Genomic DNA, 118,445 nt, shown 5'->3' with positions numbered 1-118,445 from the left:
AACTGGCCTTCGTACCGGCTGGAGGAGCGGCTATATCAAATCCTTCGCCAGCAGGATAAGATAAGCACGCACAAGTCTGGAGCACTGCTCAACACTCGGTGTGATGAATATCACTGAATTTTCAGGAGCACGTCTGCTCAACACCTAATGTGATGATTATCACTGACTTGAGCGGGGTAGCCGGGCCTGAGATGGGGCAGCAAAGTAGAGAGAGTGGTGTTAGTGTGCTGTGCAACACTTACCTGTCTCCACTAGCGGCAGGGGGCGCGTGAGAAGGCGGATGACCGGGTCCTCGAACCAAGCTGCCTGCTGGCGACCAAGGGGGAGCTGAGGGGTGTAAGGCTATACAGGGTCACACCCGCCAGAATGGCCCTCTTGGGACCCAGGAACAGATGAAATTGCTCCCTCTTTGAAGTGTGGGTACCGCTTGCTCCGCTTTTTTTTTTTTTTTTTTTATGGAGCCAGCGGCGGAACAGACACACACAAACAAAGGCTCCACCCGGCCCTCACCCGGGGGGAGGGAGTGATCGTGCCACTCCAAGAGCATCTCATCCATTCCTGAGCGGCCCGCTCCGGAATGCTTTCGCTGTCGCTTGCCACCTGGCTTGGCGGCGCCTGGAGCGGGCTGGGCGTCTCTACTGCGGCCGGCTCCATGCTGAGGCCTGGGTGGAGGCTGCTGCGGAGGGCCAGCAGGAGCGGCGGCCGGGGAACGCCCACGGCGACGAGCAGGCGGAGGAGCTGCCACCGGCGGCGGGTGGAGGCAGCAGCTGGCCACCGGGGCAGGATGTGCCGGATGACCTCCGTCTGCGCTTGAGCGGCAGAGAACTGTTGGATGCAGTTCTCCACCGCGTCGCCGACCAGCCCAACCTGGGAAATTGGGGAGACCAGGAACCGAACCTTGTCTGCATCCGCCATACCAACCAGGCTGAGCCAACGAAGGCGCTACTGGACCACCAAGGTGGACATCGCCAGACCGATCACGCACGCTACGACACCCGTACCCCGGAGGGTCAGGTCGGATGCAGTGCGGTGCTCACCTATGAGCGCACGGTCTGGATTACCCTCGTGCATGCCATGGGTGCCCTAGCCTGCAGCAACGCCATGGCACGCAAGAGGAAGCGGCTTTCCCACAGGCTTTGTAAGCTCTGCCCGTCGGAACGGACTAAAACTCACAGGCCTTAGGGGTGAGACGAGGATCCCCCCAAAAGGCAGCGGCCGCCGGACACAGGTGCACCTGTGTCGACAGACCGCTCCAATGGAGGGACACCTCGCAACCCTTCACCGTTCCTCCATCAAGGGTAATGAGGGGGAAAAGCTATTCAGGCAGTTTCTGGCAGAGAAAGATGCTGTTCACCACCTGATAAGCTCTCCATGCATTTCGGGAAAGAAAGGCACTGGGGCGGCGAGCTGAGAACCAGCGCGGCCCGCCCCAAGATACCAAACTCCAGATTCCAACCGAGACTGAACGGGACACGGTGGAGGTTCCACTCGAGCCCGGCAGCCTCGGCGGCCCGTTTCAGCATAGCTGATAATTCTGGATCCAGCTCGGGCAACATTGAACTCCCGGAGGGAGACAATGCAGCCGAGTCATCATCTCTAGAAGTCAGCTCACCCTCCGATGCTGCAATCGGCGTCCTGTCCTCCAGGGGAGCCCCGAGTGAAACCGCTGGCCCACCCATTACAGATGGACCAGCAGACAACACAGGAGGCTCCAGTGGTTGCAGTGGAAGGGAGGAGTGAGGAGCCCACAGGGAATGGTTACCGGGCGGGACATCCAACACTATCCTCCGGTCACCCATCCCACACAGCACCCGAGGGTGGGGCATGGTAATGGGGACTCGCTCTCCGCGAACGAAGGCGAGTCTCGCCCTCAACACTGCGACAGTCATGTTCCCACAGTGAAAACATGAGCTGTCCACAAAAGCTGTCTCAGCGTGCTGTAAGCCCAAACACGTGACACAACAGTTGTGACCATCAGAGAGAGACAGGGAACGACCGCACCCAGAAACGCACAGGCGGAATGACATCTTGAAAAAGACGCAAACGCACCCGTGTTGCTCTTTCAGAAAATAGGACCGTCACCAGTGCCGGAGCACACAGGGGAATGACCGCGGCAACACTGAACAGAGAACTGAAACAGTGAAGAGATCACTTTTCTGCCCTCTAACCAGCCATCAACACACACAAACATTTAGAAATTTGTTGCTGTTAAAACAGCAGTTGAGAGCTCAAAGCTCGCGATCACCGCTGCACTCGCGCTGTAGAACACCACCACTGGGAGAGTCTTCCTGAAGAACACAGACACACTCGCTCGTTGAAGACAACAGCACTCTCAGAGACATCAAATGATCGGCTCAGAAGCGAAAGGCAACTAGTGCGTGCATCCACTTCCGTATTTATACCCGCACCGCGGGGGCGGAGTGTGTGATGCGAATCACACACGCCAATTACATTGGCTCGTTCAATAGTACTCGAAGAGGATAGGTTGTCTAGCGAGATCCCATTTCAGTCGACCGTCGACTACCTCCGACGTTATCGACTGAAAGGGAACTCTAAACTGCCTAATCTACGAAATATGGCATTGGGGATATAGTACCAGATTGAGCCATTACTGTAAAGAAATTTTTTTAACCAACTAATTCTAAAAGAGCTGACTAATTCTTTAAAATGTAAAACTTCCAGTCCACCCTCAGAGCGTCTATTAGACAAAACAGATTTCCTAACTTTGTGAGATCTGTTCCTCCAAAAAAAATTTAGTAAAATTTTGTCAATATCATCACAGATTTTGCCACTAACAAATAAAGATAAAGAGGGATAAACACAACGAGACAAACCCTCTGCGTTAGAAATAAGTACTCTCCCATAGATTGACAGATCGGGTTGTAGCCAACAATTAAATATGGTTCTTGTTTTCTTTATTTTATGTAAAAAATTAAGTTGTTGGCGGAGCAATCTATCTTTAGTTAGGAAAATCCCCAGGTACTTGATACAATCTTTTACAGGTATATTGTGCATCAATGTTTGTTGAGTGTCATAAAGACAGAATAGTTCACACTTTGATACATTTAAATATAAACCTGAAGCTGCAGAGAAAGAATTAATAATATTGATACACAAGGGAATTTGACTTTGGTCTTTAAGAAATATAGTTGTATCATCAACTAGTTGAGATATTTTAAATTCTTTACCAAATATAGAAATACCTTCTAAACTGGGATTTTGTAAAATAACAATTGATAACAATTCAACAGCTAACAGAAAAAGAAATGGAGAAATGGGGCAACCCTGGCGCACTCCTCTATCGCAATTGTAGCGTTTAGTAGTTTGAAAGCCAACCAAAACTGAAGAGTTAATATCATTATAAAGCATTCCCACCATGTTGAGAAAGTTACATCCAAAACCAAAAAGGCTAAGAGATTTAAGCAAAAATTGGTGTTCTAAAGAGTCAAATGCTTTATAAAAATCCAAAAACATTATAATAGCTTCTGAATCAATATCCTCTGAATAATCAATAAGATCAAGAACTAATCTTATGTTGGAGCTAATATGCCTATTTTTCATAAATCCATTTTGTGTTTCGCCAATTATACTATTAAGGCCAGATTTTAAACCAACTGCCAAAATTAAAGCAAGTAATTTATAATCAACATTTAACACACATGCAGGGAGCATGTGTGTTAAATGTTGATTATAAATTACTTGTATTTTTTTTGAGAAGTATACTGAGAAGTATAAATTAAAACCAAAGCGTAGGCTACGGCGTAGAGGCTCCGGCGTAGGTCCGACGCAGAAGTATAAATCAGCCTTGGTGAGAGTTCTACGGTGAGAGTGAGTTCTCTTTCTTTTTCTCTCTTTTTTTGTTGTTTGTGGCCCAAATAATTTTTTTAAAAAATATATTATTGTGTGTAACTAAGTTAGAGGGTAGCAGGTTTTGAGGTAAACTAAGGAGCGCAGTCTTCCAGCAAGTGCTGGTTGGCGATGGCGTCCTCTGAACGCCTCATTTATGATCGGCTTTCACGCAGGCATGGCATTAAAATTGCACCTGCAATGAATTGTTCAGTAGAAGAATGTAGTTTGGTAGTTGGGAATGTTGTCGGTCACGACAGCATAATGTCAGCGTCTCGTATGAATAGTGCGGTAGTGATTTTTTTAGATAACATTGAGAAAGTGAACAGCTTGGTGCAAAACGGAATTGTCATACAAGAGACGTTTACGCCAGTAATGCCTTTAGTTCAACCGGCAAAAAAGATAATTTTGTCCAATGTCCCCCGTTTATAAAAGATGAGTTGTTGATCACAGAATTGTCTAGGCATGGACAAATTGTGTCACAAATGAGAAAAGTCCCGTTGGGCTGTAAATCCCCTTTACTTAAACATGTAGTCTCATTCAGACGGCAAGTTTACATGGTACTAAAAAGTGAAATTGAGGAAATAAATGTGGCATTTAAATTTAGATTTGATGGCTTCGATTATGTTGTGTTTGCAAGCTCTGAGACGATGAAATGTTTTAAATGTGGAGGGGAAGGGCACATTAGAAGTTTGTGTCCGGGACAGACTGAGGACACTACAGTGGCGAACGCAGTAGTTGTGGAGAATGATGCTGTCAGAGTAGTCGTCGAGCATGAACAAGTCGAAGCTGTGAGGGATACAGCAGAGGCTGGAACAAGTGATGCAGGAATAGGAGGTTCAGGAATGGTAGATGGGGAAACATCAAATGTTATTGACAAAACAGTTGATCTGGGAATGGAAGATGGGGTTATTGAGGAGTATGTGAGTGATGGTGCAATTTTTAAGACGCCGTCTGCTAAGAGGAAAAGGAATAAAATGAAAAAAGGGGATACAAAGTCAAAACAACTGCCAGAAATACAAATTAATGTACGTAAGGATGTTGAAAGCAGCACTGCTGAAGATTCTGATAGTGATATTTTGGACAAAAGGAGTAGGCGTAGTGCTTACTCTTTTGGAAAAGTTAGGTCTTTTTTACAAAAAACAAAAAACATGAAAAATGTCCAGGTTACAGACTTCTTCCCAGACCGTAAAATGTTCATTGACTCTGTGGGGATGTTAATGCGAGGCGAGGGTGAAGAACAGTTGACTGTTCCAGAAATGTACAGATTAAAGAAATTTGTTGCAAAGTTGAGATCAGAGCTTCAAGCAGAGGATGGGTTTGAAATGATATAGTCTATTTTGCTTCTACACACTGAAGCTTGTCTTAATTCAAGTTAAATTTTTTTTTTAATGAGTGTAGTGAGGTTAGGCACTCTTAATATGAATGGGGCACGAGATCCGTATAAAAGAGCACTGTTATTTGAAAAATTCAATGTTGTGTTTATTAATGTGTATGCTCCCACTAATGGCGCTGAGAGAGTTTGTTTTTTTAATAATCTCAATGGGGTCTTGCAGAGCTGTAACTCAGATGAATATTTGTTTTTAGGTGGTGATTTCAACTGCACTGAGAATTATGTATTAGATCGAAATTATGCTGAGCCTCATGAAGCCTCAAGCCACGCTATGCGAACATTGATTGAGACTCATAAATTGTGTGATATATGGAGGCGTAAAAATGATAAACAATATACGTGGACACATACTCGAGAGAATTGAATTTCTTTGGCCAGATTAGATAGATTATACTGCTTTAAACACCATTTTAATATTATGAAAAGTTGTGTAATTAGTCCATCTGGTTTCTCTGATCATGCTGTTGTTATATGTAAATTTTTTATAGCAAATATTAGGTCAAAGAGTGCCTATTGACATTTTAATGTTTCTCTGTTGAATGATTTAAAGTTTAAAGAGGTTTTTGTCTTTTTTTGGAAAGAATTTAAATTTTTTACAAAAAGTGTTTTGTAAACTTACGCCAGTGGTGGGACCATGGGAAAGTTGAAATTAGATTGTCAAACGTATACTTTTAGTGTCTCTAAAAATATAGCACAAAAACTGGAAAAACTTGAAGCTGAAATTGTGGAGTTACAATCATTAATAGAGGTCACTGGAGAGCAGAGTGGTATTGATGCCCTGAAGTCCAAAAAGTTATGTATTGCGGACCTACTAGGCACGAAGGCAAAGGGAGCTTTGGTCAGGTCACGGTATCAAAATCTTACGCAAATGGATGCCCCGTCCAAATTCTTTTTTAGTTTAGAAAGAAAAAATGGCCAGAGTCGACATATTCACTCACTACGCTCAGAAAATGGGCAAGAGCTGACAGCACCGTCTGAAATAAGACAGTGGGCTGTGAGGTTCTATAATGAACTGTATGGGAGTGAATATGAGGAAGATGAAGAAATGTCTGCTAGTTTTTATGCGGTTTTACCAAAGCTACAGGAGAAGTCAAAGGCAGTGCTTGAGAGGCCTTTGTGTGAGCAAGAGCTCTGGAATGCATTGCAGAACATGGAGGGCGGAAAAGCGCCTGGTATTGATGGTCTGCCAGTTGAGTTCTACAAAGCCTTCTGGGAGGTGATGGGTGAGGATTTCTTGGGTGTTCTCAATGAGAGCATAGCTGAGGGTTCTCTACCTCTGAGTTGTAGGAGAGCTGTGATTGCTCTTCTACCAAAGAAAGGCGATTTGCAAGAAATTAAGAACTGGAGACCAGTGAGATTGTTGTGCTCTGATTTGAAAGTCTTCTCTATGACTCTGGCCAAAAGATTGAGAGAGGTGGTGGGGCAGGTTATACACCCTGACCAAACGTATTGTGTGCCTACTAGGTCTATTTTAGATAATATTCTTGTTATAGATATAGTAGAAGTTGCTGGTCTTTTGGGTATCAATATAGGACTCATTTCCATTGATCAAGAGAAGGTATTTGATAGAGTTGAGCACCAGTACCTTTGGAAAACTGTTAATGCTTTTGGTTTTGGCCCAGGTTTTATTGGAGTAATTAAAGTGCTGTACAGAGATATTGAAAGTATGCTAAAAATCAATGGTGGTTTGAGCGCCCCTTTTAAAGTTAATAGAGGCATTAGAGAGGGATGTGCACTTTCTGGAATGCTGTACTCTTTAGCAATCAAACCATTGTTGAATAAGTTGCGTTCTAAAATAGAAGGTTTAGTATTACCTCACAACAACTTGCAGCATCAGATATCATCTTATGCTGATGATGTAATGATGATGGTTAATGGACAGAATGACATAATTACTTAGGTTAAAATTGTTGAAGATTTTGGAAGCATATCTGCTGCCAAAATAAACTGGAGTAAAAGTGATGCATTGGTTGTTGGGAAATAGGAGAAGAGTCCACCATTTTTACCTGGTGGGTTAATTTGGAAAAAAGGAGGGATTAAATACCTGGGAGTTTTTATCGGGGATACTGTCACGCAAGGAAAAAATTGGGTTGGGGTGGTTGAAAAAATAGAGGGTAGACTAAAGAGATGGAAGTGGATACATCCACAACTATCCTTTAGAGGAAGGGTTTTAATAATTAACAATTTGACTGCCTCATCATTGTGGCATAGATTGTCATGTGTGGACCCTCCTCCTGGGTTGCTTTCCAGGTTGCAAGTAATGTTTGTTAATTTTTTTTGGGATCGGCTCCACTGGGTTCCTCAAAGCGTACTTTTTCTGCCTGTGGGAGAAGGCGGCCAAGGAATGGTGCACCTTCCAAGTAGACTGGTAACCTTTCGCTTGCAATTAATCCAGAGACTATTAACTGGTCCTGAGGATCTGGTATGGAGAAAAGCTGTCCAGATTATCCTACAGAAGACTGATAGTCTTGGACTTGACAGCACTCTGATACTTATGGATCATAAAAAGCTGAACTTAAAAGACTTACCTTCTTTCTACCGTGGACTTTTTAAAATGTGGGGACATTTTAATTTTACCAGGAATGGAAAGACAGATTCTTTATTTTGGTTGTTCGAGGAGCCGTTGGTCAAAGGAGCTTGTTTTGCCTTATCAAGTGAGTGTTTTCCAGGTCTTACGCTAAGGCTTTTTGGCTCTGGTATGGTAAAACTAAATGATTTAATTGATGTTGTAGGACCTGATTTAAGTGATGTATCTGCATTGGCCACGGCACTAGGCCAGAAGTCTTCCCGCCAAACTGAGGTAATTTTAAAAACATGGAAAGGAAGATTAAACGAGGAAGAATTAATCATGTTGCAAAATTTTGGTAATGGATGCCTGGTTCCAAATATGAAAGATCCATTTCCGAAAATGTTCATTTCACCAGATTTAAAGGGTATGTCTGGTATTTTGCTAGATTTAAAAGGGTTGCATGATTCGGAGCTGGGTTTGGTTGCAGGAAAATTGTTGTATAGGTGTTTTGTTAAAATTATAAATAAAGTGGGATTAAATGAGAACAAAGACACTGTGTGGCGAGAAAAGTTTGGGTTACAAGAAAGGATAAGCCAGTTTGGAGGGTGATATACAAACCACCATTGAACAAGCAAACCGGGGATTTGCAGTGGCGTATATTGCATGGGGCTATAGCTATTAATGCTTTTGTTTCTGTTATAAATGCAGATGTTGTTGACAAATGTTCTTTTTGTGGTACCAGAGAAACGGTTTTTCATTGTTTTACAGAATGTACTAGATTGGAAATACCTTTTTATTTATTGAAGGATTTGTTTTTAAGATTTCAGGAAAACTTCACATTTAATGTGTTTATTTTGTGATCGAGATATTGTAAAAAACAGAGAATAAAATGGCAGCTAATTAATTTTATTGTTGGACAAGCTAAACTTGCAATTTACATCACAAGGAGAAATGAAATGGAAAACAGACATGGTCGAGATGTTGTACTTCTTTTTAAAGCTTTTTTAAAAGCAAGGGTTGGTGTTGAATTCAAGTACTATAAGGTAATGAATAACATAGAATCTTTTAAATTGGAGTGGTGTTATAATAATATCATCTGTACTGTAATTGAAGGAGAACTCATTTTTGATATGTTATTAATTTGAAGTTGTTGTATGATACAATGAAACTGCCTTGTTAATTAAAGTTTTTTCTAAAAATCAAATCTCTCTTCTCTCTCTCTCACACACACACACATTTCAATCGCGTCTCTCTCTCTCTCTCTCTCTCTCTCTCTCTCTCTCTCTCTCTCTCTCTCTCTCTTTCTCTCACACACACACAGTTCGAAAGCGTCTTTCTCTTCAAGAGCAACCAACATGTTGAAGTCCATATATGAGCAGCGGAGGAGGTGGAGCGGAAGTGACGTACAACGATAGTTTGGACGGACCGAAGGCAGATTGCATTCGAACTGTATCGTGAGTGTAGCAATGGGCTATAGTTCAGATGGTGACGACAATGGGTTGTATTCAGATATGGATATCAGCCAAACTAAAAAGGCAAGGAAAAAATCTTGGTCTGAAGCGAGTAGTGGAGGAGAAAGTACTACAAGACAAGTTAATAAAAAGATAAAGGCTAAACCTAGTGGGGCTAATGTTAGTAGGCCTGATGATGAGAAGCAAGAAGAATGGAAAGTTATTATTACGCTTAGTAATGATAAAGGTCACTTTCATCCAGTTCAGGTGACCAAAGCAATTGAGAAGGATATGGGAAAAATTAAATATGCTAAATTATTGAATAACAGAAGAATGCTAATTTCAGCAGTAAATAAGAAGCAGCAGGAAATGATTTTAAAAATGAGTAACCTTGGTGGTGGAAAGATTAAAGTGCATGTACCAGGAATGGCAGCAAAGTTAAGAGGAGTGATTTCAAATGTTCCTCTGGAAATGTCCGTGGAGGATGTGAAGAGTGAGATAAGAGGTGGGAAAGTACTAGAGGTCAAAAGACTTCAAAATAATAAAGGTGGTGTTAAATCTGACAGTTTATCTGTACTGCTTGTTTTCGAAAAATCTTTGCCTGGTGAAGTTCAAATGGGATGGATAAACTACAAAGTCAGGGAGTATATTCCCCAACCGTTAAGGTGCTTTAAGTGTCAGAGAATAGGACATGTAGCACAACAATGTAAAGGGAGACAAAGATGTGCGAAATGTGGAGGAGAACATGAATATGGCAAATGTAATAAGGATACCAAGCTAAAATGCTGCAATTGTGGAGGTGAGCATAGCGCTGCATATGCCGGATGTGTGGTCCAGAAACAAGCTAAAGAAGTACAGAGGTACAAGGTTGTGAATAAGGTGTCATATGCATAGGCTTTAAAAAGCATGGGCACTTATGAAAGCAAGGAAAATAGACCAATAGTGTGTCATGAAAACATGAATGAAAGCGCAATGCATGGAGTAGGCCTTCCCCAGAGATCATGTATAAGGAGAATTCAGCCAGTACCAGTTGACATAACACCAGTAATCACACAGCAAGCATGTAGGCATAAGTGTATAGTGGAGGAGAATACCTTGATGGTAGAAAAGAAGAGTTTTGTAGCTTTTATATGTAAAGTTGTGAATGTTGCCACATGACAAGAAAGGAAAAGTGACAGGATCAAGACAGTGGTAGAAGCTGCAGAGGAGTTTTTAGGTATCCGAGATTTAAAAGCTGAAGATATACAAAGTATGCTAAGTGCTAACAATGATGGAGGGTCTCAGAGTGTTATTTGAGCTTATAATGGTGTTCCATCTTTTGCAATGGAATGCTAGGAGTCTGATTGCAAATGGTCAAGAGTTTAAAAAGTTTGTAGTAGAGTCTGAAGATAGACCTGATATTATTTGCATTCAAGAGACTTGGCTACGGCCTCACCTTGACTTTAATTTACCTGGTTATGAGTCTGTTAGGTTTGATAGAGGTGAAAGTCAGGGTGGAGGATGTGCAACATTTGTAAGGGATGGGATACCATTTAGAAGAATAGAAACTGCAACAGAAATAGAATGTGTAATTATTGAAATTTATAAATCAGATGGGCAATTAGTAGTAATCAACGTATATAACCCTTGTAAATCATTAAATCTAGAAACCTTAGAGGAAATAATAAGGGGACAGAGAAATGGGAAAGAAATATGGTGCGGAGACTTCAATTCACATAATAGTCTGTGGGGAAGTAAACATACTGATAGTAATGGTGAAGCAGTGGAAGAATTGATGGATGTAAGACAACTAGTTTGTTTAAATAATGGAAATGGCACAAGAATTGACATACGTTCTAACAAATTGTCTTGTATTGATCTAACTCTTGTTTCTAATAATATGGCAAACTCTTGTGAATGGAAGGTAAAGGAAAGTACAACTATAGGGAGTGATCATTTTCCAATACTTTGCTCTATAAATGTTGAAATAGATCTTCAAGAAAGGCCTAATCACAAGAAGTTGGAGTTTGATAAAGCTGATTGGGAAAAATTTAAAGAAATTTGTTGTATTACAGCAGAGTCGATTTCAATGCAGGGAGATATTGAAGAATGTGCATCTGAAGTTACACATTTAATATAGAATGCAGCAGTTAAAAGTATACCATACAAGTCAGTTGGGGGGGAAAGGAAAATGGTCCCATGGTGGAATGATACATGTACAAAAGCTATAAAAGAACGAAATAGGGCAATGAGAATGTTAAGAAATAACTTGAATCAAGATAATTTAATTAATTACCAGAGGAAAAAGGCTCAGGCACGAAGAGTAATTAAGAATAGTAAACATAATGCATGGAGGAGATATTGTTCTACTATAGGGAGGGAAGTTAAAATAGGAGAGGTGTGGTCAATGCTGAAGAAAATGAGTGGGAAAAAAAGTGTATGCTAAAATACCAGTATTAGAGGGGGATGGAATATTAGCAATAACAGATAAAGAAAAGGCTAATATGCTGGGAAAGAAGTTCGCTAGTGTGCATAGTGGTGATCATTTAGAAGATATCCATAGACTACATAAAGAGACGATTATTAAAGAAAATAGAGATATGTTTATTAAAAAAGAAAGTGAGGAAAGTACTATGGATGCAGAAATTAATTTGAATGAATTAGTGATGGTATTAAATGGTGTTAAGAATACTGCTTCAGGAGAAGATCAACTCAGTTATGTTATGTTCCAGAAGTTACCTGAAAAAGTGTTAAAGATAATATTGCACTTATTTAATAAGATATGGGAAGAAGATAAAATGCCCAAAAGCTGGAAGAGTGCATTAATATTACCATTTAATAAACATGGGAAAGATACTAATAATGTTGGTAATTATAGACCTATCGCCCTAACATCACATCTATGCAAGTGGATGGAGAAGATACTAGTCCGAAGACTTAATTATACCCTTGAACACAGAGGATTACTAGCACCATATCAAAGTGGGTTCAGAAAAGGGCGTTCCACAATGGATGCTGTTGTGAAAGTAAGCAACAAGATAGAGAAAACGTTTAAAATGAAAGAAATAATGAGTATTGTATTTTTTGATATTGAAAAAGCTTTTGATTCCATGTGGAGAGAATGGCTGTTAATTAAATTGAATAAAATGGGAATTAGAGGTAGGTTTTATAACTGGGTCTTAGAATTTCTGTCAGAAAGAAGATTTAGAGTTAGAGTGGGATCAGAAGTATCTGAAGAATTTGAAATTGTTAATGGAATCCCACAAGGCAGTGTTATTAGTCCAGTTTTGTTTAATGTTATGATTAATGATATTTTTATGAATCTAGATAGAAGGATTGGGTCAGCTCTGTATGCTGATGATGGGGCCATCTGGACAAGAGGACGAGATCCAATAAGGGTGAGGAATAAAATCAAGGAAGCAATAGAAAAGGTAGAACAATGGTCGTATAATTGGGGCTTTAAACTTTCTACAAGTAAGTCTTGTCATATGATATTTACCAGGAAGAAAGGGATAGAAAAACAGAACCTGAAGTTATATGGTCACAATATGGAGACAGTAGATCATTTTAAATATCAGGGTATGTGGTTAGACCAAAAGGGAACATGGAAAATACACGTTGAAAAGGTGGAATCTAAATGCAAGAAAGTCATAAACCTAATGAGAGCAATAGTGGGGAAAGACTGGGGAGCAAATAAACAGTCATTAATGTATATCTACAGGGCACTAATGAGGTCAACAATAGATTATGGATGCTATGTATATGGAGCAACAGCTAAAACACATCTATTGAAGTTGGATAGAGTTACTAACAAAGCGTTGAGGATTTGTGCTGGTGTAATGAGATCAACACCAATTAAAGCAATCCAGGTTGAGCTAGGAGAAATGCCCTCAGACCTGAGAAGAGATTAATTAATGCTTATATACTGGAGTCGATTATGTGGATGTGGATATGAAAATCATGCAAAGAGCATTATTCAGGAATGTTGGGAGTATAGTTTGTTTAAAGGCAAAGGCTTTGGATGGGTAACAAAAACAAAATCTGAGGAATATAAATTAAGTAATATCTGGTTTAAATCCCCTACACCTATTAGTAATATCCCTATTTGGTTATTTCCAAAAACTGAGATAGACTTAAATATATTGGAACTAAAAAACGAATGGGAAGAAAGTAGGAAAGGCCATCTGGCAAGTCAGTATATAAGGAGCAAATATTACAGTTACTTAGATATGTATACAGACGGATCTAAAGATGAAGAGGACAAGGTAGGAATAGGAATATATATACCAACAATGAATGTAAGTATTGGGAAAAATTACCTAATCAGGCTTCGGTATATACAGCAGAGATGATGGCGATTATTGTAGGATTGCAGTGGGTTGAGGAAGTAAAACCAGACAGAGTGGTGTGTTGTGTTGATTCTGTAGCAGCCCTTTATAGTATTCAAAACATGAAATCTGATAGAGAAGATTTAATGCTCGAAATACAACAAAGTTTATTTAGATTACAGAGACTACTGATAGACGTGAGATTCTGCTGGGTACCTGCCCATATAGGTATAAAAGGGAATGAGGGAGCAGATAAAATAGCTAAAAAATCAACCAGGACGAACGATGTCATAAATATACCCATTGGAAAAGGAGAAGCTAAGGCGATAATCAAAAAAGAAATAATGAAGAAATGGCAGGATAGGTGGGATATGGATAAAGGTGGAAGGAAATATTATAGTTTGCAAAAATCTATTAATGTTCAGGGGGTGAATAGAAGTAACAGAAGAGAGGAGTGCGTTTTAACCAGGCTGAGATTTGACCATACAGGGTTAAATAAAACATTGTTTTTAACGGGCAAAAGTATATCAGATAAATGTTTGGAATGTAGATCCAAGGAAGATGTAGAACATGTATTAATACATTGTAAGAAATATAGGGATGAGAGGATGAGGTTAAACCAAAAGGTAAGTAAGGCAGGAAGGAAGTGGAACCTCGAAGGTTTATTAGGCACAACAGGTGATGGGGTAAAGGATACACAGAAAGCAGTTATACAATATTTAAAAAACATAGGAATATATAAGAGGATCTAGTTTTTTTTTTTTTTGATATAAAGTAGTCCCAACGGATAGTTCAGGCTGCATACTCTGATACAGTAGGTGGCGGTATGCACCTTTAAAGTCATGGATGCAATCTGCCATAAAACGGAAAAGAAGAAGAAGAAGAAGTCCATATCAATGCAGTTTCAAAAGGCTTAGAAGTGCTTCAAAGGGACCTGCGTGAAATTGGCCCCCCACCCAACGCAAAACGTCGTCAAACTATGCTCAATCGTTTGTGCTCCGTTTGTGCTGTAAAAAGTTTCGTTTGAGCTGTTTCGGTTTTTTAGATATTAAAAGAATATTTTTAGGTCATTCTGAGGTCACTCAGCCCACATGCTCCAAATTCACCCAAAATAGGCTCGTTTGTTTGTGCTGGTTTGTGCCGGTACAATTTTCGTTTGTGCTGCGTTGGGTTTTAAAATATCGGAAATTGAATTATAAATGATGACGTCACCAGCCCCCCCACATGCTCCAAATTCACCCAAAATAGACGCAATCGTTTGTGCTCCGTTTGTGCTGGTTTGTGCTGTAAAAAGTTTGTTTGAGCTGCTTCGGTTTTTTAGATATTAAAATAATATTAGGTGGTCATTCTGAGGTCACTCAGCCCCCCACATGCTCCAAATTCACCCAAAATAGTCTCGTTCGTTTGTGCCGTCATAATTTTCGTTTGTGCTGTGTCGGGTTTTAAATATCAGAAATTGAATTATAGACGATGACGTCACCAGCCCCCCACATGCTCCAAATTCACCCAAAATAGTCTCGTTCGTTTGTGCTCCGTTTGTGCTGGTTTGTGCTTTAAACAGCTTTTGGATTGCTGTTCGATTGCTGTTCCTGATCCTGATCGATTGCTCCTGTCTGCCTAGCTGCCTTCTGTGTTTTGTTTGCTTCGAGGCTGTAAGCTCCGTCTAAGCCTCGTATTAGCTTTGTATTTCTTTCTGTTTTGAACCATCATTTACTACCATTTCTAGTTGTTTATACTACTAAATACAGCTTAGACAACATCTCAGATTAACCTGACATCGCTAGCTTCCGTTATTGTTAGAACAACACGCTAGTAACTCGCTAGCCTGTTAACGCGCCACCCGTGCGCTCAGTTATTTATCTATTTTTCTCTCGCGCGCCCGCGCCTCTGAGTTCATAAAAAGCCCAGGTGAGTAAGAATCAGTCAACAAACACGGTGAGTAATGTCTTGTCCTGTTATTGTCACCTGCACTTCATGTTACATGTTTAGCATAGCCTTCCCTGTCTGCAATATAGGCCCAGACAGCAAAATGTATTTGGGCCAGATTTGGGCCAGGTCTTCATTAGCATTTGGCGCAGATCCGCTAAACGGACCTGGGCCGGGCTCATTCTTTCCAACGGCCCAATACCGGAACAGGTTGGAATTACGGATCAGAGACAGATCTGGGCCAGCACTGGCCCAGTACAGTTATTAATGCCATGACATGTGGTGCAGATCTGGCCCAGATCCGTTACTCATATTTTACATCTGGGGCTCATCTGGCCCTGGTCTGTGATTCATATTTAGGCTATCAGACAATTAAGGCACAAACACCCAGACAATTTGTAATTTTCAAAAAACTTTTTTTATTTTAATCACATTTATTGCTCATTAGTTGGGTGTGACCGGGCACGGTGGCCACCCCCACTGTCGCAGGCCAGATTAAACCACCTGATGTTATACTGGTTTATCTCGGTGTCTGTGGCTTTGTCAGACATGGGATTCTTCCTCACTGCTCCTGTAAGACGTACAAAAAGGACACAAAGCAAAGAAACAAAGAGTAAATATTAGATCCAATATTCAAAGATTCTTTATTACATGACATTATAGTACAATGCTTGCACAAATAAATAATAATAAATGTGACTAAAGTCTAAAGTGGTGTAGAATGAGTAGTATAAAGGTAAAAGAGTAACAACACTCAAGAGCACGTAGATGTGAATTTGAAAACTTTTACAATAAATATTCATACTTGTACGTGAACATTTACACTCGCAGCTCCAATGTGAAAACCTGTCAAATTAAAATCTGAAGTTGAATGTTGAAATTTGCACTCGCAGACAAAAGTCACAAACCTGTATTCTGAATTTGAAGCTGCAGACAAGTAGTCACAAATGTGTAAAATGCCATTCACAGAAATACGACACGCACAAACTTGAAATATATATTTGCATTTAATCGCAGTACAACCTCAATTAGGCACTTGCAACTTCTCAAATCTGTCACTGCAATTTCAAATTTCGCGCCTTGAATTTTGCTACTCTTTTCGTGCAAGTTGCAAAACTAACTTGTGCACTTGCAACTCAGTGGCAGTAAGAGAGAAAGGGGGACGCTCTGAAAAGCTAACATGACTTAATGCATTAGACTGATATTTAAAGAAATAAATGATATTGTCAAACTCCGTAAACACCATACTAATAATGCAATCCACAGAAAAGCCGATAGGCACAGAATATGACTAAATATGACCAAATTTGTGTTCAGAGCAAATAAACCTGCTGCCTGTGTTTTATTAATAATTTATAACGAATCGTGTTTTATTTTTATAACTGTTGGTCCATTAAGCCTCATTAAGCGTTTTCTATGGGAGGGAGAAAACACCCCCCCCCCCTTCTCTCTCGCCGCCACTGAGTTGCGAAAAAAGAGTAGCAAAATTCAAGGCGCGAAGTTTGAAATTGAAATTGCAGTGACAGATTTGAGAAGTTGCAAGTGCCTAATTGAGGTTGTACTGCGATTAAATGCAAATATATATTACAAGTTTGTGTCTGTCATTGTATTTCTGTGAATGGCATTTTACACATTTGTGACTGCTTGTCTGCAGCTTCAAATTCAAAATACAGGTTTGTGACTTTTGTCTGTGAGTGCAAATTTCAACATTCAACTTCAGATTTTAATTTGACAGGTTTTCACATTGGAGCTGTGAGTGTAAATGTTCACGTACAAGTATGAATATTTATTGTACAAGTTCTCAAATTCACATCTACGTGCTCTAGAGTGTTGATACTCTTTTACCTTCATAGAGTAGTGAGTGAATGAATGAGAGAGTGGTGATTAAGTAAAGTGAAAGGCATCTATATATAATACTTACGAGCCATAATAGCCTTGGTTGGTTATGATGTTTTTGGTATCTCTTCCACCAATGAAGGCCAGCATTCCCACCTGTGGAAACAAGAGACTAAATTAGTGAGAAGTAAAAGATTGATAAATGATAGAGAGGTATGGGCAACATATTCATAGACAGTATATTTTGATTTACAGGATAACAAAAGTAGATATCCATAAATCCCTCTGTAATTATTTCTCCATCTAATATGTGAACACAATGAAAAAATAATTTTGAACCTAATGAGAAAATGTTTTTGCCTGCCGTGTCTAGATCGCCTTAAGAGGATTTAGCATTTCAAATTTATGCATTAAATTATTATTAGTATGACTGTATTATTATTATTGTTGTTGTTGTTATTATTATTAGGGAAGGCCTACTTTTATTGTTAAATTGAAAGGCTATTATTATTATTATAATGCCACGCAATAATTTAACTGCGCATCACCGCATAGACACACTGGGAGGATAATAATATTATATAGGAGCTTGCTTGGGCTGAAAATTATCTAAAAACATTTAACGTTAGATCGATTATACAATGAATTATAGGCCTATAATTAAAGTTATTAACAGCCTATAAATAGTATGTCCGAACACTGCAATAATCAGTCATCAATGGAAATTAAAAACCGCTTTAGGCTATTTCACAAACAGCTTGTTTAACAAATTAATAAAAGAGGCACATCGCAGTGGCTTAGAAGACGTGGGTAACGTTAATATGGTTTATCCATTTGCAACACGAACTGGAGGTAAGCAACAGTAATTTGCAGGTAGTTTGATAGCTAACATATCGACATATCACATATATGTCGCACTCTACAGCCGGTATAATACAGTGAGAATTGATATGATACTGACGTCGAACTAGTTTAATGTATTTGGACGTGGGAAGTCATTAATTTGTTATTGTTGCAGTTGCTAGCAGCGGTCACCGCTGGTAACGTAAGTGGGTAGGCTAACGTTATACGATTTTGCAGATAACACACAATGGACACGATATTCAGCAATTTTGGAGAATAATAAGCAAATATCACCCATTCAGCCTTAAAGCATATGTTCACATTAGTTGTGGATGTTTAAAATAACCTATACTACCAGCTAACCGCCTGCTACTACCCAGCTTATCTGACACGTCTCAGGTTGTAAGAATGTCAGTGTAAACGTTTGTAAAATTTTATTTTTAATATAATTATGTAACAGACTAATATGACATCAACACCAGTTTACTTTTATAATGTACTTACTAAATTATACGTGTATAATGCACTTACCAATTAGCAGAGACGGTGCAGCCTGCACTCTTCCACTCTTGTCAGCGGGTTTATGTGGGGTGGCGCCCGCGCGTCCGGTCTGCGCAGCTCGCACGGATCCGGTCCACAACCGACAGGCGGACTCAATTCAGTTGTGGCGCGTATGGTCTGCCCCGGATCGGCGCCGGACGGACTGTCACAGTCGAAGCTACAGACAAGTCTGGCGCAGAGTTGGTGCAGATCTGCATATTGAGTGCGACTGCTGCGCGAATCTACTGATTCGAAAACGGACCTGGCACAGATGTAAATGCTGTCTGGGGGGTTTATATGTGATAAATAAACAGTCAGGCTGACGGAGAAGATTTCAGAATTAGAAACACGCATCCAAACTTTAATTGAGGATAGTAGGTGTGCTAGAGCTTTAGATTCTACTTTGGATGCGCCTAGCATAGTGAACTCTTTACATGATTCGGTTCCGGCTGAATTATTGCCTGTGCAGCCAGGCAGATGGGTGACAGTGAGGGATCGCTCTAGTCACGGATCAAAAAACCACTCTTCCGTTCCGATTACCACAACCAATCGATTTGCCCCACTCAGTGAAACACCCACTGAGAATTCTGTTGATTGTGCCCTGGTAATTGGCGATTCTATTACACGGAACGTGAAAATAGGGACACCAGCCAACATAGTCACATGTTTGCCGGGAGCCAGAGCGCCTGACATCAAAGCAAATTTAAAAGTGCTGGCTAATGCTAATTGTAAATTCTCTAAGATTGTTATTCACGTCGGCACTAATGATGTTCGACTCCGCCAGTCGGAGATCACCAAAATTAATATTAAAGAGGTGTTTGAACTCGCAAGTACGATGTCAGGCACTGTAATTTGCTCTGGCCCCCTTCCTGTTCGAAGGAGTGATGAGATAGTTAGCAGATTGTCATCACGCAATGGCTGGCTGTCTAAGTGGTGTCCGCAAAATAATATAGAATTCATAGACAATTGGAAAAGTTTTTGGGGCAAACCTGACCTGTTGAAAAGAGATGGTATTCATCCCTCCTGGGATGGTGCTGCTCTTCTCTCTAGTAATTTGGCTCATAGTCTTAGAGACAAAACATGACAATCTGGGGCTCAGGTCAGGAAGCAGACAAACTGGCTAAACCGACCGCCTGCTAGCGGCCTCGCGTCGCCAAGGTCAGATAAATCCCATCACATAGAGGCTCTTTCACCTAGATATCATCATATAGAGACTGTGTCTGTTCCCCGAATTTGGAAATCCAAAAAACGTCCAAACCGATCTAAGGTTAAAAATGTAATGATATTCAACAAATAAAAAATAGATATAATACAGATGAGCAAACGATAAAGCTTGGGTTGCTGAATATTCGATCCCTTACTTCAAAAGCACTCATAGTTAATGATATGATTTCAGATCATAACCTAGATGGGCTGTGTATGACAGAAACCTGGCTAAAACCAGACGATTACATTACTTTAAATGAGTCCACCCCTCATGATTACTGTTATAAACATGAACCTCGCCTGAAAGGCAAAGGGGGAGGTGTTGCTGTAATTTATAGTAATATTTTCAAAACCACTAAAAAATCTAGTTTAAAATATATTTCTTTTGAAGTGTTGGTGCTTAACCCTCTGGGGTCCTATGTGTTTTTGGGGTCCTGGAGGTGTTCTGACATGCTCTAACATTTGTGCTTTTTTCAGTTATTTATAAACATGTTAATGGCAAAGGTGTAAATTCACTCTATATAGCACAAACAGGGCTACCATAATATGTTAGCAAGATGTATGTACATGTTTGTATTTTTGAGAGAATATTGTTTATGCATGGTTATTGAAAAAACTAAAACTTAAAGTCTCTGAAATAAGGCCACATACTAAATATGTGTCCACAAGACTTTTGACTAATGGATGTTCTCGCCTAGGATTTTTGCTTCAAAATGATCTGAAAATCATCCTTCCAAATCATTCACATAAAACAATACATTGATTTAAATTTAGTAAAACACTTTTTGTTTGGAAAGGCAATATGCGAAATGGGTGTGACTCATGTATAATGGTCTGATTCACACCTGTGAAGACAAAAGACCTGCTTAATGAGCCTGCATAATGAGCTTTTCACAGGTGTGTCACTGAGCCACAAGAAAGAATACAAGGACACAAGAAAAGAAATGTGTATATATACTACAAAATTGGTTCACAGTTGGAAACATCTATAAAAAAATAGTATTTTTCCACTTGTATTTTTGCTTGCAAATTGTATAATATCCAAGGTGAACATTTCTAGTAATTGTGTAGTTAATTCTCATACTGTATTTTCAGAAAGTTTTGGATATGTATCCTCTCCCCAAATTTGTCACTAATAAAACACAATACAAATAATTTGAAGAGAAGGCTTATATTGACCTTTTAAGATTTAGTTTACATCTACCTTGTAAATATATTATTTGCTATTTTATTAAAAAGGTTACAATTACAGCAACAATTAAAATAACAATATTTCAAGTGTAATATTTCTTTGTAAAAACTAAAGTATACATTTTATCATACATATTTCAAAGTTAAGGATTCATTAGTTTGAATAAAGCCTACATTGGAACAAAGACTATAATAGCATCCTAGTTGATGACTTTATTTTTGACAAAACAAACATAGCCTAATATATTTAACATTTGAGCAGAAATTGGTGAACAAAAGCTTATTCAATGTGGCAGTAGTCTAGTTTACAGTAAACAGTTAATAATCTATCCAAAACTAGTCGACGAAATGTCTTTCATATTTCGTCTGTAACATAGGCATGTCGTTTTTTGTTCCCTATCGGTCAGTCACTACAACGTAGGTCATGACTGACCAATAGGAATCTCGCTAGAGAGGCCAATCTACTTCGAGTGAAACTAAAACAAGCCAATACACATTGGCGTGCAATCATTTGCATCAGCTGCGCGCCCTCGTTAGCGCGGGTATAAACGAGCAGCTGGTGCGATTGCACACTAGCTTTTTGCTTCGGAGCCAAGCACTTCGTATGCTGAACAGAGTGAATTTGAAAGCAAGCCTCTTCTGGATCTCTCCACTTTGGTGCGGGCGTGACGGCACAACAGCGCGAGCGGTCTTTTTCTCTTCTCTCTCTCTCTTCTTTGTTTGTTGTTTTAAAACTGAGCAAACAAAAAAGCTGTTTTCACGGCTGGTAAGGTGCGCGGTTAAAGCGCTCAACGGCCGTTCTTACGGCTGGTAAGGTGCGCGATTAAAGCGCTCAACGGCCGTTTTTACGGCTGGTAAGACCAGCGAGAGAGAATCGCGCACAGACAGGTGCACATTCCTGTCTGTGTTCGCTGTGACCGTTCCCCTGCGTGCTTCAGCACCAAGGAGAGCAGTCTCTAAAAGAGCTTACACAGATAGTTTGCGTCTTTTTCAAGATGACATTCTATCTGTGTGTTTCTGGATGCGGTCGTTACCTGGGGTCGCGGGATGGTCACGATCACTGCCTTGTGTGTCTGGGCCTCGAACACGCACAGGCAGCGTTCGTGGATGAGTCATGTACCCATTGTGGGAAGATGACCATCTCGGAGCTGAGGTCGAGACTCACGTTCCTGCAAAGGGGCGGAGTCCCCGTGCCTGCACCTCGTTCCAACCCCCCTTCGCGGGTTGCTTCGGGCAGTGACACGGGTGACCTGAGGATTACAGTGAGCGCGCTTCCTTCGGGGAACCAACCCCCTAGGAACCCTCACTCCTCTCATGCTCCGCAACCAGTTGAGCTGCCAACGGAATGTTCTGGACCGTCCTCGAGATGTGTACCGGTCGTTTCGTTCGGCGCTCCCTGCGACGACCAGATGTCGATCGCTGCATCGGAGGGTGGGTCAGACCTCTCTGCGGACGACGGCTCGGAGCCGCTGCCTCCTTCAGGTGTGTCAGCGGTGTCCGAGTCGGACCCGGAGATGATGGCCATGCTTTCCCGGGCCGCCAACAGGATCGGGCTCGTGTGGAACCCTCCACCGTGTCCCGAGCCCTCGAGGTTGGACGATTGGTATCTCGGGGTGGCGCGCGCTGGTTCTCAGCAACCCACCCCAGTGCCTTTCTTCCCGGAAGTGCATGAGGAGCTCACAGGGACGTGGACGGCACCTTTTACTGCCCGAAACCGTCTCGGTGGCTCCTCCTCCCTCACCACCCTTGATGGCGGGGCAGCTAAGGGATACACGCGTATCCCGCCAGTGGAACGGGCCGTTGCTATGCAACTGTGCCCTAACTCCACTTGGCGTGGAGAACCGTGTCTTCCTTCCCGGGCCTGTAAGTACTCGTCGGACCTGACCGGCAAGGCTTACAAGGCCTGTGGGGAAGCTGCCTCTGCCATGCACGCTATGGCGTTGTTGCAGGTTCATCAGGCCAAGGCACTGAAGGACCTGCACGAGGGTGGTCATGATCCACAAGTTCTCCAAGAACTTCGTGCCGCAACTGACCTCGCGCTTCGTGCGACGAAGGTCACTGCGCGGTCAGTGGGTCGTGCGATGTCCACACTAGTGGTCCAGGAACGCCACCTCTGGCTGTGTCTGGCTGACATGCGGGAGACCGACAAGATCAGGTTCCTTAACTCCCCCGTGTCCCAGACCGGCCTCTTCGGCGACGCGGTCGAGAACTTCGCCCAGCAGTTCTCGGCTGTACAGAAGCAGACTGAGGCCATTAAACATATCCTGCCGCGGCGGTCAGCTGCTGCCTCCACCCCACCGCCCGCGGCTCCTCGGTCTGCTCGTCGCCGTGGGCGTCCGCCTGCGTCTGCCCCTGCTCCCGCGCCGCAGCAGCAGCCTCCATCCAAGCGGCACCGTGGAGCCAGTCGCAGGCAGGGCGCCCCAGAGGTGGAAGGGACTGCTCTCCAGGAGACGATGACTGCATCGCTCCCTCCCCCGGAAGAGGGCCGGGTGGAAAATCCTTTGTTCCGTTTTGTTTGTGTTCTGCCGCTGGCCTTAAAACCAGCGGTACCCAAATTTTCAATAAAAGAGCAGTTTCTATCATCTCTGGGTCCGAAGAGGGCCCGGAGAGTAGTGGGGGGTCAGAATCCTCACCACTCTCATCCGCCTCTTCTATCGCCAGCCGGCAGCTGCGTACGGTCCGAGAACGCCATCGAGCCGCCTCCCGCACCTCCTGCCCCGTGGAACCAGGTAAGTGCTGCACAGCACACTCAGACCCCGCTACGGGCCGCCTCCCAGAGAGAGCCTCCCGAGCTGCGTCCCTGTGTTCCACCTCGCTGCCCCACTCCGGGTACGCCTTCGGTCCCTTTGGTCCCGCTTGTACGGTCTCTGCGAGCCTGGTTAGCGCTCCCCAGGCCGTCTCGCTGGCTCATTCGAACCATCAGGCTCGGCTATGCGATTCAGTTCGCCCGGCGTCCCCCCAAGTTTCGGGCCATCCACTCCACTACAGTGAGAGCAGCCGATGCCCATGTCTTGCGTGCGGAGATCGCAGTCCTACTGGCGAAGGATGCGATAGAGCCGGTCCCTCCAGCCGATATGAGGTCAGGGCACTACAGTCCCTACTTCATTGTACCCAAGAAAGGGGGTGGGTTACGACCGATCTTGGATCTGCGAGTTTTGAATCGGAGCCTCCACAAGCTACCGTTCAAAATGCTCACGCAGAGACGCATTTTCGAATGCATCCGTCCCCAAGATTGGTTTGCAGCGATCGACCTGAAGGACGCGTACTTTCATGTCTCGATTCTTCCTCGACACAGGCCATTTCTGCGCTTTGCGTTCGAGGGTCGAGCATATCAGTACAAAGTCCTACCCTTCGGGCTGTCCCTGTCCCCCCGTGTCTTCACGAAAGTCACGGAGGGGGCCCTTGTTCCCATGAGAGAACAGGGCGTTCGCATCCTCAACTATCTCGACGACTGGCTCATACTAGCACACTCTCGAGATCAGCTATGCGAACACAGGGACCTAGTGCTCAGGCACAACAGCCAGTTGGGTCTTCAGGTCAACTGGGAAAAGAGCAAACTCTCCCCTGTGCAGAGGATCTCTTTTCTCGGTATGGAGTTGGATTCGGTCGCCCAGACAGCGCGCCTCACAGAGCAGCGTGCTCAGTCGGTGCTGAACTGCTTGAACACGTTCAAGGGCAGGACAGCGGTCCCACTGAAACTCTTTCAGAGGCTCCTGGGGCATATGGCAGCAGCATCAGCGGTAACCCCGCTCGGCCTGCTACATATGAGACCGCTTCAGCACTGGCTTCACGGCCGAGTCCCGAGATGGGCGTGGCGTCATGGCACTCACCGGGTGGCAATCACACCGGCGTGCCGCCAGACCTTCAGCCCGTGGTCAGACCCCTCGTTCCTGCGGGCAGGAGTCCCCTTGGAACAGGTGTCCAGGCATGCTGTGGTATTCACAGATGCCTCTGCCACCGGCTGGGGTGCCACGCACAACGGGCATGCAGTGTCAGGGGTGTGGACGGACCCTCAACTGCGTTGGCACATCAACTGCCTCGAGTTGCTAGCAGTACATCTCGCCCTGACCCGCTTGAAAAGACGGCTACAGGGCAGGGACGTGCTGGTCCGTACGGACAACACTGCGACCGTTGCGTACATCAACCGACAAGGTGGTCTACGCTCCCGTCGCATGTCGCAACTCGCCCGCCATCTCCTCCTCTGGAGTCAGAAGCATCTGAGGTCGCTTCGAGCCATGTATGTCCCCGGCTTGCAAAACCGTGTGGCCGACGAGCTATCACGAGCTGTGCTCCCGGGAGAATGGCGACTCCACCCCCAGGCGGTTCAGCTGATCTGGAGAGAGTTCGGGGAGGCTCAGGTAGACCTGTTTGCCTCCTCAGAGACCTCCCACTGCCAGCTGTTTTACTCCCTGACCGAGGGAACACTCGGCACGGACGCACTGGCACACAGCTGGCCCCGGGGCCTTCGCAAATATGCGTTTCCCCCAGTGAGCCTACTTGCGCAGACACTGTGCAAAGTCAGGGAGGACGAGGAGCAGGTCCTTCTGGTGGCTCCCTATTGGCCCACCCGGACTTGGTTCCCAGAACTCATGCTCCTTGTGACAGTCCCTCCCTGGCCCATTCCTCTGAGGAAGGACCTTCTGACTCAGAGACGGGGCACCCTATGGCACCCGCGTCCAGACCTCTGGAAACTCCATGTCTGGTCCCTGGACGGGACGCGGAGGTTTTAGGTGACTTACCCCCTGAGGTACTTAACACCATCACTTCAGCACGGGCGCCGTCCACGAGACGTGTTTACGCCCTGAAGTGGAACCTGTTCGTCAAGTGGTGTTCTTCTCGCCGAGAAGACCCCCGAAGATGTCCGATAGGGTCTGTGCTTTCCTTCTTGCAGCAGGGGTTGGAGCGTAGACTGTCTCCCTCCACCCTCAAAGTACATGCTGCCGCTATTTCAGCTTATCACGACCACATAGATGGCAAAGCAGTGGGAAAGCACGACCTGGTCGTCAGGTTTCTTAGGGGGGCGAGACGATTAAATCCTCCTCGACCCCCCTCCATACCCTCTTGGGATCTTTCCCTGGTGCTTCGAGCACTTCAGGATGTTCCCTTTGAGCCTCTGCAGTCAGTAGACTTAAAGCTTCTTTCCATGAAGACTTTGCTGCTGGTTGCACTGGCCTCTGTCAAGAGGGTAGGAGACCTGCACGCATTTTCGGTCGACGAATCGTGCCTAGAGTTCGGGCCGGGTGGCAGCCACGTGGTACTAAGACCCCGGCCTGGCTATGTGCCCAAGGTTCCTACCACTCCCTTCAAAGACCAGGTAGTGAACCTGCAAGCGCTGCCTTTGGAGGAGGCAGACCCAGCCCTGGCTTTGCTCTGTCCCGTTCGCGCTCTGCGTATGTACGTGGACAGAACTCAAAGCGTCAGGACCTCAGACCAGCTCTTGTCTGTTACGGAGGCCAGCAGAAGGGAAAGGCTGTCTCCAAGCAGAGGATGGCCCACTGGATAGTGGATGCCATCGCCTTGGCTTACCAAGCACAAGGCGTGCCCTGCCCGCTCAGGTTGCATGCACACTCCACGAGAGGCGTTGCATCCTCCTGGGCGCTGGCACGTGGCTCCTCGCTAACAGATATCTGTAGAGCTGCGGGCTGGGCGACACCTAACACGTTCGCTAGATACTATAGCCTACGTGTAGAGCCGGTGTCCTCCCGTGTTCTCACCCTAGACGGGTAGAAGCACTGAGAGGTCTGGCTCTGTCGGCTTGCTGCACCCTACTGTGCACCCTTATTGCTCCAGAGTAAAACCTGTTGAGTCCTCCAAAACCCCTCGGCCCGGACTTGGCGGAGCGTCCGGCGCCAGGCCCTTATCCGCTGAATCCTTGAGAACCGGATCTGGGCTGGGTTCCATTTGTGTGACCCTACGGGGATCCCATATGTGTATATTCCACGGCTGCTCCTATCGGAAGCCCGTGTCTTTCCCTTGGGCTAAGTCACCCTTTATTTCATATGCAGTACAGCCTTCGGCTAGTCCATATGCATTTCCACATAACTCTTTGAAGAAGTGGCTTCCGCAGCGTTCCTTCCTAAACAGAAAGGGCACGCTTTCCCAGTGTTATCCAATATCTCACTGTATGGTTTATTACGGAACAACAGTGTCAGACTCACTCTGTGTAAGCCTCCGCCTATCGTCCTTCCAGGCAAGAAGGTGTAGAGGCTTGCACGGGGGCGCTGGATGGGGTGCAGCGGCTGTGGCGCTTTGGTAGGGATTCCTATTGGTCAGTCATGACCTACGTTGTAGTGACTGACCGATAGGGAACGTCTCGGTTACATATGGTAACCCTCGTTCCCTGAGGGAGGGAACGGAGACGTAGGTCCCGTCGCCACATCCGCTGCCGCCCGCCGGGGCGGCCAGCTTCTCAGGCTTGGCTCCTCAGCAAAAAACTAGTGTGCAATCGCACCAGCTGCTCGTTTATACCCGCGCTAACGAGGGCGCGCAGCTGATGCAAATGATTGCACGCCAATGTGTATTGGCTTGTTTTAGTTTCACTCGAAGTAGATTGGCCTCTCTAGCGAGATTCCTATTGGTCAGTCATGACCTACGTCTCCGTTCCCTCCCTCAGGGAACGAGGGTTACCATATGTAACCGAGACGTTTTTATGAGCCTATATTAGGGCATATAAATATTAATTTGCAGTTTAATACGTTGCTAATACAAAGACATTTTAACGTTATTTCAACATATTTCAGTCGATTTTCACTCATCTCAGTATAGCAATAGGGTTTGGTAAAAACTGTTCAGTTCATTCAGTCACACACAGACGCGATTCATATTTAAACAGTCTTTTTGCGGTTTACATACACTATGATATCGCGATTAGAACAATAATAAAAAAAAAACTTACTTATCAGATGGATCCGTTGCTCCTCGAAATGAAAAAAACCAGATCATGTTCTGAGGTAAATGTCCCAGGATTATTCCTCACACAGCCTCGCAAGAAGAAATAGTAGGCTACATTAATCTGATGATTACATTTGTTGTGTCATCGCGTTTATGAGGGGCGTTGACACTTTGCATGTGTTGCTTCAGATCATTTGCGTTTGAATACCGCGCGCTCTCCGTGGGCGTGTCAGATTAGCAGAATAATGAGCTAAGAGAACGATAATGAGATCGGCTGACACCTCTCTCTTTTTAAATAGATTACATAAACAGAGAATATTTATTTTAGTTTTGAATTACATATTTTAAAAGTACAAACTTAAATGATAATAAAGATATATTGCTCGTGCTTGTGTGAATAGTATTCGCTGAGCTTTGTTTAAGTTTAGAGACGTGCACCAGAAAAAAATTTAACGGAGACAGAGAGGCAGAAAGCACACCCTGTTTATTTTCTTCATTTTACAAAAGCACACGGTTTTGATGTTAATGTGAGTGTACACAAAAAAAGAAGACCCTCTATAGTTTATAATCATGTGTTGATTTTATTTATATGACCAAAAATGACGGAGTATTTTAAGTCTATGTTGCTGCTATGTGGAAAAAAAACAGCAAAACGCGCCGGCGCGTTTCTCGACCCCAGAGAGTTAATGTAAAAATTAGGGCTGTCAATCGATTAAAATTTTTAATCTAATTAATTACATACTCTGTAATTAATTAATCTAAATTAATCGCATACACAATCTTACAATGTTTACATGGTACAATTTCTGGTAAGCTACGTTTTTATTATTATTGCTTGACACAAATTTCACGATTTCAATTTAATTTAATTATTGTGATTTGATGCAATATTGACTCATTTGGATAAATATTAGGTACACAAGATAAGCATTCATTTTTCTCAAGAAAAAAAATCTCACCCAATGCTGTAAAAATACAGAGAGCCATATCAGCTGGTAGTATTTAAGGTTAAAAATAGCTCAAATTAAATATAATGCGTGTTTATTACAAATAACAACTTTGATATAAGTAAAAATATAATACATACGTAATATAGTAGTAGGCTACATAAATTTTGAAAAATACTCTCTATAGCTCTTTTTTATAGCCAACTATAACATGCTATATGGTCATGAAATGGCTTTCCTGAGGTAACTTAGGGCTAAATGTTATGTGACATAATTGTTCTCCAGCTGTTTTATTGACCTCTTTTCGCGGTTGAAAAACACTGATTGATCGAGGAATATACATTTCGGTAAGTTTTAGGCTGCCCTACTGTATCTTTCAACATTGGTTATTCGTGTTTATTTACTATTAGCTAGAGATGATTGGTTCACGTGCCGCTATAGGAATCTGTCATGTCACATTTACAAGCGCCAAAACGGTATTGTTTGATTTTCGTAATAAAATTAACAGAATCTGAGAGCTGAGATTTTTTTAATATCATAAGTAACGTGCTCTGTCTTGTCTGTTTCCGTGTCCTCTCTTTGGTGCGCGATTTTTCTGTGCGTGAGAAAATGGTTGTGTGACGTGAGAGCGCGTGAAAAGTTACAACATACACACACACAAGCGCGCTTTCTCTCAGACACACTCATCGACTCACGCACACACTCCTGGATGCTTTGCATTTATGTGGTACTTTAGAGTTTGACGAACTCCGTTTGTTATAAGTAAATGTTCCAAACAATGATCCAAGCAGCGCGTTCTTGTCTCCCTCCTTCTTTTTACACGAATGCTAGAACGGCTCCGCAAAGGTCAAAACGGAATGGATTAATCTGCGTTATTTTTTTTAACGCGTTATTTCTCCTCAGATTAATTAATCGAAATTAACGCGTTATTTTGACAGCCCTAGTAAAAATATATAATGTAAACGATAAATCAAGTTTGAGAATTCTGCTGGCAACTGCCTACAGGCCACCAGGGCACCATAAAGATTTTATCAAAGAATTTGCTGACTTTCTATCAGAATTAGTATTGACTACAGATAAATTCCTAATTGTTGGTGATTTTAATAAACATGTAGATAATGGAAAAGATGCAATGGGATTGGCATTTAAAGACATTCTTAACTCTATTGGAGTTAGACAACACGTGTCAGGACCTACTCATTGTCGTAATCATACTCTAGATCTAATATTATCACATGGAATCAATGTTGATGTTGTTGAAATTCTGCAGCAGAGCGACGACATCTCAGATCATTATCTAGTCTCATGTAAATTACATTTAGCCAAGGCTGCAAAGCCAACACCGTGTTACAAGTATGTTAGACCTATCACTTCTGCCACTAAAGATTGCTTTATCAATTATCTTCCTAATCAGTTTCATCGTCTCAGCATCCCAGATAGCTTAGAAGAACTTGATATTGCAACAGAAACTTTTAACTCTCTCCTTTCCAGCACTTTAGATACAGTTGCTCCGTTGCGCTTAAAGAAGATTAAAGAAAATAGTCCAACACCGTGGTACAACGAGCACACCCGGGCCCTTAAGAGAGCAGCCAGAAAAATGGAGCGCAACTGGAAGAAAACAAAACTAGAGGTATTTCGGATTTCATGGAAGGAGAGCTCGATTGCTTAAAGAGAGGCTTTAAAAGCTGCTAGATCTGCTTATTTTTCAACCCTATTAAAAGAAAATAAACATAATCCAAGGTATTTATTTGAAAAAATGGCTACACTAACGAAAAAGAAAGCTTCAAGCCAAGATGTTTCCAAGAAATACAGCAGTAATGACTTTATGAACTTCTTCACTTATAAGATTGATAATATTAGGGACAAAATTATAACTATGCAACCGTCTACTACAGCATCACATCAGGGAGTGCATTATAGTCTCCCCGAGGTAAAATTTGATTCATTTGTTGCCATAGGAGAGGAAGAATTTTGCAAACTCGTTAATTCATCTAAATCGACAACATGTATGTTAGACCCTATACCGACTAAACTACTGAAAGAGATGCTTCCAAAAGTCATAGATCCTCTTCTTAACATCATTAATTCATCTTTGTCTCTAGGATACGTACCAAAAACCTTTAAGCTGGCTATGATTAAACCGCTTGTTAAAAAAACGCAACTTGATCCTACAGAATTACTCAATTACAGGCCGATCTCAAATCTACCTTTTCTGTCAAAGATACTAGAAAAGGCAGTATCCTCACAACTGTGTTCCTTTCTTAAAAGAAATGGTATCTGCGAGGATTTCCAGTCAGGATTTAGACCGCACCATAGCACTGAGACAGCTCTCATTAGAGTCACAAATGATTTGCTCTTATCATCCGATTCTTGGTTGTATCTCTCTATTAGTGTTACTTGATCTTAGTGCTGCATTTGACACCATTGACCACAACATTCTCTTAAATAGACTAGAAAACTATGTTGGCATTAGTGGAATTGCATTAGAATGGTTTAAATCATATTTATCTGACCGCTATCAGTTTGTAGCAGTAAATGAAGAGATGTCTTATCGATCACAAGTTCAGTATGGCGTACCACAAGGCTCAGTACTAGGACCGCTGCTGTTCACTCTGTACATGCTACCTTTAGGAGATATCATTAGGAAACATGGAATTAGCTTTCACTGTTATGCTGATGATACTCAGCTCTATATTTCTTCCAAACCTAACGAAACTCACCAATTCACAAAATTATCGGAATGCATAGTTGATATCAAAAATTGATTGACTAGTAATTTCCTACTACTAAATTCTGAAAAAACAGAGATTCTAATTATTGGACAAAAAACTTCCACACGTAATAACCTAGAATACCGTCTAACACTTGATGGCTGCTCTGTTAAGTCTTCGTCGTCAATTAGGAACCTGGGTGTGCTCTTTGATACCAATCCTTCATTTGAAAGTCACGTGTCTAGTGTCTGTAAAACCGCATTTTTCCATCTTAAAAATATATCTAAATTACATCATATGCTCTCATTGACAAATGCGGAACAACTAGTTCATGCGTTCATGACATCAAGGCTAGATTATTGTAATGCTCTACTGGGTGGTTGCCCTGCACGCTTAATAAACAAACTACAGCTAGTTCAAAACGCAGCCGCTAGAGTTCTTACCAGAACCAGGAAGTACGACCATATTAGCCCGGTTCTGTCAACACTGCATTGGCTCCCTATTAAACATCGTATAAATTTTAAAATATTGCTGATTACTTACAAAGCACTAAATGGTTTAGCTCCCCATACTTGACCGAGCTCTTAACGCATTATAGTCCTTCACGTCTATTGCGATCTCAAAACTCCGGCCAGTTGATAATACCTAGAATATATAAATCGACTGCTGGCGGTAGATCCTTTTCCTATTTAGCACCAAAACTTTGGAACAATCTTCCTAACATTGTCCGGGAAGCAGACACAGTCTGTCAGTTCAGCTAGACTAAAAACACATCTCTTTGACCTAGCATTCACATAACACTCTATAGCCTTCTATAATTCAATATTAGGCTGCTTAGATTAGGTCAGCCGGAACTGGGAACACTTCCCTCATATCCTGATGTACTCGTTACATCATAAGAAGAATGGCATCTACGCTAATTTTAGTGTCTTTGTTTATCCCGAGGTTTTCCCGCAGCCTGCTGGATCCAGGCCGTTTCCAGATCTGACGAAGGACTTTCGTCCGGACCTGATGACGATGCAGTGCTGAAGTGCCAACTAGCCTCTCCCTATGGAGGATCCCTATACCACTCTACAGATAAAGCGTTGTGGAATTTTTCGGTTCGCGTACCTACCCAAAGTGATAAGATAAAATAAAGATTCTGCATCAAAATTTATAGACAAGTAATTTGTTTAGGCATGGTTTGTAAGGAATTACAAACCTGCGCACATACAGGTCCTTCTCAAAAAATTAGCATATTGTGATAAAGTTCATTATTTTCCATAATGTAATGATAAAAATTAAACTTTCATATATTTTAGATTCATTGCACACCAACTAAAATATTTCAGGTCTTTTATTGTTTTAATACTGATGATTTTGGCATACTGCTCATGAAAACCCAAAATTCCTATCTCAAAAAATTAGCATATCATGAAAAGGGTCTCTAAACGAGCTATTAACCTAATCATCTGAATCAACTAATTAACTCTAAACACCTGCAAAAGATTCCTGAGGCTTTTAAAAACTCCCAGCCTGTTTCATTAGTCAAAACCGCAATCATGGGTAAGACTGCCGACCTGACTGCTGTCCAGAAGGCCATCATTGACACCCTCAAGCAAGCGGGTAAGACACAGAAAGAAATTGCGGCGTGGCATGGAGGCAATCAGCCTGTGGCACTGCTGAGGTGTTATGGAGGCCCAGGATGCTTTGATAGCGGCCTTAAGCTCATCCAGAGTGTTGGGTCTTGCGTCTCTCAACTTTCTCTTCACAATATCCCACAGATTCTCTATGGGGTTCAGGTCAGGAGAGTTGGCAGGCCAATTGAGCACAGTAATACCATGGTCAGTAAACCATTTACCAGTGGTTTTGGCACTGTGAGCAGGTGCCAGGTCGTGCTGAAAAATGAAATCTTCATCTCCATAAAGCTTTTCACCAGATGGAAGCATGAAGTGCTCCAAAATCTCCTGATAGCTAGCTGCATTGACCCTGCCCTTGATAAAACACAGTGGACCAACACCAGCAGCTGACATGGCACCCCAGACCATCACTGACTGTGGGTACTCCAGTGCTGCTTCTCTGTAGCCTAGGTCAGGCGCTTCTGCCGCTGTTTCTTGTTCAAAAGTGGCTTGACCTGGGGAATGCGGCACCTGTAGCCCATTTCCTGCACACGCCTGTGCACGGTGGCTCTGGATGTTTCTACTCCAGACTCAGTCCACTGCTTCCGCAGGTCCCCCAGGGTCTGGAATCGGTCCTTCTCCACAATCTTCCTCAGGGTCCGGTCACCTCTTCTCATTGTGCAGCGTTTTTTGCCACACTTTTTCCTTCCCACAGACTTCCCACTGAGGTGCCTTGATACAGCACTCTGGGAACAGCCTATTTGTTCAGAAATTTCTTTGTGTCTAACCCTTTTGCTTGAGGGTGTCAATGATGGCCTTCAGGACAGCAGTCAGGTCGGCAGTCTTACCCATGATTACGGTTTTGAGTAATGAAACAGGCTGGGAGTTTTTAAAAGCCTCAGGAATCTTTTGCAGGTGTTTAGAGTTAAATAGTTGATTCAGATGATTAGGTTAATAGCTCGTTTAGAGACCCTTTTCATGATATGCTAATTTTTTGAGATAGGAATTTTGGGTTTTCATCAGCTGTATGCCAAAATCATCAGTATTAAAACAATAAAAGACCTGAAATATTTCAGTTGGTGTGCAATGAATCTAAAATATATGAAAGTTTAATTTTGATCATTACATTATGGAAAATAATGAACTTTATCACAATATGCTAATTTTTTGAGAAGGACCTGTATATTCAAACGCACATAACTATAGAATCAATTCTTAATGCGCATGTGAACGCCATGAGCGTCTATCACAGGTTCACGTTTAAAGTCTGTTTAGAGAGAACGGTGTCGTCTTAGCTGCCCCTAATTTAATAACAAATGATCATTTAGATGGAAGTGAATCAATCAAAACTAACTTTAGCTGGAAAAAACATTTTTCAAGAGCCACAATAATACCAAACCAATCTCTGTTACCTTAAATTATATGTTTATCTCTGTAAAGCTGCTTTGAAACAATCTACATTGTTAAAAGCGCTATATAAATGAGGATGACTTGACTTGTAAAAGGTTTTGTTTGAGCTGCTTCAGTTTTTTAGATATTCAAATAATATTAGGTGGTCATTCTGAGGTCACTCAGCCCCCCACATGCTCCAAATTCACCCAAAATAGTCTCGTTCGTTTGTGCTTCGTTTGTGCCGGTAAAATTTTCGTTTGTGCTGTGTCGGGTTTTAAAATATTAGACATTCAATTATTGTTGATGACGTCACGAGCCCCCCACATGCTCCAAATTCACCCAAAATAGTCTTGTTCGTTTGTGCTTCGCTTGTGCTGGTCTGTGCCGGTAAAATTTTCGTTTGTGCTGTGTCGGGTTTTAAAATATTAGACATTCAATTATTGTTGATGACGTCTCTAGCCCCCCACATGCTCCAAATCACCCAAAATAGTCTCGTTCGTTTGTGCTCCGTTTGTGCACAACTAACTGAATGGGCGAGACACTGAATGAGAGAGAATTATAGACAGTGCACCTGCCCACTTTTTTTTAACAGTAGGCTAGTTAAAGTAACAAGGTAAGACCTAAAAAATCGGCAAACCAAATCACAATATTCATTTAGGTTATGTTATCCTCTGCGTTTTCAACTTTTAACAAACACTGCGGATACAGGATGTGGATGCAACACAAACTTCAAGGTTAGTGTTTTTACTTACTGTATGTTGTGTTTTGTTTATAACATATATGAAAATTGTCACAAATACACGCACCATAATCTGTTTGCTGTGTTTATGTGTGTAAAGGCCTAGTGGCTATGGCTAGGGGTCAAAAGTTTGGATTCTTCTTTTTTTATGTCTCTTAAGCTCACTTTTTTGATGAAACATATATATTATTACAATTTAAAGTAGCTATTTTTTAGCTACTATTATATTTTTTATATAATTAAAATGTCATTTAGACTGATGTAAAAGCTGAATTTTATTTATCATTAGACCTACTCCAGTTTTCGATATCACATGATTCTTTAGAAATCATAGTAAAATGTTGATTGTATGCTCAATTATTATTGGTGCTCAGTTAGGCGCTGTGCGCCTATGGAAACAGATAGAGAGTCCTATTACTGTCGCGAATTTCAACGATCCCATTTTCTTCTGGACGAGATAAATTGGAAACGCCAGCCAAAGCCCGCAGGGACAAACGGACGGCTTAGTGTAAAGTGAGTAACGTTATTTGGTTTGTTTTTCTTTTTTTTTACCAAGACGTAATGTACAGAGGTTGGACACCCGGCATTATCACAATAGGGGATTATCACGCTTCCGGGTTTCATGGGCGGTATTTGTCAACTTTGTGCATGTCAACTTCCGGCGCAGTTCAACAATTGCGGAAACGAAAGCTAGATGTCACTGCTCTGTTCCACTTTGTAAATCGAACAAACAACGCCAACCCTACTTAAGTTTTCATGGATTCCCGACTGAATTGAGTCTAAGGAAGAAGTGGAGTAAAGCGGTTCACCGGGATGAAGGGCCAAACTTTAAAATAAAACAAGGTAGCACGTTTGTTTGTAGCCGGCACTTTAGTGAGTCAGACTACACTAATGTTACAGGTAGTGCTAGCAGACTAGCGTTAGCTGACGAGGCTAACTTTACCAACCGGGGTCGAATCAAGCGTCTAAAAATCGGGTCTGTACCCTCCCGTTTCCAGTGGAACAACTGGGGACTGCCAAGAAGAGCTTGACCGCTTATAAAAGAGCGTCATCTCACTTAGGCCATGACGTTTGCCCAGCCCTTCCTCTGGAGCAGCCCCTGCCATGTGAGGAAGAGGCGATGGAGGAGGTCGCAGCTTCGGTGGTGATGACAGAACATGATTACGCTTCTGCTCCTAAACCAGGTATGTCATTGTTTAATAAGAAGCTTTAATAAGAATCAGTATATGTTTAATTTATACAGTGAAAACTAAGCAGTGTTTTATTTTTACATTTGATTATTTAATGTCTGTTGTTAAACTAATGTAGGCCTTCCTGAAACCCTAAACCCTGTGGTTTACTGATGTTAAAATAACACTTCTTATGTGACAGTAAAACACTGATGTTAACTTTCAGTAGCTGTAGAGATGTTTTCGTGTCACAAAAAGAATGTGAAACACATATGTAGGTTATATAATTTAAAATATATTTTAAAGATAATTTACGTTTATTTTACACACTTTAAGCATTATCGTCTCGCATATCGAATATCACATTATTTAATGAGTTATCGCATATCGCACTTTTTTTCACAAATATCGTGCAGCCCTAATACCGAGGAGGTGTGTGTAACTTTTCAGAGCACAAAATGTTAAGACTTACTGATGTCCCAGCATTTGACCAATACCACAATGTGAGAAGCTTAATCACAAGTACAATTGTTGCATTTTATATCTTACCTGATTAAACGTAAAGGTGAATATTGAGCTATAAAAAGCTATTTCATGTAGCTTTAGAGGTCCAAACTACTTCTAATATGCAAGTCACAGACAAAATGTGATGTTTAAATTGTTTCTCTCATCTCATACAGGTGCACTGGATGCTGCTGCTGCACGCATACATCAATTGGAAGAGAAAATCAAGGAACTGACAACAGAGCTGTCACAGCTGAAAGTGGATCAAGTGCATTTTCACAGACTTTGTGTCTCAGACAAGGACATCCTTTTTTACACAAGATTCACGTCAAGATATGTTTTTTGTGACTTCTGGGAGGCTATTCAACCATCTGCCTCCATGCTGGTTTATTGGTCGAAAGCTCAGAAAAAGGGACAAACATTTGAACCCATTTCTCCCAGTCCAACGCGTAGACTGCAACTGGTTGATGAGTTTTTTCTCTTCTGCTGCCGAGTTGCTGCAGGCCTGCAAGAGAAGGTGCTGGCTGACATGTTTCAGGTCAGTGTGTCCACTGTCTCCCGTGTTGTTATAACATGGACCAACTACCTTTACCTGCTTCTTGGCTCCCTTCCCATCTGGATGAGTAAACAGCAAGTCAAGAACACCATGCCAAGCAAATTTGTGCAGTACTGTCCAGATGTTCGGGTAATCATCGACTGCACCGAGGTACGATGTCAGAATCCATCATCCCTCACTCTCCAGTCAGAGGTTTTCTCATCGTACAAAAATACGACAACCTTTAAGGGATTAATTGGGATTGCCCCATGTAGTGCTGTGACTTTTGTGTCAAGTCTCTTCACCGGCTCCATCTCTGACCGAGAGCTGACTGAACGAAGTGGACTGCTCGACTTACTGGAGCCAGGAGATGGCTGCATGGCAGACAAGGGTTTCACTATTGAGAAGCTGCTAGCTGACCGTGGGGCAACGCTGATTATACCACCCTTCAAGATGACAGGTAGGCATGAAAGGAATGAACATTTCAAATTAAAACTGTGAAATGATAATCATTAAGATGTGCAGAGAAATGTTTAAAAAGTACTGAGGCAGTCACTGAAATAATAGAAATTAACTTATTTCATCTCTAACCACAGCGCAGTTCACCAAAGAGGATGCTCTAAAAACACAAGCAATCGCCCGACTTCGAATCCTTGTGGAAAGAGCAATACGCAGAGTCAAGGAATATCGCATTTGGGAACACACTCTCCCTCTAACCTTGTCTGGGACAGTCAACCAGCTGTGGACCGTCTGCTGTGTGATGACCAACTTCCAGGGACCACTTGATTTAAAAGGCTACATCCCTGTTGAATAGTGTTCCCCCGATCACATGCATTTAACTATGTACTGAAAACATTGTATATATTGATGTATATAATTGAATAAGTTGTTCATCTATAATCAATTCTAAAGGGTCAGTTTGTCCTGAAAGTATTCAAAATGATGTATATAATTTAATAAGTCGTTCATCTATAATCAATTCTAAAGGGTCAGTTTGTCCTGAAAGTATTCAAAATGATGTAAATATGTAATGTAGTAAATAATGTACTCAGAAAAAAATGTAATAAAGTCCTTCGATTCAATTCCTTTATTAATTTAGTTCATTTTACTTTCTGTTGAAGATACACATTCATATATGTACCAAAGAAGTACAGGTCCACCTTCTTTTTCATGTCTTTTATCATTTCATCATCCCTCCAGACTCTTTCAACTGTGAAGTCTCCCTCAGTGTCTGTTATAAAATCGCACCAACTCAATCCAGTTACTGCCAATTGACCTTGAACCTGCCAGTGGTATTTATGATTCTGCTTCAGTTTTGCCTGACCATTCACCATTTTTACATGTCCTGCCTCAGAAATGCTAGAGATGTCTGGGCATTTAACTTCAGCAAGGCCAAAACACGGAATGGCACTAGGGTCATATACCCTTGCATCGGGGCTAGCCCCGAGGTGAGGAGCATCGGGATGGATAACAAATCCACAGTGTGAGACATTTACATTGAAATGTTTTGAATATTGTTCCAGCACCTGTGGCTCGCGTTCAAGGCCCCTTTTCATGGCGGGAGTTTGGAGTACTCCCTTTAGTATCCGCCCTGCCAGGGTCTGACCAGAAGATGGCCCTTTCACATGGCTAACCTCATAGAACCTACTAGCTGTCACTCTAGGCTTGCGTAAAGCTTGCCATAATGGGCACTCGGACTGCTCACGTGTCTGCTCCTCTCTCTCAGCTGCCATCTCGTGTGTCACCGTTAAGCTGTCCAAATGGAGAGACTGTTGAGAGTTTGGGTCAAAGTTTGGGAAAGTAGTGGGAAATGTTGACCCCTCTATAGGCAGATTAGGGAATGTTGGTGCATCTGGGTGTTGAACATCATTTCCGTGTTTGACCACAGGAGGACACTGGTAGGACAGGGGTGAACCTCGCGGCACAGGTCCGAACCTGGAGTCGACCATGGAGAGTTGAGACAAGCCATGCAGCACTGAGGATATTAGTGGTTGCGGCCTGAGATTTTTCAGTCGTTTCTCAAGAGACAAGACTTGCGGGTCAGGGAGGGATCCTGAAACGTAAAATTAAAAACATTAAGTGTTAAATTATCCCCACATCTCTTTCAGCTTGTTTTGGTTTTCAATTCTGATGGCAAGAGTCTTTCTGGGGAATTGCTCACTGCAGTGTTATATTTGCTACATAATCTATGTGTATAAAAGTGGAAAGATATAATTATATATTATACGGCAGCCAACAGTATGATATTAGTTACAGTAGTAACATTACCTGTGTATGCTTGATAGAGTGTTGATTTGCATACACTCCTGGTGGATGGCTTTGGTCTCCTAACAACCAAGTCCTGAACCGGCTCTGCATGGATTCCCTGGGAATGATATTAACAAGTAGCCATGATTGTAATAGTATCTTGCTTGTAATGGTGTAAACACAGCTTCCAATTCACTCCCATGTTAATCAATGTAGCCAGACGTACAGCTGGGCAGCCCCATGCGCTGCACCGCTTTGAATAGACTTTCAGTCTATTTTTCAGCCACAGCGTGCACCCAGTGTGTCCCAGGCGTAACGTTTGGGACACACTGCTAGCGGAGCGAAGGGTGGCACGCAAGGCAGCTCACGCCCCGGCTGAAAAATAGACTGGAAGTCTATTCAATGCGGTGAGGCTCCGCGCAGCTACAATGTTACCTTTGTCCTTGGTCGATGCCATGTTTGCAGAGAACTTGTGCAGGCCACAGGTGGTGGAACAGCTCTCACCTGCAGAACAAGAGATAGAAGAGCAAAACGGGATTGAGGATGTGCTAGGGCTGCTCGATTATGGAAAAAATCATAATCAAGATTATTTTGGTCAGTATTGAAATCACGATTATTTGACTTTGGGAACGTGTTGCATTTATTAAAAAGACACCTTTCAACAATTCTTAAAATAAATCTAAATTTGTCCATTTATTGTACTTTTTGACCTATTAAACAGAACTGCAAAGTCACAAGTGGTAAAAAATGTGACATGTTTACGAAGTAATTTGTTGTAGGGGGGTCACCAGAGCGTTATTTACCTTTATAAAGGACAATCTTTTATGTCAAATTCTTACATTTGATCAAATTCAGTTTTAAATAAACAGGGCTGTTATCAATCAAATTAATTAATTTACACTGCAAAATTACAACTGTAATAATTTTATGAGATTAATGTTTAAACAATCAATTAAAAAAAAGTACTATTTAGGTGATCGTTGTGAGCCAAAATCGAAAATGAAATCGAAATTAAATTAATTGCACAGCCCTTGTTAACAATCAATGGCAGTGTCACTCCTGCCCATGTAAACATCATCCCAGACCACAGCTCTCACCTGCAACATGCTGTAATGGGCACTCTGGAACAACAAGGCCACTAGATGGCTGCACAGAGCCTTGCCTGCTGTACAGCTGCATGAGGTTTCTTGAAGTTTGGCTGCATCAGCTTGGAAAAAAATCTACATTAAAGACACAACACAATTTTAGTTGATAAAGTCAAACTAAAATGAAAATCGTTTTCAAATGATATAGAAATGTAAGGAATAACATTACAATTAACCAAAAATTCTAGGAAATCTGCAACCGCAGTAGAGTAGTTAACCCCTTACACCATTAACATGTTGGATTGTACAAACAGGATATTACAGAATTTAAATGCAAAGTTACATTTTCATGATATTGTATGTCACAAAGGTATAGCAATTTATTGCACATGGCTGTTGACTGACTTGATGTAAACAGGCAACAGTGGAAGGGGTTAAACTTCTTGCCTTAGCTTCCTAAAATAACCTTCAAATAATGTGACTGTTCTCGCTTCCTCATTGACCTGTAACACCTAGACCTGACAGCAACCGCCCTGTCAATGATGTTGGACACTGGTGGACAAAATTATAATTAATGCATATACTGTGGATTGTTCATTCTAGCAAAAGGGACACTCGTATGCTGACGTTATCTAGTTGACACTGAGAGGCTAACCTTCTTCCTTTCAGAATACAAATGAAATGGGTGAATTGACTCAGCCTCATGAATAATCTTAATTTATGTGGGTTTAACCATACGAACATCTGAGCTGACGCCAAACTGACATTAGCATAAACTAACCTACCTAGCTAATCTTATGTTAGCTAGCGTTAGCTAGCTAATAGCCACTCACCTTCGTAGTCGTAGATGAAGTTCTCGAAAAAGAAACTGTATCCCTTGTCCACTTTGGAGCGGGCTGTGATGGAATGTTGTTCAGTTAATCGATGTACGTCAGAAAAAGTTATTTTGGGTAAATTTACGAGGGATGCAGTATAAGTAAACGGGTCGTCCATCATGGATTCGCCAGAGTGATTCACCGGAAGTGACAGTGCACAAAGATCACTGAATGCGGAAGTACTACGTATCAGCGTGATAATCCCCTATTGGTGTCTCTGAGGTCAACGACACCATCCACTTCCTCAGCAGTGAGTCTGAGGTATTCATTGTGCCGTCAACCGTCTTCTCTGGCAACCCAGACGACATCATCGACAGACTGCCAATGCAACTTATGCTAAAGCACCTTAACAGACGGGTCCTGCAGATCCGCGAGAGGGAGAGCTCAGCAGAATAGCCTCAACCATTTTTCTTAATTTATTTAATTTGTTTGTGTTCTGAGAAAATGATTTAATTGTTCTTGTTTAGTTTATATAGTTTGTTCAAAAATAAAATGTAATTTCACATGTTTCAAAGTGTTGTCTTCTCTATCATCCGTATTTTTTGACAATAATGCATACCCTCTAATTACCTGCAGAAAAGTAACACTGTTTTGCTTACCTGTTGTGATGCAATGTAATGATCGAGAAATTCGTGGACCTTTGTCATCCATTTGAATGCAACACTGTGGGAGAATTGAAACAGAAAGTTACAATCTTACAACAAGTGTGAAATTACACAAATGTAATGCAAAATACATTAATTGAGATATATCAACAAACTCACAATTTGTCATGCATGTAACAGGATGTGGTCCCTGTAAAATATTAATCCTATCCTGATTGTTTAAAAGTGAAGCTTGCACTTTTAATCACATCGTGATCCAGTGTTTCCCGACTCAGGACAACGTGGTACAGGTTTGAAATTAAAACCCCGCCCCTCTGGTTCCCTCGAGATTTTTCTATGGAGTTTTAGAATCGGGTTTTTCCAATTTAGGAGTAAAATTACATACAAGTTTAATAAAATCACATAAATTACACAGACCCATACCAAAAACACGAATTTTAAAAGCACCGGTTGAATCTCAATGACTCACTCATTAAAAGTGATTTGCTGCCACCTAGTGGCGGTTTTAAAATAACATTTAAATTTTAGTTTAAATCAGAAATTAGTTCACAAGTATTTAACATTTTATGTTTAAAACGAAGCATGAATAATGTCCTTTACTAATTAAGTCATTACTCATTCCCTGTGAGCTGCATTAAACAATGCTATTTCAGATGATGCTTCTGTTTTTCCTTAGCATTGCACATTTTAATTTCTACATTGATTTTATCTGCTCTATTGTGTCTTTTTATTGTAATTTAATTTATTGTCGTTTCTTCGTGACTTCATAAAAATCATGAATTTAATTTAGAAAATAAAATTTTCTTTCAGAACCCATCTCAGACCAAATCCTGTCAGAATATATTTGTTTTAATTAATTAATTAAATGTAAGGATTCACACATCTAGCAGACAGCATTCCCCAAAAATTCCCCAAATTCCATTTAAGCTGTTTTCAAAACAACGTTTTAACTTGTAAGTGAAAAGCATCATTCATTATTGTCGAGAATTGTTCGTGATAAAATGATTAAATGTCATTACAATCATATAGTAAACGTTTTTTTGTGTGTCGCACAGTCAATAACCGTTTATGAAGTAGTTAATTGCTTTTTATGCATAAGAAAATCAAGAAATTGTTATTTTAGTAGCATGAAAAACAAAATTATAAATCAAAATCCTTCTTACATCGTATCTGCACTTTCCAACGACAGAATTCGCAATCTGACTGGCGAGCAGCAGCACTTGGTGTTGCACGCAGAACTCCCGCGAATTGGCTTTTTTTTTTTCTTCGTCGGTAACTAATCTAAACTAACCTGATTGGTTATTGCATTATGAGCTCAACAGAGACTTCTGTGATTGGTGGTAATGCTCAACGCTGAAAAAAAAAGTAATCTTGCATGTCACGTGAGCATCTTTAACTGTAATGACGCAACACTTTTTTTTCTTCACATTTCACCTCAATAGTGAGTCGTGATAGATTCATTTTGATTGGGTTGGAGATATTTTTTAACCATGACGAATATGCCGTTCTGTCCATTTTAGAGGGAGCAATTGTGTCTCAAAATGTAGCAACTTCATTTCCTCCTTTCCTTCACCTGGTTACTGTGACAACGCGCGTCCATCCCCATGCACATTAGTTGTGCGATTTTCTATCTATCTATCTATCTATCAATCTATCTATCTATCTATCTATCTATCTATCTATCTATCTATCTATCTATCTATCTATCTATCTATCTATCTATCTATCTATCTATCTCTTTCTAACTCTATCTATCTATCCTATATCTCTTTCTAACTCTATCTATCTATCTATCTATCTATCTATCTATCTATCTATCTATCTATCTATCTATCTATCTATCTATCTATCTATCTATCTATCTATCAACTACCCAAAATAACTTAGCAATCCACTAGAAACATCCATAGCAACTTTAAATTACTTTAAACTACTTTAAACTAATTTAAACTAGAAACTACTTTAAACTTCAGACTAATTTAAACTTTAAACTAATTTAAACTTTAAAATACTTTAAACTTTGAACTCATTTAAACTTCGAACTAATTTAAAATTCAAACTAATTTAAACTTTAGACTAATTTAAACTTTAAACTAATTTCTTCTTCTTCTTCTTCTTCTGTAGATTTTATTTGGCAGCTTGCAATCATTGCGCATTACCGCCATCTACTGGACTGAGTTGTGATCACATTGGGGCGTCATAAAAATACCTTTACCATCCTATTACCATCCTATAGGATCAAAGCCCAAGTTTCAGCTGGCGCTGCGTGTTCTTTAAACTAATTTACAATTCAAACTACTTTAAACTTCTTCAAACTTTCTGGTCCAAACTTTCACAAGCCAACTTAAAGTTTGTCTCGACGAACTTTTTCTAGTTATTATTATTAAGTTGGCTTGTGAGAGCCAACTTACTGAAATCCTATTTAAACTTATTATTAAGTTGGCTTGTGAGAGCCAACTTACTGAAATCCTATTTAAACTTATTATTAGTGGTGCTTGCCAAAGGCAAGGCATCACTAGTGTTCTTCTCCATCTTATTATTATTCTTTTTATTCTGGACAAAGTTTGGCGCGTAACTCGTCCCGCAAATTTTGTCACAGACCACTGAGTGAGGCGTCAAATCATGCATCAAACACGACCAGCGGGACAGATTGCCATGACGGGAAGAGGTATACCCGTGCGTGTCAGTGACCTTTTTTGGATCAATACCTCCGCGATATCCTCCCGATCGAGGCAAAAGGGGTTACAGTATGCAGTGGAGGGTTATATTCAAAATATAAAATACACAATGAAGGATACACGACTACTATCGAGGCTAATGCTTATACTGTCTCAAGCGAAATCTGAGAAACCCTATGACCTGTACCTCAAATGCAACCAGCACAGCCTTGAAGAAGATTTTATAAGCTGGTTCAGTGGCCAATTGTTTGGAGTTAGAAATATATAACTCACGCTGCATATTTAGTAATTTTGCCTCCGATACAGGATTATACATTCTCTTTAACGAGCAGGTTGTTCATTACCACGGCAACCGCTTGCGTGTCATGCTGAATGCGATTTTCGTGTTTATAAAGTAACTATACATAAGAGACAGAAAGATGCAGATAATCATACATTATTTAAGGTTATTTCTATTCTTTACGATATTGATATATTAACTGATGTTGTCAAGCAAGCTTCATGCTTTCCCCGTTGCGAACCTGAACTCCTCTAAACTGTAACGTTAGCCTACAGGTGCTGCACTGCTAGTGACTGTTGCTCATTTCCCCCCGAAAATATCATGTTAACAACAAACCTTTAAAAAACGTAATTCCTTTGTGGATCCTCTTGATCTGCTTTCTCCATGTTTCTTTGACTAATCTCAGTGTCAGTCTCACGCACGCTGCACGCGAGTTAACAATGTTCAACACATGTAACTGGGAGTTTGGCCGTCCACACTGTTTTTATCCATTGTAGGCACCGCTCACGTTGTGTTTTCGGCTTTGGAAACGGATAGAACACAACTCCTCCAGACAATCTCTCGGGGTATCTAGTGTCCGATATACAAACGCCGTGGGCACCGCTTCAACATCTTGCTTGGAGTCAATGTTTGACGGACCTGCTCACATAGTAACGGTTGCTATGATGTGTGATTGGTCAATGCCCGTTTTGGGGGAGGGGCGGCGAAAGGTCAATTACAGCACCCGAGCAACCAGGCCGCAGGCCTCGTGCCATACCAAATAAAGATTTTAAGAACTCTATAATAACTCTATAGTGACTATCTGTTCCTCTATTATAATAAATACATGCTGACATCACAGACCACTGAGTTAGGCATCAAATCGTGCGGCCTATAGAGGAGAGGTGTGCTACATCTTTTCTAAGAGATCGGGGGTACGGTAATTGCCCCAGGGGCAAAAAAGCGCCCCAAAAAATCCCATAGACTTAACATTGCAACAAACTTTGATGAGTCATAGCTCAGAAATCAGATTTCACAGAAACGTGTAATGTATCACATTTGAAGAGGCTGACAGGCTCTGTAAGAACATACCTCACAATTGGGTAAAAGTTGCACCCCTGGGGGGCAGTAGCTGGCCAAAGTTGCCCCATTGACTTACTATGGTGTAATGGTGTACACATTGCATAGTGATTTTGTATTGAACATAGCTCTGGATCACAGTGTCATAGAGACAAGGGGGCGGGCTCGTTTTACTCAGACGACCAATCAGTCTCTCAGGATCATTGTGAAGCTATCAAGCCACGCCCTAGCAACCATTTAGAGCACCTTAGCAACAGGTTCCATCCACTTCCATTGAAAGTGATCATCTCCAGACTGAATTGTCATTGAAACAAGAGGGTGGTCTCGTTTGACTCGGGGCAGCAAACAGCCAATCATGAATCACCTCAACACTTCCTAGCCCCTCCCTAGCAACCATTGTCGAGCACCTTAGCAACCAAAATCCAGGGTTGGATATCTTCAATTCTGAATGTCACAGAGGCATGGGAGTTGGTTTATATCATTCATACTGACAAGCAGCCTTTGGAGTTTCATGATTGGCAGCTGCCAAGCCATTCCCTAGCAACCAAACAGAGTACCCTAGCAACCATTTTGCAAGACCTATATCTCTGCATCAGAACATCGTATAGAGATGTGGTTTGGCTCTTTTGACTCATGCTAGCAAACAGGGCTTCCAACATGCTACACATGCTAGCTGTGAATAGCTACATGCTAATAACGATTAGTTAAGTGCTAAATCATGCCAAGAAAGTGTTAAGAACTCCAATAGTAACCATCTGTGACAAATACCAACCACCTAGTAACACCATAGCAACCACCAGAATACCTTAGCAACCACCTAGCAACATCCTAGCAACCACCCAGAATACCCTAGAAACCACCTAGCAACCCCATAGCAACCACCCAGAATACCCTAGAAACCGCCTAGCAATCACCCAGAACACCCTAGCAACCGCCTAGCAACCACCCAGAATACCCTAGCAACCGCCTAACAACGCCATAGCAACCACCCAGAATACCCTAGCACCCACCGAGCAACACCATAGCAACCACCTAGAACACCCTAGCAACCGCCTAGCAACGCCCAAGAATACCCTAGCAACGCCCTAGCAACCACCCAGAATACCCTAGCGACCGCCTAGCAACACTGTAGCAACCACCCAGAATACCCGAGCAACCGCCTAGCAACCACCCAGAACACCATAGCAACCACCTAGCAACGCCATAGCAACCACCCAGAATACCCTAGCAACCACCTAGCAACATCCTAGCAACCACCCAGAATACCCTAGCAACCACCTAGCAACCCCATAGCAACCACCCAGAATACCCTAGCAACCGCCTAGCAACCACCCAGAACACCCTAGCAACCGCCTAGCAACCACCCAGAATACCCTAGCAACCGCCTAATAACGCCATAGCAACCACCCAGAATACCCTAGCACCCACCGAGCAACACCATAGCAACCACCTAGAACACCCTAGCAACCGCCTAGCAACGCCCAAGAATACCCTAGCAACGCCCTAGCAACCACCCAGAATACCCTAGCGACCGCCTAGCAACACTATAGCAACCACCCAGAATACCCGAGCAACCGCCTAGCAACCACCCAGAACACCATAGCAACCACCTAGCAACGCCCTAGCAACCACCCAGAATACCCTAGCAACCACCTAGCAACATCCTAGCAACCACCCAGAATAACCTAGCAACCGCCTAGCAACACCATAGCAACCACCCAGAATACCCTTGCAACCGCCTAGCAACTGAAAAAAAAAAGAGTCCCTGAGCTTCTTCAGAAAGCCTTTAAAAGTCTCTGAGATTCTTCAGAAAGCATGAAAGAGTTTGGGTTTTTTCAAAAATTCTTCTTAGTTTAAAAAAAAGAGTCCCTGAGCTTCTTCAGAAAGCCTTTAAAAGTCTCTGAGATTCTTCAGAAAGCATGAAAGAGTTGAGTTTTTTCAAAAGTTCTTCTTAGTTTAAAAAAAAAAAGATTCACTGAGTTTCTTCAAAAAGCCTGAACAAGTCTCTGCGATTCTTCAGAAAGCATGAAAGAGTTTGTTTTTTCATAAGTTCTTCTTAGTTTAAAAAAAAAAGAGTCCCTGAGCTTCTTCAGAAAGCCTTTAAAAGTCTCTGAGATTCTTCAGAAAGCCTGAAAGAGTTTGAGTTTTTCAAATATTCTTCTTAGTTTTCTTCATTAATGGTCTAACCTTTTAAATAGCCCAATTTTGGCAGCAGTTTTCGCTTACGGCCATACCATCTTAGTCACGCCCGATCTCGTCAGATCTCGGAAGCTAAGCAGGGTCGGGCCTGGTTAGTACTTGGATGAGAGACCGCCTGGGAATACCAGGTGCTGTAAGCTTTTTTGATTTAAAAAAAAAAAAAAAGAGTCCCTGAGCTTCTTCAGAAAGCCTTTAAAAGTCTCTGAGATTCTTCAGAAAGCACGAAAGAGTTTGAGTTTTTTCAAAAGTTCATCTTAGTTTAAAAAAAGAGTCCCTGAGCTTCTTCAGAAAGCCTTTAAAAGTCTCTGAGATTCTTCAGAAAGCATGAAAGAGTTTGAGTTTTTTCAAAAGTTCTTCTTAGTTTTCTTCATTAATGGTCTAACCTTTTAAATAGCCCAATTTTGGCAGCAGTTTTCGCTTACGGCCATGCCACCTTGGTCACGCCCTTGTGGAAGCAGGAAGTAGCTCAGATATCAGAGAGAGAGCAAACAAAGAGTTTTGTGAGTTTGAGAACTGTAAACAGAAGCCTTTATCTCAAAATAACCTTTTAAAAAAGGGGGAACTTGTGTGCAGTGGAGTTATTTACTCCCCAAACAGCGTATGCTGTTTGGGGATAAATACTTTACGTGCTGGGATGGCTACGGCGCTGGGTGACAAAATGGAGGTGGGAAGAGGCCTGGAGAAAAGGAGCATGAGAGAAAAGAATGGAGAACTGGATCAAAGAGAAAGGAATTATGAAAAGAAGCTCACTGTGCTGGTGGAAATAGAAGGAGAAGAGAGAGTAACAATGATGGAGTTGTTGAAGAAAGTGAGAGAAGAATGCGGAGTGGTGATCGGGTGCAGGTACAAAACACCAAAAGAATATGAATTGACATTGGAAGAAGAAAAAGCAAAGGATAAGTTACTGGACGGACTAAGGATAAAGAAAAGTCGAGTGATGGCAAAAGAGGTGGACTGTATGGAGATGGTGGTCTCGTTCCTCGGCCTGCCAACATACATACAGGATGAGGAGATATTGAGAAAGCTCTCGGATTGGGGAGTTAAAGCAGTCTCAAGGGTGAAAAGGAGAATGTGGCCGGGGACAGATATCGCCGACGGGACAAGGTTTTTAAAAGTAAAATTCAACAAAGAGGTAAAATCGCTACCGTATTCTACAAAATTTGAGACATTAGGAGGGACGGAGCACTTCAGGGTCATTCACGACAGGCAAGTGAAAGTCTGTCGTTTGTGCATTCAGCCAGGGCACATTGTTAGAGACTGCCCGAGCTTCAGATGCTATAAATGTGACAAGCAGGGGCATTACGCAAGAGAATGCAAGGAGGCGAACTGCAGTGTGTGCAATATACGACCTGGACTGTGTGTGTGTGAAACACCAGCGGAGATGGATGAGGAAAACAGCGATGGGAAGGAGTCGGATCTGTACGAGGTGGGCGAGGAGGTGGAGAGCGAAGTAGAGGAAGGTGCGGCGACTGGAGAAGAAGAGAGAAGGGGCACATGGAGTGGAGAAGAAAGAATTGGGGATTGGAGAGTGACTGAGAGCGTGAGCAGTCAAGAGGAGGAGGCTCCAGGACGGTTGCGGAGAGAGAGACAGAAAAAAAAGAAAGAGAGGGAAGCGGAACCTGGTAAGGAGATGGCATCGAAGGACGTGGAGTGTGAAGACGGAGAAGGGGAGACAACGAAAGGCGGAGGCGAGAGTCAGGAGGGTGACAACGCGAAAAGGCGAGGTGAAGCGCCGCAGATGGAAGGAGGTGGAGGAAAGAAAGAGGTGCCAGAGAGTCATGACAAAGTTGATGATGAGGAAATGGACACAAGTGATGGGAAAAGAGTGCAGAAGAAGAGAAAGAAGAAAGAAAGGGAAGAGCACAATGCAGAAAGTAAGTGCTTGGAAGTATATGTATGTGTAGAGGGAATGTGTAGAGGCATGTGCAAGGCTAAGTGAAGTGGAGAAAAACGAATGTGATAGAGACATAGGTATCGAAGAAGTAAAAGAAGCAATAAAACAGACAAAGAAAAATAAAAGCCCAGGCTCAGACGGATTAACACACGAATTTTATAAGGCCTTAATAGAGACTGTAGCACCAATATTGTGGAAGGTTTATAGAATTATGGAAGAGGGAGGGAAAATGCCTGAGTCTATGGGGCTAGGAGTAATCACAATACTATATAAAAATAAAGGAAGTCCAATGAAGCTAGAAAACTATAGACCATTAACTCTTTTAAATACTGATTATAAAATACTGACAAAAGTATTGGCAAATAGGATAAAAGAGGTTGTTGGGACAATAGTTTCGCCAAGCCAAGCTTATAGTATAAAGGGAAGAGACATCACGGATACAATTTGCACAATAAGGGACGTAGTAGAAGGGATGGGGAAAGATGGAAAAGGGGGATTCATTTTATCTATAGACTTAAATAAAGCGTTTGACAGGGTGGAACATAGCTTTATAGAACAGACAATGGGGAAATTTGGGTTTGGGGATAGGATGCAAAAGTGGATAAAATTAATATATGAGAATGCTAAAAGTTGTGTTAAAGTTAATGGGATATTAACTGACCCCTTCCCGTTAGAGAGGTCAGTTAGGCAAGGTTGTCCGCTGTCAGCATTATTGTACTCAATAACAGCCGAGCCGCTGGCGACACTCATCAAAAAAGATGAAGAGATAAAAGGTATCCAAATACCAAATGGGGAATTGAGTGTAATACACCAATATGCAGATGACACTACGTTTACGGTTAGGGACATAGAGAGCATAAATAAAATTAGGAAACAGATAGAAAAATATGGGAAAGCGTCAGGTGCAAAAATAAATGTAGAAAAATCTGAAATAATGAGTATAGGAGGAGTGATGGTTGAAGGGGCAGATGTTCCATTTAAAATAACGAAAGACTTTATAAAAATTCTAGGGGTAAATATAGGAGAGAATGCAAAAGAGGCAAGAGATGCAACATGGACGGGAGTGCTAAACAAAATCAAGCAAGTGTTACAGTTTTGGAGACTAAGAGAATTATGGCTAAGAGGCAAGGTGGTGGTGGTTAATTCTTTATTGTTAACTAAATGTAATTATGTGATGGAAGCAATTGACTTACCGGACTGGGTGTTAAATGGAATAAAAGAGGCGGTGAATATTTTTGTGTGGGGTGGGAAAGGAGTGAAAATATCAGCAAAAACATTAATAGCAGATTACAGTGAGGGGGGTTTGAAGTTGATAGATTTAAATGTTAAAAGGAACGCAGTAAGAGTTAAAACAATAAAAAAGTATTTATGTGGCAAAATAGAATATGGATGGAAGGGGTATATGAGAAAATATCTAAATGAAGGTGGAGGTTGTGGTGAAGAAGGTGTGTTCATGGTGTTAAAAAAGCCAATGATTGAAAAGTTGCCTTTATTTTATCAAGAAGTGTTTACTGCATGGGCTGAGTTTGTGGTGAATGTACAATATGAATGTGAAAACATAAACCAAGTACACAATCAGCCGATATTCCTGAACCCAGGAATAAGGAGAGGAGGGAAAATGCTCTACAACAGACTATTCATGAGAGCGGGGGTAAGGAAAGTAAAAGACTTAGCATATGAATATGTGAAAGGTTTTTTGCCGAATAGGGCGATATTTGATTGTGTGGTGGGGTGGGATGATGAAATTGAGAAAGCAAAAGTGGATGGTGAATGTGAAAACATTAAAAAAAGCTTGCCGGAAAAGTGGGTAGAAGGGATTGAAAGAGAAATTACCAAAGTGGGAGATTGGGGAATGCCTGAAATGTATATTGTGGAAAACGAGAGAAAAAAGTTTTTGTGGGAGGTAAATGTGAAAACGATATACAAAATAATGGTGAAAAAGGAAATAAAAATGCCTGCATCAGAGGCGGTATGGCCTAGAGTTTTTCCTGGCCTGAAAGAAAAGACAATATGGAGAAACTTAAATGTAAAATATAACGGATTAGACTGTGAGAATTTTGACTTCAAACTGAGACACAACAGAATATACACGAAAGTGATTATTCATCAAATAAACAAAAATGTGAGTAGAGAATGTGACATGTGTGAGACAGAGCCAGAAACTCTGATGCATATTTTCTTTGAGTGCAAGGAGCTTGAGGAGTTCCATGCAAAAATTAAAAGACTGATAAAAGATGGAACGGGAAAAGATGTAGCAGGGGATGAGTGGAAAAAACTGTTTTTATTTGGTGAAAGTACAAATTATAAGGATAAGAAGGTGAATTTATGGAATTTAATTTTGAGTAATGCAAGGTATGCAATATGGCTGAGGAGGAATATGGCATACTTTGATAGAAAGAAAGTGGATGTGAGTGATGTTTTCAAGAGTATTGTTAGAAAGAATGTGTTTACAATGTGGAAATACCTAAGCAAAGATGAATTTGAAAGAGCATTTGTAGAAGAAAGTGGATTTATAAGTATAAAAGAAGGCTTAAGTTTAAAATTTTGAAAAAATGATTATTTTAGTTGGGTAAAAAGTTTTTTTTGGTTTTGTTTGAATGATGTAATATGACGTAAATTCAAAGTTTATGATGTATATACAAAATGGACCGAATATGCAATGAGTTTGAGAATGTTAGGTATGAAATATGAGTTATGTAAATATTATTTTTGTACTTTTTGATAATAAAAAAAAAAAAATAAATAAATAAGTCACGCCCGATCTCGTCTGATCTTGGAAGCTAAGCAGGGTCGGCCCTGGTTAGTACTTGGATGGGAGACCGCCTGGGAATACCAGGTGCTGTAAGCTTTTTTAATAAAAAAAAAAAAAAAGAGTCCCTGACCTTCTTCAGAAAGCCTTTAAAAGTCTCTGAGATTCTTCAGAAAGCATGAAAGAGTTTGAGTTTTTTTAAAAGTTCTTCTTAGTTTAAAAAAAAGAGTCACTGAGTTTCTTCAAAAAGCCTAAACAAGTCTCTGAGATTCTTCAGAAAGCATGAAAGAGTTTGAGTTTTTTCAAAAGTTCTTCTTAGTTAAAAAAAAAGAGTCCCTGAGCTTCTTCAGAAAGCCTTTAAAAGTCTCTGAGATTCTTCAGAAAGCATGAAAGAGTTGAGTTTTTTCAAAAGTTCTCCTTAGTTTAAAAAAAGAGTCCCTGAGCTTCTTCAAAAAGCCTGAACAAGTCTCTGAGATTCTTCAGAAAGCATGAAAGAGTTTGAGTTTTTTCAAAAGTTCTTCTTAATTTAAAAAAAAGAGTCCCTGAGCTTCTTCAGAAAGCCTTTAAAAGTCTCTGAGATTCTTCAGAAAGCATGAAAGAGTTGAGTTTTTTCAAAAGTTCTTCTTAGTTTAAAAAAAAAGAGTCACTGAGTTTCTTCAAAAAGCCTGAACATTCTCTGAGATTCTTCAGAAAGCATGAAAGAGTTTGAGTTTTTTCAAAAGTTCTTCTTAGTTTAAAAAAAAGAATCCCTGAGCTTCTTCAGAAAGCCTTTAAAAGTCGCTGAGATTCTTCAGAAAGCCTGAAAGAGTTTGAGTTTTTTCAAAAATTCTTCTTAGTTTTCTTCATTAATGGTCCAACCTTTTAAATAGCCCAATTTTGGCAGCAGTTTTCGCTTACGGCCATACCACCTTGGGCACGCCCGATCTCGTTAGTGGTACGATCCAGGAAGTGTGCTGGCAGTTGGGAGAGAGAGGCTCTCCCATGTGCTCTCTCTTAGTTATTTTTTGTTTTGTTTATTTGAAGTTCTGTTTACTTGTATGTTATTTTTTTAATCCCCAAGCAGTTTATCTGCTTGGAGGAAATCTTTCTTTTGAATAATGGACAGATTAAATGGTAAAGACCCAGGAACGGCAGGAGGAACACAAACGACGATTGACCAAGATGCAATGGACAAAGGATTGAGAGAGTTTAACGGATTAAACAAGGAGGCTTTTGGGCAGAAAAGTGCTAAGAAGAGAATGGAATATCTGAAAGAGGCAACCGTGGTGATGGATATAATGAACAAAAAAGGAATAAAGGCAGAGGATATCATCAGAGAAGTGACAAGGAATATAGGCAATGGTAAACTACTGGCAGTGAGACCAAAGAATTCTTTGGAATATGAACTTACTTTGACGTGTGCGGATGACTGTGATGATCTGATGGACGGTGTGGAAATTAAAGGACAACTCTGTGTAGTAAGGAGGTTGGAGTTAAAGGAATGTGTGGTTTCTTTTATTCACCTGCCTGCTTATGTGGAGGATGAAACAATCGAGGACAAGTTAAAGCTGTGGGGAGTTACTCCCATAACACAAATAAAGAGGAGATTATACCCCGGAACGGACATCGCAGACGGCACAAGGTATGTCAAAATAAGATTTCCAAAGGAGGTAACATCACTGCCATATAGTGCCAAATTTGAAACATCGGAGGGAGAAAGGTATTTCAGGGTAATACATGATGGACAGATTAAACTCTGCCGAATGTGTATGCAACCTGGGCATGTTTTTAAAGACTGTCCTAATTTTAAATGTTATGAATGTGCTGAGCAGGGCCATTTCCCAAAAGATTGTAAAGCGGAAAAGTGCTTGGACTGTAACAAAGTTTATATGAAATGTGACAGTGAAACAGAAAGTGAAGAAGATCAACGCTCTGAAGGGACTAAAAGAGGAAATGCGGGTCCTCATAGTCCTCAGAGTGAAGTGGAACAGAACATGAGGAAAGAACAGGATGGGTTGAATTCAAAAGACTTTAATAAGGAGTCTGGACAAAAAAATGAGATGGTGAAAGAAGCAGAGGATGGAAGTAAGGAGTCAGAAGAAATGTCATGGTGTAATGAAAACATAGTTGAAATGGAGGAAGAAAATGAGACTACCACAAGGGACAGAGACAATGGTAATAAAGACAATGTTAATATGAAAAAGAGGGGAAAGATAGGCGGGCATGTTTTAAAGTATAAAGCAATACCTAATCTGAAGCTTGTGTTGAGAAAACAAAAGTTAAGGAGAGAAATTTTAAGGAAAAAAAAAGGTGATTAAGTGGTATAGATGTTTAAATTGTTTGAATATGTACTAGATTTATTTGTTGGTTTGCAGATTATGTAGAAATGTAAATAATTTAATATGTACATGTATACAGTTGCTGAGGAAATTATTTGAGTCTCTGAAAATGGAAAAGGGCTTGTATCTGCTGCATGTTGTTTGTACTTTTAATTGAATGAAAAAAAAGAAAAAAATGATATGGGAATTTGAAAATAGGAAATATGACAATTGCTTTTTTGTTTGTTTAGTGAGGTTGTGTATTTTTGGGAAAAATATATGTTTTTTCTGAAAGTAAAATTTAAAAATGAATGTTAAGGGAATGATAAAGGAAGACGTAAATGTAAAATGAAATTAGCTTGTATATAACGCTTTAGTTTGAAAAGATGTTAATTGCATGTTTTCTACATAGAAAATTAAATGTACAAAAAATGTACTTGTTTTAATGTAAAACTTCTGGTTTTAATAAAAAAAAAATAAAAAAAAAGTCACGCCCGATCTCGTCTGATCTCGGAAGCTAAGCAGGGTCGGGTCTGGTTAGTACCTGGATGGGAGACCGCCTGGGAATACCAGGTGCTGTAAGCTTTTTTGATAAAAAAAAAAAAAAAAAGAGTCCCTGAGCTTCTTCAGAAAGCCTTTAAAAGTCTCTGAGATTCTTCAGAAAGCATGAAAGATTTTGAGTTTTTTCAAAAGTTCTTCTTAGTTTAAAAAGAAAAGAGTCCCTGAGTTTCTTCAGAAAGCCTTTAAAAGTCTCTGAGATTCTTCAGAAAGCATGAAAGAGTTGAGTTTTTTCAAAAGTTCTTCTTAGTTTAAAAAAAAAAGAGTCCCTGAGCTTCTTCAGAAAGCCTTTAAAAGTCTCTGAGATTCTTCAGAAAGCCTGAAAGAGTTTGAGTTTTTTCAAAAATTCTTCTGTTTTCTTCATTAATGGTCCAACCTTTTAAATAGCCCAATTTTTGCAGCAGTTTTCGCTTACGGCCATACCACCTTGGTCACGCCCGATCTCGTCTGATCTCCGAAGCTAAGCAGGGTCGGGCCTGGTTAGTACCTGGATGGGAGACCGCTTGGGAATACCAGGTCCTGTAAGCTTTTTTGATAAAAAAAAAGAGTCCCTGAGCTTCTTCAGAAAGCCTTTAAAAGTCTCTGAGATTCTTCAGAATGCATGAAAGAGTTGAGTTTTTTCAAAAGTTCTTCTTAGTTTAAAAAAAGAGTCACTGAGTTTCTTCAAAAAGCCTAAACAAGTCTCTGAGATTCTTCAGAAAGCATGAAAGAGTTTGAGTTTTTTCAAAAGCTCTTCTTAGTTTAAAAAAAAAGAGTCACTGAGTTTCTTCAAAAAGCCCGAACAAGTCTCTGAGATTCTTCAGAAAGCATGAAAGAGTTTGAGTTTTTTCAAAAGTTCTTCTTAGTTTAAAAAAAGAGTCCCTGAGCTTCTTCAGAAAGCCTTTAAAAGTCTCTGAGATTCTTCAGAAAGCCTGAAAGATTTTGAGTTTTTTCAAAAATTATTCTTAGTTTTCTTCATTAATTGTCCAACCTTTTAAATAGCCCAATTTTTGCAGCAGTTTTCGCTTTTTTGGAAAACGAGTACGAGTACGAGTACTTGCATTTCAGTACTCGCCGATACCGATACCGAGTACTTAATAAAAAAAAACATGATTTAAATTTACAGGTAACAGCTTTAGTCATACATTTTAACAAAAAAAACAAGGGACTAGTTTGGAATTAAGAACATTTATTTAAAAATGAAAAGCATGTTGTATGCAGCAACATATTACAGAATAAATAATTATTAAAAAAAAATTTAAACAGTGACAGTGCAACTCAAGTATTTTTTTCAGTTTGTTGTAAACTCTGCCGCTTTGGACAACACAAGGGGCATTAATAAACATCTTTGCTATTTAGTGCACAATATTTGAATAAACTAACAACATCCACCAACATAGAACTGTGGCAGTCAGTGCAACTGAGGTAGGTATTAACATCAAGTCTAAGACGACTCGCTTAATGGAGCCTATTTAGAAAAAGTGAGTGGCAGGTTTTTTTTTAAGAAAAGTAGCTTTTCTGCATTATCAGCAGTCAGCCTGTTTCTGTTTTCATCTATAATGTGTGAAACTGAGCTAAAAAGCCTTTCACTTTCCACACTGCTACATGGGGCTGAGAGGTATTTATGGGCCATTTTAGCCAAAGTGGGGAACCTGATTTTGTTGACACCCCAGTACTTCAGGGGACTGTCTTCACGAGGGCTTGGGGCTTCTCCGAGGTATGTGTCGAGCTCAATGGAAGCACCTGCTGCCAGCGGCTGTGCTGCCTGGGGTTGCTCCTTAGCGATTTCTTCAAATACAGTGTCCAGACAGCTGCTAGTGCTGGCCTGGGCCTTGAGGAACAGTATAGCAGGAGGTTCTGCAGCTTCTGCCTGACTCCCCTCTGCCTCAGCTCTGGACATCATCTGCAGCTCCTGCTTCAGGTGCAGCTTGGCCTCCGGAGCAGTGTTGTTGGAGAAGAAGCGATCTTTATACCTGAACAAAATTCATGAATGTATTAATATGTGGAAAAATAGGACAGATTTTAGTTTCCCCTAAACCACTGTCACAAATCCCAGCCATTTGGCTTATTGGTAGTAATAAGGGAAATATATTTCATATTATATATATATATATATATATATATATATATATATATATATATATATATATATATATATTGCATACATTTGTATTTGTGTATTTTAGTTACAAAACTATAATATAATATAATATTTCAGATGGAATTAATTAATCTTACATTTAGTACTGTAGTTTATCATTGACTACCTATAGCACACAGACTTTACCTTGGGTCAAGTATGGTGGAGATGAAGTACAGTGGATTGGTCTCGACGTCACTGAAGCGCTTCTTGACAGCTGCCAGTAAGGTTGCTTTCATTGTCTTGACGCCGTGGTCCTCGTCTGTTTCTCTGTTTAGAAGTCTCACTAGCACAGTCACAGCTGGGATGACATCAGAGGCTAGTGCATCGTAGCTGCTCACTTTTTTAGTTAGTTCCTCAAAGGGGGCGAGGATGGTAACAGTCTTCTCCATAAGAGCCCATTGGTGAGCGGTGAGATAGTCAGGGAGTTCATGCTCGGACACATACACCCCCAGCACTCGCTTTTGCTCAATGAGGGACTGGAGCATGTAATACGTGCTGTTCCAGCGCGTCTGTACGTCCTGCTGCAGTCTCTTTATTGGCTGGTTGAGCTGTCTCTGAATGTCCTCGAGGCGGGAGTAGGCTAAGGCGGAATGTTTAAAATGCCCAACTATTTTCCGCCCCACTGCTATAGCATCAGCTATGCTCCTCTGTGCTAATAAGCCCTCGTGAACAGCCAGTTGGAGCGTGTGCGCGACACACGGCAGACTTGGGAGCCCTGCGTCATTCATGGCTTTAATCATATTTTTGGCATTGTCACGAAGCACAACATGTACGGATGTTTTAGGTATACCCCATGTCTGGAGCATTTCCTCAAACACATGCGCTATAGCCTGGCCGGTGTGCGAGCCGCGGAATTGTTTCGCATGTAATATGGCTCGTTGCGGCGTGAAACTCTCGTCTATCCACTGGCAGGTTAGGCTAATTAGCGACACGGGGCTAACACTGCTTGTCCAAATATCCGTGGTGAAACTAAACGCAGAGGAGGCTTGCAGTAGGCTGTGGATATGTTTTCGCACGGAGTCGTGTAGTTTAGGCAGCTCCGTGTCAGTCATGTAGCGGCGGCTTGGGACATCATACCTGGGCTCCAGAGCATGGAGGAGACGCAGGAATCCCACATTTTCTACCTCCGAGAGTGGCTGGTCACTCAATGCAATGTACTCGATAATTGCCTGTGTTATTTTCACAGCACGAGGATTGTCTCTGGACATTTTATCTCGTCTTGCAAGAGTTTGCTGCAGCGTGGGTTGTGTTGGTTTAGAAGCGTGGGTAAACTCTTTGTACTCGTTGTCATGTTGGGATTTTAGGTGCTTGATTAAATTACTTGTGTTAAATGCGCTACCTTTTGAGCCTCCTCTGGACAATTTCGCTTAGCACAATTTGCAGTCCGCCTTTGTTTTGTCGTCTTCATTCACTTTGAAATAGTTCCACACGGCTGACATGTCTCACCTCGCCTTCTCCCCGCTCTGAGCTGCAGCCGGGGCCTGGGGGCGGGCACTCGGCGCATGTGATTAACCCCTTACACGCCGCTCAAACATAGACATTTCTCAGACTGTGGTATCGGTCCCCGGTATCGGGGGACTTTTAACGAGTACTTTAGAAAATGTGGTATCGAGGCCGATACCAGATACCGGTATCGGTATCGGTGCATCCCTACTTACGGCCATACCACCTTGGTCACGACCGATCTCGTCTGATCTCGGAAGCTAAGCAGGGTCTGCCCTGGTTAGTACCTGGATGGGAGACCGCTTGGGAATACAAGGTGCTGTAAGCTTTTTTGATAATAAAAAAAGGAGTCTCTGAGCTTCTTCAGAAAGCCTTTAAAAGTCACGCGGCTATGCCTTCGTGCCTTGGCCTTGTGGAAGAAACCTTGGTTCCTCGCCCAGGGCCCAGTGTTGGGGGCTCCTTGTCGACGCGTCACGCTGTCGACGGATGCTACCCTCACGGGATGGGGGGCGGTCATGAGTGGCCGCTCGGCGCAAGGTCTGTGGCAGGACCATCAATGTTCCTGGCACATAAATCGTTTAGAGTTGATGGCGGTATTTCGAGCACTCAAATATTTCCTGCCAGACCTGAGAGGCCATCACGTGTTGGTCCGCACAGACAACACTTCGGTGGTCTCCTATATCAACCATCAGGGGGGTCTGAGGTCACGTCACCTTTGCAAATTGGCCCATCAGATCCTCCTATGGGCCCAGGGGAAGTTACTGTCGCTCAAGGCGGTATATATTCCGGGGCGTCAGAATGTGGGAGCAGATATTCTGTCGAGACAGGGGCTGAGGCCCAGGGAGTGGAGACTTCACCCAGAAGTGGTGGAGTTCCTGTGGGAAAAGTTCGGTCGTGCTCAGGTAGACCTTTTCGCATCATCAGATTCAACCCATTGTCCCATGTGGTTCTCTCTAACGCACCCAGCTCCTCTCGGTCTGGATGCTATGGTGCAGGTGTGGCCGAGGCTGCACCTGTACGCCTTTCCCCCGATATCTTTGCTTCCGGGGGTTCTGGAGAGGGTTCGCCGAGAAGGGGCTCATCTGCTACTAGTAGCCCCTTATTGGCCGACCCGAGTTTGGTTCTCGGACTTGGTGTCTCTTCTGGACGGCTCCCCCTTGGAGATCCCAATCAGGGTGGACCTCCTGTCTCAGGCCGGGGGCACGATATTTCACCCTCGGCCGGAGTTGTGGAAACTGTGGGCCAGGCTCAGGGAGACCGGTCTTTCGACCGATGTTGTAGAAACCATTCTTCAATCCAGAGCTCCTTCCACGAGAAGGCTGTATGCGCTAAAATGGAAACTTTTCACCACGTGGTGTGTTGAATGTCAGTTAGATCCTGTTAACTGCCCTGTTGGTTCAGTTCTTGATTTTCTGCAAGACCGTTTCTCGGCCAGGTTATCTCCTTCCACCCTAAAGGTTTACGTGGCGGCTATATCTGCCTACCACACCCCTCTGAGGGGTACTTCTATTGGGAGAAACCCTCTAATTACTCGCTTTCTCCGTGGTACATTGAGGTTGAGACCTGCACTGCACTCTAGAGCACCGGCTTGGGACTTGGCCATTGTACTCGAGGGTCTGGCTTTAGCTCCCTTTGAGCCCATCGAGGAGGTTTCTGAAAAGTTCCTCACTCTAAAGACTTTATTTCTCCTTGCTATCTCATCTATCAAGAGAATTGGTGATTTACATGCTTTGTCGGTTGCTCCTTCATGTCTGGAATTTGCACCTGGTATGGTGAAGGCATTTCTCTACCCCAGGCCGGGTTATATTCCTAAGGTCCTATGGCTGTGTGGGCCCATTCTACTCGGAGTATGGCGGCCTCTATGGCCTTAATTTCGGGATTTTCCCTTCTTGACGTATGTAATTCGGCAGGATGGTCCTCTCCGCATACATTTGTCAGGTTTTATGACCTTGACCTCTCCACTCCTGGGGCGAGGTTGCTTGCTTCTTAGTGTGCGCAGGACCTCACACAGAACGGGCATTTGTCATTATGGCGTAGTGGGTATAGGGTTCCCACCGCGTCTCAAACGCAGCTCGAGTTCCCTTGAAAGGGAACGTCTCAGGTTACGTATGTAACCCTGGTTCCCTGATAGGGAACGAGACGCTGCGTTTGCCTGCCATACTTCCTGCATGCCCTGATCGACTTGCTTCAGGTTTTTCAGAAGCTATCGCGGTCTGATTTCAGGGTTGTTTTATAGTTGCCTGGTCTATGACGTCACCTATGTCGTAGCGGGCTTCCATTGGACTGATTTTACACGTGCTTCATGACGTAATCACGCAGAGCGTTCCCACCGCGTCTCAAACGCAGCGTCTCGTTCCCTATCAGGGAACCAGGGTTACATACATAACCTGAGACGTTTCTTCAAAAAGCCTGAACAAGTCTCTGAGATTCTTCAGAAAGCATGAAACAGTTTGAGTTTTTTCAAAAGTTCTTCTTAGTTTAAAAAAAAGAGTCCCTGAGCTTCTTCAGAAAGCCTTTAAAAGTCTCTGAGATTCTTCAGAAAGCATGAAAGAGTTTGAGTTTTTTCAAAAATTCTTCTTAGTTTTCTTCAATAATGGTCCAACCTTTTAAATAGCCCAATTTTTGCAGCAGTTTTCGCTTACGGCCATACAACCTTGTCACGCCCGATCTTGTCTGATCTCGGAAGCTAAGCAGGGTCGGCCCTGGTTAGTACCTGGATGGGAGACCGCTTGGAAATACCAGGTGCTGTAAGCTTTTTTGATAAAAAAAAGGAGTCCCTGAGCTTCTTCAGAAAGCCTTTAAAAGTCTCTGAGATTCTTCAGAAAGCATGAAAGAGTTGAGTTTTTTCAAAAGTTCTTCTTAGTTTTAAAAAAAAAGAGTCCCTGAGCTTCTTCAGAAAGCCTTTAAAAGTCTCTGAGATTCTTCAGAAAGCCTGAAAGAGTTTGAGTTTTTTCCAAAATTCTTCTTAATTTTCTTCATTAATGGTCTAACCTTTTAAATAGCCCAATTTTGGCAGCAGTTTTCGCTTACGGCCATACCACCTTGGTCACGCCTGATCTCGTCTGATCTCGGAAGCTAAGCAGGGTCGTGCCTGGTTAGTACCTGGATGGGAGACCGCCTGGGAATACCAGGTGCTGTAAGCTTTTTTGATTAAAAAATAAATAAAAAAAAGAGTCCCTGAGCTTCTTCAGAAAGCCTTTAAAAGTCTCTGAGATTCTTCAGAAAGCATGAAAGAGTTGAGTTTTTTCAAAAGTTCTTCTTAGTTTAAAAAAAAGAGTCCCTGAGCTTCTTCAGAAAGCCTTTAAAAGTCTCTGAGATTCTTCAGAAAGCCTGAAAGAGTTTGAGTTTTTTCAAAAAAATTTCTTAGTTTTCTTCATTAATGGTCCAACCTTTTAAATAGCCCAATTTTTGCAGCAGTTTTCGCTTACGGCTATACCACCTTGGTCACGCCCGATCTCGTCTGATCTCAGAAGCTAAGCAGGGTCGGGCCTGGTTAGTACCTGGATGGGAGACCGCTATGGAATACCAGGTGCTGTAAGCTTTTTTGATAAAAAAAAAAAAAAGAGTCCCTGAGCTTCTTCAGAAAGCCTTTAAAAGTCTCTGAGATTCTTCAGAAAGCATGAAAGAGTTGAGTTTTTTAAAAGTTCTTCTTAGTTTAAAAAAAAAGAGTCCCTGAGCTTCTTCAAAAAGCCTGAACAAGTCTCTGAGATTCTTCAGAAAGCATGAAAGAGTTTGAGTTTTTTCAAAAGTTCTTCTTAGTTTAAAAAAAAAGAGTCCCTGAGCTTCTTCAGAAAGCCTTTAAAAGTCTCTGAGATTCTTCAGAAAGCATGAAAGAGTTGAGTTTTTTAAAAGTTCTTCTTAGTTTAAAAAAAAAGAGTCCCTGAGCTTCTTCAAAAAGCCTGAACAAGTCTCTGAGATTCTTCAGAAAGCATGAAAGAGTTTGAGTTTTTTCAAAAGTTCTTCTTAGTTTAAAAAAAAAGAGTCCCTGAGCTTCTTCAGAAAGCCTTTAAAAGTCTCTGAGATTCTTCAGAAAGCCTGAAAGAGTTTGAGTTTTTTCAAAAATTCTTCTTAGTTTTCTTCATTAATGGTCCAACCTTTTAAATAGCCCAATTTTGGCAGTAGTTTTCCCTTACGGCCATACCACCTTGGTCACGCCCGATAGCAAACAGGAAGTGAGTTGGCAGTTTGTAGTGAGCAGTAGGTGAGACAGGCTCACCAATTTTCCGTTTTATTTAAAATTTGTGTGTGTTTTTTTTTTTTTTTTAAATAATAGTCTATTTGGTTTATTTATTTATTATTATTATTTTTTTTGAGTTTTCCTCCCAGCAGCTTACGCTGTTTGGGGGGGGACTTAAGTTTAATTAAAAATGGATGGATCAACGGTAACTGACAAGGCAATGGCAGGAGAAACACAACGGCAAAACGACACTGGACTGGATATACGACAACGAGATGGGAACGGAAAGGACAAAGAAGCCAGAGGAAGAGTGGATAGAAGAGTTTATATGAGGGAAGCAACTGTGATGGTGGATTTAGCAGACGTGCATGATGCAAGAGCAGAGGACATAATTAAGGCGGTGGCGGAGAAAATTGGAGTGACAAAAATCTTGGCGGTGAGACCCAAACTTTTAAAGGAATATGAGTTAACTTTAGAACGGGAAGAAGACACAGATGAGTTATTGGAGGGACTGATAATTAAAGGAAAGACTTGTGAGGTTAAAAAACTACATAACAAAGACTATGTTGTTTCTTTCATGCATCTGCCCGCTTACATGGATGATGAGGACATTTTAAATAAACTGGAGGGATGGGGAGTAATCCCCATCTCCACAATTAGAAGGAGAGTGTATCCGGGCACCAAGATTGAGGATGGAACCAGATTCCTGAAAGTGAGGTTCCCAAGGGAGGTGGTGTCCCTTCCCTACAGCACAAAAATGGAAACGGCAGAGGGTCCGCAATATTTTCGGGTGATGCACAGCCATCAGGTGAGGACCTGTAGGCTGTGCATGAGCCCGGATCATGTGATGAAGGACTGTCCGGACTTCATGTGCTTCAGATGTAAGGAGAGGGGACACTTCGCGAGGGACTGCAAGGTGGTGAGGTGTCCGGACTGCAAGCGTGCACTGGACAAGTGCGAATGCTGGTACAGCAACCAGCAACAGCAAGAAGAACAGGAGAGCGGGCAGACACATGAGACAGACGACGAAGAGGAGCAGCGCGAGGATACTGGAGCGACACAAAGAGAGGACAATGAAAGCAAAGGAAAAGACAACGAGATCGAAAAGACTGAGCTAACACAGGACAGTGAGGAAATGGAGAAACAGATGGAGATAAATGAGACTAGACAAATGGAAATGGAAGAACCAGAGGAGAAAGAACAGACTGGTGAGGAGAACGGAAAGGACAAAGACAATAAAAACATTGACAAAGGCGACACTACGGAAACAACCAACAAAAGAAGAAGAAAAGAAAAGGTAATACCAAATTTAGATAAAGCTAGAAGTAAAGTGTGGGAAAAAAATTCTGAGGAGGAACAGGACTGTGGAGGAATTGTAAAGGAAGGAGAGGGCATGGACTGATAAAATGGGGATTTTAAGGTTCTCTTACGAGAGTATCTCTCGTACTGCGTAATATCTTACGCTATGGGGAAAACCTCTTTTCCACGAGATATTGAAGCCAAAAATTATCCTTTAATTTTGATTAATGTAAAACGCTGTGCGGCAGCGTGCAGACATAGGCAAGACGGCTCGCGCGCCTATTGGCTGCCCTGCGGCAACAGCAGCAAGCCTATCGAGAGAGGCCCTGCGTGACGTGAGATCCAATGGGGGTGCTTCGCGCCCATTTCGTCGCGTCCCGCCAGAATAGGCGTGGCCTTGGCCTATAAATACGCTCGACAGGCTGATACAAACTGATTTTCAACTCTTCAGCGAAGCACTACTGCATCGCTGGATCCGGAGTGAGAAGCCACTCCGTCTGATTGTAAGCCTTCTGCGGGACGAGCCTTCGAGCCTGAAGTCGCTGGCCTACACCTCGCCGCCTTCAGCCGCCGTACCTGCTACGCTTTCCGGCGTTCATATCCTTTTCACTGCTGAGTGTGTGTTCGCCGCTGCGACTCACACTCTATCTCTGTTTTGTATCTGTTCTAAAAGAGCAAGCGTCTTTTTGAAGACGCTTCGTTCCTGTGGAACTATTGCCATGGTGACTCTGAGGACTTGCCTGGCATTTTCTATCTGAGTCTGCACTCCCGCCCGCTGTAGTGCCGCGCCGCAAAGCGCCGTATTCAGCGGGTCCTCGAGCCTTCTCCAGCCCGTGAAAGCTCGCCGGCGGGTCCTCGAGCCTTCTCCAGCCCGTGAAAGCTCGCCGGTTCGCCCGCCAGCTTCACCAGCTTCAATCGAGTCGCTCACTGACGGACAACGGCCGCCGCGCGCCGCCGCTTCCGCCATTAGTGACGACAAGATAGCTGCATTGGTAGAGGAGGCCAGCTATTGCCATGGTGAGTGAGACTCCCGCCCGCTGTAGTGCCGCGCCGCAAAGCGCCGTACTCAGCGGGTCCCCGATCCTTCTCCAGCCGTGAAAGCTCGCCGGTTCGCCCGCCAGCTTCACCAGCTTCAATCGAGTCGCTCACTGACGGACAACGGCCGCCGCGCGCCGCCGCTTCCGCCATTAATGACGACGAGATAGCTGCATCTGTAGAGGAGGCCAGCTGCTATATCCCCGCGTCGGACAGTGAGGATTGGGCGAGCTCTGTGGATCTCCCCCTTCTGCCCGCGAGTCGTCAGGGAAACGGGCCAGCATTAAACCGCGGCTAGCTTTCTTTACGTTATAAGAAAGCTACCCCGCCCCCCGTGGGCATGCGTCATCGGCGAAATGAGGATAGAGTGTATTTTTAGTCCCGCCGAGGCCGGACCAATCTCCATTTCTCAAACATTTCTCAGTTCCTCTTAGTTTGAGCGGCTGAAAATGTCAATATTGCAGCAATGAGCCTGTTGTATAACACGCACGCATGCAAACAAACGCCAACACACACAAAACTGTGATGACGCTCTATTATGTGCTCGAGCTATTTTAAGCTTTTGTCGTTTCCCCCTGTGGTTCAGTGGCGAAACCTACAGCCATCGCACGGGAGACCCGTGTTCGATCCCAGCTCTCGCAGCAGATAAAATTTAGTCTCGCCGCGGCCAGACTTGCACTGATACTTTTCGCTCGTTCAGTTCCAAGAAAATGTGACTGTTCCAGTGTATTTTGCAGTAAACAAGCCACGGCGACCCAGAAAAATCATATAAGCAATGTATTGTTAGGTATTCCGGCCACAGACGATGGTGTTTTGAGTGTAATAAAAATGCCCACAGCCCAGTGTTCATTTCTACACACAAACACAGCCCGCCACAGTGCAGGGCTCGCACATATGAAATCGACTCATGTCAATTGTGCATTAAATGTAGTGAATGTGCCCACAACCCAGTGCCCACAAACACTACACAGTGTGGGCTGTAAAACGAAACCAACACACATACAGTCAGCTAAGACCCACGGTGTTTAAGTCTCGCCGCGGCCAGACTCCACCGAAACCTCTCGCTCGTTCAGTTCCAAACAATGTGACTGTTCCAGTGTATTTCGCAGTAAACAAGCCGGTACCACAGCCCGCTTGCCTGCACATTAACGCCATTTTTACGGCGACCCAGATAAATCCAATAAAGAGTGTATTTTCTGGTGTCCCGGCCATAGCCGATGGTGTTATGAGTGTTGTAAGAATGCCCACGTCACAGTGCCCATTCCCACACACAGACACAGCCCGCCACAGTTCAGGGCTAGCACAAATAAAATCGACTCATGTCGATTGTGCAAACGTAGTGAATGTGCCCACAAACACTACACAGTGCGTGTCCCACGGTTTCTGTAAAAACGAAACCAACACATATTCAGTCAGCGCAAGCCGACGGTGTTTTCAGTGCAGTAAATGTGCCCGCTGTCCCGCGCCCACATTCACTCACAGACACGCTGAACCCTACGGGGTTTGTCCCGCTCGTTCTCTCTCCACAATTTGTCATAGAGAAAGCGAGTGCGAACAGGCTGCCCGCCGTGATCGGCGCGCCCCCCGCCTCGCACACTTTAAACACAGTGTTCATGTCTCAGCACACCCAAGCTCTGCAGCCGCCGCTGTGCCGCGGCCAGAGCCCGGATATCATTCTGCCTCTAGCTATCCACGCGAATGCATGGGCAATGCTTCCCGGGGTATCAGAATGGGTGTTGAACACTATAAAGAGAGGCTATTCGCTACAGTTCGCTCGACGTCCCCGCCGTTGCATGGCGCGTGTCGAAACCACGGTGGACAATGAAGTATATCATCTACTTCGAACCGAAATAGCGAAACTACTGAGCAAAGGGGCCATAGAACCTTTATCTCAGGCTCAGAGCAAAGGGGGTGTATACAGCAGATATTTTCTGGTACCGAAAAAAGACGGGGGTCTCAGACCCATTCTAGATCTGCGACAATTGAACAAAGCGCTTCTGAAACGCAAGTTCAAAATGCTGACAACCAGCAAAATCCTCGCGCACGTGCGCCAGGGTGACTGGTTCATGTCAATAGATCTGAAAGACGCCTATTTCCAAATACAGATTGCGTCACGTCACAGGCGATTCTTGAGATTCGCCTTCGAGGGCCAGTCATATCAATACACAGTCCTACCGTTCGGCCTGTCTCCAGCACCCCGTATATTCACGAAGTGCATGGACGCGGCTCTCGCACCCCTGAGACTTCAGGGCATGCGAATTTTGAACTACTTGGACGACTGGTTGATTCTAGCTCGATCACGATCAGAGCTCATAGAACACAAGACCGCATTACTCGAGCATCTCGAGAATTTGGGTCTCACAGTCAATTGGGCGAAGAGTTCGCTGTCTCCCAGCCAGAAAATCTCCTTTCTGGGAACAGTGATGGACTCGCTGTCTATGACAGCACGTCTGTCGCCGGAGCGAGGACTGAACACTCAGCGCGCCGTGAAATCCTTCCGCCGCGGCTCTATAGTCCAGCTCAAACGGTTTCAGAAAATGCTGGGCCTCATGGCCTCAGCATCTTCAGTACTTCAGCTGGGCCTGCTTCGCATGCGCCCACTGCAGTTATGGCTGAAAGCACGAGTTCCGCCCGGGGCTTGGGCCGCTGGTCTGTTTCGCCTCAGGGTCGACAGGAAATGCGTCTCGGCTCTGAAACCTTGAAAAAAGCCGACTGGTACCAGTCAGGCGTGAGTCTGGGGACTCCCTCGAGTGTGATGGTGGTGTCCACGGATGCCTCCACCTCGGGGTGGGGAGCGCTGCTCGAGGGCAGACCGTTCTTTGGCCAGTGGTCAGAACGGGAGAAGCTCCTACACATAAACTGTCTAGAAATGCTGGCAGTAGACAACGCGCTAAGGCGTTTTTGTCCCCAGATAAAAGGCCGCCACGTCTTAGTCCGGTCGGACAACATGTCATTGGTGGCGTACATAAATCACCAGGGCGGCGTCAGGTCCCGAAGCCTTTACAGGCTGACGAAACGCTTCCCTGGGCTGGGCTCAGCACAACCTGCTTTCACTGAAAGCAGCGCATGTGCCTGGTCACCTGAATCTGGGACCAGACAGACTGTCCAGAAACAATGTCCCAGCAGGGGAATGGTCGCTGCACCCGCAGACGATCCAACTGCTGTGGGAGACATTCGGCAGAGCGCAGGTGGACCTGTTCGCGTCCCAGGAAAACGCTCACTGTCCGAACTTTTTCTCCAAGAGCAGGGACGCGCTGGCCCACGTATGGCCCCGACGCCCCCTCTATGCTTTTCCCCCCGTCTCGCTCCTGCCTCAAGTGCTGGAACGAATCAGGGAAAATGGATGCCCAGTGCTGCTCGTGGCTCCGCTATGGACGAACCAAACCTGGTTCCCAGTCCTGATGCAGCTGGCCAGCACTGCCCCGTGGCCGATACCGGTGAGGAGAGACCTCCTCTCTCAGGCAAAGGGCTCGATTTGGCATCCTCGCCCGGAGTTATGGTCCCTACATGTGTGGGCCATCAACGGGTACCCGCTAACCTCCCGGAGGGAGTGTTAAACACGATCACGCAGACTAGGGCCCCGTCTACTAGACGGCTCTACTCCTCGAAATGGTCAGTGTTCTCTACCTGGTGTCAAGCTCAGGGTTTTTCACCCGTAGACTGCGGGGTTACGGAAGTGCTCTCCTTCCTTCAGGAGCTGTTGGATAAGGGTAGAACCCCGTCCACGCTCAAAGTATACGTGGCGGCCATAGCGGCGTTTGCAAAACCGACGTCTGGCCAGTCACTGGGGAAGAACGATCTCGTCGTGCGATTCCTCAGGGGAGCTCGGAGGCTGAATCCTTCCAGACCTCCCTCAGTCCCTATGTGGGACCTTTCTACGGTTCTGGAAGCCCTGAAAGGTGCCCCATTCGAGCCAATCCATTTGTCAGACATGAAGCACCTGTCTTTCAAAACGGTATTTCTTGTGGCTCTTGCTTCAATGAAGCGCGTGGGGGACTTGCAAGCGCTTTCAGTAAGCGCGTCCTGTATTGAGTCTGGGCCTAATGACTCAAAAGTCATACTCAAACCAAGGCACGGGTACGTGCCAAAATCCCTCAACACACCGTTCAGGGCCCAGGTTATTTCCCTGTGCGCCCTCCCGGTGAACAATGAGGAAGCGGATGCTAATCTCCTTTGCCCCGTCAGGCCGCTGAGGGCTTATGTGTCCCGCTCGTCTGTCTTCAGGCAGACCGAGCAGCTCTTTGTTTTGTTTGGCGGACGCTCCAAGGGACTGGCCGCGTCAAAACAGAGCCTATCCAGATGGATAATCGATGCCATAGCGCTGGCTTACACTTCTAAGGGCCTGCAGTGTCCTTTGGGTGTCAGAGCGCACTCCACGAGAGGCGTGGCCTCTTCGTGGGCGTGGTCTAGTGGGATTTCCTTGCATGATATCTGTATGGCGGCGGGCTGGGCCTCGCCGTCTACATTTATAAGGTTCTATAACCTAGAAGTTCCCGCCTTACAGGCCAAGCTGCTGTCGGTCTAGAATTCAGTACTATCTGTCCCGCTGCGCCGGCGCATAATGCTGAGTTTTGATTGAGTATCGCTCACTGATCGATGGAACAGCTCCATGGGTGTTGAATAGCCCGTATTTTTGCCCAGTTCAGGCTGAACGCGTTCACCCTGTCTGCGGGATATACTGTTGACATAACTAGCTCCTATGGGATGCTATTTCGTGGGGAATGATGATGGTAGCCTCTCTTCTCCGACTATCTGTGAGTCTACGGTGATTATGCACTATATGAGCCCCGGGCTACTGCCCTTGGGACTTTGGTGTCGGATCCCAGTACGCACGGCGTCTTACATTGTGTTCCCCATAGCGTAAGATATTACGCAGTACGAGAGATACTCTCGTAAGAGAACGTACTCGGTTACTAACGTAACCTCGGTTCTCTCTAGAGAGGGAACGAGTACTGCGTATCTTGCCGTGCATACAACAGCGCTGGTTCGCTTCAGCGTTGAAAACCAGTTTGTATCAGCCTGTCGAGCGTATTTATAGGCCAAGGCCACGCCTATTCTGGCGGGACGCGACGAAATGGGCGCGAAGCACCCCCATTGGATGTCACGTCACACAGGGCCTCTCTCGATAGGCTTGCTGCTGTTGCCGCAGGGCAGCTAATAGGCGCGCGAGCCGTCTTGCCTATGTCTGCACGCTGCCGCACAGCGTTTTACATTAATCAAAATTAAAGGATAATTTTTGGCTTCAATATCTCGTGGAAAAGAGGTTTTCCCCATAGCGTAAGATATTACGCAGTACTCGTTCCCTCTCTAGAGAGAACCGAGGTTACGTTAGTAACCGAGTACGTTTTTTATCCTTTATTTCATGGTGCTGAAAATGTGACTTTTAATGCTAGAGGGTTAATGAATGGTGTGAAATTTGAAAAAGTTAAGGAACTGTGCAGAGATGAAGATGTGATTTTATTGCAAGAGACAAACTGGAAAGAAAATGCAATGGAGGATTTTAAAGGAAGATGGGAAGGGGAATTCTTTTTTAATAATGGAGAGGGAAAAATGGGAGGAGTGGAGTTGCTAATAGGAAAAGACAGAGGTATCAAAGCAAAACTAATGTATAATGATACAAAAGGGAAATGCATGGCTGTAGAAATTAAGATGGAAGAAGATGATTTTATTTTAGTTAACGTACATGCTCCAAATGAACAAATAGAAAAGAAAAGATATTTTAATGTTATAGCTGGAATAATGGAAAAATGGAAGAGGGTAATAATTGCAGGGGATTTCAACACAGTTTTTAGTAAAATGGATATGGCAAATGGAATGATTTTTAAATCGGATGTAGGTAGAAAGGAGTTAAGGTTGCTGATGGAGGAGAAAAACATGATTGATGTGTGGAGGGAGAGAAATGGGAAAAAGAAGGAATATTCAAGAAGACAGTTGGTGGGGAATTTTATGTGTCAAACTAGAATAGACTACTTTTTAAGTACCAGGAATTTGGAATGTTTTATTGATGGAGTGTTTTATAAAGAAACGACTTTAAGTGATCACAAAATGGTGTTAATGAGAATGGATTTTAAAAGAGAAATGAAAGGACCTGGGGTATGGATTTTAAACACTGAAGTTTTAAAGGAACAGCATTTTAAAAAAGAGATAGAAAACGTATTAGATGAAAGGAAAAAAGACTTGATGTACATAGAAGATAAAAGACAATGGTGGGAAAACATGAAATATGACATTAAGAAATATACAATGAACTACTGTAAATCGTTACAAAAGGTGAAAAAAACAAAGGAGGAAGAAATAAGAAGAACGTTAAGATTGAAGCTAAATAAAAATGAAGTAAACGTGCAAAGAGTAATCGAAGTAGAGGAAAAGTTAAAGAAAATAGAAGAAGAGAAATACAAAGGGGCGATGTTAAGAAGTAAAGCAAAATATATAGTGGAAGGGGAAAAATGTAACAGATTCTTTTTTAACCTTGAGAAAAGCAGGGGGAGGGCGGAAATAATTAAAGAACTTAAAAATAAAGAAGGACAAGTGGTTTTAAGCACGGAGGGGATTTTAAAGGAAATAAGCATGTTTTATGAAGAACTTTTTAAATCAGAAGGAGGAGATGAGGAAAAAGAAATATTTTATTAGAACAGATAACAAGAAAAGTCAGTGACAGGGATAAAAAGGATTGTGAAAGGGAAATAACAACAGAAGAAATTATACAGGCCATAAATCAGTTAGGAGTGAAGAAAAGCCCAGGAATAGATGGTATTGGAAGTGGGTTTTACAAGGTTTTTAAAGAAAAAGTAAGCACAATTTTAAAAGAAATCTATGAAGAGGTTTTCAAAAAAGAAAGAGTACACCCAAGAATGGGCCTAGGCTTAATGAAAATAATATATAAGAAAAAAGGAGACAAAACTGAACTGAAGAATTTTAGGCCCATTACAATGTTAAACACAGATTTTAAAATTTTAGCCAAAGTTTTAGATTAAACAGATTAAAAAATATAATGCCAAACATAATAGAAACTAACCAGGCTTACGGAGTTAAGGGGAGGGACATAGCAGACATTACAAGCAGCATAAGAGATATAGTGGGATACATAAAAGAAAAAGGAAAGAGCGCATACGTAATAAGCATGGATTTTGAGAAGGCTTTTGACAGAGTGGAACAGGGGTTTTTATTGGGAGTTTTAAAACAATTTGGATTCGGAGGGAATTTTATAAAATGGATCTCAGTTTTATACAGCGATATTTTAACAAAGGTAAAATGTAATGGTTTTTTAACTCAACCTTTTAAAGTTTTAAGATCCATAAGACAAGGGTGTCCACTGTCAGCGCAGTTATATTCTTTGGTGGCGGAACCCCTAGGGCTTTTAATAAACAGAGAAAAAGGAATAAAGGGGATACAATTTGAAGGAAAAGAAGAATTAACTAAAATATTCCAATACGCCGACGATACGACAATTGTGGTAGAAAATAGAGAAAGTGTTAAAGAAGTGATGGAAAAAATTAAATGCTATTGCGAGGGCTCAGGTGCAAAAATAAACGAAGAAAAAACAGTATATATGAAGTTTGGAAGGACGGAGGTTTTAACGGGGGTTGTTAAGTTCATAGAGGTACAAGAGATGACAATTTAGGAACAATTTTAGCAAAGAATGAGAAAGACTCTTCTGATAATATGTGGGAAGAGATGCTGGGAGGGATGGAAAGAAGACTGATTTTTTGGCGAAATAGGTTTTTAAGTCTGAAAGGGAAATTTTTAACTGTAAACATGTTAATGGTATCAAAGATGTGGTACAAGTTACATGTGATGCCATTACCAAACTGGGTTTTTTAGAGAATAAAAAAGAGTACTTTAGAATTTTTATGGGAAAAAAAGCCTCCAAGGATAGCGTATTATACGCTGATAGGAAAACCAGAGGAGGGAGGGATGGGTTTAGTTGATGTGGAACAAAAGATGAAAAGCATGAGGGTAAAAGTGGTTAGGAAATATTTGGATGACAAGAATAGAGCTGAATGGAAGACATTGATGGGTTTTTATTTAAATAAATGTGGGAATTTTAACCGTGGGGAAAACATTTTATGGATGAAGTTGAAAATTTGGATGATAGAGGGGATTCCACAGTTCCCTTACGAAGGGAACTCAACGATGCGTCCATCGACGCCATGGGAACGCCCCCAGCGTGACTGCGTCTGAAGCATCTATGTCAACTAGTCCAATGGAAAGAATGAGCGTCACGGGCGGATGACGTCATGACCAGGATATGATAAAAGCACATCCGGTGCAAACCGGCATTAGCTTCTGTTGCCTCAGCAAGCGATCTGTGTCAAACTGTCTGTTATATTTACTGTTGTCTGTCTGATATATATATATTTATGGAAACTAAACAATTGCACAACTCTGTGTTCTCCCTGCTCGCGCTATTTAACGAGTAGGGACACACACGAGCTTTGTGTGATGTGTTTGGGAGTAGAGCATGCGGTATCAGCCTCCGAGGGGGCTGATTGCCAACATTGTGAGAAGCTTTCGCTTCGCATGCTCCGCTCCCGCCTGTCACTTTTCGAGGAAAGTGGCCGGGCTCGCAATTCTCAGGGTGACAGGTCCCGCGTCTGCCGAGGCAGCGCGGAGAATGCATTCCTGTGGATCGCGAATAGGATCTCTTTACGGGGTTGGAGACGGGTCCGCGGATCTTATCTCCTCCCTTTCCACGAGGGATCCAGTGCTCTCTCGCCGGTCTCGGAAGCCCGCGCTGCGGTCTCTTCCGCCCGGGGAGAGAGAGAAATCAATGCTTCAGTGCTCTACCTCCGAGGAGGTAGATGTGCTGGGCATTGAAAGTGACACAATCATGGGGGAAGTGAATTTGCCATCTCTTTCCCCAGCGTATGAGAAATATATATAGCCTATATATATATATATATATGATAGTTTATATATTATATATAAAATAAAGTGAATATATATAAAAAATATATATAAAAAATAATAAGCTGGTGGAAGTGTTTACTAAGGCTGTAGATAAATTAAATATTTATGGCCAGCAGAAATAAGGGGGCACTCGTCCTAAAAATAAAATAAATTAAACGAGTTTCCTTCCCTCTATTTTTCCACCTCCATCACGGGGCCTTCCATTTTTCCCGATCTGCACAGCGAGCTGTCTAGATCATGGAAAAAGCCTTTCTCCTCTTGTCTTTTAGCCCCCACATTCATGTATATTCAGATATTTGGGGGTTAAGAGGGTATGGCTATACCCCGGGTAGAACAGACGCTTGCGAGCTATCTGTCTCCCGGTTCAGTATCGTACCTGAAGGCGTCGGCTTCTCTCACTAAACCATTAAAGAAAACTATTTTTTAATCTAGTGGGAAAAGCATATATGGCAGTGGGTCTAGCATGGGCCTGCTTGCACACCATAGCAGTGCTACAAGCATATCAGGCTGACCTGCTGCGGTATTTGGACAGAAGTGAGGGAGTTTGGCCCGATGGGGTTTGAGAACTCCGTCGGGCCACAGATTTATCTCTCAGGGATGGCAGCCCTTGTGGTCACTGAGAGACACCTCTGGCTCAATTTGATGGGAATCATAGAGAAAGATACAAGATAATCTCTCCCTCGCTATGTCCAACCCCCTGGGGCTGCTGGGCGTGAGCAGCTCCAGCCGTCTAGTTTCTCATACACAACACAGCAGCCAAAGCCTTCAAAGCAGAAGCCGGATCCGAGGACCGTTCTTCACGCTGAGAAGGCTGCGGCTCAAAAGAAAAAAAGGTCCTGATGTTCACGCATCAGGCCTGTGAGGACAGCCCCGACCGAAGTGGAGCGGTGTACACCTCATTTTACGGTGCCCGTTCCATTTCGGGGTCCTCACGAGACCCTTCTGCCAACCCTGCCACCCTCGGTGCTTCAGGGCGCAGCGGTCTCCAGCGAGTCGCTGATGCTATGCTGCGGCACAGCATCGGTTTCGCGCCCTCTGAGGGGGGCCTTAGAGCGGCCAGTTCAGGTAGTTCCTGCCATTATGTTTCAGGCTCCGGAATTGGCTGTCTCGATAACACCAGAGACCAGCCTCGAGAGGCTGGTTCCCTTAGTAAATTTTCTGGCAGCGTGGAAGCTTCTGCCGAATATTTCTCATTGGGTCCTGCAGATTGTAGAGAAAGGATACAGAATCCAGTTTGGTTCTCGTCCTCCTCGTTACAACGGGGTGCTGCCCACAGTGGTGCATCCCGAGCAGGCTCTGGTAATGGAGCAAGAGGTAAAGGCCCTGTTAGCAAAGGAAGCTATAGAGCAGGTGTACTCACCCGACATTGCGTCGGGTCTTTACAGTCGTTATCTCATTGTTCCAAAAAAGGATGGAGAGCTGCGTCACATACTAGATCTTCGTCTGTTGGAGTGTTTGGTGCTGGAACTCAATTCCAAAATGCTGACACTCAAACAGATCGTGACTCAAATCAGATCCGAGGACTGGTTTTTCACGATAGATCTAAAAGACGCATACTTCCATATCTCCATCCTCCCTCAGCACAGGAGGTTCCTGAGGTTTTCTTTGGGGCAAAGAACACCAGTATCAGGCACTTCCTTTCGGTCTAGCTCTATCACCCCGCACATTCACGAAGCGTGTAGACGCAGCTCTGGCCCCGCCAGGCTGCAGTGTATATGCATTCTGAATTGCATAGATGACTGGCTGATTCTAGCGGAATCAGAACAGTTAGCGGTTCGGCACCGAGGTGTCGTTCTCGCTCCTATGCAGATGTTGGGGTTGAGGCTCAATGCCAAGAAGAGTGTGCTTTCTCCAGTACAGAGAACCACTTTCCTTGGTGTGGTATGGGATTCAGTGACGATGCGGGCCACTCTGTCGCCCGTTCGTGTAGCTGCTATCCTAACAGCCACAAAAGAGCTGAGGCTAGGCCAGTCACGCACTGTAAAACAGTTAGAGAGACTGTTGGGTCTTGTGACAGCAGCGTCCAACGGGATAACTTTTGGCCTGCTGTACATGAGACCTTTACAGTGGTGGCTCAGGACCAGAGGGTTCTCCCCGAGGGGAAACCCACTTCGTATGATCAAGATCACGCGGCGGTGTCTCCGCACCTTGGTTATATGGAGGAAACACTGGTTCTTAACCCAGGGTCCGGTGTTGGGAGCTCTTTGCCATCGAGTTGTGATCTCGACAGATGCTTCCCTCACCGGCTGGGGAGCGGTATTGGAAGGCCGCTCAGCTCAGGGCTTGTGGAGGAGTCATCATCTCTCTTGGCACATGAATTGCCTAGAGATGATGGTCGTCTTCAATGCGTTGAGACATCTCCTCCCAGACCTGAGGGGCCATCATGTGTTGTTCTGGAACAGTGACTGTTAGGCCTCAGGGCAGCAGCGTCCAATGTGATACCCTTTGACCTGCTGTACGTGAGACCTTTACAGAGGTGGCTCAGGACCAGAGGGTTCTCCCTGAGGGGAAACCCACTCCTTACGATCAAGATCACGCGGCAGTATCCCCGCGCCTTGGTTATATGGAGGAAACTCTGGTTCTTGACCCACAGACAACACGTTGGTGGCCTCTTATTTTGGTCCCTCAAGAAATTACGCTGTCTGAGGGCAGTGTATATTCCAGGGGGGGCCAGAATATTGGAGCAGACACCCTGTCGAGGCAGGGGCTGAGGCCAGGGGACTCCACCCCGAGGCGGTGGAGCAAATATGGGAGTTTTACGGCCAGGCAGAAGTGGATTTGTTCTCGTCTCAGCATACGACGCACTGTCCACTCTGGTTATCCCTCACTCAACCAGTCCCCTCGGGGCTGGATGCTATGGTGCAGACGTGGCCGAGGCTACGTCTGTACGCATTTCCCTCCGTTGCTCTGCTCCCAGGAGTTCTGGAGTGAATCCGCCAGGATGGAATAAGCCTATTTAGTAGCACCAGCCTGGCCGAGCTGAATTTGGTTTGCGGACCTAATTTTTCTCCTCGACGGACCTCCCTTGGAGGTCCCGATCAGGAGAGACCTTCTGTCTCAGGCAGGGGATGCAATATTGCACCCCCGGCAGGGGATTTGGGAACTGTGGGTTTGGCCTCTGAGGGGGCCCAACTCATAGAGAGTGGTCTCTCAACCGAGGTTGTTTAGACCATTCTAAGCTCCAGAGCTCCCGCTACGAGGAAACTATATTCACTATTTCGAGAGTTTTTCACTTCTTGGTGTTACCAGCGTCAGTGGGATCCGGTTAACTGTTCAGTAAACACAGTATTCGAGTTTCTGCAAGAACGCTTTGTATCAGGTCTATGTCCTTCCACGCTTAAGGTATAATATGTGTGGCGGCCATTGCGGCTTTCCACGCCCTGGTGGGTAGTACATTTTTGGGTCGAGACCCCCTGATCACTCGTTTCCTTCGTGGCACTTTGAGGCTGAGGCATGCAACTTGCACTAAGGTGCTGGCTTGGGACCTTGCAATAGTTCTAGAAGGCCTATCTGGGGCTCCCTTCGAGCCCTTAGATTTGGTCTCAGAGAAGTTCCTTTCTTTTAAGACTATTTTCTGCTAGCTATTTCGTCCCTATAAGAGTCAGACCTTCAGGCCCTTTCGGTCCCCACCTGCCTTGAGTGCACCGGGATGGCCAAGGCAATCTTACCCGAAACATGGATATGTTCCAAAGGTGCCTACCATTATTCCGAGGCCTATTGTGCTGCAGGTTTCTGTCCTCCCCCATTTTTCGGACCAGGAAAAGCTGAACCTCTTGTGCCAGTGCGAGCACTGGACACTTATGTTCATCGGACTTCTCTGTCGAGAAAATCCAACCTATTGAGCATATAGATAGTCGAGACTATTCTTCTTGCTTGTGAGTCTTCTGGCCAACCATTTGGTGGTCAGGGCTCATTCCACTAGGAGTATGGCTTCTAAGCGTATTATCTGGAGTTCTCTCCAAGACGTTTGTGATGCGGCGGGCTGGTCCTCACCGCTCACATTCATGAGGTTTTACAGCTTGGACCTGGATGCTGCCCCAGGTTCTCAGGTGCTTAGTGCTTAGTTACAACAGACTGACACTCAGGTACTTGGAATTCTGGCGCTTTGGGTATTCTCGTTCCCATGGCGTCGATGGACGCATCGTTGAGTTCCCTTCGTAAGGGAACGTCTCAGGTTACTATTGTAACCATAGTTCCCTGAGAACAGGGAACGAGACGATGCGTCACCCTGCCATACTTCCTGCATCCCTGTGATCGGCTTGCTTCGGCAATTTTCGAAGCTAATGCCGGTTTGCACCGGATGTGCTTTTATCATATCCTGGTCATGACGTCATCCGCCCGTGACGCTCATTCTTTCCATTGGACTAGTTGACATAGATGCTTCAGACGCAGTCACGCTGGGGGCGTTCCCATGGCGTCGATGGACGCATCGTCTCGTTCCCTGTTCTCAGGGAACTATGGTTACAATAGTAACCTGAGACGTTTTATAAAGAGGTTTTAAATGCTTGGAGGCTTTTTTTAACAGAGGTGGATTTTAATCCAGAGGGGAGGGAAGGGATTTTAAATCAGCCTCTGTTTTTAAATGACAAAATAAAGATACACGAGCGGGATATCTATTTTAAGAAGTGGTTACAAGTGGGGATTGTAAAAGTGAGAGATGTTTTATGGGAGCTGAAAGAGGGATTTTTACCACTCCAAGTGATTATGGATGCGATGGAGGAAGGGAAGGAGGATTTTAATGTGATGGTTTTAAAAAAACAGTATGAAGATGTCAAGAAAGCAATCCCAAGGCAATGGCTAGATGAGATTAACAAGAAAGTAGAAAAAGAAAACAAAATTACTGTGTTTTTAAAATGTAAAGACAAGAAGGTGGATTTTAATTTGGGCACTGTGAAAATGTTTTATGATTTTTTTATAAACAGAGTTTTTAAAAAACCTGTGGCCAACCAGGTCTGGCAAAGGAATTTTAATGGAATTGAAGAAAAGAACATGGAAATGGTTGGATGTGGATTTAGAATGTTTAGATTATTTTATTAGACAAAATGTGATTTATACAGAAATGAGATTGTGTGTAATGCAGAAAGAAACAAATGCCCAATGTAAAGTTTGTAAAAAAGAAGATGAAGGGATTTTACATCTGTTTTTATTCTGTGAAAAGCTGAACCCATTTTTTAATGAACTGAAAGAAATTGTTAAAGAATTAAGGGAAAATGAAGAGGTGACTGAATGGAAAAGATTTTTTATGCTGGGAATGACAGAAAACAAAGAAAATAGGAAGCTTGTGAATTTGTTTTTAATCTTGGCGAAAAAAGCAATATGGAAAAGAAGGAATGTAGCAAGAAACCGAGATTTTATTCTAAATCTATGGGTGCTTTTTAAACAGATGGTGGAAGATTATGTGAAAATGTTGTACAATTATTTTAAATTGGAGAACAAGATGGGGGAATTTTACAAAATTTTTACCAAAGATGTCAAATGTGTTTTTAAACAAAAGCACATTTACTTGCCAAAAGGGGACGAACTGGTCTTGTTTTAATTCTTGTTTTAAATCTGTGTTATGAATTTGTCAAAGAGGAGATGGGGATTTTATGAATATTTTCTGTAATAACAACTTTTAATGTCTTGTAAGTCGATTCCTATTACAAAATGAATGTAAATGTATTAAATGTAATAAAAAAATAAAATATAAAAAAGAAAGTCACGCCCGATCTCGTCTGATCTCGGAAGCTAAGCAGGGTCGGGCCTGGTTAGTACCTGGATGGGAGACCGCCTGGGAATACAAGGTGCTGTAAGCTTTTTTGATAAAAAAAAAAAAAGTCCCTGAGCTTCTTCAGAAAGCCTTTAAAAGCATGAGTTTTTTCAAAAGTTCTTCTTAGTTTTAAAAAAAAGAGTCACTGAGTTTCTTCAAAAAGCCTGAACAAGTCTCTGAGATTCTTCAGAAAGCATGAAAGAGTTTGAGTTTTTTCAAAAGTTCTTCTTAGTTTTAAAAAAAAAGAGTCCCTGAGCTTCTTCAGAAAGCCTTTAAAAGTCTCTGAGATTCTTCAGAAAGCCTGAAAGAGTTTGAGTTTTTTCAAAAATTCTTCTTAGTTTTCTTCATTAATGGTCCAACCTTTTAAATAGCCAAATTTTGGCAGTAGTTTTCGCTTACGGCCATACCACCTTGGTCACGCCCGATCTCGTCTGATCTCGGAAGCTAAGCAGGTTCGGGCCTGGTTAGTACCTGGATGGGAGACCGCCTGGGAATACCAGGTGCTGTAAGGTTTTTTGATTAAAAAAAAAGAGTCCCTGAGCTCCTTCAGAAAGCCTTTAAAAGTCTCTGAGATTCTTCAGAAAGCATGAAAGAGTTGAGTTTTCTTTCAAAAGTTCTTCTTAGTTTAAAAAAAAGAGTCACTGAGTGTCTTCAAAAAGCCTAAACAAGTCTCTGAGATTCTTCAGAAAGCATGAAAGAGTTGAGTTTTTTCAAAAGTTCTTCTTAGTTTAAAAAAAAAGAGTCACTGAGTTTCTTCAAAAAGCCTGAACAAGTCTCTGAGATTCTTCAGAAAGCATGAAAGAGTTTGAGTTTTTTCAAAAGTTCTTCTTAGTTTACAAAAAGAGTCCCTGAATTTCTTCAGAAAGCCTTTAAAAGTCTCTGAGATTCTTCAGAAAGCATGAAAGAGTTGAGTTTTTTCAAAAGTTCTTCTTAGTTTTAAAAAAAGAGTCCCTGAGCTTCTTCAAAAAGCCTGAACAAGTCTCTGAGATTCTTCAGAAAGCATGAAAGAGTTTGAGTTTTTTCAAAAGTTCTTCTTAGTTTAAAAAAAGAGTCCCTGAGCTTCTTCAGAAAGCCTTTAAAAGTCTCTGAGATTCTTCAGAAAGCATGAAAGAGTTGAGTTTTTTCAAAAGTTCTTCTTAGTTTAAAAAAAAGAGTCACTGAGTTTCTTCAAAAAGCCTGAACAAGTTTCTGAGATTCTTCAGAAAGCATGAAAGAGTTAGAGTTTTTTCAAAAGTTCTTCTTAGTTTAAAAAAAAAGAGTCCCTGAGCTTCTTCAGAAAGCCTTTAAAAGTCTCTGAGATTCTTCAGAAAGCCTGAAAGAGTTTGAGTTTTTTCAAAAATTCTTCTTAGTTTTCTTCATTAATGGTCCAACCTTTTAAATAGCCCAATTTTGGCAGTAGTTTTCGCTTACGGCCATACCACCTTGGTCACGCCCGATAGTGGTACAGTCCAAGAGCTAAAGAAGTAATTCTGTGTTTAAAACTTGAAAACTATGTATATTTTTGGTTATATTTAAGAATAATATTGAGTATCAAAGGTAGAAGATAATTTAAGTTGACAGTGTTCCCCCGACAGCTTTTGCTGTTAGGGGGACCAGCGTTTCCAAGTTGTTCTCTGCAATGGCGGCAGAAAGCATGGCAGCAAACAAAGAAATCAAAATGAAAGATGGGCAAATGGCAAAAGGAAAGGATATTGGAAATGGCGACGAGAAAGGATATCATTCTAACAAACGGACGGGAGATGATCAACAAGAGAGAAGAAATAACAGAAGAGAGGTATGTGAAGAGCAGCGCACAGAGAAATATTCCCAAGAGCTGACTGTGGAAGTTGAGGTAGCAGGAGCTGCAAACATTTCCATGATGGATTTATTGAGAGAGGTGAAGAAGGTGTGTGGAGAAGTTGTTGGATGCAGAGTGAGAGGAGAAAGAGCTTATGAACTGACAATGAAAGATGAAGGGGCAAAGAAGAAACTAATGGACGGTGTAAGGGTGAAGGGGGCAATAGTACATGCCAGAAGCATCATAAATAATGAAATGGTTGTGTAATTTATTAACCTGCCAGTTTATCTTGAGGATGGGAAAATATTGGAAAAGCTGGAAGAGTGGGCGGTAGAATCCCTGTCTGCTATCAAGCGCCGGGTGTGGCCGGGAACAAATATGGTGGATGGCACAAGATTCTTAAAAGTGAGATTTACAGATGAAGTGCGCTCACTGCCTTATTCGACCAGATTCGACACAATGAGAGGAGCGGAATACTTCCGTGTAATACATGATAGACAAGTACGTGTCTGTAGATTGTGCATAAAACCGGGACATTTGTTCAAGGAATGCCCAGAGTTCAAATGTTTTGCATGTGGAAAGGTGGGGCACTATGCGAGGGAGTGCGGAGAGCGGGGAGCAAGAGAGACGGGAGAGGAAGGGGAACAACAGGACGATGACGAGAGGAGGGAAGAGGATCAACCAGAGAACCAAAACATGGAGTGCGGGGATGGTGTCGAAGGTGCATATGGTGGAGGAGAGAGCGCTGATGGACAAGATAAAATGAAATGGGGATGGAGAGTTGAGACAACAAGCGAGGAGACTGATGATGAAGAAAGGATGGAAGAGGGAGAGAACGATGAGTACGGGGAGGAAGAAGAGGATGGCAAGCAAGCAACGCCTGGGAGGGAGAAGAAAGTAGAGCAAGAAGCAGTACCCCATGAGAATAAAAGTGGACAAGACCAAGAGACAGGTTTGCGAAATAGGCAGATGAATGCCCAAAGACAGAATGGCAAAAGAAAGGCGGAAAGAGACAAAGACGGGAATGAACAGATAAAGGAGCCGCGCTCTGGTACGTGAACTTTATGTGCTGATGGTATCAGATGTTTTGTTTAAGTCTTTTTTATTTTTTATTTTTGTTGTTGTTGTATGATTACTGTTACTTCGGTAAATACAAATGGACTGAGGAATATGACTAAGTTGAAGGAGGTAAAATTCACTTATCGGAGTGATATTATTTGTATTCAAGAAACTAATTGGGATGAAGATAAAGTAAAAGAAGTAAGGGAAGTATGGAAGGGTGATATTTACTATAATAATGGTGCAAGAAACGCGAGGGGAGTAGCGGTGATGATTAAAAAAGATAAGATTGAAAATGTAAGGCAGGTGCACAGAGACCAGGTAGGTAGAATTTTAGTATTAGAGTTTGAATATAAAGGTATTGAATTTAGATTAATAAATATATATGTTCCCAATGTAGAATGTGATAAGAGATCTTGCATAGAGGAGCTAAGGGGGCTAATCCTGGGAAGGTGTATAAGAAGTGGGTGATTTTAATACCAAATGTAGTAGATTAGATGTCGGGAAAGGGGGGAGTTTCAGGTGGGAAAAGTCAAGAATAATGTTGATGGAAGTGATGAAAGATAAAGGATTGATAGATGTATGGAGATATGAGAACCCAGAGAAGAGAAAGTTTACAAGGAGGCAGATGAAAGATGGAAAGTTAAAACAGAGTAGGATTGATCTTGTGTTGGTACAAGGTGACACTATAAACTATATAGATGAAGTAAGACATCAGGGGAATCATTTTAGTGATCATGATGCTGTTAGATTTGGAATTAAAGTAGGGAAAAGAGAAGTGAGCGGGGGGATGTGGATATTAAATGCAGGATACATTGGGGAGGAAGGGTATAGACAGCAGATAAAATAATTGTTTGTTCAAGAAAACCAGTGGTTGGAAGAAAGTCTGAAGAGGGATGAATTAAATGATGAGATTGGAAAGAGATGGGAAAAGACGAAGGATAAAATAAAAACGTTAAGTATAAGGTATAGTAAAGGAAGGAAAAAAAATATGATGAAAGAAGAAAGGGAGCTCAGAGAGAAAGTAAGGATAGAGCTTAGTAAGGCTGATGATGAAGAAGGATATAGTATGGAAAAGTATGTAGAGGCGAAAATGCAGTTGGAGAGATGTGAGAAGGAAAAATGCAGAGGGGCAATTTTAAGAAGCAAGGCGAAATATGCACTCGAAGGAGAGAAGTGCACGGGATATTTCCTAGGGTTGGAGAAAAGAAGGCAGAGTAAGACATACATCCATGAAATACATTCAAAAAAGAAAGAGATAATTACAGACTATGTGGAGATTTTAGAGAGGGTACAAGAGTTTTACAGTGAGTTATATAAGAGAGGATGTGTAGATGAGGCAAGCATAGATGAAGTATTTAAGTGTGTTGAGAGTAAACTCGGAGAAGAAGATATGAGATGGTGTGATAGAGAGATAGAGGAAGAAGAAGTTATAGCTGCAATAGAAGGTTTAAAAAGCGGGAGAAGCCCTGGGAGTGATGGGATAGGGGCAGAATGGTATAAAGTTTACAAAAATGAAGTAGCACATATACTAGTAGAGGTATATAAGGAAATTGAAAGAAAGGAAGTAATCCAGGGTAAAATGGTAGAAGGAGTGATAACCTTGGTCTTTAAAAAAGGAAATAAATTAGATCTCGAACATTATAGACCGATTAGTTTACTAAACACAGATTACAAGGTACTAACCAAAATTCTAGCAAACAGGAGGAAAAAAGTCATAGGAGATATAGTCCAGCCAACACAAAGCTACAGTATACCAGGAAGAGACATAGCTGATACGATCGCAACAATCAGAGATGTGATTGAGTATATGAAAAAAGATGGAAAAGGTGGGATAGTCGTGGGGATAGACTGGAATAAGGCATTCGATAGAGTTGAGCACAATTTTTTATTTAAGGTTCTAGAAAAGTTTGGTTTTGGGGAAAGAATGGTGGGATGGGTAAGGAGATTGTATGGTAGTGCCAAAAGTTGTATAAAAGTGAATGGCGTCTTAACTGACACATTTGAGGTGGGAAGATCAGTGCGACAAGGATGCCCCTTATCAGCGTTGTTATATGCTATCTCTGTAGAACCCCTGGCCTTATTAATTAAGGCAGATAAAACCATAAAAGGAATTGAGTTGCCATTTGGAGGGAAATGCGTAATAAACCAGTACGCCGATGATACGACAGTAACAGTAAGAGAGATAAGCAGTGTAAAGAAAGTCTTAGAGTTGGTGGAAAAGTATGGAATGGCATCTGGTGCGAAGATAAACAGAGATAAATCAGAAATAATGTACATAGGAGAAGTAGAAAGTACTGATGTAGGCTTGAGAGTGGAGGAAAAGTATATGAAGGTTTTAGGTATATATTTGGGGGTAGATTCTAATGACGCGAGAGATGTAACATGGACTGGGGTAATAAACAGGATAAGAACAGTCTGCACAGCATGGAGAGGGAGAAAACTGAGGTTAAAAGGGAAAATAATAGTGGTTAATAATCTCATGCTATCTGTTTGTGTATATACAATGAGTGTAATTGAAATGCCTGAGTGGGTGATGAACGAGTTAAACAAAATTGTATGTGACTTTATATGGGAAGGGAAGGGAGTTCAAATTGCACAAAAAACATTGGTTGGGAGGAAAGGAGAGGGTGGATTAAAGCTGATTGATTTAAGAACAAAAAAGTGTACAATAAGAATAAAAACTGTTTGAAAATATATGGAAAGAAGATGGGATTATGGTTGGAGGGAGTTTTTGAAGAAATATATCGATGACGTGGGGGGAATAGGAGAGTATGGGTGGCTTATGGGATTTAAGCAATCAATGACGGAAAGAATACCTGGTTTGTACAGATAGGTGATAGAGGCATGGAGACAATTATTGCCAAAAAAAGAGTATGAATGCACAGAGGTGCAAGAATTTATAAATTTGCCACTGTTTTTAAATGAGAAATTTAAACACAACGGTAGAACGATAAATGAGCCCAAATTTATAGAGGCCGGAATAAGGCAAGTAAAGGACATCATATATGAAGTTATTCCGGGGTTCCTAAGAAAGAACTGCATATATGACTCAATATGTGAGTTGGAAGGAATGGAAAGTAGAGAAAAAGTGAATAGAATATACGAAAGAATCAAAGCAAGTATGCCAGCAAAGTGGGTGAATATTATAGAGGGTAGTTGTGTAAAGAAAAAGCAACAAGATTTAGCTGAGGTGTACATAATAAAAGGCGAGGAGAGATATAGTATAAAAAGCATAAGTGTGAAGAAAGTATATGACTTGTTAATAATAGATCAAATTAAGGAGCCAGCATCTGAAAAAGTTTGGAGTAGAGTATTTGAAGATTTGGATGTAAAGAAAATTTGGTCAAATCTAGATATAAAATACAACACTATAGAATGCGAAAACAATGATTTCTTAATTAGGCACAATAGGATTTATACCAACATGGTATTAAATCAAATAAATAGAAATATCAATGCTGATAATGAGAGTTTTCTGCATTATTTTCTAGAATGTGATGAACTAAAGGATTTTTTTGTTTTTTTAAAAAGTCTGTTAAAAAAGAACTGTTTTGATGAGGTGGATTTGGAAAAAGATTGGAAAAAAATATTTTTATTTGGAGTGTTTTTGAAAAAGAAGTCAAAAGACTTTTGGTTTATCAACTACGTGTTAAGCCATGCCAGGCTAGCGGTGGTGTATAGACGGAATTATGCACACTTTGAAGGAAGAAAAGTAAAAATTAAAGACATTTTCAAAGCAATAGTGAAGAGAGATGTTGAAATGTGTTGTACATATGGAGAAACCGAGGTGAAAGACTTCTTTATAAACGGTAATAAGTTCATTAAAGAGGGAGAGAGAAAAGAGATTTTGTTCAATTGGTAACTAATGTTGTGTTTAAAAGAGAGAATAATAATTATAATAATGTTTTGAGTGATAAATGATGTAAAAAATTGATTAGAAATTGTGTGAATTTCAATAAATAGATTTAAAAAAAAAAGGTCACGCGAGATCTCTGCTGATCTCCGAAGCTAAGCAGGGTCGGGCCTGTTTAGTACCTGGATGGGAGACCGCCTGGGAATACCATGTGCTTTAAGCTTTTTTGATTAAAAAAAAATTAAAAAAAGAGTCCCTGTGCTTCTTCAGAAAGCCTTTAAAAGTCTCTGAGATTCTTCAGAAAGCATGAAAGAGTTGAGTTTTTTCAAAAGTTCTTCTTAATTAAAAAAAAAGAGTCCCTGAGCTTCTTCAGAAAGCCTTTAAAAGTCTCTGAGATTCTTCCGAAAGCCTGAAAGAGTTTGAGTTTTTTTCAAAAATTCTTCTTAGTTTTCTTCATTAATGGTCTAACCTTTTAAATAGCCCAATTTTGGCAGCAGTTTTCGCTTACGGCCATACCACTTGGTCACGCCCGATCTTGTCTGATCTCTGAAGCTAAGCAGGGTCGGGCCTGGTTAGTACCTGGATGGGAGACCGCCTGGGAATGGCTCATTACCCCCCCAAGTACATATTGCTCAACCCTGGGATCAATCAAAAATGATCAAAACCGATGGTGCCATCTGGTGGTCAACATCCTGAAGTGTTATTTACAGAAATTGTCATGTACACGGCCTAGTTTATTGAAATCCACTAGTCTGCTGAATCTTTTGTTTATTATTTTCATAGTTTGAGTTGATGTATCTAATGAGATTCATATAGTCAAGTGGAAAAGTGTGCAATTGTTACATTTCTGGGCTGAATTAAGAAAGGGTGTAATGTATCAGTGCACTCTCACATTTTTGTGACCACCCAGGGGGTACAGCCAGCGCACAGCGGGGTGTATTCACACCTCTGGTAGTGGCGGAGAAGAAACAAGGACTTCTAATTGCTTTGATGTGTGTGTTTTTTTTTACACTATCCCACCCCTTTTGAAACCCAAGCATACAGAGACTCCAAAATACTTGAAATACTTTTAGAACTTTTATTTTTCACCCAGAATGCATTTCATTTAAAGGCAATGCATGAAAACACAAGTAAACAAGATCTGTTTGGTTTAAAGCTCGCTCACCACGACAAGGTACAGATCTACGAGCGAGAACACGAGACAAGACGAGAGACAAACATTTACTACCATTTGCAAACATTTAGTTAAACATAAAGCTGACAGACAAACATCACAAGGACACGCACACATAAATAACATTAATAATAATCAAAAACACTTAATTAAAAACACAAACTTGTACTAAAGATAAAAATTAACAATTGGTTTGTACAGGCCAAAGCCCAATAAAGAACAGGATTATCCAAAGACTCAGGTCACCAATCAACAAATAAAGGCTCAAGCCATTCCTGTCTGTTACATTTTTTTTGTGTGTTTTCTTTGGCAAACTTTTGTTAAACATGAAGCAGACAAAGACATACAAACATCACAAAGACATGAAGCTGACAAAGACAAACAAACAACACGCATGACAAAAACACAGATTATCTGAACATGAACAACCACTAAAGGGTATGTAAACTGATTGTGTTAGATCAGAACTGATTAAGGTTAAAATGATTGAGGTTAGATTGGCCTTGATATTGAACATAGGCCAGAACATGTTTGTATAAAAAAAGATACTACAAAGTGCATTTTAACAGTAACATAAATAATAATAAAAAACAAACACAAGAACATTCTTAAGTAAAACTGTAAAGTGCATTTTTTTTTACTTTTGAACTATATAAATATATAGATTGTACTTGAAGCACTTTGAAACACAAACAAACAAACACACAAACAAACACAACAAGCCTCTTTCTCTCTTCTACAGATGGCACAGGAGAAGTGGCATCACACAGGTAAGTTATTTACAGTTATTTACACAGTTCTCCTCTTTTCCAACTCCAAATCCACCACACTTTTAAAGTTTTCAAAGCTGCCGTACACCACATTGTCAAACCCAGAGGTGGTGGATTTCCTAGTGGATGGACAATAGGAAAATATCTTCTGGGTGCTTCCAGCCACTTTGTCCTTGGAAGGTGTGTACCTCTTCCGCTGTCCACCACAATTAGGCACGTGGCAAGCCCCACATGGCCGCGAGGACTTGTTCGGCATGAATGCCTTGACTGTTGGTATAGGAGGTACAAAGCTCTGGCTGCAAGATGGCCCACGAAACAGGACGGAGGGAGCCTGTGGCTGTGCGGGGAGAACCAGCAGTATGGGTGCTGCCGACACAGGGGGTGGTCCATAGGTGGGCGCAGCAGGCTTTGGCTGGAGGTGGGTGGACACAGCAGACCTTGGCAGAATGGGGGTGGGCGCAGCATGCTTTGGCCAAGTAGAGGAGGACGACGCCGTGGGCTGAACGGGCCGGTTCACAGGAGGAACAGGTTCTGGCTCTTCAACAAATAATCTGGAAATATAAAATACACATGTAATGAGTATTGATATGACGTGTGTGCTATTTGCTTTCTACAGCCAACAGGTGAAAGTGCTTATGACAACTTACCTCCGCTTCTCACCACGCTTTTTTCCAGCCTCGTGATGAACGTACTGGTACTGGACCTGAGGCCGGTCTGGAAGTGGGAGGGATGTTGGAAGCGCAGGAGCTTCCGGGAACCGTGCGTCCGACAGCACTTTCAGGTGAGGTGTCACCTTTGGCAGTACCGTTGCCCCGTAGTTGGCCTTTTTCTCCTCCCTGGCAGCGAAGGTTGAGATGGACTTGGCGTTCAAGTTGGGCAGTGGAATGGCGAGACCACCACCACTGTGGTCAAGAACTGTCCCCACTCATTCAGCACGCTGGTGACGTACTGCATGGTGCCCTGGCCGTCGCCGTAGATCTTCTTGAGAATCTATAAAAACAAAGCAGAACATTCATTGCGTGGTGTTTATCAACAGTCAGTCTGTTCCATATGATCACAAGTACTTTATGCTGTACATACCTTCCTCGTGCCGTCGATGCACAAGATTTCCCCAGTCGTACTGAGGATTTGGTCCCTGTACACGGGCATCTTCTCCATCTCCAGGATCAGGAGCGCACGCCTCAGGACCCGAGCAGACGGAAGGGGAGACGGGGTGATGGGAGTGGTGTAAGTGCCGGCTGCTCTGGCAAACAACAGGATGCCTTGCTGAGACGAAGACGATCCAGCCGCCGACGTGTAGGCATCGTACAGGAGAGTCTGGTACAGGTCCCGACGCTCCACGTACCACTCGTCGTGGCCCTGCTGCAGCAGCCTCTGCACCTTGCTCATTGAGACAGCGTTGAGTCGGTCGCTCATCAGGGTGACCACACTTCTGTCCACTGCACGCTTGCTGCAGATTATGGCAGGGAACATGCTTCTGACGGCCGGGGCGAGGTTCATCAGAATTTTTGGACTGTACGCCAGCCAGGTGTACTGCTGCTGAGCACGGTGGGCGCCATCCTCCTCGTCATCGCTGTCGTCCGCGTGTGCCTGGCTCGGCTCCTCCCTCAGCTTGAGACAGTGTTTGCACATCAACCTCTCGGTCAGCAGGGTGTAATGGAATTTCATGCCGCACACTTGCCTGGCGTAGCTGCCGTACCCTCTCTTCTCCAGGTAGTACTCTGGCGGTGCGGGGCAGTTGGTGTTGGGGCAGCGGATCAATGCCTTCATCACGCCGACCGGGCGCCAGAAGAAGGCAGGGGTGGTGAAGAAGGAGAGCATGTTGGGCACAGCTCCCTTGACGGCCATAGGAGGTGGGGGCGGGTGGAACTCCATCTTCTCCTTAAAGAGCTTCCTCTCGGCCATCTCTCCCCTGACATTCTTGTACTTGGAAGCCCTCTCGAACAGCCCAAAGGTCTCGTTGGTCTTCAGCCACTTGATGTTCGCAGTGGCTATACCAAGGGCTTAGGCGGATTCAGGCGGCTGCTCCCAGAACTTCTGCCAGCCCTCCAGCACGACGCCACCGGGTTCCGAGGTCTCTCGGAGGGTCGAGGGTCTGGGCCTGTCGTCCTGGCACACAGAGCTGGCGAGGTCTCCCCAGGTGGTCAGTTGCGTGCTGACCGACGCCTCAGACCTGTCCAGGACACTCTCTGAAGAGGAGAACACCACAAAAATGTATCAACTGCATTGCTCGATACATACTGATGAATTTCACGTGGCACAAACACATATATACACAAATTATACCTGCAGCAGCCAACAACTCGGCATCGCAGGCGTAGTTGGGGTCCTGCTGAGAGAGGTCGGGGATGGTCGGAGGAGCCTGGTCTTTCTTTGATTGCGCTTTCTGCAGAAAATAAAACACAACCATAGAATAATCTCATAAAATAATACTTTTACTAATACTGGTTACTGCTTAACATCAATTACTCAGGTCTAAAAGGTAACTGAGTTTATCTTACCTTCAACCTCCTGTCAAGGTGCCATGTGACAGGAGGGAACTCTCTGGCGTACTCGAGCAGTCGCTCCTTCTGCCACTTCAGCAGCTCGTTCTGCTCTCCCTGCTGGCAGTACTGGAACAGCAACCACACCAGCCAGCCGACATCGTTTTCTAGAAGCCACCTGAAGGTCTGATTGACGTACTTCCCGAACACGATGACCAGGTGACCTTTCCACAGCTCACCCCCGGACCTCTTGGCAGCCGCCTCTGCTGTCTTGGGATCCAGCCATGCAGGGTCAACAACGGTGCTGGGGGCGTCTGCTACAGACTTTGCTGCCTCTGTACACTGCAGCCTGGCCTCTCCTTGCCGGTACAAAATGATGTTGGGGTACTGGTGTTGCTGTTGATGGCTGACCAGCAATGATTTGGTGGTCAAGCTCTTCCTGCAGACATCGCAGTCAAAGGTCTCCCTGGCGACGTCATGGATCTTCAGATGCCTGGTCAGGTTGGACTTTACAGTGAAAGTCTTGTCGCACACGCTGCACCGATGTCTGGGCTTCTCCATGTTTCATCTGGTACAGTAAAACATGAATAAATGAGTAAAACTTAAAGCAGATGATGGCTTAAATACATTTGTAGAGACCCTGCAGCCCTCGTAAAAGTAGTAACCAAAAACAGCCCATTCATTCATTCATTCATTCATTACTTTGTTTTTAGCATGCAAATCGCGTTTGACATGTTTACACTTCTAAAGCATTTTACACATCGAATTTCAACTCCACACTGTTGTAACACCATCTCTATGGTCTTAAGAAGTGAGCTAGAGTGTCTGATCACGTTTTTGAAGTATTTTCAGGGATCGTCAGGTCATTACAGCGGCGATTTGTAGCTCATTCATTCAGTATTCGCTGAGTTTGTGAAGAAAATCCATCAAAACGCGCCGGCGCGTCCAGACAGTAGTAGTACATTCTTCAAGGTCTCAACATGTAAAATCAATAGTCTGGTCGCATTTTAAACACATTTCAGAGAGATCAAATCTAGCTATTTTAATGTAAACAAGCGGTGCTAGCCTAGCCAATTGGGGACAGAAAATTTGTGTCAGTACGGCGCTAACGAGATATTATCATGTAAAATCTTGAATAGCAGGCAAATTATCCCAAAAATATATCACGTTTCATTCATTACTAAGCACATAATTATACCACACGTACCTGAGAGTAAAAAAAAACAGTCCAATCAGTCCTCACTAACGCCGACCACAATAAATTAGTTAAAGACCGCCAGTACTTTTATAAAACACCTCACACAGCTAGATGACGTTTTCCGATCCTCGCTCAATGATTGGTCTGTTGAGCGCTGAGCTCTGCTCAGCATTGCTCAACCATTGGCTTATCGCTGCTCAGCTCTGCTCAACCATTGGACGGCTGACGATCGCTTAGGTACTTGGAGGGGAGTTTGCTTGGGAATACCAGGTGCTGTAAGCTTTTTTGATAAAAAAAAAAAAAAGAGTCCCTGAGCTTCTTCAGAAAGCCTTTAAAAGTCTCTGAGATTCTTCAGAAAGCATGAAAGAGTTTGAGTTTTTTTTAAAGTTCTTCTTAGTTTAAAAAAAAAGAGTCCCTGAGCTTCTTCAGAAAGCCTTTAAAAGTCTCTGAGATTCTTCAGAAAGCATGAAAGAGTTTGAGTTTTTTCAAGAGTTCTTCTTAGTTTAAAAAAAGAGTCCCTGAGCTTCTTCAGAAAGCCTTTAAAAGTCTCTGAGATTCTTCAGAAAGCATGAAAGAGTTGAGTTTTTTCAAAAGTTCTTCTTAGTTTAAAAAAAAGAGTCACTGAGTTTCTTCAAAAAGCCTGAACAAGTCCCTGAGCTTCTTCAGAAAGCCTTTAAAAGTCTCTGAGATTCTTCAGAAAGCCAGAAAGAGTTTGAGTTTTTTCAAAAATTCTTCTTAGTTTTCTTCATTAATGGTCTAACCTTTTAAATAGCCAAATTTTGGCAGCAGTTTTCGCTTAAGGCCATACCACCTTGGTCACGCCCGATCTCGTCTGATCTCGGAAGCTAAGCAGGGTCGGGCCTGGTTAGTACTTGGATGGGAGACCGCCTGGGAATACCAGGGGCTGTAAGCTTTTTGATTTTAAAAAAAAGAGTCCCTGAGCTTCTTCAGAAAGCCTTTAAAAGTCTTTGAGATTCTTCAGAAAGCATGAAAGAGTTTGAGTTTTTTCAAAAGTTCTTCTTAGTTTAAAAAAAAAGAGTCCCTGAGCTTCTTCAGAAAGCCTTTAAAAGTCTCTGAGATTCTTCAGAAAGCATGAAAGAGTTGAGTTTTTTCAAAAGTTCTTCTTGGTTTAAAAAAAAAGAGTCACTGAGTTTCTTCAAAAAGCCTGAACAAGTCTCTGAGATTCTTCAGAAAGCATGAAAGAGTTTGAGTTTTTTCAAAAGTTCTTCTTAGTTTGAAAAAAAAAGAGTCCCTGAGCTTCTTCAGAAAGCCTTTAAAAGTCTCTGAGATTCTTCAGAAAGCCTGAAAGAGTTTGAGTTTTTTCAAAAAATCTTCTTAGTTTTCTTCATTAATGGTCTAACCTTTTAAATAGCCCAATTTTGGCAGCAGTTTTCGCTTATGGCCATACCACCTTGGTCACGCCCGATCTTGTCTGATCTCTGAAGCTAAGAAGGGTCGGGCCTGGTTAGTGCTTGGATGGGAGACCGCCTGGGAATACCAGGTGCTGTAAGCTTTTTTGATAAAAAAAAAAGAGTCCCTGAGCTTCTTCAGAAAGCCTTTAAAAGTCTCTGAGATTCTTCAGAAAGCATGAAAGAGTTTGAGTTTTTTTAAAAGTTCTTCTTAGTTTAAAAAAAAGAGTCCCTGAGCTTCTTCAGAAAGCCTTTAAAAGTCTCTGAGATTCTCCGGAAAGCATGAAAGAGTTGAGTTTTTTCAAAAGTTCTTCTTAGTTTAAAAAAAAAGAGTCACTGAGTTTCTTCAAAAAGCCTGAACAAGTCTCTGAGATTCTTCAGAAAGCATGAAAGAGTTTGAGTTTTTTCAAAAGTTCTTAGTTTAAAAAAAAAGAGTCCCTGAGCTTCTTCAGAAAGCCTTTAAAAGTCTCTGAGATTCTTCAGAAAGCATGAAAGAGTTTGAGTTTTTTCAAAAGTTCTTCTTAGTTTTCTTCATTAAAGGTCTAACCTTTTAAATAGCCCAATTTTGGCAGCAGTTTTCGCTTATGGCCATACCACCTTGGTCACGCCCGATCTTGTCTGATCTCTGAAGCTAAGAAGGGTCGGGCCTGGTTAGTGCTTGGATGGGAGACCGCCTGAAAATACCAGGTGCTGTAAGCTTTTTTGATAAAAAAAAAAAGAGTCCCTGAGCTTCTTCAGAAAGCCTTTAAAAGTCTCTGAGATTCTTCAGAAAGCATGAAAGAGTTTGAGTTTTTTTTTAAGTTCTTCTTATTTTTAAAAAAAGAGTCCCTGAGCTTCTTCAGAAAGCCTTTAAAAGTCTCTGAGATTCTTCAGAAAGCATGAAAGAGTTTGAGTTTTTTCAAGAGTTCTTCTTAGTTTAAAAAAAGAGTCCCTGAGCTTCTTCAGAAAGCCTTTAAAAGTCTCTGAGATTCTTCAGAAAGCATGAAAGAGTTTGATTTTTTTCAAAAGTTCTTCTTAGTTTAAAAAAAAGAGTCCCTGAGCTTCTTCAGAAAGCCTTTAAAAGTCTCTGAGATTCTTCAGAAAGCATGAAAGAGTTGAGTTTTTTCAAAAGTTCTTCTTGGTTTAAAAAAAAAGAGTCACTGAGTTTCTTCAAAAAGCCTGAACAAGTCTCTGAGATTATTCAAAAAGCATGAAAGAGTTGAGTTTTTTAAAAAGTTCTTCTTAGTTTGAAAAAAAAGAGTCCCTGAGCTTCTTCAGAAAGCCTTTAAAAGTCTCTCTAAGAAGGGTCGGGCCTGGTTAGTGCTTGGATGGGAGACCGCCTGGGAATACCAGGTGCTGTAAGCTTTTTTGATAAAAAAAAAAAAGAGTCCCTGAGCTTCTTCAGAAAGCCTTTAAAAGTCTCTGAGATTCTTCAGAAAGCATGAAAGAGTTTGAGTTTTTTTAAAAGTTCTTCTTAGTTTAAAAAAAGAGTCCCTGAGCTTCTTCAGAAAGCCTTTAAAAGTCTCTGAGATTCTTCAGAAAGCCTGAAAGAGTTTGAGTTTTTTCAAAAGTTCTTCTTAGTTTTCTTCATTAATGGTCTAACCTTTTAAATAGCCCAATTTTGGCAGCAGTTTTCGCTTATGGCCATACCACCTTGGTCACGCCCGATCTTGTCTGATCTCTGAAGCTAAGAAGGGTCGGGCCTGGTTAGTGCTTGGATGGGAGACCGCCTGGGAATACCAGGTGCTGTAAGCTTTTTTGATAAAAAAAAAAAAAAAAGAGTCCCTGAGCTTCTTCAGACAGCCTTTAAAAGTCTCTGAGATTCTTCAGAAAGCATGAAAGAGTTTGAGTTTTTTTTAAGTTCTTCTTAGTTTAAAAAAAGAGTCCCTAAGCTTCTTCAGAAAGCCTTTAAAAGTCTCTGAGATTCTTCAGAAAGCATGAAAGAGTTTGAGTTTTTTCAAGAGTTCTTCTTAGTTTAAAAAAAAGAGTCCCTGAGCTTCTTCAGAAAGCCTTTAAAAGTCTCTGAGATTATTCAGAAAGCATGGAAGAGTTGAGTTTTTTCAAAAGTTCTTCTTAGTTTAAAAAAAGAAGAGTCACTGAGTTTCTTCAAAAAGCCTGAACAAGTCTCTGAGATTCTTCAGAAAGCATGAAAGAGTTTGAGTTTTTTCAAAAGTTCTTCTTAGTTTAAAAAAAAAAAGAGTCCCTGAGCTTCTTCAGAAAGCCTTTAAAAGTCTCTGAGATTCTTCAGAAAGCCTGAAAGAGTTTGATTTTTTTCAAAAATTCTTCTTAGTTTTCTTCATTAATGGTCTAACCTTTTAAATAGCCAAATTTTGGCAGCAGTTTTCGCTTAAGGCCACACCACCTTGGTCACGCCCGATCTTGTCTGATCTCGGAAGCTAAGCAGGGTCGGGCCTGGTTAGTACTTGGATGGCAGACCGCCTGGGAATACCAGGTGCTCTAAGCTTTTTTGATTTAAAAAAAAAAAAAGAGTCCCTGAGCTTCTTCAGAAAGCCTTTAAAAGTCTCTGAGATTCTTCAGAAAGCATGAAAGAGTTTGAGTTTTTTAAAAAGTTCTTCTTAGTTTAAAAAAAAGAGTCCCTGAGCTTCTTCAGAAAGCCTTTAAAAGTCTCTGAGATTCTTCAGAAAGCATGAAAGAGTTTGAGTTTTTTCAAAAGTTCTTCTTAGTTTTCTTCATTAATGGTCTAACCTTTTAAATAGCCCAATTTTGGCAGCAGTTTTCGCTTATGGCCATACCACCTTGGTCACGCCCGATCTAGTCTGATCTCTGAAGCTAAGCAGGGTCGGGCCTGGTTAGTACTTGGATGGGAGACCGCCTGGGAATACCAGGGGCTGTAAGCTTTTTTGATTTAAAAAAAAAAGAGTCCCTGAGCTTCTTCAGAAAGCCTTTAAAAGTCTCTGAGATTCTTCAGAAAGCATGAAAGAGTTTGAGTTTTTTTTAAACTTCTTCTTAGTTTAAAAAAAAGAGTCCCTGAGCTTCTTCATAAAGCCTTTAAAAGTCTCTGAGATTCTTCAGAAAGCATGAAAGAGTTTGAGTTTTTTTAAAAGTTCTTCTTAGTTTAAAAAAAGGGTCCCTGCGCTTCTTCAGAAAGCCTTTAAAATTCTCTGAGATTCTTCAGAAAGCATGAAAGAGTTTGAGTTTTTTCAAAAGTTCTTCTTAGTTTAAAAAAAAGAGTCCCTGAGCTTCTTCAGAAAGCCTTTAAAAGTCTCTGAGATTCTTCAGAAAGCATGAAATGTTGAGTTTTTTCAAAAGTTCTTCTTAGTTTAAAAAAAACAGTCACTGAGTTTCTTCAAAAAGCCTGAACAAGTCTCTGAGATTCTTCAGAAAGCATGAAAGAGTTTGAGTTTTTTCAAAAGTTCTTCTTAGTTTAAAAAAAGAGTCCCTGAGCTTCTTCAGAAAGCCTTTAAAAGTCTCAGAGATTCTTCAGAAAGCCTGAAAGAGTTTGAGTTTTTTCAAAAGTTCTTCTTAGTTTTCTTCATTAATGGTCTAACCTTTTAAATAGCCCAATTTTGGCAGCAGTTTTCGCTTATGGCCATACCACCTTGGTCACGCCCGATCTTGTCTGATCTCTGAAGCTAAGCAGGGTCGGGCCTGGTTAGTGCTTGGATGGGAGACCGCCTGGGAATACCAGGGGTTGTAAGCTTTTTTAAATTTAAAAAAAAAAAGAGTCCCTGAGCTTCTTCAGAAAGCCTTTAAAAGTCTCTGAGATTCTTCAGAAAGCATGAAAGAGTTTGAGTTTTTTTAAAACTTCTTCTTAGTTTAAAAAAAAGAGTCCCTGAGCTTCTTCATAAAGCCTTTAAAAGTCTCTGAGATTCTTCAGAAAGCATGAAAGAGTTTGAGTTTTTTTAAAAGTTCTTCTTAGTTTAAAAAAGGGTCCCTGAGCTTCTTCAGAAAGCCTTTAAAATTCTCTGAGATTCTTCAGAAAGCATGAAAGAGTTTGAGTTTTTTCAAAAGTTCTTCTTAGTTTAAAAAAAAGAGTCCCTGAGCTTCTTCAAAAAGCCTTTAAAAGTCTCCGAGATTCTTCAGAAAGCCTGAAAGAGTTTGAGTTTTTTCAAAAATTCTTCTTAGTTTTCTTCATTAATGGTCTAACCTTTTAAATAGCCAAATTTTGGCAGCAGTTTTCGCTTAAGGCCATACCACCTTGGTCACGCCTGATCTTGTCTGATCTCGGAAGCTAAGCAGGGTCTGGTCTGGTTAGTACTTGGATGGGAGACCGCCTGGGAATACCAGGTGCTGTAAGCTTTTTTGATTTAAAAAAAAAAAAGAGTCCCTGAGCTTCTTCAGAAAGCCTTTAAAAGTCTCTGAGATTTTTCAGAAATCATGAAAGAGTTGAATTTTTTCAAAAGTTCTTCTTAGTTTAAAAAAAAAAAATCACTGAGTTTCTTCAAAAAGCCTGAACAAGTCTCTGAGATTCTTCAGAAATTCTTCTTAGTTTTCTTCATTAATGGTCTAACCTTTTAAATAGCCAAATTTTGGAAGCAGTTTTCGCTTACGGCCATACCACCTTGGGCACGCCCTTGTGGAAGCAGGAAGTAGCTCAGATATCAGAGAGAGAGAGCAAACAAAGAGTTTTGTGAGTTTGAGAACTGTAAACAGAAGCCTTTATCTAAAAATAACCTTTTAAAAAAGGGGGAACTTGTGTGCAGTGGAGTTATTTACTCCAAGTATTTAAAGTAAATACTTTACTTTACGTAAATACTTTACGTGTATAAATACTTTACGTGCTGGGATGGCTACAGCGCTGGGTGACAAAATGGAGGTGGGAGGAGGCCTGGAGAAAAGGAGCATGAGAGAAAAGAATGGAGAACTGGATCAAAGAGAAAGAAATTATGAAAAGAAGCTCACTGTGCTGGTGGAAATAGAAGGAGAAGAGAGAGTAACAATGATGGAGTTGCTGAAGAAAGTGAGAGAAGAATGCGGAGTGGTGATCGGGTGCAGGTACAAAACACCAAAAGAATATGAATTGACATTGGAAGAGGAAAAAGCAAAGGATAAGTTACTGGACGGACTAAGGATAAAGAAAAGTCGAGTGATGGCAAAAGAGGTGGACTGTATGGAGATGGTGGTCTCGTTCCTCGGCCTGCCAACATACATACAGGATGAGGAGATATTGAGAAAGCTCTCGGATTGGGGAGTTAAAGCAGTCTCAAGGGTGAAAAGGAGAATGTGGCCGGGGACAAATATCGCCGACGGGACAAGGTTTTTAAAAGTAAAATTCAACGAAGAGGTAAAATCGCTACCGTATTCTACAAAATTTGAGACATTAGGAGGGACGGAGCACTTCAGGGTCATTCACGACAGGCAAGTGAAAGTCTGTCGTTAGTGCATTCAGCCAGGGCACATTATTAGAGACTGCCCGAGCTTCAGATGCTATAAATGTGACAAGCAGGGGCATTACGCAAGAGAATGCAAGGAGGCGAACTGCAATGTGTGCAATATGCGACCTGGACTGTGTGTGTGTGAAACACCAGCGGAGATGGATGAGGAAAACAGCGATGGGAAGGAGTCGTATCTGTACGAGGTGGGCGAGGAGGTGGAGAGCAAAATAGAGGAAGGTGCGGCGACTGGAGAAGAAGAGAGAAGGGGCACATGGAGTGGAGAAGAAAGAATTGGGGAGTGGAGAGCGACTGAGAGCATGAGCAGTCAAGAGGAGGAGGCTCCAGGACGGTTGCGTAGAGAGAGACAGAGAAAAAAGAAAGAGAGGGAAGCGAACCTGGTAAGGAGATGGCATCGAAGGACGTGGAGTGTGAAGACGGAGAAGGGGAGACAGCGAAAGGCGAAGGCGAGAGTCAGGAGGGTGACAACGCGAAAAGGCGAGGTGAAAAGCCGCAGATGGAAGGAGGTGGAGGAAAGAAAGAGGTGCCAGAGAGTCATGACAAAGTTGATGATGAGGAAGGAAATGGACACAAGTGACGGAAAAAGAGTGCAGAAGAAGAGAAAGAAGAAAGAAAGGGAAGAGCACAATGCAGAAAGTAAGTGCTTTGAACTATCAAAATGAGTGTTAATGTTTTCAAAACTATATTATTTGCTATGTGGGGAATTATGAACATTGCCTGTTTGAACAGCAATGGACTAAGAGACGAAAATAAGTTTGAGAGTGTGAAGAGATTACTGAAAGGCGATATACTCTGTCTACAAGACACGCACTGGTCTGATGACACAATGGTCAATATAAAAAAGAGATGGCAAGGTGATATTTTTGTCAATCACGGGAATGCAAAAGCCCGTGGCGTGGCAACCCTGATAAAAGAAGGTAGAGTTAATAGTGCGAATGAATTATACAAGGATGGTAATGGGAGAGTGTTAGTGACTGAATTTGTGTTTCATAACTTTTCAGGCTGATAAATATTTATGCACCAAATATAGAAAATGAAAGAAAAGAACTATTCAAAGAAATGAAGCCGCTGTGCAAAGGCAACTATATAGTGGTGGGGGACTTTAATGTATGGTGCACAAGACTGGACGCTTCATGCAGCGCAAACTTTAAGTCTGATGTTTCTAGAAAATATTTAATTGAGTGGATGCAAAATGAGGACCTGGTTGATGTATGGAGGGAAGAGAATCCCTACAAAAAAGAATTCTCTAGAAGACAAATGGTGATGGGAGTTTTGAAACACAGCCGTATAGATTTATGTTTAACCAAAAGGGAAATGTTAAAATATGTTAAAAATGTAAAATGTTTGTAGATGTAATTGATCATGCTATAATGATGGTAAAGATGGGTGTAATCAGGGAAGAGAGGGGAGGAGGAATCTGGTGTTTGAATGCTGACTTTCTAAAAGAAGAGGCATACAAAGAAAATATCAGAAAATGCATAAATTATGGAATGCAAAACTCATTATTTGATGAAGATGTATGTGAGTGGTGGGAGAAAATGAAAGAGAAAATCAAAAAAAGGAGTATTAGATATGCAAAGCAAAGGGATTTTATGAGAAGGAGTAAAGTTGAGGCAATGGAAAATGAATTGAAGAGGGAAGCAGAAAAAATAGAAAGAAATCCAGAGCAAGATACAGAGCGTTGTATGCAGTTAAAAGCAGAAATAGAAGAGTATGAGAATGAGAAAAGTAAGGGTGCAATGATACGGAGTAGAGCGCAGTATGCGTTAGAGGGAGAAAGAAGCACAAAGTTCTTTTTAAACTTAGAAAAGAAAAAACAGAGGAAAAAGCATATAACAGAATTGGAAAACGAAAAAGGTGATAAGATTACTGATTATGTGGAGATAATAAGTGAAGTAGAAACGTTTTATAAGGGACTATTTAAGAAAGAAGGGGTAAAACAGGAATGTGTAGAGGGAGTTTTAAATACTGTGAGTGCGAGGCTAAGTGAAGTGGAGAAAAACGAATGTGATAGAGACATAGGTATCGAAGAAATAAAAGAAGCAATAAAACAGACAAAGAAAAATAAAAGCCCAGGCTCAGACGGATTAACACACGAATTTTATAAGGCCATAATAGAGACTGTAGCACCAATACTGTGGAAGGTTTATAGAAGTATGGAAGAGGGAGGGAAAATGCCTGAGTCTATGGGGCTAGGAGTAATCACAATACTATATAAAAATAAAGGAAGTCCAATGAAGCTAGAAAATTATAGACCATTAACTCTTTTAAATACTGATTATAAAATACTGACAAAAGTATTGGCAAATAGGATAAAAGAGGTTGTTGGGACAATAGTTTCGCCAAGCCAAGCTTATAGTATAAAGGGAAGAGACATCACGGATACAATTTGCACAATAAGGGACGTAGTAGAAGGGATGGGGAAAGATGGAAAAGGGGGATTCATTTTATCTATAGACTTAAATAAAGCGTTTGACAGGGTGGAACATAGCTTTATAGAACAGACAATGGGGAAATTTGGGTTTGGGGATAGGATGCAAAAGTGGATCAAATTAATATATGAGAATGCTAAAAGTTGTGTTAAAGTTAATGGCAGAGGTGGGAGTAAGTCACACATGTGCAAGTCACAAGCAAGTCTCAAGTCTTAACCTTCAAGTCTCAAGCAAGTCCAAGTAAATTTTTTATAAAGGCAAGTCAAGTCAAGTCACTGCCTTATGTAAAGCAAGTCAAGTCAAGTCAAGTCGTAGCTTGGGTCACAAGTCACTGGCAAGTCATACAAACGTTTGACGATTTCACTGAATTTATATATTAAAATAAGTTAAAACTACAGAAGTTGTGGACTATGGTTTTATTTGCAACTTTATTTTTTTTTAATATATGCATTTCCACATATAGCTGAGTGGTTACTACAATAAAAATCTAAATGTAACTGAAATTAGGCCAACATTAAAGCATGAAAAAATAAATATGCCTCAAACATTGCAGAAGACCATTAAAAGGTATTAAACAATTCACAATTCAAGTATAATTCCTATGCGACCAAAGGCATTCTTCAAACTGGCATTCCCCTTAATACAAGTTATATATTTTTAATTATGAAGTTAAAACCGCCAATAGGTGGCGCTAAATTACCGTATTAATGTACGAATCATAGAAGCATTCATTTAACTTATGTTCAAAACGGCAGATTCGTTCTGGAACTAAGCAACTAGGTCACTGAATCACAAATACGCATAACTCTTTCTGTGGCTTGTTTGGAACTTGTCATTGGAGAAATCGAGAAAAAACAGAAAATATTTTAAATATTAGGCTATGTCTAAATATCACATCACAATATTCACTCTTTTTTTTCTGAACTGTTTTATAAAATAATTACCACATTTGCAATCGCGTCAATATTCTGGAAATATTTTTTTAATATAATATGTTATAATTATGAAAATAACTCATACTAGGGCATTTTTTTCCACCACATTTTGAATTTTGGGTGCAATATTAATTCTGCTGGCATTTTGATAACATCTAATAGATGTAACCCCTGATAACATCTAACCCTGCTTTAAGAGAAACATAAAACACGACAAAACATTAACAGTTTTCTATGTTGTTTTTTGTCATTGGAAAGAACGACATATTTGGCTTTAAAGCATGATTTAAAAAGAAATGTGTCAAATGTTATACAAAACATATGACATCATTAATTATCATTTGAATATTGACAACATTAAGCTACATTTGAAAACATACTTGTGTATAAAGAAGCATGCTGTTTTGACCAATATTCTCGATTTAAAGATAGTCAAATTAACTATAACAAACAGGTTAAACAAGCCATAGCTTACTTTTAGACGTGGTGAATGGAGTTCGACTGTTCGAGGTTGTGATGGTCGTGTCCGATATCCCTTGCCAGTTATTATGCGTACAGCAAATCTTCTTGTATGAATATAGTCAATTTCTAGTGTTTATATCCAAAAAGAAACGATGCAGGGAGATGTTTTTGTATTTAGCGCGCTCACCGCGATGTATGTTTTTTCTGGGCTTGTGCAGTGTCACGCAATCGCGCAGAATCTGATGACTGGCGTCAATGATTCCGTTGCTTTCATTTTGTTCATCAATTGATGTTGCGATGATAAATGTATATCAAGTCATTCTCGAGTAATACAGTTCAAGTCAAGTCAAGTCTCAAGTCATTGAATCTCAAGTCAATGTCAAGTCGAGTCATTTTCTTAATTTAGTCAAGCAAGTCTCAAGTTCTTAAATTTGCGACTCGAGTCAAGTCATGTGACTCGAGTCCCCCATCTCTGGTTAATGGGATATTAACTGACCCCTTCCCGTTAGAGAGGTCAGTTAGGCAAGGTTGTCCGCTGTCAGCATTATTGTACTCAATAACAGCCGAGCCGCTGGCGACACTCATCAAAAAAGATGAAGAGATAAAAGGTATCCAAATACCAAATGGGGGATTGAGTGTAATACACCAATATGCAGATGACACTACGTTTACGGTTAGGGACATAGAGAGCATAAATAAACAGATAGAAAAATATGGGAAAGCGTCAGGTGCAAAAATAAATGTTGAAAAATCTGAAATAATGAGTATAGGAGGAGTGATGGTTGAAGGGGCAGATGTTCCATTTAAAATAAAGAAAGACTTTATAAAAATTCTAGGGGTAAATATATAGAGAATGCAAAAGAGGCAAGAGATGCAACATGGACAGGAGTGCTAAACAAAATCAAGCAAGTATTAAAGTTTTGGAGACTAAGAGAATTATGGCTAAGAGGCAAGGTGGTGGTGGTTAATTCTTTATTGTTAACTAAATGTAATTATGTGATGGGAGCAATTGACTTACCGGACTGGGTGTTAAATGGAATAAAAGAGGCGGTGAATATTTTTGTGTGGGGTGGGAAAGGAGTGAAAATATCAGCAAAAACGATACTCGGTTACTAACGTAACCTCGGTTCTCTCTAGAGAGGGAACGAGTATTGCGTAAGTTTAGCTTACGCTACGGGAAAGATTCATCTTCTCGAGATACTGAAGCCAAAAAATTATCCTTAATTTTGTATACCTTGTCAACGCAGTGCAGCAGCTAGCAGACCTAGAGCAGGCCATCTCGCGTGCTCATTGGCTGCCCTGCGGGCAACTGCTGCAGCCTACCAGTGAGCCCGGCGTGACGTCACGCCCAATGAAGGGCGCCCGCGCCTTTATAGCGTCACACCCCGCCAGATAGGCGTGGCTTAGCGTATAAAATAGGGGCTGTAGGCTGAATTCTCTGGTTTTTCAACGACTGAAGCGAAGTCCCTCGTGGCTCGAGCACGGCCGGTTACGTAATACTCGTTCCCTCTCTAGAGAGAACCGAGGTTACGTTAGTAACCGAGTATCGTTCTCTTACGAGAGGTTCTCTCGTATTGCGTAAGTTTAGCTTACGCTACGGGAACACTTTGTCAACGCCGTGCGCGCCAAGCATCCACATGAGACCCCGAGCTTGAGGGGAACCCCATAAGTGGAAAAAATAAGGTGGCCAGCCACGCGGTTCATCACTTGTACATAAGCACACATAGGGAATACAGAGCAGCGCGCCAGTCTGTATAGTCATATGGCACATACCCTACTTCCCAGATAGCAATGAGTCGGCGGACCACCGTCGGTCCTCCGGCGCCAGTAGAAGCGTCAGAATGGCGACATCGCAAACACGTTGGACGGCGCACCGCCGGCGGCAGCCGCTTTTTAAAAGCGGCAGCCGCCTTCGTTAAGCGGCTGGCCCGCGGGCCAACCGCCGTTCCGCCGCCTTTATATTGAAGGCCGTCCTTCCGCGGCCCGCCGGAGGCAAACGCTATTTTCGAGCGCTCTGCCGCCGCTTATTCTGGCTATATATATTTTTATTTATTTATAGCATGCAGTTTAGCAAGAATAATGATTGCTCAAACCAGACAATTTTACAATTGGCATTTTTATTCCACATTTCAAAGTACAGTAACTGTCATTTAAACAAGATATTTCAGATCACTGAAACATAACAGAAAAATAAATAAATCAATATACTAACATGCAGGTTTCCAATTCAATTTTGGTTAAACAGCCTTACAAGCAAATTACAACACTTACAATAAGAGTTCATATAAAAAGGACAGCTCAAAGGTAAAAAATTACCAGTAAACATTATGACAAGTAAAGAGGATATTTGATACCAAATAATGTGCAAGATACCAAATAAATAAAAGTATAACTACATTTACAAGCCATTTCTAACAATATGATAAGTGGTAGTAATTTATAGTAAAGCTCTGGAGTAGAATAGGCCATTATAACGGCAATGCTGACCTGTGGCACAAGGATTTACAAGCTTTATTTGAAAAAGAAAAAAAGAAAGTAATTTCCACAGTGAGTGAGTGTAGTCTGACACTTCTGACTTCTTTAGGGGTCTTGATTCTACTGACTGCAAGATAAAGAAAGGATTCCAGTTGTCAGTGATTCTGTGGTGTCAGTAGTCAGTCTAGTTTTAAGTGGTCGGCTGTGGGTCCCTCTCAGCTGTGCGGCGCCTTTTTCTGCCTTCACGGTCAGATGCTCCTTTCAGGTAACGCGTAACGTTAACCTGGACCGCCTCATCAGTGCATCCTGGGTTGCCGGGTTCTTCCGGATGGCTAATATAGAAAATACAGATCTGTCATTTAATTTGAATTGCATGAGGACAATAGGACATACACATCTACTTAAATCTAAAAAAAATATCCAACTTACTTTGAACAATGGTCTTCAGGAACATGTCTCTAAAACATGCTTTATCCCCTACACCAAGCTGAAAATCCAAAAAAAGTGTTACAAATTACATTTCTCTGAAGCTTCTCATAAATAAATAAAAAATGTGAAAGGCTAAGGATTCAGACTGTAATATATGCAGTATACAATCTTAAATTTTACTTTATATCTAGGTCTACTACATGTACAGGTAGCCCCAGTGGGAATTAAACCGACAACCACAGGTGCTGTTTGCAAGTTGTGCCTAATTGCTCAGTGCAAGCAAACGTCTTCAACATTGTTTGTTGAACTTGTTTCACCTGCTCTTGAAGTAAGATTTTACAATTCGTATTTTTATATGTAATATTGTAGTGTTTATTATAAATGATTTATCCGTGCACTTCATTATTCTTTTAAAATTCATGTAGCCTTATAATCTTTAATCAAATACGTTACCCTTCCCTCCCCCCTCGAAACGACTTCTCTTCTCTTCCGGTCATGTGCTATGGTGCGAGGGCGTGGCAACTCCCCTCAAACCGTGCTATGAGCAGAGATGGAGAAGAGGAGCGCTAGAGTAAAACCCTGCCCTCCGTTCAATATACCGTTTCACTTTTAAATACGCCACAACACTGGAGAAAAGTCGTTTGTAACTTCCGGTTCATGCCGACATCAAATAGAAGCAATAGTTTCCAAGACAAAAAAACTTCACAAATAACATCACTTACTTGTACTCAAACTCTTGGCTCCGTGAAGTGGAGTCTGGATTACTGGGGAGAAACCTGGTTGCGAGAAAGAGGAAACAGAAATTTGAAAATCTAACAAATGGTATAGTTTAGTGGCAGGATCACAAATCCAGCATCACAGCAATAGATTTTACATACCAGTTCAGCATTTTTCTGGTTTTCTGGAATCGATGCATCTTTCTAGAGTTTTTTTTTTTCTTGAGACTTCCAAGATTCTAGAGTAGGGAATAATGAATGAAAGAGTCAGTTATCCACAATAAACAGAAAATAAATTACACAGATGAAATACAGGAAAATCAAATACACAAGTCAGACCCATTTACCTGCTCCCTTCATGAACTTAAAATGATGTTTCTCCCAGGTGCTGTGTGGAGGTGTGCAGAGGATGGCTAAATTGTTGCCTTCGTCTTTTTGCTGAGGTTAAATGGGGGCCAATGGCACATGCTCTCGCTGAGCCACTCTTGCGGAACCACTGCAAATGGCAGATCCTCCTCGTTGATAAACTGAACAATGTGAACCATCTAAAATAGAAGAACATTTTGCATAAAGTATACTTTTTGATTAATTTCCAGGCAAAATCAATAACATTAAAATGCTCACCCCTTCAAAAAAAACGAGTCATTTTCACAAGTGGATCAACAGAAAACCATGTTCAGACAAACACAATCATATACATATACACACACATATAGACATATAAACACATATACACATTATATATATATATATATATATATATATATATATATATATATATACATACATATATATATATATATATATATATACACATATATATATATAAACACCAAAAGTTAAACTTTCTAGATGTAAAGCTTTCTTTCTAGATGTAAAGCATTGGCGATTTACTGTAGCTAGATACATTTCAACATGTCGAACATGCTTGAATTCAGTGAGTAAAAAAGGCGAAGCAGCATGTGTTAGCTAACACTGTAAGTTAAACTAGACTAGCAGCATGGTTGTCGAATCAAACAAAACATCATTATGTTTAGTTAGAAAACAACACAAGTTATACTGATCAGTCTTTCTTGTCGTAAAGATTTTGCTAACGTTACCATTCCCACGTGGGCGGGAGAATTGTCCTTCAGGATTTGGTTACGTAAGTTAGTTAATTATTCGACTGACCAATACTATCTTAAACCACATACTGTAGTACTCACACTGGCATAAACATACGTAAATATAGTTAAAAGAAGAAAAGAAAAAACTAACGCCAGGAAGAAACTAAGTAACGTTAGCCTAACTAACGTTAGCTTTGTCAGAAACATGACGGAAACTTTGTAAACAAGGCTAACTTACTAGCTTGACTAGTAAGGCAAGAACATATTTGAAAAAGATGAACTAAAAATGTAAAAAATGAACATAATATTGCGTTACACAAAAAGGAAAAATGTACTTACTTTAAAGATCGTAGTCAATGACTAGATAGGATATCCTCTCCAAATACTGAAATCGTGTGACGAGTGGCCACTGTTGTGTTGGTAAATCTGCTTCCGTTTTTTAGGTACTGCCCCTCTCGGCCGGTGGAGGTACTTCTCTGTTTGTGCTTTAATACTTTCTTAAACATTTGTACAGATTGCAAAACTCGCAATTGCAAATTAATCCCTTATACCTGTAAAAGGTCAAATAAATAAAAAAATCGAGCTTGTAAAAAAATGAAAGACATAAACGAAATTTCCTGGGGTGACAGAGAGACAAAATATTTCTAAATATTTCACTTTATTTTTCAGGTCAAAACAGGGATTTTCATGTTTATTATAAATATTACCATGGTTGCAAATTAATAAAAAAAAATCTAAAGCATACCCAAGCTTTTGGCCAAGTTGCAGATGTCTTTCACTGTTCACTGATTTCAGGCATTGGTGAAAAGTCTAACTTCATCCATTTATTCTGCTAAATTGTTCATACCATGAATGAAATATTTATTTTAAAACCTAATCAGAAAGATATTTATTGCCAAGTAAGTTTTACAAAAGGAATTCTTTTTGGACTATTTGTGCATCTCAATTGTGCATAAATCAAAGAAATGTAAAGAATTGTCACCTTAAGTGACTAAAATAATTCTATATATTTTACATAGGCATATCACTGAATCGCTTCAGAGTTTCAACGTAATTTAAATGTATTTTCCTAAACCTTATCATGGAATCAGACTGAGTCAAATCTGTTATAAACCCTAATGACTTTGGAGCAACAACAACAACAAAATTTGATATAATTCACATAATAATTATAATTGCTTTAAATGTGAAAGTTAAAATGCTGTCAGTTCCACTCATGCCAATGACATGGCTGGTCGATTTCAAAGCGGCTTGCCACCAGCCGGCCGCGGTTCATTTAGACGGCGGCAACCGCCAGAGAGAATGAAGTCGGCGGCCCGGCGGCTGTTCGCCGGCGGCATCTCGCAAGAAATGGGAGTGACGTATTCGGCGGCAAACGTTTCATCTCCGCCAGCGGGGCGCACCTATAGCCGACAGTTTGGGGCCGGCGGCAAAAAGAAGCCGTGCCGATATTTTTTGCTATCTGGGTTAGTCATGAAAGTGATCTGACCAGGAGATCTGGGCAGAATACACCTCTTTTTCAGACTGACAACAGTTTAGCCTGCAAGGCAGGAACTTCTAGGTTATAAAACCTGACAAAGGTAGACGGGGAGCTCCAGCCCGCCGCTACACATATGTCATGGATAGAAATTCCACTGGACCATGCCCACGACGAGGCCACGCCTCTCGTGGAATGAGCCCTGATGCCCAGAGGGCATTGCAGACCTTTTGACGCATAAGCTGCCGCTATAGCGTCCACTATCCATCTGGACAGGCTCTGTTTCGAGGAGGCGAGCCCCTTGGCGCGCCCACCAAACGAAACGAAAAGCTGTTCCGAACGCATGAAGGAGGCGGAGCGCGTAATGTAAAATCTCAGCGCTCTGACAGGGCAGAGGAGATTCACATCACTTTCGCTGTCAGATGCTGGGAGAGCTGACAGCGAAATAACTTGCGCTCTGAATGGAGTGCCCATCACTTTAGGGACATAACCATGTCTAGGTCTGAGGATGACTTTAGAGTCATTTGGTCCGAACTCAAGACACGACGCGCTGACAGACAGCGCGTGCAGATCCCCTACACGTTTTACTGACGACAGTGCAGTCAGAAAAACGTTTTTTAGTGATAGATATTTCAACCCCACGGAGTCTAGTGATTCAAATGGAAAAGCTTTCAGGGCCTCGAGGACCAATGAAAGATCCCACATGGGAACCGACGGCGGGCGCGGCGGATTCATCCTTCTAGCTCCTCTAAGGAAGCGGATGACCAACTCATGTCTTCCCAGTGACTGGCCATGCGTCGATTCCGTGAACGCTGCCACGGCCGCCACGTATACTTTGAGCGTGGATGGGGACCTTCCCTTATCCAACAGCTCTTGTAGGAAGGTGAGCAGCTGCGCCACCCCGCATGTCCACGGGTCCAGACCTCTGTCGGTGCACCATCCAGAGAACACCGACCATTTAGACGCGTAGAGCCTTCTCGTGGAAGGGGCTCTAGACTGCGTGATCGTGTTCATCACTCCTTCTGGCAGGGCAACGAGTACCCGTTGATCAACCATGCATGCAGAGACCAGCGCTCTGGATGGGGATGCCAGATCGTGCCGCGCGCCTGAGAGAGGAGATCTGCCCTCACCGGAATCGGCCACGGAGCTGTATGTGACAGCCGTGCCAGTTCCGGGAACCAAGTCTGATTCTCCCAACGCGGGGCTATGAGGAGCACCGAGTGGCGCGTTTCCCTGATCCTCTTGATCACCTGTGGTAACAGAGAGACCAGAGGGAAAGCATATAGCGGGAGGCTGGGCCAAACCTAATCCTTCGAGAAGAACGTCGGGCATTGAGCGTTGTCTTTTGACGCAAACAGGTCGACTTCCGCTCTGCCGAATAGGCGCCACAGTTTCTGGACCGTTTGGGGGTGCAGGGACCATTCCCCTGGAGGAACATTGTCCCTGGACAGTTTGTCTGGGCCGTCGTTCAAATGGCCAGGCACATGCGCCGCCCTCAGTGAGCGCAGGTTCATCTGTGACCAAATAAGGAGGCATTCCGTCAGATTGCAGAGATTTCTGGATCTGACACCGCCCTGACGGTTTACATAGGATACCACAGATGTGTTGTCCGAGCGGAAAAGAACATGCTGGTCCTGTATGAACGGGAGGAAGCACTTCAGCGCGTTCTCGACCGCTATCATTTCCAGACAGTTTATGTGAAAACCCTTCTCCTGGTCTGACCACTGGCCAAAGGCCGGTCTGCCCTCGAACAGCGCGCCCCAACCCGAGTTGGACGCGTCTGTCGAGATGACCTTCCGATAAGAGATGGTTCCCATCATTACTCCCTGCTGGTACCAGTCGGCCACTAACCAGGGCTGCAGAGCTGTTATGCAGGTCTGAGTCACTCTGATTTTCTGGCCGCCAGACACCCAGGCTCGGCGAGGCGCGCGAGCGTTCAACCAGCGTTGGAGCGGGCGCATGCGCAGTAGGCCCAGCTGGAGCACCGCTGCAGCTGATGCCATACAGCCCAACATCCTTTGAAATGTTTTCAAAGGGAGAAAGCTGCCCTTCTGGAAAGATGCGGCTAGGTGGCGAACACGGCGCGCGTGCTGTGTCGATAAACGAGCCGTCATGGTCACCGAGTCCAGTTCTATTCCTAAAAAGGAAATTGACTGGCTGGGCAGTAATGAGCTCTTGGTCCAGTTGACCGTGAGACCCAAGCTTTCCAGATGACTGAGAAGCACTGTTCTGTGAGATAGTAGTTCTGTCTCTGACTGTGCCAATATCAGCCAATCGTCCAGATAGTTCATTATGCGCAGCCCGTGACTTCTCAGGGGGGCGAGGGCCGCGTCCATGCACTTTGTAAATGTACGGGGTGCCAGGGACAGGCCGAACGGCAGGACGGTGTATTGATATGCCTGACCGTCGAAGGCGAATCTACAAAAATTGCCTGTGACGGGGTACTATCTGAATCTGAAAATAGGCATCCTTCAGAACAAGAGAAATAAACCAGTCCCTCGGGCGAATGTGCGCGAGGATTTTCCTGGTCGTAAGCATTTTGAACGGTCTTTTTGCAAGCACTTTGTTCAAATATCTCAGATCTAGGATAGGTCTGAAGGCTCCGTCCTTCTTGGGTACGAGAAAATATCGGCTGTAAAAGCCTGACTCGCTCAGAGAAGGCGGTACCTTTTCTATAGCCCCTTTGCACAGCAGCTTTGCTATTTCTGCGTGAAGTAGGTTTGCTACTTCCGTATTCACTATCGTCGCGGTCCGGGCTTGAAGTGCGGGGGACGGCGAATGAATTGAAGTGTATAGCCCTGCTTTATTGTGCTCAACACCCATTCTGAAATCCCTGGGATAGTTTCCCACGCAGCTATGAGCCGCTAGGGGGCGAATGGCCTCCGGGTTCAGACCGCCGCCATTTGCGGGCTTGTGAAACTGGGCAATGGCCGCTTGCTGACAGCCGAAACCGGCTGACTTATGTGAGATGTCCCGATCATAAGGGATGGGGAACATACTTTTACCACACTTTGACGCGCGAGCAGCGCTCTGGGTGGAAGAGCTCTCTGTAAGCGTGAGCGCGCGCACGCGGGCACGAGACTTACAACTGTATCTGACGCCTCGATCATAATAGATGGGGAGCGCTTTATTAACGCCCTGTGTTTTGTGATACCACTTAAACGCGCAGGCGGGGCCCGGGGGGAGGTTTGTGTTAGCAAGCGTGAGTGCTCTCTGGCGGGCACGAGACTTACGTTCATAACCTGCTTCTTTGATCGTGTAACAGAGCGGGCAGATAGTGGGCACAGACCTGTGGACACATTTCTTACATTCAACACTCGAGCGGCTTTTCTGCTTTTTATGAGAGTGTGCTCTGTGAGTGACACGGGATTTGGGGTGCTTATGTGTAGGGGTGAACACTGGGGCGTGGGCACATTCACTACACTTAAAACACTGACGGCGTGAGCCGGACCAGACATTATACTCTTTTTGAGATTTCTCTGGGTCGCCGTGAAAACGGCGTTTGTGTGCAGGCGAGAGGGTGAATAAACCGGCTCGTTGGCTGCTAGTTGAACCACTGCAGTAGCCTGTTCGAAGGGGACTGACAGGGAAATGAACTTTGACGGCGGTCCGGCCGCAGCGGGACACGCACGTCTTTTCTCTCTCGCTGTTAGGAGGGCTTTGCGTGCTCGGACTTCAGCGTGATTCTTTGCCGAGGCCCTCTGGGGGGCGGCGGTCTGTGACGGCTGTCTGAGCGCGATCTAGGGCGGCCGCCCTGACGTCGCTGCGAAGGCTGAGGCTGAGGCTGTGCTGGACGCTGGGTGCTGGTTCGCACAGGAGGCTGGCTTTGTCTCTCGCGAGAGCGGCCTGTGGCGGAACTCGAGCGTCGCGGCAGGAAGAGGTTCATGGCCTGCGTGGTCTTTTGCACCACAGAGAAGCGGTCAACAATCCCGTTCACCGCTGGGCCGAAGAGACCAGTGGGGGAAAGCGGCGTGTTCAGAAAGGTGGCTCGAAAGGTATCCGCAAGCGTTAACCAGAGGTGCCTCTCCGTCACGGTCAACAGGCCATGGCTCGTCCGATGGCTTGGGCTGCGGCTTTGGTGGCGCGGAGAGAGAGATCCGTCGCGCTTCTCAAATCCGTAACCGCAGCTGGGTCCCGGCCCTTCTCATCCCATTTACGGAGGAGGTCGGCTTGCAGGATCTGAAGCACAGCCATCGAGTGTAGAGCAGACGCGGCCTGGCCGGAGGCGGCATAAGCGCGGCCGACCAAGGCGGAAGTGGCTCTGCAGGCTTTAGACGGGAGGGCTGACCGTGACCGCCATCTCGCGGAGGGCGGGCAAAGGTGCGCTGCGACCGCCTCTTCCACAGGGGGAATCGCTGTGTACCCTTTCTCGGCGGCGCCGTCCACTCGGGAGAGCGACGCGGAGGCCTGTGACTGAAGTCTAGCAGAAAACGGTGTATTCCATGACTTCGTCAGCTCCGCATGAAGTTCCGGCAGGAATGGAGCGGGCCTAGTTTATGAAACTGCGCGGCGGCGACTTTGAAGGAAGCAGCCGTCGAGCCTGTTCGGCGCGGGTTCCTTCGGCAGCGACCACTCGAGCCCGAGACGGTCAACAGCTTGCGTCAGCAGGCGCATAAGTTCCGCGTCAGCTCCAGCGCGGGTACGGGTGGGTTCCTGGATTGACGAGGAGGCGGAGTGAAGCGACCATTCCTCGCTGTCTGATGCCAGGATAGAGCAGCATACTCTTGTGACGTGTCCCTCGGACTCATCCTCCGAAGCGACGGCAGTGAGGCTCGCAAGCGGCAGCTGTGCGTCGGTGAGGAGAGGTGGGGAAGGCGAGAACGAGGCTCGAGGGAGGTTCTCCGGCGAGCGCGTCGCTGTGGCCACAGGTTCCGGCTGTCTCAGGGAACGGCGCTTCTTTCTGCGCGGTCCCACAGGGGGCGGAGTGACTGCTGTGGTGTTGAAAACTTCGAGTCGAGCCCGCAGGGTCGACAGCGGAAGCTCCTCACAGAGCTCGCAGTCCCCGGACGCGAGGGCGAGCTCTGCGTGTTCCAGGCCCAGGCAGAGAGCGCAGATCAGGTGGTGGTCTCCGGCGCTGAGCGGGGCTTTACACGAGCCACAGGAAGTGCGAGGCATCTTTAAAAAGACGCTCGCTGCTCTTTTAGAATAATATGCAAAAAAGGATACGTCGCCGGATAGCGTAGCTCGCACGGATGGCTGAAGGTGGCGAAGACGGCCGGCTTCCTCAGCGCTGTCCTAGGCTGGCTGTTCGCTGTTCGACGGCGGCGGTGGCTTCTCTCAAATCCAGCGATGCGAAGAGCTCGCTGAAGAGTCGAAAAATCAGAGAATTCAGCCTACAGCCCCTATTTTATACGCTAAGCCACGCCTATCTGGCGGGCTGTGACACTATAAAGGCGCGGGCGCCCTTCATTGGGCGTGACGTCACGCCGGGCTCACTGGTAGGCTGCAGCAGTTTTCCGCAGGGCAGCCAATGAGCACGCGATATGGCCTGCTCTAGGTCTGCTAGCTGCTGCACTGAGTTGACAAGGTATACAAAATTAAGGATAATTTTTTGGCTTCAGTATCTCGAGAAGATGAATCTTTCCCGTAGCGTAAGCTAAACTTACGCAATACGAGAGAACTTCTCGTAAGAGAACATTAATAGCAGATTACAGTGAGGGGGGTTTGAAGTTGATAGATTTAAATGTTAAAAGGAACGCAGTAAGAGTTAAAACAATAAAAAAATATTTTGTGGCAAAATAGAATATGGATGGAAGGGGTATATGAGAAAATATCTAAATGAAGGTGGAGGATGCGGGGAAGAAGGAGTGTTCATGGTGTTAAAAAAGCCAATGATTGAAAAGTTGCCTTTATTTTATCAAGAAGTGTTTACTGCATGGGCTGAGTTTGTGGTGAATGTAAACTATGAATGTGAAAACATAAACCAAGTGCACAATCAGCCAATATTCCTGAACCCAAGAATAAGGAGGGGAGGGAAAATGCTCTACAACAGACTATTCATGAGAGCGGGGATAAGGAAAGTAAAAGACTTAGCATATGAATATGTGAATTTTTTTTTGCCGAATAAGGCGATATATGATTGTGTGGTGGGGTGGGATGATGAAATTGAGAAAGCAGAAGTTGATGGTGAATGTGAAAACATTAAAAAAAGCCTGCCGGAAAAGTGGGTAGAAGGGATTGAAATAGAAATTACCAAAGTGGGAGATTGGGGAATGCCTGAAATGTATATTGTGGAAAATGAGAGAAAAAAGTTTTTGTGGGAGGTAAATGTGAAAATGATATACAAAATAATGGTGAAAAAGGAAATAAAAATGCCTGCATCAGAGGCGGTATGGCCTAGAGTTTTTCCTGGCCGTAAGCGAAAACTGCTGCCAAAATTGGGCTATTTAAAAGGTTAGACCATTAATGAAGAAAACTAAGAAGAGTTTTTGAAAAAACTCAAACTCTTTCATGCTTTCTGAAGAATCTCAGAGACTTGTTCAGTATCACGATCAAAAACGAGGAAGCAAGGATGCAAGTAACTCTATTTATTTAAAGGTCAGAAAACACAAGAACACTGGTGACGCAGGGACTAGATGATCAGGCGTCCGGTTGTTGAGTGGTGATGATCAGGTGTCCGGTAGTTGAGTGGTGAGGTGATGAGTGCCGAGTGGTGAAGTAATCCAAGGAACACGAAGACAGGAACAGGACACGAACTGAAACTCCGACAAGACCAGGACCAACACGCACGAGAGACATCACACAACGATCTGACAATGAGAGGAGAATGTGGTGAGATTAAGTAGGCGAGTGAATGGGCTGCAGCTGGTGAGATGAGTACGCTCAGCTGGATCGCTGATCAGTGAATGGAGTGGCAACGCCCATTCCCACACACCCACACATAACAACAGAAACACGAGACAAAAAGGAAACAGTGAATTTATAAACCGTGACAGTACCCCTCCTCCTAGGAACGCCTCTTGGCGTTCCCAGACTCCCTTACCTGTCGATTGTAATCATCAATAAGGGAGTGATCCAGGATGTCTCTAGCAGGTACCCAACTTCTCTCCTCCGGACCGTAACCTTCCCAGTCCACCAAGTACTGGAATCCGCGTCCCCTTCGCCTAGAGTCCAGAATACGATTTACCGAATAAGTTGGTTCCCCTTCTACGAGTCGCGGCGGAGGAGGAACCGGGACTGGCGGGTTAATGCGAGAATGAAATACGGGCTTAATTTTGGATACATGAAAGACGGAATGAATCCTCCTGTACACTGGAGGCAAGTTGAGGCGGACTGCCACCGGACTAATGATCTTGGCGACAGTAAACGGGCCAATGAATTTGGGAGCTAGTTTATTAGAAACGGGGCGGAGAGGAATGTTCCTGGTAGAAAGCCACACTTTTTGGCCAACGACGTATACGGGAGGCCTTGACCGGTGGCGATCGGCCTTAGCCTTGGTGCGCGCCCCCACCTGGAGTAGAGTCTCCCGGGCTCTAGTCCAAGTGCGGTGACACCTCTGGACGAAAGCGTGAGCGGAGGGAACCGCGACCTCGGATTCCAGACTGGCAAAAATTGGTGGCTGGTACCCTACGCTACACTCAAACGGAGACAGACCCGTGGATGACACTGGTAGCGTGTTGTGGGCGTACTCCACCATGGACAGTTGTTGGCTCCATGAGGAAGGATTCTTGGAAACCAAACATCGCAACACCCTTTCCAAATCCTGGTTGGCTCTCTCGGTTTGACCATTGCTCTGGGGATGGAACCCTGGGGACAGACTAACAGTCGCTCCCAGTAACCTACAAAACTCTCGCCAAAATTTGGACACAAACTGGGGTCCCCTGTCGGAGACCACGTCTATCGGGAGGCCATGTATACGAAAGACGTGATCTACGACTGTCAACGCTGTCTCCTTAGCTGAGGGTAATTTGGGTAAGGGAATAAAGTGAGCCGCCTTCGAGAACCGGTCCACCACAGTTAAAACAACCGTGTTACCCTGGGAGGGTGGGAGGGCGGTAATAAAATCTAGAGCGATATGGGACCAGGGTCTCGAAGGGACAGGCAGCGGTTGAAGTAACCCATCTGGGGGTCGATTGGAGGTCTTACCAGTGGCACAAACCGAGCAAGCCAAAACAAAACTGTGAATGTCACGAGCCATAAGAGGCCACCAGAACCGTTGCTTGACTAAAAAACTAGTGCGGTTAACTCCTGGATGACAAGCCACGTTGGAAAAATGAACCCACTGAATAACGTCAGACCGTAATCCCTCCGGCACAAATAAACGATTCGGTGGGCACCCGGGCGGAGGCGTTACCCCTTCTAAGGCCGTTATGACCTTCGATTCGACCTCCCATACAAGTGTGGAGACAACTAGAGTCTCAGGCAAAATACACTCGGGAGTACACGGGCGTTCGGAACGGTCAAAAATGCGTGACAAAGAATCGGGTTTGATGTTCTTAGAACCCGGGCGGTACGAGAGAGTAAAATCAAAACGTCCGAAAAAAAGTGCCCATCGAGCCTGCCTGGAGTTCAATCTTTTAGCGGTTCTAATATATTCCAAATTCTTATGGTCGGTCCAGA

General features: G+C 42.8%; 3 protein-coding genes, 8 non-coding genes and 7 pseudogenes across 11 annotated transcripts; 16 read left to right on the top strand and 2 right to left on the bottom strand.

Moving 5' to 3' along the window:
• Positions 1 to 33,152: 33,152 nt before the first annotated feature.
• Positions 33,153 to 38,625, top strand: LOC143739421 (uncharacterized). Its single transcript, XM_077231937.1, has 4 exons — positions 33,153 to 35,321; positions 36,325 to 36,510; positions 37,176 to 37,994; positions 38,131 to 38,625. Exons 1-4 carry the CDS (start codon positions 35,249 to 35,251, stop codon positions 38,346 to 38,348), a joined length of 1,296 nt encoding a protein of 431 aa, XP_077088052.1. The 5' UTR covers positions 33,153 to 35,248; the 3' UTR covers positions 38,349 to 38,625.
• Positions 38,626 to 48,583: 9,958 nt separating this feature from the next.
• On the top strand, positions 48,584 to 48,702 carry LOC143739444 (5S ribosomal RNA). The gene has a single exon (XR_013204201.1). It is a non-coding gene; the product is annotated as a 5S ribosomal RNA (ribosomal RNA).
• Positions 48,703 to 56,469: 7,767 nt separating this feature from the next.
• On the top strand, positions 56,470 to 56,588 carry LOC143739427 (5S ribosomal RNA). The gene has a single exon (XR_013204195.1). It is a non-coding gene; the product is annotated as a 5S ribosomal RNA (ribosomal RNA).
• Positions 56,589 to 57,211: 623 nt separating this feature from the next.
• Positions 57,212 to 59,634, bottom strand: LOC143738984 (zinc finger BED domain-containing protein 4-like). Its single transcript, XM_077231037.1, has 2 exons — positions 58,327 to 59,634; positions 57,212 to 58,012 (listed from the first exon to the last, which is right to left on the bottom strand). The coding sequence occupies exons 1-2, from the start codon at positions 59,388 to 59,390 to the stop codon at positions 57,508 to 57,510; spliced, it is 1,569 nt and encodes a 522-aa protein (XP_077087152.1). The 5' UTR covers positions 59,391 to 59,634; the 3' UTR covers positions 57,212 to 57,507.
• A 200-nt stretch (positions 59,635 to 59,834) lies between these two features.
• Positions 59,835 to 59,953, top strand: LOC143739439 (5S ribosomal RNA; annotated as a pseudogene).
• A 2,308-nt stretch (positions 59,954 to 62,261) lies between these two features.
• Positions 62,262 to 62,379, top strand: LOC143739441 (5S ribosomal RNA; annotated as a pseudogene).
• A 270-nt stretch (positions 62,380 to 62,649) lies between these two features.
• On the top strand, positions 62,650 to 62,768 carry LOC143739437 (5S ribosomal RNA). Its single transcript, XR_013204199.1, has one exon. It is a non-coding gene; the product is annotated as a 5S ribosomal RNA (ribosomal RNA).
• A 279-nt stretch (positions 62,769 to 63,047) lies between these two features.
• On the top strand, positions 63,048 to 63,166 carry LOC143739428 (5S ribosomal RNA). The gene has a single exon (XR_013204196.1). It is a non-coding gene; the product is annotated as a 5S ribosomal RNA (ribosomal RNA).
• Positions 63,167 to 81,188: 18,022 nt separating this feature from the next.
• Positions 81,189 to 81,307, top strand: LOC143739443 (5S ribosomal RNA). Its single transcript, XR_013204200.1, has one exon. It is a non-coding gene; the product is annotated as a 5S ribosomal RNA (ribosomal RNA).
• A 10,128-nt stretch (positions 81,308 to 91,435) lies between these two features.
• On the bottom strand, positions 91,436 to 92,475 carry LOC143738992 (uncharacterized). Its single transcript, XM_077231045.1, has 3 exons — positions 91,933 to 92,475; positions 91,718 to 91,817; positions 91,436 to 91,620 (listed from the first exon to the last, which is right to left on the bottom strand). The coding sequence occupies exons 1-3, from the start codon at positions 92,473 to 92,475 to the stop codon at positions 91,436 to 91,438; spliced, it is 828 nt and encodes a 275-aa protein (XP_077087160.1).
• Positions 92,476 to 93,906: 1,431 nt separating this feature from the next.
• On the top strand, positions 93,907 to 94,025 carry LOC143739425 (5S ribosomal RNA). Its single transcript, XR_013204193.1, has one exon. It is a non-coding gene; the product is annotated as a 5S ribosomal RNA (ribosomal RNA).
• Positions 94,026 to 94,506: 481 nt separating this feature from the next.
• Positions 94,507 to 94,625, top strand: LOC143739433 (5S ribosomal RNA; annotated as a pseudogene).
• Positions 94,626 to 95,101: 476 nt separating this feature from the next.
• On the top strand, positions 95,102 to 95,220 carry LOC143739440 (5S ribosomal RNA; annotated as a pseudogene).
• Positions 95,221 to 96,136: 916 nt separating this feature from the next.
• LOC143739432 (5S ribosomal RNA) lies at positions 96,137 to 96,255 on the top strand (annotated as a pseudogene).
• Positions 96,256 to 96,845: 590 nt separating this feature from the next.
• LOC143739431 (5S ribosomal RNA) lies at positions 96,846 to 96,964 on the top strand. The gene has a single exon (XR_013204198.1). It is a non-coding gene; the product is annotated as a 5S ribosomal RNA (ribosomal RNA).
• Positions 96,965 to 97,239: 275 nt separating this feature from the next.
• Positions 97,240 to 97,358, top strand: LOC143739429 (5S ribosomal RNA). The gene has a single exon (XR_013204197.1). It is a non-coding gene; the product is annotated as a 5S ribosomal RNA (ribosomal RNA).
• A 684-nt stretch (positions 97,359 to 98,042) lies between these two features.
• On the top strand, positions 98,043 to 98,161 carry LOC143739434 (5S ribosomal RNA; annotated as a pseudogene).
• A 480-nt stretch (positions 98,162 to 98,641) lies between these two features.
• Positions 98,642 to 98,760, top strand: LOC143739436 (5S ribosomal RNA; annotated as a pseudogene).
• Positions 98,761 to 118,445: the final 19,685 nt, after the last annotated feature.

Source organism: Siphateles boraxobius, unplaced genomic scaffold, assembly GCF_051911475.1.
Source record: "Siphateles boraxobius isolate OS27281-9 unplaced genomic scaffold, OSU_SipBor_1 16, whole genome shotgun sequence".
Lineage (NCBI taxonomy): Eukaryota > Metazoa > Chordata > Actinopteri > Cypriniformes > Leuciscidae > Siphateles > Siphateles boraxobius.
The sequence above is the reverse complement of the archived record's forward strand: the minus strand, read 5'-3'. Positions and strand labels throughout refer to the sequence as shown.

Excerpts from the sequence above, each read along its gene's own strand:
- LOC143739421 (XM_077231937.1), top strand. The coding sequence starts at position 35,249 with ATGTTATCCTCTGCGTTTTCAACTTTTAACAAACACTGCGGATACAGG. Across the intron at positions 35,322-36,324 it reads GATGCAACACAAACTTCAAG|TGGAACAACTGGGGACTGCC; the intron begins GTTAGTGTTTTT and ends TCCCGTTTCCAG. Across the intron at positions 37,995-38,130 it reads ACCACCCTTCAAGATGACAG|CGCAGTTCACCAAAGAGGAT; the intron begins GTAGGCATGAAA and ends CTCTAACCACAG.
- LOC143738984 (XM_077231037.1), bottom strand. The coding sequence starts at position 59,390 with ATGTCCAGAGACAATCCTCGTGCTGTGAAAATAACACAGGCAATTATC. Across the intron at positions 58,013-58,326 it reads TCCACCATACTTGACCCAAG|GTATAAAGATCGCTTCTTCT; the intron begins GTAAAGTCTGTG and ends AATTTTGTTCAG.
- LOC143738992 (XM_077231045.1), bottom strand. The coding sequence starts at position 92,475 with ATGGAGAAGCCCAGACATCGGTGCAGCGTGTGCGACAAGACTTTCACT. Across the intron at positions 91,818-91,932 it reads ACCTTGACAGGAGGTTGAAG|AAAGCGCAATCAAAGAAAGA; the intron begins GTAAGATAAACT and ends TATTTTCTGCAG. Across the intron at positions 91,621-91,717 it reads CGAGTTGTTGGCTGCTGCAG|AGAGTGTCCTGGACAGGTCT; the intron begins GTATAATTTGTG and ends TCTCCTCTTCAG.